Here is a 144,179-nt window from a genome sequence, read left to right on the forward strand (position 1 = left end):
GTGAGACAAAGACAGAGTACACATCCAGGGGTATGGTTACAGAGTCAGATGATACAAAATTATGTAAACACTTAGTTCATGTCTAACACAACAGGAAATTAGCAATATTCGATTCCATTTCCTTTGTAGAATGTTTTTAGCAGTTGTGAATTGAATGGCAGGAAGTTGGCAGAGACTCTTAGTTATCAACAGCTCTGGTAACATTCTAGACAAACCGGTGTGAGGGAAACAGCTGAAGGGTTTAAACATAGGGGAGTCAACACTGTGTAGAGAACCAATACTGCCTGTCACATTCGTAGTGGCACAGTGCCAAGTTAAACTTCAAAAGAACTGGGTTGTTTGAAAACTGGTGTTCTTATGAAATACCCTTCTGAAAACAATGCAGGGCAAGTAAGTTTCATATTTTCCCCGTGGAAAAGGATTTTAGTTTGTCATGCCTTGACAGTTTCATTCTTTCTAAAAAGATTGATCTCAAAGTTCTATCTATGCTATTATTCAGCACAAACTCTGCACGAGCAACCTGAGAGCAGCAATAATGTAATTATTCCCATTTGTATTTTAATCACTGGTAAACAGGTTGTGTAAAACTGTTCACAGTTGATGAAGGTGTGGCTTGTGCAAGCGGAGCTACGTAGAGCATAGAGACTTCTTTGAGAGGACAGAATGAATCCTGCAATGCTCCAATGTCCACCTAAGGCAGCGTTTCTCAAAGTGTGACTGGAATGGCAGGAACTTGGCAGAGACTGATAGTTATCAACATCTCTGGTAACATTCTAGACAAACCGGTGTGAGAGCAACAGCTGCAGGGTTAAAACAGAGAGTAGTCAACACTGTGGAGAGAACCGATACTGACTTGTCACACAGCAGTGGCACAGTGCCAAGTGAAATGTCAAGAGAACTGGGTTGAATGTCATTATTCCCATTTTTGTTATAATCAACTGTCAACTTGCACTTTGATACATAAGACCTAAACGTCATAAATGATAATCAGTGTGTTCTTTCAAGTGTGGTTTGTAACCACCTGGCTACGATCTGTGAAGAGAAGACCACAGCCATGCAGCTTCATCCCACAGGTAGTGCAAAACTGTACACAGCTGATGGAGGTGTGGCTTATGGCAGAATGAATCCAACGATGCTCCAATGTCCAGATAAGGTGAAACATGTTTAGGACTGGAGAATTGCTAACTAATGGCGGCAACTTTTTCAGTAAAGAAAGTTGCAGTCATGAGCAGAAAGGGAGGTGACTGGAGGTGGAGGATTAAGGACATTCTTGAAAGTGGAAAAAAGTTTCCTACTGCCAGTGGCGTTGTCAACCTTTGCCTTGTAGAGAACAGAGGACAAAGGGTGAAAGCAGTTCAGATGCCAATGGGTCAGGTCTGAGTGAGACAAAGACAAAGTACACATCCAGGGGTATGGTTACAGAGTCAGATGATACAAAATTATGTAAACACTTAGTTCATGTCTAACACAACAGGAAATTAGCAATATTCGATTCCATTTTCTTTGTAGAATGTTTTTAGCAGCTGTGAATTGAATGGCAGGAAGTTGGCAGAGACTCTTAGTTATCAACAGCTCTGGTAACATTCTAGACAAACCGGTGTGAGGGCAACAGCTGAAGGGTTTAAACATAGGGGAGTCAACACTGTGGAGAGAACCGATACTGCCTGTCACATTCGTAGTGGCACAGTGCCAAGTGAAACTTCAAAAGAACTGGGTTGTTTGAAAACTGGTGTTCTTATGAAATACCCTTCTGAAAACAATGCAGGGCAAGTAAGTTTCATATTTTCCCCGTGGAAAAGAATTTTAGTTTGTCATGCCTTGACACTTTCATTCTTTCTAAAAAGATTGATCTCAAAGTTCTATCTATGCTATTATTCAGCACAAACTCTGCACGAGCAACCTGAGAGCAGCAATAATGTAATTATTCCCATTTGTATTTTAATCACTGGTAAACAGGTTGTGTAAAACTTTTCACAGTTGTTGAAGGTGTGGCTTGTGCAAGCGGAGCCACATAGAGCATAGAGACTTCTTTGAGAGGACAGAATTAATCCAACGATGCTCCAATGTCCAGCTAAGGTGAAACATGTTTAGGACTGGAGAATTGCCTACTAATGGCAGCAACTTTTTCAGTAAAGAAAGTTGCAGTCATTAGCAGAAAGGGAGGTGACTGGAGGTGGAAGATTAAGGACATTCTTGAAAGTGGAAAAAAGTTTCCTACTGCCAGTGGCGTTGTCAACCTTTTCCTTGTAGAGAACAGAGGACAAAGGGTGAAAGCAGTTCAGATGCCAATGGGTCAGGTCTGAGTGAGACAAAGACAGAGTACACATCCAGGGGTATGGTTTGCAGAATCAGATAATACAAAATGATGTAAACACTTAGTTCATGTCTGACACAACAGGAAATAGAGACTTCTTTGAAAGGACAGAATGAATCCAGCGATGCTCCAATGTCCAGATAAGGTGAAACATGTTTAGGACAACTATTGGCGGCAACTTTTTCAGCAAAGAGTGTTGCTGAAATCAGTAGAGAGGGCGGTGACTTGTGGTTTAGGTGGAGAAATAAGAACATTGTTGAAAGTGGAAACCTTTTCCTTGTAAAATGTTTTTTTAGCAGCTGTGACTGGAATGGCAGGAAGTTGGCAGAGACTGATAGCTATCAACTTTCTCAAAAACAACGTAACATAACACTTACCAGGAAACAAAATCTTCCCCTCCCCTCCCCAATGTACAATAAGAATGCCTTTGAATGTAAGAAAAGTTCATTCTCAAGATTTATGTTGAAGACCACAGACAGCGCTCTCTTTGTTACGCATCTTACAACAGTAACTGTGTGACTTATCTTACAGTTGCAGGTGAGTGTCTCTCTCTCTCTCTCTTTCTCTCTCTACCTCTCTCTATATTTCTTTCTCTCTCTCTATCTCTCTCTCTCTCTCTGTATATACAGTATATATATATATATATATTTTGTATATACATATTTATGATTTATACATATAGGTATGTATGTATGTATATACATCTAACTCAGGCACTTTCTCTGGACCTCTAGACTTCATGTCGATTCTTAGGTGATGTATCATGTTAATATTTTCTCTCAGGAATCATTGTCCATTACTTTGCAGAATAGCCATGGGGATCTACACAGTATCAGCGTACACTGGAACGAGGGCCTTGTCTGGCACCACTAGCTATATCTACATTCAACTGCGTGGTACTGAGGCTGAAAGTGAGGAGAATGAACTAAATTCGTCTTTTTTCTCTCATGGATTAAGTGAAGGATCGGTAAGTGCACCCATTTAATAAAACTTAAACTAGAGCGCTAATTACATAAATTATAAGCAAAAACTAAGAACAGCCAAGTTGTGGAACGATACAGTGAATACTTTAAAGCAGGAGGTTTTTTTTAACTAGTGAACTAGCTACCTAAAAGGCATGCACAAAAGACCAACGACCACATAGTTTGCACTTAAGTTATAGCGGCTTATAAGTGCTCCTTGTTTTTCAATACATAGCCTACCTCAAAAAGTAGCTAATTGTTGCTTTATTATCAATCCTTTAACTGTATTATGGCTGAGATTTTTTAAGTGTTTTTACGACTACAATTATTTTGTCTGTCTGGAATTAAAGACTGTCTTGTACCCCGAGAGGAAAAAAAATCCACCTTAAATCACCTTAATATATCAATATGCTGGAAACTTTGAATGGCATCTGTAAAAACCACGGTTAATAATAATAGAACAATAAAAAAATATAATTCAAAAGCTGCCCATCGATAGAGGCTACTACAGTGAGTGTGTAGTCAGGCAAGCTAATGAATGATAAACATAAATGTATTCTCTCATTTTGCCAAGAGGTATAAATGCGATGAATTCCATGGTTAAATAACATGTTATCTGGAGAACTAGCAAGCTGTCAAAGTGGTCCCAAAACAGACTCTTTCACAAATATGTGGTTTTCTGACCTGGAAACAGTCTAGGGAGGACGCCTTTGATTTTTTATCAATTTTTTCAATCACTCAGGTTACAACAAAAGCAAAAGTCAGAATGCTAGCTAGTGTCGCGGCAAAAACCAGCCACTCTCTCGAAATTCCACAATCAATAGTCAAAAGGCCACATGTGTTGATCTGAGGTATAATGTAGTCATTAAGCCACAATAAGAGATGGTCCATGGATTAGCTCAATCTCATTGTATGAATTTCTGGTCAGACTTTTTAAAGGAACCTAGTTTCCTAGTTTTTTTAAAGGAACTCTCTTGTGTTTGGCTGTTCTCCAAAGCCAATCAGAACTAACCCCATTCTCTAAATTTTACTCCAACTCCTCTCCCTCTCCCTCTCCCTCTCCCTCTCTCTCTCTCTCTCTCTCTCTCTCTCTCTGTGTGTGTTTTTGGCACCCCTTTCTTACCCTGGGATCCTGTTGAGGATCAATTAATCTTGTCTCCATCCCGGCTATCTCCCTCTAAGCAGTCAACTGTTTGGTATTGTTTGTCAGCCATTTTGAGTAAGGCTTTTCATACTTATGACTTAATCCATGTTCATCAACTTATACAAAATATCCAACACTAGCTTGCAATTTTGTTGGTATTTGCAGGACATGTCTGTTGGTGACAGCCAGGGGCAAATCTCGGTTCCCACTTTTGGGGGGGCTAAGCCCTTAGATAAAAGCTATTATTTTTCCTGTGACCCAGCAAAACTTGGGGGGTCTGGGGGCATGCTCCCCCATAAGAATTTTTTGAAAATATCCTTTTTAAATAGTGTCCTCTAGTGGGTTTTAGGAAGAGAAATTAACAAATTCAGATTTAAAATATGGCACAACAATAAACATATTGAAGACATCTGCTGAGATAGGTGCTAATTATACTGTAGCATGGTAGGAATTTGCAGCTCAAGTGAGTAGGTTAACATTGTAGGCTAGAGTTCACTAGCTAGTTATAGCTGGCGGAGCTACTGAGTAGGGTAGCATACCCACTGGATCAATGAACCGGCATGATAAAAGAGAGCCACGACATCTGTAATTAACTCGTGATAATTTAACCATTTCGTTTCTTTTACTATTTTAAACTTCATGTGCTATACCTTTATATCCAGCAGCTGATTATGGCAGCTTTCACCAGCTTGGGTCGGACAGTCGCTCCAAGTCAGTTAACAGACAGATCACCATCTGTCTGCACGCTCGCGAGGCTCACTCACTCACGACCAAACAGAGCCGTGCGCTTGCCACCACAGTCTCAAACAGGCGGGAATCCTGTGCTACTCGAGCCTATATTATTCCTAACTCTAAAAATTCAACAAAATACGTTCACTAAATCGGTTGTTAGGTGTGAATTTGACGATCTCAAAATAAATAATATAATAAAAAATATATTTTTGGGGGGACTAAGGAAACTTTTGGGGGGGCTCCAGCCCCCTAAAATAGGGCTAGATGCGCCCCTGGTGACAGCTCGCTACTTAACTCGCTAGTTAAAGGCCTGGTCCGCCATGCTAATTCAAAACCCCTTTTAAATCATAGGCTGCACATTTAATGGGAAATATTTTAAAGAGTGAGAAAAAAACATTGTATGGATGATGATATGCAAACGATTTATTTACTCTAAATTATCTTTTCCTCAGGTGCGAACATTTAAGGTAAACTGCAAAGAGTCGCTAGGAGAGCTCATTTATATCAAGCTCTCCTGCAAGCCGTTTATGTTACTTGAAAACAAGTGGTTCTGCGACAAGATCTCGGTCACAACGCCCAAAGATGACGAGATTCTGTTCCCATGCTACCGGTGGCTTGGCTCTGATGACACGCTTGTTGTAAGACAGGCCAAAGGTAGACACTCCCCATTCATATCATGGCTAGAATCCAGGTTTATCTGTGTAGCCTACTTGCTGAACACACTCAACATGATTGTATATTACACACATTTATATATTATTTGTAACCAAACAGTATGTTTTCTTCTGAAAAAGAGACAATGTCAAAAGTGTCCTATCCTCAAATAAGATATACCTCCTGCATAGGGTCAGGACTAGAGATTGCATGGCTGTCATACTGATACATTCGTTGTGATGTTTTTTGATTGATGCCATGCATATGTAGACTATACAATATGTAGTTCTTATTAATGTGTTTTATGTAAAAAAAATTATTTGAAAAGAAATGTCTTGCACCTGTAGCTACCTTTACTGAATGATGGTTCGACGACTGATGTTGCAAAAACGTCTCGGTTACTTACGTAACCTCGGTTCCTTAATCAGGAACCAGATATAACAGTATGGTACATGACGTCAGTCATGGGCCTAAATGGAAGCATTTATCCATTCACACCTTAAAGGCCGCGAGATTTGTCTGCGCTTACTCCTGAGCCCGCCCCCTCAGGAGTCTATAAATTGAATCACGCAGCACAAATCACCCTTGGAAAGAAAAACTGAGCAAGAATATCAAACCAAGGTAACACTGTACACGGCAACTTTGTTATATCTGGTTCCTGCTTAAGGAACCGAGGTTACGTAAGTAACCGAGACGTTCCTTATCGCAGTTCACTGCGATATAACAGTATGGGACCCTATACATTCCCGGGTGATAATACAGTGGCAGCCAATCACACACACCAGCTTTATTGAAGCCTTTGCCCTCCTAGAGGTTCATACGGCAGCTGGCGGTGAACATTTTAACAAGGCAACCTTTATCATAGGCGGCATGGATCCATGATCCTGCGCCCGTAGGAAACCACCCTGGAATGTTTCATGTGCAACATAACATGTAGACACTAATGAACACACTCATCATATATATCGTTCTCAGGCCAGGGGATTCAGAGATCGCTCACCTGCAGAACGCTATGTAGAAAACTAGGTTCAGCCACATCTAACATATAGAATCTAATGAAAGTGTGGCGAGAACTCCAGCTTGCAGCTTTGCAAATATCTTCCACTGAGACGCCCTTTAATAAGGCCCAGGAAGACGAGACCCCCCACGTAGAGTGCGCATGCAACTTCTCCGGGGGATCTAAAGACAAGCTCTTATAAGACAACACGATAGCCTCTACTATCCAACGGGAGAGGCTCGGTTTTGATAGAGGTCTGCCTTTTGCACGTGCACCAAAGCACACAAATAGCTGATCTGACTGTCTGAAAGCTCTAGTGCGCTCTACGTAACAGCGGAGAGCGCGCACTGGACAGAGCTTATTCAAACGTTCCTCCTCTGCAGACGCAAAAGGAGGAGGCGAGAAAACTGCTAATTCAATCACCTGATTGCGGAATGGGGTTACCACCACTTTAGGTGTGTAAGCAGCATTAGGTCGCATAACCACTCTGTCACCAGCGATCGAGAACTGAAGGCACGATGGGCTGACTGACAGGGCTTGCATGTCACCAACGTGCTTTGCTGACGTTAACTGCGCAGTTTTTAAAGAGACAAACTTTATGTCCACCGTCTCCAGGGGCTCGAACGAAGGCCCTGTGAGAGCACGTAACACAACCAGCAGATCCCAAGAGGGTATGAGGTGTCTCTCTGGCACCCTGAGCCGTCTCACCCCCGCCATAAGCGTGACGCTAGCGGGTGACTGCCAGGAGAACTGCCATTAATGCCTGTGTGGCAGGCTGAAATGGCAGCCAGGTACACTTTGAGAGTGGACGCTGCCTTCCCCTCATCAAACAACTGCTGTAGGAATTCTAGAATAACGCCAAGCGCGCAGTTAATGGGGTCATGCTGACGCGCAGCACACCATCGTTCAAAACTGCGCCACTTTAGCGTATACAGAGCCCGTGTCGACACAGCTCGGGCACTCTGTATCGTAGCCACCACCGCATCCGATAAGCCTGACGCTATGAGCCTGCACCTTTCAGGTGCCAGGCTCTGAGACGCCACCACTCCGGATGGGGGTGCCACACTGTCCTGTGCGCCTGCGTTAGGAGGTCTCTCCGCAGAGGCAGCTCCCAAGGCTGTTGCACTGACATATTGACTAGATCTGCCGCCCACGGCTGATTGGGCCAGTGGGGGGCTATCAATATCAATTCTCTGCCCTCGTCCGCTACCCTGCACAGCACTTGCTGGAGGAGCGGAATCGGGGGAAAAGTATATAGGCGTAGATCTGGCCACTGTTGGCCCAGCGCGTCTATGCCCAGTGGGGGGTTGTCGCCCCCTAGCGAGAACCAGAGCGGGCAGCAGGTGTTCTGCCTGTTTGCGAACAGCTCCACCTACGCCCTGAAAAAACGCACCCAGATCTGTTCTATCACCTGTGGGTGAAGACACAGTCTGCTGCTGGAGGATCGCCCCTCGATAACAGGTCCGCACCATAGTTGATGTGACCTGGAATATGAACTGCCCTGAGGGAAAGGACGTGACTCGCTGCCCACAGGAGCAGGTGAGTCGCCTAATGGTGCAGTGACTGGGAGTGCACTCCGCCTTGACGGGAGGCCGCAGTGTTTTGCGTCCTCACTAACACATGCTGACCACTCAGTCTGGGCAGAAAGTGTCGTAGAGCCAGGACTACTGTCCGCAGTTCTAACACATTTATATGAGACGCGGCCTCTGTCACAGACCAGAGATCGTTCATGCCTCTCCCCTCGCAGACCGCTCCCAAACCCCTTGGTGGAGGCGTCTGTGGTCACTACTACGCAACGCGACACTATGCCCATAGTGCCCGACACAGCGAGAAACCAGGGGGTTCTCCAGATTGCCAGGGCTTTCCTGCATCTGGAGGACACCATTACTCTGCGGTGCCTGTCTGTGACTGCGTTGAGCCTCAGAGACAGGTACCATATTTGTAACGGCCGCATACGCAACATCCCCAGCGGGAGCGCGATAGCGGCTGACGCCATCATTCCTAACAGGCGTTGGCAGCACAGCCACGAGACCGACTGTCCCATCGGAACTGGCGCACGCATGTTTTGATGGCATTTATTCGTTCTCGAGACAGCCTGACCTCCATGGAGGTGGAGTCTAGAACCATGCCTAGGAAATGCGTAATTTGCTTTGGGCACAGAACGCTTTTTTCCTTGTTTATCACAAAGCCCAGTCGATACAGGTGCGCCACCACTTGATGGCCATCCTGCACCGCTGCGGCCTTTGAATGAGCAGCTATTAACCAATCGTCCAAATAATTGTATACGCGTAAACCGCGTAGACGTAATTGGGCGATGGCTGCTTCTACGCACTTTGTGAATACCCTCGGCGCCAGAGCTAAGCCGAATGGGAGTGCGTTGAATTGGTACGCTATTCCTCCGAATGCAAACCTCAGATATCTCCGATGTCTGTGGTGGATCGGAACGTGGAAATATGCGTCTTTTAAGTCTATCGTGATAAACCAATCGTTTGGCCTTATAAACTGCACAAGCCGGCGTGGGGTCAGCATTCTGAACCGTAGCGGCATGAGTGCTTTGTTTAACACACGTAGATCTAATATTGGCCGATAATTCCCGTCCTTTTTGGGGACCAGGAAGTAACGGCTGTAGAAGCCTGAAGCTTCCTCCTCGGGAGGAACTATGCTTATCGCTTCTTTTCTGAGCAGGGAGACTATTTCTTCCCATAGGAAGTGAGACTGTCCCCGCTGCACCACGGATTGGATCACTTCGCTGAATGGCGGAGGGGGACGGGCGAATTGCAGCACGTACCCCTTTGTGATCGTTCTCAGCACCCATGGTGAGACTGCGCATGCGCGCCAACTCGCCGCACAACCAGCCAGGTTGTGCTTTGAGTTGAATTGGTCGGGAACTAACCCGCTCATGGTCAATGAGTCTAAACCTAGATCTGCACCCACTCCGCCTAGGGAGGGGGACGAGATCTGGGGTTGCCCCCTCATGGTTTTGAAAAAAATTGGGGGGTGCGATTGCACTGTGTGCATCACAGGGGGAGTCGCACAAGCATGTCTGGGCACTGCGCCATCTGGGACAGGTGTTAGGACGTATGAGTGTGGTGCTTGTGAGAACCTGCTTACCGTGCTTTACATGATTTTCACATGTGAGCGACGGGCTGATTTCTGTGGAGGCGGTGTGGGCTCCACCGCTCCCCCCTGTGTGGCCACTGGGTGACTGTCACCATCAGGAAGCCTGAGGCTTACCTCTGCCCCGCCCGCGGCGAGCAGCATGCTGCCGCGTGGCGTGGGCTGCGCCCTGGGCAGGGCACGCAGCTGGCTGCTGCTGGGCTGCAGGCTGAGCTGGAGGGCGGAAGGGGTGTCTCTGCCAGCCTCGCCTGGTGGGCACCTTTGCTGGAGGAGCTGGCGAACGGAACCCGCTTCGCTTTTGGCCCTGTGTGGGTGTGGTGTGTCCCGAGGAGGACGTCTCGCCCGGGCCGCAGGAGCGAGGCATCCAGTGCTGGAACACCTCCCTGCTTTTCTGCTGCTCCTCAAACCTGGCAGCCATCGTGTCCACTGCTTTGCTGAAGACGCCCTGGACAGAGACCGGGGCGTCGAGGAGCGGTGCTTTCTCTCTGTCCGAGAGTTTAGCCAGTGACAGCCACAGAGACCTCTGGGTAGCCACCGCGGTACCCATCACCCTCCCCAGTGCCTGTGAGGTGTACCGTGTCAGTCGGAGCGAGAGATCCGTCGCCCGACGGAGCTCCGCAACCGACGGGTGATCCTCTCCCAACGACAAGGCTAGCTCAGTCAGGAGCTTCACCTGGTAGCGCTGTAGCAGCGCCGCCGTGTTGGTCATGCAGGCAGCCTGCCCTGCAGCCAAGTAGGCCTTTTCCACCAGCTGAGCCTGGTGCCTGGCCACCCGCGTGGGCAGGAGAGGCTTCTGGCCGAGGCGCATCGTGGGGGAGGCGGGCGAGAGGTAGCCCGCTACTGCATCCTGTTAGATTCCAGTGATATTTCTCATGTACAGATATCTTGTGTATGTCCCTCCACCACTACCAGGCCCGTAGGCCCAAATTCCAATAAGGTTAGATTCCTCCTGGCGCCTGGGTTCTTAGGCTGAAGGACATTGATCGACTGTCATGGTCATGTATGTGTATGTGTGTGTGTTAGAGATTGTAATGCATTTCATTCGGTTTACGTAATGCCACCAGTTAAATTAGCCTGTGCCCGAGGCTCAGGAGATCAGAGCAAGGGATCAGAGCGACTCGCGGAGCAAGGAAGAACATCTCCTGGAAGACGACCCCGACACGCACCCGCGTGTGCCCGGCGACTCTTAGAACTCTGCTCAACTTAGAATACTTAGGCTCAGAAAAGTACTTAGTGATATTTCTTGTCTGCTACAATAAATATCTTTGGCTCTGATCCGAACCGCTCCAGCTTCCTTGATTGAGACAACCAACTAGACCACCTTTTAGAATTAAGTGTAGTAGCCTAAATATAGAAAAGAATCTTACAATCCTCCACCTTAAGGAAGGAGAGGTAGCCGCTCTCACTAGCCCTGTGGAGTTGCATGTATGGCGCGAACCCCGGCACCGGGGCACGGCCCGAGTAGGGGGTCGCCCATGTCGCCTGCAGTTCCTCGTGCACCTCCTCGAAGAAGGGGATGGAACTAGGAACTGGTGCGGCGGGGCCAGCGTAAAACTCCACGTCCAGCAGCGAGGACCGCACACTGGGAGGGGGAGGGAGAGGGAGCCCGAGGCAGCTGGCTGCTCTCAGCACAACCTCGTGGAGTTGCTGGCCCAGAATCCGTGACGTAGTCGGGGGTGTCTCCACCTGCGGCTTAACGTCCTGGCTAGTCTGCATGTCTTCCGCGACTGAGCTGTGCTCGTCGGAGTAGTCCAGCAGGCTATCATCATCTTGACCGAGATCCAGCTCCAGTTCGGGCAGGTCTACGGTCAGTGGTAGCTTCACCACCTCGCAGCCCGCGGCCCTTGGGCTAGCAGGTGGCGGCGACGGGGAGAGGATAAAGGGTGAAGCTGCGGCTACAAAGCGGCTGCTCACACTCACAGTGCCCACGGCTGGAGGCGCACTCGGTCCTACAGGGGCGTTAGCCCCGGATGGATCCGGTGCAGCCCCCACGGCGTCCTTGCGCTCCCATAGCGCAAGGCGCCTGGTAGCCTTGGCTAGCGTCAAGCTAGCACAAATGCCACAGACAGGGTCAGCGCCTGAGAGCGCGACCTCTGCGTGGGTCCTGCCGAGGCAGGTCACGCACCGACGGTGGTGGTCACCCTTGTGCTGCGTGATTCAATTTATAGACTCCTGAGGGGGCGGTCTCAGGAGTAAGTGCAGACAAATCTCGCGGCCTTTCAGGCGTGAATGGATAAATGCTTCGATTTAGGCCCATGACTGACGTCATGTACCATACTGTTACATCGCAGTGAACTGCGATAAGGAACTGTTGTGCTTATTACACTGAAACAGGTCATACTAAAGTGCAAAACAACATGTGTAAGACGCTTTAACTCACACACCAAGAGAGCTTGTCATTCCTCTCAGTAAATGAGCAATTTACTTGAAAAGTCCAGTCCTTTAAATGCTGTAATTGCAGCCAAATGTGGATCTACTAAATACTGACTTGAAGGGGGTGGATATTTATGCAATCACTTATTTTACATTACATATTTTTATTTAATTGACATTACTTTGTAGAAATCTGTTTTCACTTTGACATTAAAGAGGGGTTTTTTGTAATTGTTTTTGTCAAATATTGACCATGATTGATTTATGAAAGCAATTAAAAGGTAAAAAGGGGGCAAATACCTGATGCAAGGCACTGTCATTTCTGTAAAAAGTATATTTTTGTTTTCAAAAAGGACAAATGTGGACAAATGTGGTTAACAATTCCTTAAAAAATAAACAAAGTATTCAGAATGTCAATTCATGTTACCCTTCATACATTTCCATTTCAGCTTCGCTTGTGTTCCAGGACATTGCTAACCCAATAGCCCATAGACAAAGGATGAGGCAGCTAAAGGAGCGACAGGACACATTTGGGTTTGTGGACAGCAAGTGCAGAATGAACGAGCAGAGAGTGTCTTTATTAAATTAAGTTAAATGCTTTAAAATATGACTGTATATTCTGCTCACAGGTGGAACGTGTATGCTGAAGGCATGCCCCACATTGTCAACTATGACTCTGCCAGTGCTCTGCCTGATGAAATCCAATTCTCTTCCACAAAGGACATCGAGTTTTACTTCATGGCAGGAAAGCAGTGAGTGCTTAAGGCATTTTTCCAACCCTCCTGTGGTGTTCATCTTTTAGTTACATGCTGACTGTTCACAGGTCAACAACCATTAGAATTTATTTAGGACATATTTGAATTTAGATAGTTCATAAGTGGTGGGCCAACACCAAGCTTCACCATTTCACCAATATCGTTTGAACAACGAACAGTTTAATCGTTTTCTGTTTTTAGATTAGCCTAAATCTGTAGTGTGTTTTTAGTCTCATTTGTTCTTATGTTTTAGATTGCATCGGTGGAAATGCTAAATATTTATAACTATATTTAATTTGAGGTATGCTTTAGTTCAAAGTTAACTGTGGTGATTTAAAAGCATCATGAACCATATATATTTACTATATTTTGCAGAGGCGCAGAGCATTTGCAAAACAGCCTTGCATTATTGAATGTAATTTATCATATAATAGTAACTACAAAGATGCTCACAATCAGTTATGATGGATCATAGGTTATATATCAAGCTGAGCTCCTCTCATAATGTTTGGACTATGTACCAATGTATTTTTTGTGTAGGTTAATTGCTCTGAAGCTGACAGGATTAGCTAACTGCAAAAAGTCATGGGAAAGCATCAGCCAGCTGGACGCAATTCTTTGTGAAAACAGAAACAAAACCATTGGTAATCATCTTGAACTTAAATCATTTTAAAGACCTGCTCATAATCAATGTACTGAAAAAACTGAAAGTATTGTTGTACCTGTAGCATGTGTTCTGACACAGCATGCTTTGTAGATTACGTTAAGAAACACTGGGATGAGGATGAGTTCTTTGGCTACCAGCTGCTGAATGGCCTCAACCCCATGATGATCCAGCGCTGCTCAAAGCTGCCAGAGAACTTCCCCGTCACAGAGGAGATGGTCAAAGACTCCCTGAGAGGAAGCACCTTTGAGGTGGAGATGGAGGTAGGCTCAAAGTTGGTACTGATAAAAGTGACACAACTACATGTTGTATATACTGGATGGCTAATGGGAAAGACACGTGTGCTCATATGTCCTTCACATGACCGTATCCCCCCAAAAATAATTTGAAGATAATACTGAAAATAGTTGCCCTTTAAAACTGTTGCAAATTGTTATATAGCGTTGCTTTAAACCTGGATGTTGGGAGAACAATTCTTCACAGGTGAATTTAAATTGTGTTTGCTAAGCTCTTTTCTGTATATACTTTATTATTTGCTTTCAACAACACGCAAACCATCCAGAAAGGGAACATCTTCCTGTGCGACTACAAGATGTTGCACAGACTTGTGGGAAATGAAGTCAGTGACAGACAGCAGTATCTCACAGCTCCCCTGGTCCTGCTCTACTGTGACTCTTACGATATGATGCTGCCCATCGCCATTCAGGTAAACAGATTCATTCCTTGGAAAATGCATGAAGGCATGAAGTGTACTCGCTTTGGAAATGTTATGTTCTTTCAACAAAATGGAGGAATAAAAATGCACCATAATACCAAATGGCCATAATGTTTGGAACTTCTTGAGGACTAAATTCAAGTTTAATTCACGCTTAAGTCTGGCCATGCTAATTTACAAGTATTAGTTTCGTTCAAACATGATATCATAACCCCCCTCCCCCCATTCACACACACACACACATACATGCACACCTTCTCCTTCAATCTTTCTACCAGGCTGGCCTCAAGCAGATCAATGTCTTCCTGTTAAAAGGGAGTTTGTCCTTGCCACCATCGCATCATGCTTGCTCTAGTGCAGTAGTTATCAAACCTTTTATGGCAGACCCCACAATGACATGGTTAAAAAAGTTTAATTTAATTATATTCATTCGTTTAAATTTCAAAATGTTTTTAAATTCATTCATTTAGATTTCAAAATTGTTTTGAATACATTTAATTTAGTTCATTAATCTAAAAATTATCGGATTGAGATGCTCACTTTGAGTTTGTCGGTTGGATGCATAACTACATCACTGCCATCAGAAATCCCCTTCTAACGCGTCTCAATTGCCTGCAGTTTAACCTTTTTTTCTTTTTTTTAATTTGATCTGTTGAACTGAACTGAAAATATTTAGTTTTGATTTTATTTTGATCAAAGCTCTTGTAACACTTACACATGTGCAGCTTCTCACTGGGTGAACAATCTATACAATGTTCATGTTAATCTACATTTGGCTACTTATCCCTTCTAATATATAGACTTAACGGTTTACCCTGACCGGACCAGTCCAAATTGGGCTATAAAGTCATCACCAAAGAGGTTAGTTATTGGCTGCTATACTAAGAGCACTGCCATACAGAATTTGACCTGTAGTAAGTTGTAAAGGTTTGTTCATTTCTTCACCCTCAGCCAATGCCCCCCTTGCTGTCATACTGTCCCATCCCCACCCCAGGGGAACCTACCCACACTTTGGGGATCTCTGCTCTGGGGGGTTTAGGCATTGGGCTCTGTAAAGCGTTTTTTTGACTATGTCTATTGATAGACTAGTTGATAGACTCAATAGACTAGTACAACTGGATTTAATTGAGCAGATGTCGCCCTCACATACTGGTGTGCCAGTTTAATGTGTGTTTGTCTTTTCTTTTTTTTTCAGTTAAGGCAAAACACTGGAGATGACAACCCCATCTTCCTGCCCACTGACTCAAAGTTTGATTGGCAGCTGGCTAAGATCTATGTGCGGGCTGCAGAGTTCAGTGTGCATGAGGTTGACTTTCACCTGCTGAGAACTCACCTGCTGGCCGAGGTGTTCACCATGGCAACATTGCGGAACCTCCCCTCCGCACACCCACTCTTCAAGGTATGGATTCTGACATGCATGAGATGGTTTTGACTTGAAATGGCTAATGTAGAAAACACCCAAGATAGATTTCAAAAGAGTGATTCACATTGGCCTACACATGGGCTGTTCAGATGATTTTGGATATGCTAAGAATCCTGTCGGGCATGAAAGTAAACTGGTCCAAATTTGTTTTAATTTGCAAGTAGCAATCAGTATACCATGAGCTGACATGCTGTTCACTGTTTTTTCCCCCTTTGTAGCTTCTCATTCCTCACACTCGTTACACACTCCAGATCAACATCATGGCGAGAAATCATCTGATTTCCGAGGATGGAACCCTTACCAATGTATGTAAACCACATAGCTAATAAAACAAACAATGCTAATAGGATAGATATTATATTACTATTATGTAAGTACACTTTCATGCTTTATATACAAGGATATGTTTAATCAACACATTAACCATAGTTGTTTCAACACATATGTGGTATTACTGTATTCTTTAACTTTATTAGTGATTACTTATCATTTATAATCCAAGCATTCAGGCATTGGTGGTGCGGCCATGGAAAACTTGATGAGGCGTGCGACTGCCTCCCTGACCTACAGCTCCCTCTGTCTGCCTGATGACATCTCTGAGAGAGGCCTGGGGAAGGTTCCCAACTACTACTACAGAGATGACGGGATGAAACTGTGGATCGTTATCAACAAGTACGCTTACCATTGGAAAATTGGAGTAGTGTTGCCGATTGTACACACAAATCTCGCTGTTTACCGTGTGTGTGTTAAAAACAATCAAATTCCTTGTAAATATGATTTCACTGTTTCAGTTTCACTGTTCCTTCATAATTAAATCACCATGGTAGAGTTGCAAGAATGTATTTAACCACTAAATTGCATACCAAGCCATGTGGTCATTTGCAGGTATGTTGAAGGAGTCTTGCAACATTACTACAAATCTGATGATGACGTGCAGAAGGACACAGAGCTGCAGAGCTGGATCAGGGAGATATTTACCGAAGGCTTCCTGGAAAGGAAGCGCACAGGTGTGCACATCAATACTGACCTTTACAGATAATAAATGGGTTAAAAATGAATAGAAAAGAAATAAAAAATAACTAACTGTACAAGACATTTTAGAAAAAGCAACATAGCACTTCCATGAAACTTCCAGTTTTATTAGGTCAACACACACTAGCATTAATGTCCATCAATTCTTAGTGTCGTCATGACTGTGTACACGGGGAGTAAAGTTCATTTTACTGTGTTCTGATGTTCAGTTTGACGTTGTTTGACTTCTAGGTTTAACATGTACATGTCTGCGTACCTTTCCTCAGGAATACCTGAGAAATTTCAGGCAGTGAGGGATCTCATCAAGTTTGTCACCATGGTGATCTTCACTGTATCTGCCCAACATGCCGCTGTCAACAATGGACAGGTAATTTATTTTAAAGGTCTGAGAATATATAAAAAAAATTGATTACACCTTGTCAGTTTGACATTGGTGGTTGGATGTTAAACTACCCTAGCACTCAGAAAGTCTCCTCCAATAATTAACCTCATTCCTAGATGGAAAACCTGCCTTTGTGTTTTACTACTATCTTAATACACTGTTAGGACCTAAGTTAGGATAATGATCAATGATGTACTGTAATTATTCTTCATGAATATTTGACCAATTTCACAATTTAACAACAAGGCGGATTTAGGAGGCAGTTCTTTTATCTTGTGTCTAATATTCTTTTGCCAAATTTCCCCAGTTTGAGTTTGGCGGCTGGATGCCTAACTTCCCCAGTGCCCTAAGAAAGCCCCCTCCCAAGGAGAAAGGCCAGACCACTAAGGACACCATCCTGGAGACCCTACCTGATATTGGCACGACGGTGAACACATTGGCTGTCCTGAGACTGCTTGCCAAAAAGTCAACAGACCATGTGAGTTTGTACAATCAAGGCACATTTTTTAAGAAGGCAATTCGTTTTTTTTAAAGTGAAAAATATGAATGTTGTGATGAATCTGGATGACAATGTTTTTCTAACATTATGTACGCACTTTGCTCATCATGTTTAAAGCTTATCTTCAATCAGACCTGAGATTTTAGAAACTGTGAACATAGTGTTGCAGTGGGCACCTACAAAATATCAATGTGGTGTCACGCTTAGTGTGCAACACGATGAGCAATGTTAGCAATGAGCATTGTTAGCAACATGTTTGTTCTTAACTAACAAATATTATATATGTGTTATTTACTATTACAATTTTAACATGCTGTCTCTAGTACCCTCTGGGATATTTCCCAGAACAGCTGTATGATGAAAAGGTCCCTTGCAAGCTCATTGAAGACTTTCAAAAGGATCTGGAGAAGTTGACAGTTGACATCGAGGAGCGGAACAAGAAGTTGGAGCTTCCCTATACCTATCTGGACCCCAAAAATGTGGACAACAGTGTGGCCCTTTGAAAGTGTAGAGTAGTCCTTCTTCATTCTTTTGTTTTTCTAGTACAGTTTTTCTCACTTGCTTAAACACTTTAACTGGGCCTATTAACTAAACATCCCACCCATTACACCATTTACCAAAAGACAGACCCATTTCCCAAAACTATGACCACTGTTTCCTTGTTTTCACACATGATACCACTGACACTCAATATCCTGATATCATCATAGCTCAAACCCAATTTACACACAGACAGGCTTAGGGAGTAACGGAAAACTTGTATTGATGTTACGTAATTAGGATACAAAAAAGGTAACTGTATTCCGGTATGTTTACAGAAAAAAAGACGTAATTAGATTACAGATACTTTTAGCAAAATTTGGGATTATAATTAGGATTACACATTTCAAATAGATTTTACCATCATTTTAAACCATCATCCACATGCACACTTACTATACTATACTATACTATACTATACTATACTATACTATACTATGCTACTCTGTAGGTGCACCGTATAATTTTATTTGGAACCCGTGGGCCTACTGTTAGTATTTACTTAAGGTTTTCTTCTGGAAGGTGGACACTAGATTCTTTAAAAATACTGCAGATGTTCTAAATCTGTGTTGTAACCAAAAAATTACATATTTTCTTTCTTGTAAAAGAAGCTGATTTAATTTTGTATTAGCCTATCCTTTGTAAACTGTGGTGTTGTGCACTTTCATTGTAGGTCTATAGGCTGAATTTGCAAAACGACCAGCCAATTTAAGATTACATTGTGCTGTTGACTTGCAGAATCCGCTTAAGTAAAAGCCATCTTATTGATGTCTCTTTTCTGTTTTCATTTGCACATTTGGCATTGAGGTAATCCAAAAGTAACGGAAAGTAATCAAGTTACATTTAATATTGTGATGCTTTGATTAGGTTACTGAATACAAATTTTAACAGGTAATTAGTAATTGTATCGGAACACATTGAATACATTTTGTATACATTCGGTATACAGCTTAGTTCATGGTGGAAACACTTTGACAGAGTCAGAATTGTTAACACACACCAATGAGAACCTAAGAGTAGATAGATAGATACAAGGGCCATGCATAGGATGCTGTGTGGCCATTTGAAGGGATAGTTCTCAATACTTTTTTCCTTATATTAGTTTTAGATAACTACTGTGAAAGGCAGTGTTTAATATGTGTGGTGAATATTTAGGGTTAAAACTGAGTTGTTACTACTGTGGTTTCCTCTACTAACATGAATCATTCACTTGTATGAAATGTTTCGTTCCTATGGGCAATAAAGTCACTTTGAAATACTGGCCAACTTTGCACTGTTTTGACTTTCAGTTTCTTACAACTGCTTTCACATATTTTCTGAAACTTGTTCTGAGTTTTTCAAACCTTGCATCACAACATAACAGTCTTGCAAGACAAAACTCTGCATTGAAAATGTAATTATCCCTTTTTAAAATCAAATATTTTGGTCAATTTTGTTTTTCATATGGTCACTATGAACTGTCACAGGCCATATACAAACTAAACTAAAACAAACCTAAGACTTAAACATTTAGTTAGGCTGGTTACATCGTTACAGTTCATTTTGGCAAAATCCACTACAATGCAATTAAATTCAGTTTTTCAAAGCACTGTGTGCTACAATTTAGAGCAAACAAAGAATTTTTGTTCGAAAAGATCATTACACAGAACTGAAATATATTTACACATAAAACACATTTAGCGTGCTGAGGTTTGTAACTGTAACACTCCACTATACCTTGTCAGCAAAGACAGAAGTCTACCCTTACTCAAAACCATTGGGTAATACCTCAGTTCTTATATACATGCTCTTCCATGACAAGACATGACAACAGTAACACTTCACTATAGCTTGTCAGCAAAGACAGAGGTCTACCCTTACTCAAAACCATCGGGTAATACCTCAGTTCTTATATACATGCTCTTCCATGACATTGTCTAAGCAGTACATTTCAAGGGGAATAAAATAACACACAACTGCATACTTGGGCTTTTCTTTAGGACACCCAAACTGGAGCTACTCTTGTGCTGTAAGAGGACAGGAGGACCATCCCTCTCCTGCAGTGACACTCAGTGTCAGATGTATGTAACTGCATTCTAATAGAACCTTTCAGACCAATAACACAGGATTTATATTTTAACCAATAACAATTGTAGTGCAAAACCAATTGAGTATTTACTAAAGCAGGGGTCTTCAACCTTTTTCAGCCCAAGGACCCCTTGGCTGAGAGACACTGAGCAGGGACCCCCACCCCCGCCGCCGCCGCCCCAAATTTGGGCCTGATATTTATATAATTTATTTGGAACTAAGTGTCAGTCACACACACACACTCCCCTACACATGTTTGAACAGAATTACAAATCATCTGTGACACACAACTCGCTTCAATTTATTCTGTTTATTATTGACATTTTTTCTCCCTTACAGTTAGCCATCACTCTGTATTCAATTAGGGAGGGACAAAGAATTGAGTAGCTTGAGAAGCTTAAGTATGGATGAAATGGCTTCCGGTTTGGAACATGTAGGAGCAAGACGTGCGAACGAGAGTCTCCTGATAATCTGATCACATTTACCTCAAAACTCCTCCTTTAATTCAATTTTGCGTCAAGTTAACGGTTTTTATAACATATATTTTTCATTTGTCATCTTTTTTTTTTCTTTTGCTACCGGAACATGCCGTCTACTCAGAAGAACAAAGACTCAGAAACTAAAAGGTCTACGCTAAGTAGCAAGGTAGCTAGCATGGCGACTGCTGCTAGCACTGATGACCTTGCCATGATGTTGGCTAAAGAAATGGTAAAGCAACGCGAATATTTTAAAGAGGACATGGCCGAATTGATTGAATCGTCTCTGGCGCCTATCCAGGCATCTATAGCGACTTTTCACCAGCCGATGCCGAAGCCTACTCCCAACGAGTGCAGGGGAGCTAGGACCAGCACAACATCCATTTAGCCACACCGGGTAAACTGTTGCCTAATGCCTAATAACTGTGAGACTGATCATACGGACTGGATTTATGGTTTCAGTAAGGCATGTTCCAGTGGACTGTGGTATGTTAAGTTTTCATGATCACAAAAAATTGTAAATTTAACCGTTTGGAAACGTAGGAGTTTTTTTTTCAACATTCAGGAGCTCTGACGAGCAAGACGATAGAGAGTGAAAGTGTGTTGTCGGAAGCATCTAGATGAGGGGGGATTCCTGCGTGCTGCTAGTTTAGCAGAGATAAGAGGGTTTGGGTATGTTGGGGATAACTGGGTAGACTGGACAGGGGTTCTTTTTGAATGTGAATTTTGTGGACTTTATCTTATTTCACCGCAGACTTTTATTTTGTTTAAGAGAGGCATGACGCGCATTTTTTGTTTAGAACCGGACATGAATACTGCTTGTAATTCTGTACAGTGTAGCTATGGCTGATAGTTCGAAGGCTACTAGTGGGGGGTCGGCTGTCAAATTCATATCGTGGAATGTTAAAGGGCTTAATGGCCCCGTTAAAAGAGGTAGAATATTTTCTCATCTTAGGAATCTGAAAACGGATATTGCATTTCTCCAGGAGACGCACTTGCGTAACTTAGATCAACTACGTTTAAAAAAGCGGTGGGTGGGACAAATATTTCATTCTAGCTTTAATACCAGAGCAAGAGGTACAGCAATTATAATACATAAAATAATTCAGTTTATTCCAACTAATTGTATATCTGATCCACAGGGCCGTTATGTCATAGTTTCTGGGCAACTTTTTCATGTACCAGTTTTATTGGTGAATCTGTATGCTCCTAATTGGGATGATGCAGGATTTGTTCAGAGGCTTGTATGTCAGTTAACGGACCTTAATGATCATATTTTGATTCTAGGGGAGATTTGAATTGTGTTATGGATCCAAGCCTGGACAGGTCAAACCCTAAAGTACATACACTCTCTAAAATGGCAAGTCAATTTTCAGAATTTTTTGGCCATGCGGCATGTGTGGACCCTTGGCGCTATTTGAATCCGGGTGGTAAAGCATTTTCTTTTTTTTCCCCATGTGCACCATTCATATTCTAGAATTGATTACTTTTTTATTGATACAAAAATGTTGAGCTCCTTAGAAAAGGTAGAATATTCAGCAATTGTACTGCTGTCAGATACAATGTTTTGCAATCTCACCTCTATAGCCATCAACACTTTTCTAGAAACAAACACATCACCCTCTGTATCACCATCATTGCTTTGGGAAACTCTTAAAGCTTATCTCAGGGGAGAAATAATAGCTTACTCCTCTCATCGCAACAGAGAAAGGAAGAGACAAAAGCAAAAGTTAATTAAAGATATATCTGAGGTGGACTGTAGGTATTCCACGTCTCCTAATCAATCCCTTTATAAAGAGAGAATTGAACTACAAACCCAGTACAATTTAATCTCTACCTCTGAAACAGAACGACTCATTATGAGGTCATGGGGGTCACACTATGAGCACGGGGAAAAGGCAGGGCGACTTCCAGCACATCAACTTAAATTTAAATCAGCATCACAGATTATATCACAAATAGAAGAGACAACTGGGGAAATCACAACAGACCCTCTAAAAATAAATGATGCCTTTAAAAAATATTATTTTGATTTATACAGTTCAGAGTCACTTAAGGATACATCACTATTTCAAAACTTTTTTAAAAACTTAGAAGTCCCTACCCTGTCTTCTGACCAAAGACAACATCTAAACGAGCCACTGGAGCTTGGAAAGGTTAAGTATGCCATCTCTGCCATGCAGATCGGGAAGGCTTGTGTGCCGGACGGCTTTTCCATAGACTTTTACAAAAAGTTCTCTGATCAATTAGCTCCTCTGCTATTGGATATGTTTAACTACTCATGGTCACAGGGAAGATTGCCAGACTCCCTTAATGAAGCATCCATAATACTTTTGCTGAAGCCGGGTAGGGATGCATCCAAATGTGGCTCATACCGACCAGTGTCACTTTTAAACACTGATATTAAAATACTCTCAAAATTATTGGCTACAAGATTGGAGACACCCTTACCAGGTTTAATATCAACCGACCAAACAGGTTTTGTTAAGGGACGGCATTTATTTTCTAATATAAGGCGCCTTTCATTGGATGCAGAGAAAGCTTTTGACCGGGTGGAATGGGATTTTCTCTTTTTTGTTTTGAAGAAATTTGGCTTTGGTGAAGCTTTTATCCGGTGGATCCAACTTCTGTATTTTTCCCCTCAAGCTGCAGTAATCACTAACCAAATGCGCTCCCAAAGTGTTCCTCTGTCTAGAGGTACCAGACAGGGTTGCCCATTGAGTCCCCTATTATTCACTCTAGCAATAGAGCCACTCTCCCTTTTCTTGAAGTCAACACCCTCAATACAGGGTATTAGAAGGTGGGGATCAGAAGTTAAGCTGTCCTTGTATGCAGATGATATGTTGCTTTACATATCAGATCCACTGCAGTGTATCAACAAAATCATTTCAGTACTACATTCTTTTGGAAAGGTTTCAGGATACAGACTCAACTTATCAAAAAGTGAATGTTTACCAGTAAATAAATTAGCAATGCAAATCCCAGACCAGGCCCTGCCATTTCATATCTCAAGATCAGGTTTCAAATATTTGGGCATTAACATTAGCCTGACAATGTCATACTCATAATTCTAGTCAGAATATGAGTCTGATATCGCTCCATTGGGCTGTGATTATGAGGCGTGTTTCAACCGAACCAGGAGAAAAAATGCCTCTTCGCTCAATTGGTTACCTACAACCAATCAGAACAACGTAGTATGTGACCAGGGCCAGCTGATAAATTAAACTTTTACCGGATCCCGTAGGAAGGAAGGCAAAAACATCTTTTCGATTGACAAATGCCTTGATCGCGTTTCTCTGTTCCTCTTTCAAAATGAATGCACTGTCAATGTCTAAATGGACTCGAATCTATACATTTCAGCTCTCCAGCGGCAGCCATGTTTGTTGAAAACAAATTCAACTCGTGTGTTGGTGACGTGCTTGATTACGTTACTGTTGATCATCTGTCCATCATTGTATAAAGCCCGCCTTGACAATTTGATTGGTCCGGCAATTTCTGTCCGAAAATAATTTCTCCCCAATGGAGTAATGCCAGACCGAACTTCCCGACTTCAAATGTTGTGGGCGGGGCTAAGTTCGGTCTGGTATCCAGGCTACATTAACATAACTTCTTCATTTAAAAACCTCTTTGATGGAAATTTTGCCCCACTCATTGCTAAGCTTGAATCGGATTTACAGAGATGGGATATTTTACATCTGACCTTGGCAGGCAGAGTAAATTGTGTTAAAATGAATATCCTGCCAAGATTTCTATTTTTATTTCAATGTGTTAACAAAATCATTTTTCTGCCAAATTGACAAACTGATTTCAGGATTCATATGGAGCGGTAAGAACCCCAGAATCTGTAAAGAGTTCCTCCAACGTCCAAGAGCAGGAGGGGGATTGGCACTGCCAAACTTTAGAGGTTACTATTGGGCAGCAAATGTCCACAAAATAACACACTGGATGCAATCCCCAGGTACAGACTGGTGTGAGCTGGAGGGCAGGTCATGCGTGTCATCCTCCCTACAAGCTCTGGCTTCATCTATTCTTCCCATTAGGATCTCACAATTTACATCCAATCCAGTGGTCATTTTCACTTTCAAAATATGGTCTCAATTGAGGAGGCACACTAATTTAAAGGACACTCTCTTGATTCAGACCCCACTGTGTAACAATCACAACTTTATACCAGCCAAACTAGATAAAACCTTTGTTGTGTGGCAGAGAAAGGGATTACAAAGTTCAGTGATCTTTATGTGGATAGAATCTTTTCTAGTTTCAATGATTTGCGTTCTAAAGATGACCTCCATCACACTGACCTGTTTCGCTACTTTCAGGCCCGTCAGTTTGCTAAGTGCCATAGTCCACAGTTTCCTAACCTCCCTGAAAGGTCCCTTGCAGATTCACTTTTGGCAATTCCTTTTAGTTTGAAGGGTTTTACAGCGCATTCTTACTCACTGATTTTGTCAATGGAAAGTGTCAAGTTGGACAAGATCAAAACTAGTTGGGAGAAGGAACTTGAGACTGTAATCCCTGAGGACATTTGGACTGAAGCTCAGAACAGAGTGAACAAAAGCACCTCCTGTGCAAGACGAGGTCTAATCCAATTTAAGGTTTTACATCGCCTTCACTGGAGCAGAGCTAAGATATCTTCCTTCTATCCAGATGTGGATGGCAATTGTGTTAGATGCCATGTTGGGGTTGCAGATTTGACACATATGTTCTGGTCATGTCAAAAGCTAGCTATTATTTTTGATTGTTGTCTGAAATTCTTGGAACAACTGTACCACCTTGTGCATTGATTGCTATATTTGGTGTACCAAATGAGGAGCTCAACATCATAGCATTTGTATCTTTGCTGGCACGAAGGTTCTTCTATGTAAAAAAAAAAAAAGAAAACTCATGTATATGTGGATAAATACCTGTCTGAAATCTATACTTTTCAATAAAAAAAAACGTATATTAAAAAAAAAAAGTATGGATGAAATATCTCATACCTAGTGAGAGATCTGATGTTTGAGAATTCATCATTCATGTCTTTGGCAACAACATTCTCCCTATGAAGCATGCAGTGCGTCATACATGGCTATTGCACTGTCTGTGCACATTGCGACACATTTTGGCCAGGGTATATCATGTTCACGGAAAAATTGTCGATCACTTTGAAAATCTCTGAACTTCTTTTACCTCCTGGCAGCTGCTTACAGAATAGAAATTCCTCCTGCATCTCATTTTGGTCGACAAATCACAAAAAAGCTACAAGCTGAGCGTCGTTTGACACATCGGTGGATTCATTTAATTGTAGTGCAAAATAATCTGCCTTCGGAGCTTTGCGACTACTAGGGCCCTCACATCAGCTGCCAATTCATCAATGGGCGGGCATTGGGATGCTTTTCAGTTTTTTTACGTACTCATCTTTCCCAAATATTGTTTTGCACATATCACTAGCTGTTGACAATATTAAACTTTCCGCAATTATGGATGTCTGTTTGGTCTGAGCGACGTAATGCAACTTGATACGAGGCTTTTAAAGCTAGCTCGCACACTTTGGCTGATTGTCTCGTCAAGGTCTGCTGGCCCTCAAAAGATTTTAAACGGGAAATATTAAATGTTTTTTTTCTTTCAAGTGATAATGGGTTGTCTTCGAGTGTCGTTGCAGCTTTGATGGTTTCATAGTTTCGTTTGATAACACGGAAGAGCAAATCATGCACACTGCTAATTCTTCACCATCGGTCTCTTTGTAGGTGCAGGCAAACTTCAGATAATTCTCTGAATATTTACTTGTCTTCTCCCGTTTGCGCTTTTGGCTGTTCATGGAAGGGGTGTTGGCATCCTCTGAAGGTAGATCATCTGAACCGCCATCAGTGGTGTCTGACGAGGAGCTTTTGTTCCGAGAAATTACAAAACGATCAATTATTTCAAATTGTATGGTTATGGCAGGTAAAGTCTTTTGGCACCAGATAGCTAAATGTAGCTAAAAGTGCATATGTTGCCATTATGATCAAATGATCGCGTGAAGACTCATGGGTAGCCTATGTATTATTTGTAAGGAATAGAAAGCAATTTTTACGTTCTGTTTATGTTTATGTAGTCTTTTGGACGTTTTTCATTTTTGGAAGAGGGAAAAAATGCTTCAGATGAAATCATTTGGCGGACCCCCTGCAGTACCTCCGCAGACCCCCTGGGGGTCGCGGACCCCCGGTTGAAGACCTCTGTACTAAAGTATGCATACAGCATTATTAAAGACAAAAAGGACAATAAATAAATACAAAAGTAGAGATTAACAGAGATTTACAGAGAGAGAGAGACAAAATGTTCAGCCAGATTGAGAGATAAAATAAGGCATGCATGCAAGACAACATGTAAGTAATTACAGTACATATTAAAAAAGGACTCCTGGGAAGGAAGAGCACAGGTGTACACAGCCATGCTGTCTGATAGGAGCACAGGTGTACACAGTCATGCTGTCTCATAGGAGTTAAAAACAGAAGTAAAAGATGTCAGCAGTGTTGTATAGTAACGAAGTAGAAATACTTTGTTACTGTACTTTACTACTTATATTTCTGTTTACTTTTACTTTTACTTCGGTACATTTTGCAAAGAAAACTGATACTTTTACTCTGTTACATTTCCCCTGAAACCTTCGTTACTCGTTACAAATCATCTTTAGTGACGAGACCAACGTCAGGGACTGTGGTAGAACACAGACTGCAAGCAGGTTTGGCGAATCAGTGGTCCTAGCGCACGTTAATGCGCTATTGACCGTTCGCAAAAGCCCCGTCCTCTTAGTTACTGTTGCTACGTCTTTTGAACTCGTTCAGGCATATACTGTCAGTGATTCTTTTTGGAGTAATATCTCCGCGATATCCTCCAGATCAAGGCAAAATGGACTGCAATACGCAGTGGAAGGATATATCTAAAACATTAAGATCAACAACGAAGGGGACACAACAATAATCAAAGCAAAAGCATACTCTCAATCAAAAAATGAGAAACCCCAAGACCTCTTCATTAAATGCCACCAGCACAACCTTGTAGACTAGTCATGTTCTTTCACCGCTGGGTAAGATCTGTATATAATATTTCAAGCTAGCTAATAACCTACAAAGATTATTTATTCTTAATTCCATCTCTGGCGAGGTATCTAGCTAGCTAGCTAGGATGGTGGCAATCTAAAGTACAGTACAGTAACGTAGCAGTGTAGAGCAAAATAGCTGCTAGTAACGTTATTGTTCAAGGGATGTGTGTGCATGTTGCTGAAAGTATTTCACAGTCACTGTACCGATAACTTGCTTGTAAAACTGATGATCCTGATGTAATGCTATGGCTTTGTATCAGATCGCCAGGTTATTGCTCTCGCCTTATGCATACCTTGGGATACTCAGGAGCCCATTCACAAAATGTTACAAAGATTAAAATTTAAATGGCTTTTTGGGACGTTTTGTTTGAAGATGAACAAAACATTTTTCAGTTTCAAGTAATGACTGGGTTGTTACTTTTGGTGCTGCTTTAGTATTGCCTATTGTGTTAAAATTGTGTTAAAATAAGGCCCAGTTTATAAGTATGCTCATTCTAGTCGGAATAAACTTCATAATTCTCAAAATTTGCTTTTTTATTAACAGCATTAACTTGTACTTTTACTTTCAATACTTAAGTACATTTAATATCAGAAAATTACTTTTGATACTTAAGTACAGTAAAGATCAGATACTTTAAGACTTTTACTCAAGTAGTATTCTAAAAGGTTACTTTTACTTTTACTTGAGTCATTTTCCAGTAAGGTATCTTTACTTTTACTCAAGTATGGCTTTTGGGTACTTTATACACCACTGGATGTCAGTCATGCTGTCTTATAGGCAGTGTTGTGCATGAACGCGTTCAAAAGAACGCGTTCATTGAACACGTTCATTTTTATGAGAACGATGAACTGAACGCAACTTCATGACAAATAATGAATTTGAACGGTGAACACGTTCATATTATCTGAGGTCCAGCGCCACTGAGGTCTAGCTAAAACATTACGGAATGTTTTCCTTCTGCTGAGGAAAGACGCTGTCTAAATCGAATGCTTGTACGATGTCGTTGCTCAGTAGGCCTACCTGTTAAAAAGGCCATAGTAATTATTTGTTAAATTGCCCAGACAGACCATGTTTCGGTAAATGACCATATTTGGTAATTGCGTTGGTCATGTGACTCCACTTCTCACGGTGCAATGTTTTGATATCGCTTCATGGCATATTTAGATGGAGTAGCAGTTAACTTCGGGCATATTTTCACACAATTGAACGTTGCACTTGGTTGAAGTTGTGTGCGTCCATGTATACGTGAGTTTGACTTTGTAGCCTACCTTGTCATTATGTGTTTGTTATAGTTTAGCTTTCTCATCATTGTTACGAGCACTGTCACTTAATTGATCTAGCATGATGCACTGTTCGTGAACTCGCTTAGCATAAGTTGCTAATGTACAAATACGAGTGTTACAGGGTTTACCTATGCTAACTTTTGAGCGGTCTTTCATTTAGTGTACATGCCCTTGTTGATCTGAGATTAAGCCAGTAGCATATCATTGCTGAAGAGCAAGTTATTATTATTAGTTCCCTGTATAATTCCTTATTTAAATGGTACTACATACTAATTAAAAAAATAAATGAAAATGAACTGAACTATGAACTAGTTCAGAATTTAAATGGTGAACTATGAACGTGAACGATTCATGTTTACTTGTATGAACTGAACTTTGAACTAGTTCATGAAAGGTGTGAACGTGCACAACACTGCTTATAGGATATAGGATAAGTAAAAGTTGTCTTATTGGAGTTAAAAACAGAATGAAAGATGTCTTATAGGAGTTAAAAACAGAAGTAAAAGATGTCTTACTGGAGTTAAAAACAGAAGTAAAATATGTACAAAGCTACACAAAACACCCAATACAGCAATGAAAAGATGCAGAGCAACCCCAGAAGCCCAAAACTTTAACAACAACTCAAGAGTGGGATAATGATATTATACATATCAATAGTGTGGTGAAAGAGTGGGTCCATGCCATTTAAATGGACAGTGTTCCAGGGGTAGGTTGTCTATTTAAACAGATGAAGCAGAAGGCGCTAAATACAAATTCACATGGATTCAATAATACTGTAACAAATCACGGAAGTGTGGAATATTTGTTATGGCTTTTTATTAACCCTTTGTTGCCAGCCCCTAAAATGACCGATTTCGGGTGCTTTCAATTGAAGCAGTGATGTAAGAACACTTTGTAACATATATTAATGTGTGATATCCAGTGTTGTGCAAGTTCACACCTCTCATGAACTAGTTCAAAGTTCAGTTCATACAAGTAAATATGAACTGTTCACGTTCATAGTTCACCATTTAAATTCTGAACTAGTTCATAGTTCAGTTCATTTCATAGTTTTAAGGTGGAAAGTGAGAATGAAAGACTTAACTTGTTTTTTAAAGAAAACTTTATCCATCACTTCCCCTTGCCCTTGCCTTTAACTGTACTTCATATGTATCAATTCCTAAAAGAAATGTTTTTTAATTTTTTATTATTTAGAGTGTGTGTGTGTGTGTGTGTGTGTGTGTGTGCATGCATGTGCCTCCTCCTCACCTATCTATTTGAAAGTAAACTTTTCAAATTACTTCCTGATATTGCACATTTTCAAATCACATCAACAATTTCTAAGCACCAAGAGGTGTGGGGTGACCCCCCCCCCCCCACACACACACACACACACACACAGACTACACACATACACGCCTATGTGTGAAAACTATGAAACCTGGCACAGTCCATTTCCATCAAACACAATATTACAGTTCAATGTACAACTAGGTGTGTGCCTGAGAAAATCTCTCTAATCTACTTACAATGGTATTTAATATTTAGTTAATCCTAACCCACACCACTTCAACTGAATGCATCACCGCGTGTGTAAAGTGGGTTAATGAGTAACCAGTTCACAACCACCTTCCTGCATTCCTTTGGCCTCTGTGTCATTCATTCAGAAACTCCGTCCCACTCTTACAGTGGCACAGGGTCGGCCTCAGGATGGTTGTGTAACTGTATATGTTTCTAATGTACTCATGTTTGGTGTTAACTTGATCCTTGTGATGTGGGTTGCCATTGGATACTGGTTTCTGATGTATGTATGTAATTGCATATTAGCCTAATATACCTGAAAAGTTGTACATTGCACTGTAATATTTAGTTTGATCAAGCTGTTAACTGGTTTGTAAGTAATCTATTTCATGCCCTGCACTGTTTTCAGAAGGGTATTTCAGAAGAGCAGCAGTCAAACCACCCAGTATCCATAAAACTTAATTCAGCACAGTGCAACATGTAGATTTACATGCTTCAGTGTTGCAAAAAAAAAACATTGGCCCTCATTCTCGAACATTTTCTGAAGTTTCTTCTGAAATGTTTCTTACGGGCTTCGGAAAAACAACGTAAGCAAAAGACATCCGCCAAATTCATGCACGCTTGAAAATGCGGTCCTACGCAGCAGAAGTTTTCTGGGCTGTGCTCCCCCGGAAGAGTTTTCTTAAATTGAAAGCGCGTTCTCGTGCTCCTGAATTTGCATACATACACGCCCTGCCAGCTCCTTATAAGGGCACGCAACCGTAGTGACGTGTGCAGTCGGAATCGACCGAATCTACACGAAAGCAACTCGTAAACGAGTCATGTCAAAGCGGTTTCGTGTACATTACATTTAGTCATTTAGCAGACACTTTTGTCCAAAGCGACGTACAAGGGATAGAACAGTCAAGCTACGAGCAATAGAGACCTAGTGTAACAATAAATACTACTTTACATAAGAAATAGAAAAACGAAATAGGAAATAAAAACGAAGTGCAGGAATGTAACTGCTATAAGTGCAAGTTAAGCACTAGTGGAAGTGCCAGTTAGGAAGGGAGGTGCTCTCTGAAGAGTTGGGTCTTCAAAAGCTTCTTAAAGGTAGAGAGGGACGCGCCTGCTCTGGTAGTGCTAGGCAGTTCGTTCCACCAACGTGGAACTACTTGAAAATTCTGGATTGCCGTACTTGCACAGACGGCAGTGCCAAACGACGCTCACTAGACGAGCGCAGCATTCCGGTGTAGTCCTTTTATTTATTTTATGACATCACGGTGCCTCGTAGAATCATGACTATAGGCCTACATGTGAAACGTAATTGTTAATGATACTTTAATCCGAGGATCTGTAGAGTTGATGTGAACGCAATCACCAACGATTTCTCACAAATTCATTAACACGGAGAGTTTTCTTAAATGCGATTCCTCAAAAAACCACAAGATGGCCAACGGGGCCATCTTGTGGTTTTTTAAGGAATCGCATTTGAGAAAACTCTGGCCGAGTTACGACTGCTATTTCGAGTTCGGAAAGTCTTCTGAAGTTCAGAGCAAATCCCAGATGAGAAAACTTTCATGAATGCCGAATGTTGTCCTAAATCCAATTCCTCTTAAATTCCTCTTAAATTCCTCTTAAATTCTTCTTAACTGCGTTCGAGAATGAGGCCCATTGTCTTTAAGCCCCACCAGCTGATATACAGTGATATACAGTGTTCTCTGATTGGTCAGCAATGCGAGCAGCAAGGATTGTTTTGCGAGATTATGTCATCTTATAACAAAGAAAACGGGCTGGAATCCAGGCAAGGTGTTTCAAGCAACTTAGACAAATTATACTGTTCGAGAGAGTTACAGTCTCTGGCGTTGTAACTTTGCAGACCATGTACATGCACAAAAAGCTATTTAACACACTAAAGGAAAAGCATAATAGGTCCCCTTTAAATGCAAATAGACACACTCACAATTTTGTCCTTTCTTCCTTTAATCCTGGGTGTCCTCCAGGTCCCCCAAGAGGCTCTTCCACCGGTTCCTGCAGGTAAAGGGGCCCTCGGTGGACTGGGCCAGGATCCACAGGCCCCCAGAGGACTCACTCAATAATAAAAAGGCCTCTTTAAACAAAGACAGAAAAACAAACACACCAGGTGGTGAGGGCATTTTTGTACAAAGGTCTTACTTCTTACCGCTATTCCAGTTCAACTCATGAACATAAAAAAAGACTTGGGCCCTGTCCCAATACTACCACTTCACCATAGCACTTCACCCTACCACTTCAATGAAGTGCCCTTCACTGGGGTGTGCCCCTTCACAACGGAGTGAGAAGTGTCAAGGGATTGAAATCTTTACCTGCAAAATGGGACACGGCTCGATGCGTCACTGTAGGCTACGTTTGCCAAAAACTCAAGGCAAACAGTGTTCCTATGTTTGCGAATTTGAACACACGTCAGGTTTTCAGGTTTTGGCAAACATATTTACCCACATGTCATAATAAAATAGCGGTTTTTTTACATCCTAACGTTAACGTTACTCAGCTACTCTCAGCAGCATAGACAGACGTTCATTTGTGAAATAGCGATTTTTTTCTAACAATCATATTCTACTCAACTGTAAGGAATATTATTTTGCATAATGATCAGCTAGATATCCCGATGTGTTTCACATTTTTTTAATGGTTATTTGCGAAGATATACTACTTTTGTAAACTTCTTTTTCTGCACTGGCAGCCATCTTTCTTCAAAATGTTTGGAGTCAGTCGGTTACCAAGGTGTTCGCAAGGCATCCTGGGAAATGTAATCTTTCCCTTCAGCCGTAGTCTGCCTCTGATCGCACTCCGTTTGAAGGGGTTGTTTGAAGCAGGGCTCTCAAGTGTCACGCATTGAGCGTGACAGTCACTCATTTCGGTCTTTAGTCACGCACTCCCGCCACACATCGTATTTCTCACGCTGAAAAAAAACTCTAGGCTATTTAATGTGCTGCAGCGCGCAAACATGACCTGGCCGCGCTGCCCTCACCATGGAGGAATCAAGCACGTCTTCCCGAATCCCCTGGAGTTCTGCCGTAAGGTGCCACTTATCAGCCAATCAAAAAAAAAAAAAAATGGGCTACACTATAGCCAATCCGAAAAATACATCTGTTGTATCTGGGTAAGATTTAATCCAGCAACCAATGAAAATAAAGCATCCTAGAATTGCGCGCGATTGATCTTTCGAAAGTTTCGTTTACCTGAGGAAACTACTGGAGCTCCGAGCATCAGTCTTCTACAAAGAGTAAGTCGTCTCCTGTTTTAATGTTACAACAAATTCACAATGGTTTGACACAAGCAATGACAACCTGACTGCAGATAGAGAATATTTCCGAGATGATTAGCATCAGTTTTTAATGAGTGTTTGTCAGGGGCGTAGCTATAGACCAATTTTTTGTTTGTAAATATTCGGGATGCGCGCGCCATGTGGTTGCAGAAAACCGGGAAAGGATAGCATTTATAATGGCAAAAGGACCACACGGATAACACAAGTATACTAGTTAGATTTAAAAAATATTATAGTTTATATTGATTAGATGTGATTATTACAATGTTTTCCACGTATTACAATGGCTTGTCACCCAGTGATAAACAGTTATTTAACTAAATTGACGTTAGTGAGCAGTGGGATACGTCTTCTAGATCCGTTTGCCATACTACCGTGTCAATGGCTAAACGATGAAACGAAATGGCCTAGCATCCAGTGGCCAGAGATTTATAATTACCTCATCGACACTCCAAGTGTATATACCCGGGAGAAGTTAAAAGCGTACAAGTCTCTGGATGCATACAACTTTGTTCTGTGTGGTCATGTCCAAGACATACTATGTCATGATTACAATGTTCAAAACTTCGTAGTGCTGAAGACGGAGGTTCTGCCTAGCCAAAGACAGGGTAAGAAGACAGAATTGTACAAGGCCTGGGTTATCGTCAACAAGACAAACAACTGCATTCTTACTGCGAACTGCACCTGTATGGCTGGGTATGTAAACCAACATAAGTTTACTATCTTAAATGTTCATTATTTGCCCAATTGTCAGTGTCAGCAATTTAATCAAACAACATGTAACTGCTTTTTTGCTGAAATCATAGCTAAAACAAAACAATGTTATATGTATAGCCTAAAGTACAAAACATGTGTTTCATACATTAGACCTTTTTTTATTCAGGTTAGGGTCATGCTGCAGCCATGCAGCTGCACTTATGTTCAAAGTTGAGCTGTGGGTCAGGATGGGAAAGACGGAGAGGTGTTGTACTTCAGGGACAAATATGTGGATCCACACATCCAAGAGAGAGGTGAAACCAGCCAAACTGAGTGAGATCAGCTTCAGAAAGGCTAAAAGGACAGACACCCACCTGCAGCCAGTCAGAGTAAAGCGTAGAAAGAATAATGTAAACGGTAGGCACAATCTGAATGTAGACGAGATCAGGTCATGTACATATAGCAATCAGGTATTCATTATATTTTATAATTAATGTAAATACATAAGTTATAATCAGGGTCATGTAACTATTAATGGCAGATGCAACCAGCTTTGATTGCAATTTGTATGAAAATAAGTTATCTAACATTTATTTTGTGTATTCAGAACTGACAGATGAAGACATTGCAGAATTGAAAGTACTGGCACCTAACGCAGCTGTGCTCACTACCATGGACTTCAGTGACACAGATTCAGCAACAGAATCTGACACAGAGACCGAAGACCTGCCAGAGCCACTAGTAGCTCTGTATGATGCCAATCTGAGATGCCTCTGCAAAAATGAACTACAAGAGAGGAGTGAAGAGACCTTTGAAAAACTGAGGAAGGAGTTAACCAATGAGCAGTGTGTAAACCTTGAGCTTACGACAAAAAATCAGGCCCACTCTCAGGCCTGGCACACACACAGAACTGGAAGGATAACAAGCACACCCCTACATCGTGTATGCACTGTAGTAACCGAAACCGCTAAAACAAACCTTGTAAAACAGGTAATGCACTACAACAAACAAGACTTGTCCCATGTGCCAGCAGTACTTTGGGGAAGAGATATGGAGGACACAGCCAGAAGACAATACACAGAAATAATGAAAGCACAACATCCCAACTTTGACGTGAAGCTCTGCGGTCTTGTTGTGCGGCCAGACAAACCACATCTTGGGGCATCGCCGGATGGATTAGCAAACTGTACCTGCTGTGGGAAAGCAACTGTAGAGATTAAGTGTCCATACAAATACCGTGATACCCTGAGCTGTTAACACGCAGCATGGATCCACTGATGCAAGCGCCTACAGTCTGCTCACACTGTCAAAGGCCAGACTTTGGAATGATGATTGACTGTGCAAAGTGCAAGAACCATTTCCACTACACATGTGCCAGAGTAAGAAGAAAGGTTGTGGATTGGTATTGTGAACAGTGCAAAAAAAAACAAGTCAGAATGAAATGTACTTCGGAGCAAATTATTTAATACAGTACTAATATTTTACATTTAAACACTTGAATGTGCAATTAATTGTGTTTATGACAATAAACAGTTACTTACAGAATGAATCTAAATTAAGCTTAATGTCTTGGGACTATACATTTACAAAGGTTTGTTAATGCTCCACACACAATCACAATATCGTCCAAGAGGTCAACCTGTGTGAGTGGAATAACAGTAGTCAGAATTTTGAAATTTTTCCATCTACCTGTTATTCTTTCAATGTGTATTCTCACATTAGACAAACGCCTTGATATGTCCACTTCTTGAGCAGAGAGCTGCTTTTTACCTTTGGTAAAGTGAGGGATCCTAAGGGTGGCACCACGTGTGGCAAGCTCATCTCTGATGGTAAAACCACGATCTGCTAGTATCTCATCATTATGCTCTAGAAGGTCATAAACAAATTACAGCTGAGTCTGGATTTTATCTGAAACTCGCCCACTCCAACCTGCCGACAGAAAAGAAATGGCTCCTGAAGGTGACATGCCAACCAAATATTTAACAGTGTTGTGGCTTTTATAAGTCGAGTACGTCTGGGCTCTGGAGGTTAAATTTGTGGGTCTGTTAATAAAAATTTCTGTACAGTCAATAATGCACCTGCAACGTTTATATTTAGGTTTAAAACATTTTGGCATATTCTTTAATACTGCATGCTTGCTTGGCCACTTTATGAGAGGCTTTAAAGTTGCAGACACTTTCTGTGACATTAAATCTGAAAGCAATATCCTTGTTGCAGAGCCCTAATCTTAGTTTCATTAGGATGATTAATAGATGATCCTCCAGGTTCATAGAGCCACGCACAACCTCTACACTGTCTTTAAGTTTGTGAATCAACCACTCAAATAAGACACTGGTCAGACCTGTAAAAAACAGAACCTGCACTGCTTTACTCTTGATAGAGCTAAAGGAAAATTGTGTATTTGTGAGTGTTGCCTTTAGTTCCTCATTCTCAGATTTCAGTTTGTCGATCTACAAACGCAGGTTGACACACTGCAGAAAGTTGGCTGTACTTGTGTTTCAGATCATCATGGAGAACCTTTGGGACTGTGGCTTCTGAAATAGATATTAGATAGTAATAGACTTATAAAAGAAGCACTGTCACTTGTTTTAGTTGAGCTTTTCTCAATATTATTTGATAGATGTTTTCAAACAGCATGTGCTAAACAGAATAATGTTCAAAGTCATTCACAACACAGTTCTGCTGTATTGAACAATATATAAACAGGACCTGATTCATCCTAATAATGACTGCCCTACATTAGTTAAGGTATTATAAGTTCTTACCAGTGCATGGATCCGCACCAGGCTCCATTCTGCTGTCATCTGAGGACAGGCAAGCTCCAGAAGATTCTGATGCAACCTCATCACTAGCTTCTTTGGACCGCTGTACATCATCTGGTGGTCTGTGGGTGGTTTCTTCCCTTTTTCTTTTCCTCTTAAATCTGATACACAGAGATGAAGGCAAACAGTCAGTCCAAAACAGTTTAGTTGCTTGGTAGATCATAGGAAGTTATCAGGTACCAAAACCAAGTCAAGTGTAAATTACATAGCATACCTCAACAGGGCTTCACAAGACAATGCAGACATAACAAAAATCTGGTCTGACAAATTATCTAAAAATGATGTGACATTACTTGCCATACATTCTCTGCATTTTGATGCATGCAATGTGATTCCGGTTAGCAACTAAATAAGGCTAAAGTGACAATATTTACCTCTCAAGTTTTGTATCGCCATTGTCTATTTCACACTGGGTTGAGAAGGAAAAGACAGAAGGTACAAAGTCGGGACTATTGAAGTCCATGGATACCTCTCCTGTCCAAAAACAGTATTCTAGTTATTGACAGTACGATAGTGTAACAGGTACATTTAGCCTGAGTTTGCCAAGCTTACGACACTAGCTAGTCGTCAAGCTAACTACTAGCAAGACAACGTAACACAATTTAAGGTAAGTTAGCTAGAACGACTAAAACTTGTACATTATTCTGTGTTCTATTGTTAGATAAGCGTACAACTTTACCGGGTTATTTTGTTGTTGTAAGCCAAACCGAGTGATGTGTCTGATTTAGTGCAGCTCTAATGTTAACTTACCTGATATGAAGTGTGAACTGCAGAGTCTGGCATTTTTAATATGGTCTTCGTTCCAATCGGATCTTCTGATGGCTTGTAACCAACGACGTCTGCGGTTGGCATTAAAATAATTGTTAGCTGCTGGTATTCTGTAAAACTTAAGATCCTTGTTTACAGATTTTCCGATTCTGGCATCCCACAGCACAACACGACATTTTTCTGGTTGTCTTTTGCAACCAACTTGCGCAGTTGAACCTGTGTGACGTCGTTCTGACGTAGCGTGAAAATTGGTATATAGGGGGTGCAGCAGGTGCGGCTGCACCTGGGCCCGTGGGGTGCCGGGGCCCGTAGCCGAGCCCAAAGATAAACACACTTAAATTATCGGGCCTCCTAGCTTTATCAGGGAAGGTTGCATGGCGGGCCCACCCTCGATCCCTGTAAAGCAGTGGTTCTCAAAGTGGGGGGCGCGAACACTCTCCAGGGGGGGCGCGATGTCACAGACGGAGAAAAAAAAAAAACTACCGCCGACCTGTCACTGGTTAGTGAAAGCTCCCTCACTGGCGAAATGCAAGGGGCTGGACTGACCCAAACAAATCAAATACGGTTTTGCTCCTGATCCACCAATCAAAACGGAGTTTTTTCATTTGAACGCGAGTTGCACCTAAGTTTCCGAGTATAAAAAAAAAAAACGCAGGCATTGGTAAGCTCTCACCCTGAGATGACTCTGCAGAGTTTGTTCAATTTCTCTTGTTTCCTGTATCATTCAGATATTCATTGCTTTATAAACAGTCTTTTTAAAGACTCACTCCTTCCTTAGTAATACCTTACTGCGCTTGCAGTAGGTCTATTCGTAGCCTATTCTAAGGAGTAATTTGCCCCAGTCTTTTGAAAAAGCTCGTAGCCCCGAGAGCTAGCCTAGCTAGCTACCTTTTCCCAACTGCAGCTAGCCCTTTTCTCCTTAACACCTACCTTTATATTTTTGTATCATCCACCGTGTTGCAACAAATAAAACACCAGCACTTGAATACTATTTTGTGCTGTCCCTGTCTACATTGTGTACAGTTAGTTTTGTTAGGAATCATTGCCTAGCACAGCCTTATCCTTATCCATGTCGTTCACTACCACACATACAAGAACACGACGTTGAAATTAGAACCTTATTAACTTCACACACACTGTATCAGCAAACAAACACAACTATGGACACGTTTCTGATTCGTAAAAGTCAGAAAGAGAAGCCTGTGGACTTCTTTAAACATGAACGTGTTCGTCCAGCAACAACGAACCACCATCTCCAAGCAGTGTCTGGAGGCATCTTATGTAGTTGCTCATAGAATTGCTAAGCTTGGCCAACTCCATACAATTGCCGAAACACTGATTTTGCCGGCCGCGCAAGACGTGTAGAATAGAAGCTAAACTCAGCGCAATACTTATGTCAAATGACATTGTATCACGCCGAATATCAGAAATCAGTTTGGGTCCTATTTCAAAGAGGACTACCGTTCATTCACCTAAGTTCGGGATCCATTTCTCTGCTCAGCAGACGAGCTGTCAATAGACATGAAAGAGCAATTGAAGAGTGACAGTAGACTTAAGCATCTCCCCTATTTCGTCATTCTGGATAGCAATGATCACCTTTGCGACATAGCCTTAAAAATGCTCATCCTTTTCGCGTCGACATATTTGTGCCAGGCAGGCTTTTCAAGACTGACTGCGCTCAAAACTAAATACCGCAACCGCGCACAGATCGAGGATGACCTGAGGATATGTTTTCAAACATTGCCCCAAGATTTGAGAACCTTTGCAGTGCAAAGCAGGCTCATGTCTCACATTGACAGACCTGTAGGATTTTTTTTGTAAAGATCACAAGAGGCCCATAATAATAACAGTATCCAAATTATAGCAATAATAACACTAATTATTATTATGATAATAATACAATAATAATAATTGGTCGATAGTCATTAATTATAATAATAATAACATAATGATGGTGATAATAATGAATAGCCTACTAATAGGCCTACTATTACTGATAATAATAATAACAATAGTAATAATAATAATAAATAGTTATAATAATTGTCTGTATGGGCCTAACAATAGCCTAACCTTGACATGTCAGGCCTATCAATAACAATATGCTATCTATCTATCTATCTATCTATCTATATATGGTGGTGTAGTTGAGGGTGGTGGCGGCGGGCCGCGCGCTGGGGGGGCCCCAACTACCCCTAACCAGCTTTGGGGGGGCCCAGCTTGCAAAAGTTTGAAAACCCCTGCTGTAAAGCGTCAAATTGTCTCGGCTCTGCTTATGTTCAAAAGCGCGCTATTTTAAGAATGATAGTAGTGTCAAATGCTATATATACACCTGAATGGGCAAACTTATCTCAGTCATGGTTGTAATTATTTTTTGGGAAAAAGTAGCAATTTATAACAAAATCATATGCTTATCCTACATACACTATAGAAACTATCAAAACACTATTCAATTAAAAGTTCTTATTTTCTTTGGTATTTTTGTGATTAGCAATGATGATTGCTGGGTAATATGTATGTTGTTGTCCAATGTCAAGTCTCTATTTGATCATGTGACAATACAATACGCTATAGTTAAACCAATTCTGATAACCTAGGTCTGAAGGTCTGATAACCTAGCTCATTGAGCACTGCGCAGCACAACTTTACTCGTAACAATGCCTTTTAAGCACAAGAGTGGAAGTAGAAAAGGGCAAGAGAAAAAAGAACAGGAGGAGAAGGCGGCAAAGCTGCCTAAATTAGATTATTTTGGCTTTTGAATTGCCGTCAACTAGTCGCCAGCCCACGGAGTCAGCAGTGCAGCAGTTCAGCTGGGATCAGAATCGCTGTTTCTGCCCTCAGTGGTGTGTCAGCCACCATGCAACAGTTAACAATTGTTACGGTAAGAAATGTTCCTGCTGAGAATGAAACAAGACTTAGTTCATTGTGTACACACCAATCACTTCTGAAATATGTAAGGTTGATTCATTAAACACTATTTATATCGATAACAAACACCTTTGATTAACGTTTTTTTTAGACGCGATTGTGGAAGTAGCGAACGTTACGATTTTTTTTTTAGCGTTCACTAGGGGGGCCCGTCATAATATCTTGCACCTGGGCCCGTCGTTACTACGTTACGCCACTGGTGTTTGTAGCCAACACAGTTTGCCTTTTCACTATATCTTTGACTCCGAACTTCGTTAATAGGCTATAATAAATTCGAGCAGGCCTATTAAAAATATATATAGCCTATAATTCGAACGAATATTAGGCAGCCCTTAGTATTCAATTATGTTATGGGCATTATTTTTTTGTAAATGTGTTTGCTTGAACATTCTATTCAGATTCCGAGGCTTCTTCACGCCTGGTGAAGTTGTGAATCGCGAGCTCATTAGGCATACTAGCATGTTATAAATATCCTGGCCATGGATGCATTAATCATTGCATCTGTCTTTCAAAGATGTCAGGTAAAAAACAAATAAGCATCCTGTCCTTCGCCCAAAGGGGAAAGCCCCCTAAAAAGGCCAGATTAGGCCCAGAGAAGGTCGTAAACACATTAGAGGAGGAGATGGTGGAAGTGCTAGAGACAGTGCAGGTGGAAGAGGAAGAGACAGTGCAGGTAGAAGAGGAAGAGACAGTGCAGGTGGAGGAGGAGGAGACGGTGCAGGTGGAGGAGGAGGAGGCGGTGGAAGAAACAGTGGAGGAGATGGCTAGAACAAAAGGGAGAAAAGTCCCAGGAGCAGCCACCTACAAGACCTCTTTTAATAGTGAATGAACCTCTAAATGGCCATTTATTACTGTAGGAAGCACCAGCTCATAATACTGGTGCTCTATCTGCGCCAAGAGACCTCCTGTGCCCATCCAGGTGTGTGGGATGTGACAAGGCACATAGTAAGGGGCATCAGGCCAAACAGCAGGCACTGAAGTCAACCAGCACAATTAATACATCCAATTCTATGACTATGGCATATATAATGGGAACCAATACCAAAAATGATAAAAGAGTCCAAAAAGGCAACAAACACCTACAATAAACATAATTCTCTTTCTCTCTTTCTTAATATTGATGTACAGCCAACTAGAGACTCACTTTGAAAGGATATTGTCACGTCATACCAATTTTTTTTTAATTTACTACTCATTTACTAACATTTGCGAGCGCAGCGTAATTAGCGCCTTTGCCAAACCGCATACAGCGCACAATGTGTTTCCACATTTTGTTTAGTATTTATCAAACAAGGCCTATCAGACCTCAGTCACACATGAGAAATCATTAAAGATAGTTAACCACCTGGATAAACTCATACCTGTGTTTTTTTCCAGTATCCAGGAATAGGTGGAGAGTCATTGCCAAAGTTACTGAACCGTGCGACCACTTCCCTGTCTGCCTGATAACATCCCTGAGAGGCCTTGGGAATGTGACGGGATAAAACTGTGGAATTTTATCAACAAGTATGACTAAAACTACTGAATAATCTGTTAATAATTAGTTTTTTCTCTGCTTGAGGTACAGTACCACATAACTTTTCATGAAAAACATTTCTGTAGGCAACTGCCTGCCTGACCTACAGCTCCTCCTGTCTGCCTGATAATATCTCTGAGAGAGGCCTGGGGAACTACCACTACAGAGGTGACGGGATGAGACTGTGGAGCGTCATCCACGAGTACAATAACGTGTTGTTGAACATGCAATGCAATGCTTGCATGTTACTTAGAAATTGAGGACTAAACTCATACTACTGTATTTAAGATTCACATTTTCACTAAATTCTCACATGATTTTCACCCAGAATGGTCTACAGTAATTTTAGTTTCGACAGGAAAAGATGTCAAATACCCTATGCTATTGGTTGGGGTTAGGGTAACCCAACTACTACTATAGAGATGACAGGATCAGACTTTACAGACCAGATATTATGCTTACAACATGTGTGTGTGTGTGTGCGTGTGTGTGTGTGTGTGTGTGTGTGCACATGTGTTTGTGTGCTATAAAAAAACACAAATAAAAATGTAGGATTATAGTAATACGTAATTTTTTCTATTCATGGTTTACTTTTCAAGCAGAATGAATTATAAGATATTTACCATGGGTGGTAAGATATTTACCATGGGTGGTCTGCATGAAATGAGAACTGCAAGCCACCTTAATTTTTTGAAATAAAATAAAATTCTGAAAACACAAGAAAAGGCATATTTAGCTAAACTTTGACCTTGTAGTAATTTGGAATGCCAAATATGAAATGCTTCTAAATGTCATAACATGGTTAACATTTCCTATAACATTTAGATATATGAAGTATACCTGAAATAATATAACATTTAGTTTAGATCGTATTATTTTTCAAGAAAAGTAAACAAAATTCTGGCCCTGTTTTAAAAATCGTGCTTAAGCTATCGAGAAAAACTGTAATGTGTATGTGTGCGTTCGCTTGTGTGGGTGTGTGTGTGTGTGTTCGCTTGTGCTGTGTGTGTGTGTTAGGTGTATGTGTGTGTGTGCGTGCGTGTGTGTGTGTGTGTGAGGTGTATGTGTGTGTGAGTTTGCCACCTCCTCATTCAAGTGTGCCTCTCCACATTGTGCTCTCCACACAACTGTCACCAGAGTATCGTCACAGTGTTCACTTATTTACCCCAAAGTTTACATGCTCCTGGTATTGCCATTTATATGCAATTTCAAGTCTTTGTTTTGAGATAACACAGCAACACTATGAACTAGGCAGACATATAATTTGCAATTAATTGTTATTAATTATTCATTATTATGTTTTCTCGAAACAAAGATGCAAAGTAGTGTTTACTGTAACTGTGTTCACCATCTCCTATGAACTACATCTAAGAGGGTACATAATAGCTCTTTGACTTTACACTCTGCCAAAATCTCAACTTCATCTGGAATACATCTGCAAGTATGTCCCAGATTAGAGTCAGACCTGGGCCAGTGTCAGTTCTGTGAAGGTACCAGCCAACAATGGACCTGGGAGTAGGTGAATGTTTCTGCATGTCTGTGCTTTGCTGAAATAGGATAGGAGTAGGACCCCATTTTGGTCAAACCTAATCTGACTCCACTCAATTCAGGAACTCAGCCCCACCTGTCCCTCATCGCTCCAATAGATTGCTAGGTCAAGCTTAAAATTGTGAAATGTATTGAAATAACGTCAAGTTCTAAATCAAAATCAATAACAAATAACATCAGTTCAGAGTTAGAGAAAATAAAAGTGCAAGTTTGTCAAGCCTTGCCTCAAATGGGCTGAGTTCCAAAAATAAAGAAAAGGGGCCTATGCAATTGTGTTATCAATGGTAGGCCAAGCTTAAACTTGTCAAATTTATTTAAATAACGTCAAGTTCTAAATCATAATCAATAACAAATAGAGTCAGTTCCAAAATAGAGAAAATCAATTAAAAAAATCACAGTTTAGCGGTCTTTTTCACAACTGGTACTGATTTGCCAATCTTTGTATTTCGTGTCACAAATGTATCCATAACGTTAATGTCGCCCACTACACTTTCATGCTCCGGGAAAGTTATTTTTCATTGCCCCACTGCAATTAATACGTCGACATTTTCGCACTATGGTTCCAGGTCACATTTTCACCCCGGCCCCCCATCTAATGTTAATACAGTGTTGTTTAATGGTGCGGCTCCTTCATGAACAGCACGTAGGCTACAGGGTGGGAGTGGTAGAGCGAGAGAGAGAGATAGAGAGAGGGCGAGTGAGAGAGAATGGTAATGCACACGGATAGATCAAATGTAGCGACCGAAACAAAGTTATGTTGCTGTAACGTTGAACTCTGTGCAAACAGTGTGGAGAATAAATCCTCGGACCAAATCAAGTTGCCATTCATTTGCTCATCAATCACAGACGGAAGGGAAAGGGAGTTAACGCCGGAGTTTAGAATATAGAACACTTCGGCCCTGGAGCAGTAAACAAAAGTCTCCCCTGTAATCTCATACTACGGTCAGGGACAGAGCAGGAAAGGATAACAACAGGCTAATTAATACAATACTGATTTCTTTGGGTGTGGTTGTTTTAATGCGATGGGGTGTATGACCGTTATTGTCTATAAAGGAAGGCATTGCTACAGATCAGGGGTAAAAAAATAAAAGTCTCCCGTTCATCACATCCATTCGCGTCACACCTGTCACGGCGCGCCCCTGACTATGAGAAACGCGGTGCTACAGCATGTCCATCATGATTAGCCAGGCACCTCAAGGCTTACATCATTACTAATCCTAGTCATGCATTGCGGAAACACTGCTTCAGAGTAATACTGTTGTTAATAATTTCATCAGAGGCAACAGTGGATAAGAGCATCACAATTTCTTCGTCACATGCAAGTTACTAAAACTAATCAATAAATGAGTATTCTAAAGTTACAAATACCTAAGTTATGACAAATGGAACATGCAAATGTAAGCTGGAACATTTTCTATTATGTTAATTAAATTAGAAGTTAAATCTAAGTTGGGAATTTATAAATAACATTTAGTCCATCTAGGACTTCTCTGTTTAGTTAAGTTATTGGAAATTCATCAATGTGATTGGATGTTGACATGTTATGTTTTGGAGGATCAGGAAGTGACGTTTGAGTGTGGGAAGTGATCCATAAAACCTGTTCAAGAGCATCCTTGTCTCCCTCCAGTTCGTTTATCTAATAAGTGAGGATTTCACCTAAAAAAACCCAAAACAAAAGGTTACACAAACATTCAGAGCGTTTGAACATACCTGGCTGCTCAGAGGATGATGGCTACACACATAGAGTGTGGGAGTGTCTGGCTACAAAATAGTCAAAGTTTTTTACTACCTTCCGCTTAAATACCCAGTTTAGTTATTCATACCAGACATAGGGCCAGAGGATCACATGGAACTTTGGAATGTGAGAAAAGGATGAAAGGAAGAAAAGGATGAAAATGCACAGTGAATGCCTTGTGCACTGGAGACAATTATTAATCCAGAAACATCGACCACTACCTCTGACATCAGCTGTTCAGCCGTAGGTAATAATTACATTGTGAACTTGTCCTTACCATTTATTGTATTCTCTTAGAGTCCAAAGTCCAATTGGACATACGTCACATATCCACTCTCACTGGCTGACCACACAGTGCCTATTTGTATAAGAAGCCCTCTAAATATGTCAGATGTTCACTTGTGGGATTTTGACGTTGGACCACAGGCACTAGATTCTTTGCCACTTTTACCCACAAAGGTAAGAATGAAATGTCTCTTAAGTGATCTACTTAAACAGATTTGCTACTACAGGCATTACTGTGCTTTTATAAAATGATTAATGATTAGCTATTTAAAACTGTAAATGTGCCCTCTAATGATTAGACACAACCAAGACACATTAAATACAAATTGTAAATGGAATTTCAGGTTTTGTGCTGTGGGAAACAGTTTCTTCAGTTACTTGTAGCACATATAGATTAATGTGCATCTGGGCCGAGTAAACTCGCACGGCATCGGCGCTACGGCATTTTGCCAATGCCCTGGTCTGTCAAAATGCAAGACGCACTCGGCCAGATTGCGTCTGACCCAGTGGCGTAAGGTAGTTACGACGGGCCCCGGTGCAGGCTAGTTACTAGTCATGATGATGATAACTAGCCTGCACCGGGGGCCGTCGTGCTCACACACAACATTGGCGTTTATATATTTTAACAACCGTAGGTGGGTTTCCATTCAGCTCGTTTGCATTAGCCATGCGCATTCACGGTGATTTGCACAAACCAAATGCACATCAGCGACTGTTTCCAATCACCTGAGTCATTAATCTAATTTGGAGGAAGAGTTTTGTGTAGGTTATAATGGACGCCCTCCTCTCCGCAGTTATAATGATCAATGCTGTATCTATTGAGCTATTTACTTTAATAGCTTCTAGAAGGAGAAGGCGTAGAATGATTTTACATATTTTACGCATTATAGCAGTGAATTCCGTAACCCCCAGACCTCCGTACATCTGGGAACGAGAAGTAGGGAGTTTTTTTTCATTTGGTCAAGGCCCACTTCACTGATCAGCTGTGGGTGGAAAACGAAGAATTTGAAGGATTCGAAGAATTGTGCCAACTGATAGGCCCTGCTGTGTCGCCTGCAAGTGTTTGCTGCCGAAAGCCTGTCCCCACAGACGAGCGCATTACTATAGAGCTTTAAAAACTCGCAACATGCGCAGAACACCGTGTTGTGGGAGAAACTTTTGGCGTAAGCAAGACTACTGTCCATAGATGTGTGTATGCAGTATGCTTTGCCATCCGTGAACAAGCCAAACAGCATATAAAGTTACCCGACCTTGGCGAGGCGCAAGAGATTGCTGACCGCAACAACCGCGCACACCATGTCGCGCAGGTGTTTGGTGCACTGGATTGAACTCACGTTCCCATACTTCCCCCAGCAGCAGGCTATCGGGATTTTGTCAACCGTAAAGGATGGCATAGTATTGTAATAGGATTATGTTATCGGAGGAGGAGTTAATCATACACAAAACACAGAATACACTTTTACCGTTTATTACAACTTAGTCAAATACATACAACCCAACCACCCGTATTTACACTACCCCAAACACAACTGAGCCTCTCTATGGCCGACTTAAACTAGGGGAGGGGACTGGCCATTAACCCCGGCCAGGGGCTAACTCACCCTGAACTCTAACACACGATCTCACAATAGTCCACAGAAGGTTAGGGCTTCTCTTCTTAGTGCTGCCAAGCGTTCTCTCCCGCGCCCAGATTCAGACTGTCTTTTATATCCCACTCCAGGAACAATCACACAACCTTAACAGGCAACAGGTGTCTCACCCACCTGCAGCCTGTCATAATTAATCCATTGGCAGGGCGTACCCACTGCGGCCAGTAAACAGAGTTCATTACAGTATCATTCTTTAAGCCCTTGTTGATGATAAATTGGAACGCACGATGCTGCTGTGTTCGCCCATCGCTCGAATAGACTGTTTCCATCTACGTTAAGCGCATTAACCCAATTCAATGAACTAGTTAAACCACCTCCCTCTGGCGAATCGAATTTATATGCGCATTGGGGAAGTTAATGCGCATCGCACGCGTTTCCAACGATAATTAAATATTCGCATAGAGAAAATGCGCATTAAAACATGGGATGGAAACCCACCTAATGTGTTGGATTTTACGGTCGAATTAGTTACTTCGGCTATTGTATTGGGAAAGTAGACAGGTCAACAAGAAAGCGATCAGAAACATGGATAGTGCTTTGTCTCGCGGTAACGTAAACAGACGGTCAAAGTGCTGAAACATTCTTAAAACACTGATGAAAGGCTTTATTTGATACGGCGGCAAAAACAGCAGCTTTACCCACATCTGAAAAAACATACACAATAAAACAGGCGCTCGGGGGTGACCTGACTCCGAAATTATAACAACCTGTTAAATAAGGGCTCGGCAGTTTGAAGGATAGGAGTTGTGCAGGAAACGTTATTGCTATGTCCGTTGTAGTGGTCATTAGCTCGCAGGCAATGATGAACTATACTGCTATCTGGGAAGATGATTATATGTGACCATTGAGTTACATTCAATTAATTAAAAAAGCTGCTGATGGTGAAACCCAGGCAATTATAGCACCAAAGGCTTACAACTATTTAGTACAGAAGGGGATGGAAAAGGAAACGTATTTTAAATGAATATGCTTATTACAAGCAGGACGAACGTTGTCTTACTAGTGTAACCGAGTGTTATCACTTAGAACTATATAGAACAAGAATGACACAGACTTGGAAGGGAAAACAGTCTCGTTTACTTCCTAATTAGACAAGAAATGAGCCGGTCACAACGTGAGAGCCGGAATACCTTTTTCCAAGTACTGAAACTACTAAACACAGTCCCAGGGGAACAAGGGGTAGGGGACAAAGGAGGGTCAGACACTTGTGGCTGTGAAGGCAGGTGAATTGGCAGTGTATAAGGTCTAAGTCTGTCATAGTGTACTACCTGCTTACGCTCATCACAGTCAAAGGGATTGGCAATGCGGTAAGTGATGCCCGGCACATCACCTGAGTCCATCACCTGCAGGACTTGATACGGGCCTTCCAGTGCGGGGCTAACCTCATGCGGCTCTCCACTGGGTTGTTAAGCCACAGCAGAGCACCCACCTTGTAGGGTTTGTGACAAGCTCTCTCGTCATGATAGAGCTTCTGCCATTCATGGGCCTCTGCGCCATGCATACTGGCCCTGCTGAAGGCGATTTTTAACTTCGCCCGCAATGAGGAGGCAAATCCGGCATGGGATCCAGGTGCTTGTGACTCCATAGCACGGGTAGGTATCAGTATGTCCGCAGGAGTTCTCGCCTCTCGTCCATGGTTAAGGAAGTTTGGGGTGAAATGTGTGCTGGCATGTACTGATGTGTTGTAAGCAAAGGCCACCTGTTTCACATACTCACCCCCACAGTCCAGCAGAGTCTTCGCTAGCTGATCAATTTATATCTTGTTAAAGCGCTCCACCATTCCATCCGATTTCGGATTGTAGGGAGTGGTGCGCGTTTTTGTGATTCCAAGCAGTTGACAGAGTCTCTGTATAACCTTTGCTTCGAACTGGCGCCCCTGATCACTATGCAGGCGCTCCGGCACGACGTGCACCAATACATAGTCTTCAAAGAGACACCGGGCTACAGTTTGTGCCGTCTGATTGGGTAAAGAATGCAAATTGACAAATTTAGTAAAATAGTCCTCAACTACTAGTACATACCGGTTGCCCTTCGTTGTCAGTGGCAACTCAACAATGTCAGTGGCCACTCTTTCAAATGGACGGGTCACACAAGAGCAACCCATTGGTGCTCGATGGGATGGCACCGGAGACCGGCGTATCTGGCATGCTCTACACCAGGGGTTCTCAAACTTTATGGGGCCAGGGACCCCTCAAAGGACAGAAAACGTTCCGAGGACCCCCTCATAATCGCATCCCAAATTAAACCATATGGGCTTATAGCTATTTGTAATGTTATATGCTTTTGGACTCTTTTACTCTAAAATCATATAGTACTAATATCACAAGAGTTTGAGATAGTCATTTTATTACATTTGGCATTACTTGACAGTATGTAGGATAGATTTTTTTATTATATTTTTGTAAAATGTGCTGAGAAGCTAAATAATGTTTACCTTACATAAAAACATATTGATGGAAAAACATTTTTTATCAAAGCAGATTGTAGGGTTTTCCAACGGAGATGATTCTGAAGATTTATTTTTAACAAAGACATTAACAAACATGAAATATCCACCTAATGTTATCAAAAACTTGTATCCCCGACTGACACTGTACAAATCTCAGTACAAAAAATATGATTACCTCTTTTCAGTGGTGGTGATGTGTGTGTGTGTGTGTGTGTGTGATCAATGAGAAGGGTGTGCCTGTCTCTCAGCTCATAGTTTGTCCAGTCCAGTTTATTTACCCGGTCTTGTTGTCACTGAACGATGGCAACCTTTGGAAGCCAGATATCTGCTGTTGCTTTATCGCTGATGTGATGAGCACTTGTCTGTATTAGGGTTGTCACGAACACTTAACAAATGGCATTCATATTAGTATTAGCCTCCAGCAAGATTTTAATGAAAACTACATGGTGACATCATAGCATTGATTATACACGTATAGCGTTTTCTTTCTAGAGTTAAATTTTGACAATGAACTGGGCTACGTTCTTGCAGCCAAATTGAAAACTAGATCAACGTCTTAAACGAGAATACATGCAATAGGGCCATCCGATATGCCTTCGGCTAACCTATCTTTTAAAAAGGGCCTTCTGCAACGATAAACACGACCCGTACTGATGGAAGAATAAATACATCACTTTCAGATTATGGCAGTTAACATTACTAGCGTGAAAAATGCGGGTTAGTTACGTTAGCCACACTGCATTATGATCATTGTACTACGCATCGTCAAAATTCTGTGATGGGGAAAATCGCTTGTCGCTAAACTAGGCTAAAACTACTAGTGTTAGGCTGTATATGGGTGAGCTTGGGGGTGTTCATGTTTATAATCACATTTGCTAACCTGTCGTTCTTTGAACTCTCTGAAAAGTTCGGGTGTCTGTCTGAGAGGTGCTTAGCCATATTTGACGTGTTGCCTCCCTTTGCCAGAGTAACTTTGAAGCATGTTTTACAGATGGGTCTCTGTGTGTCGATGGGCTTTCCTTCACATTCTGCTTCGTATCCGAAGTACTTCCAGATCTTAATTCTGACATATTTTTTAATACAAGCCGAGGACGGCCGGCAAGAGCTCCTGCACATGAGGCCATGTCTCCCCTGAGATCACTCGCAGTGTGTGAGAGCTGGGAAGCCCCGCCCTTGCAGTCAATGCGTGCAGGCAGCCTGACAGGGAGCGGAACAGTGAGTGCGCTCTGATTGCGTGCTATTTTAATGAAGTACCTATACTAAAAATATGCAAATCCTTATCGTTTTTTTACGTAAGGTTTCCGCGGTACCTTTCTAGTACCGGTACATCGTGAAACATTAGTCTATATGTTTTGTATACTGTATTGCAATAAATAAAAAATAAAAAAACCTTTGGAAGCCAAACTTTTTCGCGGACCCCAAGGGGTCTGCGGACCCCAGTTTGAGAACCACTGCTCTACACTGCTCACACCAGTTCCTGATATCCTTAAACATGGATGGCCAGTAGTAGACTTGACGTGCTTGTTCCCATACACGCTCTGCTGAGAAATGTGCAGAGGCTGGGCTACTGTGTAGCTGACGCAGGAGTTTCGGTACAAGGATAGAGGGAACCACAATTTGATTGAGTCTGTCACCAGTAAGGGAGGAGATAATACATCAACAGAGCAGTCCATCTCGCATTATCAGGCGATCAAATTCTGCTGAAACTTCCTTAAACTATAAGAGGCCCCTTTAAGTTGTGCTCGAGACGGCCTCCGTGATGCCTCCAGCCATCCCAGAACAACTTGTAAATCCGTATCTGCCTCCTGTTGTGCTCTGATATCTGCCAAGTCATGTCCCAGAGTGAGAAGTGATGGCTGGGGGTCTGGTGGCGTTGGGTGTACGGCGTTAACCCCAACCATGGTGTCCAAGGGGCTTAATCTGCTATCGGCCAGGTAGTCCCTGTCTGGCCGTCGGGAGAGAGCACCCACATTCATATGGCGCTGACCATCCTTGTACACAATGTCCCAGTTGAGGGGATCCAGCTCTAAGATCCATCTACCCCTTCTGCCTGTTGGATCATTATCAAGAGTCATCCGTCGGAGGCTTAACAGAGAGCGATGGTCTGTAACAATGGTGAAGAACGTAAGCCCGATGTAATGCCGGAACTCGCGCACAGCCCACACAACTGCCCACAGCTCACGGTCAAAAGTGGACTAGCGCCGCTGTGTTTGATTCAGCTACATATTTTCCCATTAGGCGATTGAGAGGGGCAGCATGTTTGGCAAAATTGCGTACAAAGCGCCTGTAATATGAGCATAGGCCCACAAATGCCCTGACCTCTGATGCAGACTGAGGAGTAGGCCATTTCCTGACTTTCTCTGTGTTCTTTGGATCAGGTTGGAGGCCACGCTGAGAGATAATGTGACCCAAGAAAACCACATGATTTCGGGCGAGATGGCATTTAGCTTTAGCCCGGCGGCCTTGATCCTTGAACACACCTCCCCAAGACTCCTCAAGGAGAATCATCACCTACTAGCTTCTGATACTTTCAAATTCAGCATCCTCTTCTCTGCTCCTCTAAGCTGCTTGATTTCTTGTAAACCATGTGACATGTATTTCTGCACGTACACAGGAAGTATAAGGTTTCAACTGTTCACATCCAGTGGAGCATGGTGTTTGGATAAGGATAATTACCTCAAAGTCAGGTGATTTCAGGGAACCCCCTTCTCTCCTGTATATCCAGAGCAACCAGCAGTAGACTTTCATTCGGTGCTTTGAGCTACGGAGCGGCGGCGCAAGAGAAGAATCCATACAACAACAACATCCAAATTCCACAGCAAATCATCTCCAGTGGTCATCACAAGGAAAGTTATCAGGTACTAGCTTCTGCTACCACAGGAGGGGAATCCATACTACCATATAACCATATAATCCATATAACCTTACATATTATGTCATTTTTATATATATTTTTTTTTACATATATTTGATTTATTTCTATGAATATTTGCTTTGTACAGTGGGAACTACATTACGTTACATGTTATGCACAAACAGCTTCAGGTGTTGCATTTTCTTCTGCCAAGAAGATGTCACATGTATTAGGTACGCTTTCCAGGCCTGTCACAGAACTGTTATCAGGCAGAGACAGAGGGAGCTGTAGGTCAGGGAGTCTTTTGCACATCTCAGAAACCTGTCCAGGGACACACTGCCAATGCTTGTAAACTAGCAGTGAATCATTTAGTTAAAAATAATTGATTATTATTGTGTCCTCTTACAGCACCGGAGTAGCTTCCTGCATCCTCATTATTGACTGGGTCTAGGGTCAGTGTGTAGTTCCTATAGGCACAGGCCACAGGCATTCGCTTCAGTAGCATTGCTTTTGGTGACAATAAGTTTGTTTCTCATTGGCTGATTTCAATTGTGGATGAGTGTGGCCAGTTAGTGTGGTGCCAATAAGTTTGTTTCTCATTGGCTGATTTCAATCGTGGATGAGTGTAGCCAGTTAGTGTGATGTTCCAGGTACTGTGGTCATCAGTGTGACGAGCCAGCTCAACATAAAGAGGAGGCCACGCAGAATTTAGGATAATAATAATAATAATAATAATAATATATTTATTAATGATTTACAAGTTTATATAGTTATCTAAAAATTATAGCAAACGTGTGGTGAAGATCAGTGTTGTGAAGAGAAACAAAAGATGTACTGTAAAGTCAGTTAACGACGACGATAATCCAAAACCAACGACACTCCAAAACCAACGACAATCCAAAACCAATCTCTATTCAAACACCAACGACCAATCCAAAACTCCAATCCAACGCTCTCCCGACTGCCATCTGATCAGGGCTTTTGTAGCCATCCAATCATGGGGTACACCTGTTGTACACCTGCTCCCCATTACCTGCTGAGGAGACAGAGACAGAACAGGCATGCAAATATCATGGGGCGGGGCCTAGATCTGCCAGGGTCGTAACATCAGTCATGTGACATTTTTGCAGCAGGTGATTGGCTTTTCATATTTGTTGGTGCCAGAACATACATACATACATACATACATACATACATACAAACACACACACAAACACACGCACGCACACATGCACGCACACACACACACACACACACACACACACACACACACACACACACACACACACACACACACACACATACACACATACATACATACATACATACATACATACATACATACATACATACATACATACATACATACATACATACATTAAATTGCTTGTTTTCCTTGTAGCCCATGTTCCATCTTATCTGCTATACATTCCAAGTCCACATCATGGCATGAAATTAGATGACATCTGAGGCTGGAGTCAGAACCCTGGTTGACATATTCCACTATAATGTATTACTTATGAATATTCACACATACCTCTATGAATGTATTACTTATGAATAACCTACCATTCACAGGTTTGACTAATTTACCCTAAAATCATCCGGAATGTATGACCTGCAATGTCCAACACTTTCCTTTTTTCCTCATTTTTTGAACATGTGTATGTGTGTGTGTTTGTGCTATAAAAAAAAACCCAAATCAGAAATTTGATTTAGGATTAGGCAGTTTTGCAGTTACAGTTAAATATGTGTGTGTGTTTGTGTGGGTGGGTGTGTGTGTTTGTGTGTTTTTTTTTGTGTGTGTGTGTTTGTGAGTTTGCCACCTCCTCATTCAAGTGTACTTCTCCACATTGGGTTATATCTCCACACAGAGTATCGTCACAGTGTTTACTTATTTATACACAAAGAAAAAACATGTTCTTGGTATTGCCATTCATATGTGCTTTCAAGTCTTTGTTTTTAGATAACATAGCAATACTATTAACTAAGCAGACATAATTTGCAGTTAATTGTTATTAATTATAATTTTGCTCAAAATAAAACTGCAAAGTGATTTACATGAACTTGCATTGAGCAGTTTTGTGGTTAAAAAGTCATGAAGTGTAAATAAAAGACAGAAAGGAGTAGCAGCACCATAAGCATAACTAACACCCGAACAGTAGTGTTTTATCCCCACAAAAAATGAATGAAGCTATGATTTCCTTGTTTTCATTCCTCTTGCTTACAGGAACTATGGTGATGTACATGCTAACCGTCTACACAGGAGACTGGCTTAGGGCTGGGACCATGCACCACATCTACGCCCAGCTTCATGGCAACGCAGGCTCAACTCAGATTCAGTGTCTAAACGGTTGTACAAGCCTTTCACGTGGATCGGTAGGCCAATCTCTTGATATCATATGTCATATAGGCTAACTGTGAAGTAACTATGCATATTTGTGTAACTGGTCAGTTGTGGAACATGGTTTTTAATGTTTAATGTTAAGGCACCCTAGCCATCCTGCAAAAACGATTTCCTCCAAATACGGGGGTTAGCAATCCAACCTGATTTTGTGTGAATTTCTCTAAAAATGGTCACTTTCATAGTTTACAAAAAAAATAAGATAAACTTTTGGAGCATGCTTTAAAATGTGGACATTGCCATATTTAAAGGTGAAACAGTTTGAAATGCACACTGATAATCCACTGGGAGACCTCATCTTCATGAAGCTCTCCTCCAACGCATACCTGACTACTCAAAACGAATGGTTCTGTGACAAGATCTTTGTGACAACGCCGGAGGGTGCAAAGGTTTCGTTTCCATGCTACCGCTGGCTTCACCCTCATAAAAAGATGTATATAACACCTGCTACAGGTACGGGGGATCGGCTTAGTTGTCTATCGGCACTTTGCTGAAACTGAGCCATTTCCTATAATAATTCAATAATGACCATAAATCAATGAGAACATATTAATTTTGCACTAATGGCATAAGGACTTAGTTGTCATTATGTGACTAACTCTCTACCTCTGAAATATACAGATTTCCAAATCATATATCTTTTTTCCCTTCCCAGCTACATTCGTGTTCCAGGATGCTAACCCAATGAAACAGAGACAAAGGATGAGGCAGCTGGATGAATCCCAGAAGAACTTCAGGTCAGTCAGTGAACCATCGCCATTTAATGCCCTGTATTGACTATTCCACTGCCCCATATGTAGCCCCATAACATTAGCGAATGTGCTAATCAATGCACTTTCAAAGGATGTATGATGTTTTCACATTTAGCTTAATGTAGAGTGTACAGTCTTTAGTAAACTTAAATGATTACTTACTGACATTGAAAAAAATATTTCCCTTAAAGTAAATGGAACACTTTTAAATCAAATTGAATGCATGAGAATGAATATATCAGAAACGAGTCAGTGGCAGAGAATGGTTCAAAATATAGTTTTGTTAAATCTCTCTGCATTGTGTTTACAGATGGAGTGTGTATGCAGAGGGTTTGCCTCAAGTTATCAGTTATAAGAGCCCCTTTGATCTTCCAGCGGAGGTCCAGTTCTCATTCACCAAAGACAAAGAATTTATATTCACTGCTCTTGAACAGTAAGCCTGTGTCTTAGTCACAATGATTGGTTGCTCTGCAAGAATGAAATCATATGTGTTCCTTTTTCCTGGTTTATTTTGTCAAAGTAATTAAATACAAATAATTCAATTCAATTCAATTCAATTCAATTTTATTTATATAGCGCCATAACAATACAATTGTCTCTAGGCGCTTTACAGAGCCCAGAGCCTGAAACCCCCCTAGTGCAAGCACAATGGCAACACGGCAAGAAAAAACTCCCTGTTAGTCAGGAAGGAAATAAAAGAAATTAAATTGAAAATAACTAAAAAGTGCGTGTTTGCTTGCGTGCGTATGTGCGTTGAGGAGGAGCAGGAGACTACACACCCATCCAGACTAGTGTGTCTCATGAGTTTAGGATTTACAGTTTTTTACGACTGGATAAACACTAAAATCAAAAGTATTACACAATTATCAAAACCTTCACTCAAGGAGCAAAACAACGGCTCAGATTTGCACCACTATAAGCACATGTCAACATCACACTTTTTGCGAAACAATACACACAAGTGATTTGCAAAACACTAAACACACTTTTATGCTTTAGACACAGACGTACATCAAGATGTCACTTCCTTGCAATTCCAAAGCACTGCAAGTCAAAATACCACACTTTGTGGCAATTAGTTGAACACAGCCATCAAGTGTTATGCAGTTATGGAAACTGAGACAAGTTTAGTTGTTTTTGTTGTGATTCTCCATGTTTGACTGATTTGTGTATACAGTTTTTTACGACTGGATAAACACTAAAATCAAAAGTATTACACAATTATCAAAACCTTCACTCAAGGAGAAAAACAACGGCTCAGATTTGCACCACTATAAGCACATGTCAACATCACACTTTTTGCGAAACAATACACACAAGTGATTTGCAAAACACTAAACACACTTTTATGCTTTAGACACAGACGTATATCAAGATGTCACTTCCTTGCAATTCCAAAGCACTGCAAGTCAAATTACCACACTTTGTGCTTTCTCTGTGTACTTCACTTACACTACTCTAATCACTGAGAAGTAGAATTGCTAAAAGTGTTTTAGGTTTATAACAGCAGTGTGTAAGTGGTACAAACAGAATTCCGTCATATGCAACGTGTGTGTTTCATATGGTAACAAAATATGGTTTTGGGAATTAGTGTATAGTTTTTACAAGAGTGTTTCATTTTGCAATGGATCTGAGGTGTTTTGCTCATTGGGTGTGTGGTTGTGCTAATTGTGTGAGTGAAATGAAAAACAAAACAAAGCAGTCAAAATTGTGTTTAAGCAATCGAGAAAAACTGTATGGAGAGAATTAAATAATATTTCCATCAGTCTGCAGCATTGGTCTTGTGTAGTGTTTGGTGAATTTATCGAATATTTGCACTTTCTCTGTGTACTTCACTTACACTACTCTAATCACTGAGAAGTAGAATTGCTAAAAGTGTTTTAGGTTTATAACAGCAGTGTGTAAGTGGTACAAACAGAATTCCATCATATGCAACATGTGTGTTTCATATGGTAACAAAATATGGTTTTGTTAAATTGGTGTATAGTTTTTACAAGAGTGTTTCATTTTGCAATGGATCTGAGGTGTTTTGCTCATTGGGTGTGTGGTTGTGCTAATTGTGTGAGTGAAATGAAAAACAAAACAAAGCAGTCAAAATTGTGTTTAAGCAATCGAGAAAAACTGTAAATGTTTTATTTTTATAAAACAAACATTGTCAATGTTTCTGAAGATAGCATCTAATAATAACAATGAGATTAATTCCCCCTGTTGGTAGGATTACTATATTGAAACTAATAGGATTGGCTAATTCCAAAAGCCAGTGGGACTCCTTCGAGAAACTGGATGAAATCCTCCTGCAACCTCTGAGAAGCCAAACGTATGGTATGTGTCTTAAAGGTGCAGTCTGCAATTATAAATGCTTCGTTATGCTTCTATGACTGTGTTACTGTGTAGCTACGCAGTCTGTTCGACGCAGTCGTGAACCTTTTGAAGTTCTCCGACGGTTGGTGGGTGTCGGTCGGTGGGTGTCGGTCGGTGGGAATCTTTGTATTCCTTCAATGATGAGTTGTAGAGGTGCTCATATTTTCTTACTTCTTCTGCCAAACGTTCTTCTATTTGGTCCATGGTGAAAATGCGATTGCCGGGCACACTGCCAACACTTTTAAATATTTAAATTTTAACTTCTAAATATTTCATTTTGTTGTGAGATGAGGGAATGAAACCGGAAAAGTGAGATTACACAAGTGATGAAGCTAGAGGACCAATCACAGCCCTGCGGTCTCCGTCGCCTCGACGGATAGTTACAAAATTGGGAGGTGCATTTCAGGCCACGGACAGGTGCTGGGAGAGGGCTCTGTGTGTCTGCGTGTAAGGTCGACCATAAATAAGGCTTAATCCAATACACTTTTTGTCAAATTCAACAAATTCCTCCTCATGGTCCTGTAGTTGTCCATTCTATGTGTGAACTCTAATACATTCTTCGTACACAGTCCCGACTCAAACAATCAACACGTTGCTTCAAGAGCACGGAAGAGAAAAGGTACAGTCTATGATTCTGGTGAAAGGTTGTTGATTGTTGACACCCATCTGTTGTCAACAATCAACAACCTTTCACCAGAATCATAGACTGTACCTTTAACAAGAATAAGAAGACACAAGTTTTCTATGTATTATAAACACATTCCACTTACCACATATTCTAACAAATCCTTTCCTACAGAATACATTCAGGAGCACTGGAAAGAGGATGAGTTCTTTGGCTATCAGTTCCTGAATGGCCTCAACCCCATGATGATCCAGCGCTGCTCAAAGCTGCCAGAGAACTTCCCCGTCACAGAGGAGATGGTCAAAGACTCCCTAGGAGGGAGCAGCTTGGAGGTGGAGATGAAGGTAGGCTCAGTGTTCTAACAGTGGGTGAAATCCCAGCTTTCCTTTGTTTGGTCTGCTACGTTTTAAAGTGTTTAGCATTAGATAAGTTAAAGTATAAATGTGTAACGTATTCATATTTTATTTTTAATGATCAAGAATGGAAATATATTCCTGTCTGACTATAAGATGTTGGATGGACTGAAGGGAAATGTAGTCCATGGCAGAAAGCAGTATCTCACAGCTCCATTGGTCTTGCTGTACTGTAACCCAGAGGGATTGATGCTGCCTATTGCTATACAGGTGAATACTTACTTTTTCAAAAATACTTCTTGGTCCAAATACAAAAACGACATGTCCTAATGCCCTACACTGACCATGTTCACACATAAAAAAACAACATGTTGACATCTCATTTATCTGTAAAGTTGGGACAAAAGGCTGGAGTGAAGAAACCCATCTTCCTCCCCACTGACCCAGAGCATGACTGGCTGCTGGCCAAGATCTTTGTGAGGAACGCAGAGTTCAGCGTACATGAGGTTGACTTTCACCTGCTGAGAACTCACTTGCTGGCCGAGGTGTTCACCATGGCAACATTGCGGAACCTTCCGACGATGCACCCGCTCTTCAAGGTGATAAAGCTGATGTGTGTGTGTGTGTGTGTGTGTGTGTGTTTACAGGAGAGAAAAGAGGGTCCATTAAATGGAGAACCACAAATCACTTTTCTTAGTTTTCTATTAATCTACAGCCAAGAACCTGGCTTTTATGGGCATCTAAAAGTTTGTGCTGTTTTCATTGGTGTAAGCAAGTTACAGTATACTGGGGCCCAGTGCAAGATAGGGACACCTATGTGTTTCAGTCCCAGTTCAACCCTGGTTGTACTTACTAACAACAAAGTTATACAATGCCTCCATTTGCACAAAGATCGTTGTCACATTGTGTTTAAGACACAAACCATTATTCATTTTTCACAAACTATATCTAGTATTTTGGTAGTAAAAACATGGTGCAGAGAAAGCTCCTTATGGTGGTCTTAAGATTTTACAGATCTTAGAGACTCTTATTTTTTGTCTTTTCCTTGTAGCTCCTCTTTCCCCATATCCGATACACATTCCAGATCAACATCCTGGCCCGGGAGCTGCTGCTATCCAAAATTGGATACATCACCCTGGTATGTAACGTTACTAATATAATGGCACATCACTCATGAAGAAATCTAATGTTCTCAGGTTTTTCTGACATATTCTCGTCAGGACTGCATGGCTTACCTAACACTTTCCATCCTGAACCTGTGGTCTGACCTTAGTCAAATGTAGGAAATCATTAAAGCTTTAACCTTAAATTGGTTGATGTCAATTATCTTAATTAATAATAATCTCATGAACTCATGAAACCACATTTGTTTTTTTAACCATAAAAAATGTTGTCCTAGTATACAACAATAGGTGGAGATTCATTGCCAAAGTTGCTGAAGGGTGCAACTGCCTCCCTGACCTACAGCTCACTCTGTCTGCCTGATAACATCTCTGAGAGAGGCCTGGAGAAGGTTCCCAACTACTACTACAGAGATGACGGGATGAGGCTGTGGAACATTATCAACAAGTATGCTAACTAGTGGAAAACAGTTTAATGTTGTACAGATAGACATAATGCTTTGCTAGGGTTAGAGTGTTACTTCCCCGTGTTGGGATGGTTCAGAAAAACGTTTGGTTAACACCACATCAACAGTGCGTAAAAACTAAAATTGTGCTTTCTGAAAAGATATAAGATATTCTAAGTATCCCAGTGGATACAGAGTCTGAAATAGGCCAGTGGATACACGAACAGACAGAGTCAGTGCTGTAATATAAAACAAACACTTGACAGACATAAATTTACATTGATGCAGATGCTTGCCCCATGGGATCACATTGTATAGCCGATTTGCGGTTAAAGCGTTCTAACTTAATATTGGAGAGATTTCGATCATTTTTCGATCGTAAAAAACGGGACCTAAAAAGATGGGAAAATAGGGCTCAGGCTTGTCCATAAGGGCGATTGGGGCGACGCACTGCCTACGGGAAAAGGAGATATTTCACTAGACTGTCTGATCCGCCTCTGAATGTCATTGCCCATCAGGTAACAGTCAGGCAACAGCCAGGCAAAAGTCATTCTTCAAATGGCCAAAAGTCGTGCTTCAAATGGCCCCGCCCCTTCTGGGCGATTTGGGGCGAAATGGAAATCACCCCAGACCTCTCTCATTGAGTCCCATGTTAAATCCATTTTTTTCCACAAAACAGGGCTCTCAATGCATTCTCTATGGCTTCCGGGAGGGCTCGCCCCTCCATGTTTTTGTCATAAGTAATGGACGTAAAAGCATATAATAACGTCATACAGCTTCGACCAAGGCATATTCTGTCGAGATGGCTAGTGCTCAGTGCAACAACTCAATTATTTCTGTGAAAGAAACTCCTTTCAGTCGGCGTACTAATGACAAAAAATGTGCAAAAATATAATTAGGACCTCCTAGACCAAATATATCAAGGTAGCTACAAAGAAGAGGAAATCCTACACCCGAGGATTTTCAAAGAATTGGTACCAAAGAAAATCGTGGCTAGCAGGCTGTGAAGTGGCTAACGGCGTCTTTTGCTATCCCTGCCTACTTTTCCACCCCGAAGGCACCATGACAGACAGCACTGTGTAAGATAAATTCAGTTCAGTACAAATGTATTAACAAAACTTATTTTTATTAACAATGCTTAGGCCTTACAGAAATCAGAGCCTATGCTTATTATACCAATGTAAAACACTAAGGCTCTTTACAGAGACCAGAGCCTGAGAAACAGAGCCTGCAGTCCATCTGGCTAAGCAAGGTCAAGCCGGTGGCAACTTTGTATGTTTGAAGCTAGGGTTAGATGAGGATGTTTTTGGACAGATAAGACGGTCAGCAAATGGGAGGAGAGTAGCTTACAAAGCTATGATTGTCACACAGAAATTATGTGTTATTGCTGAGAATTAGGTGTGCATGGTACCATCTCAAATGGGCGGAAAACAGGAGGCACAGAAAAAACATCAATGGATCAGGACTTAAAAGACCAACTTCTCCATACTTGTATCAGATTGCATTCCCCGGCTTGCCTTGACAGTACTCTGTGTTAAGTCAAGCAAGTTGTATTGTGTCAGTAATTACCAGTAAAACTTATCTTGTAACAACCAATGCTTCGTATGGTGGTCTCTCTCTGAACCAACACGCAAGAGTAAAGAAATACTCTTACAACTGCATGGACAACAACAGGAGTTAAGGACATGCACTATCTGTCCGAAAAGGTAAAGAAACATGAGCAGGCAAGCTACACATGGACCGCTGTCTGAAGTTCTCTGGTTTTGGGAGAGTGAATAGTGCATACTTGCATTATTATTTTCTATGCCATAACTTATTTTGCTTTTGTAAAGATTAGTCAATAAATATTGTTGGTTTTGACTTATATGTTGCCCCCTTCTTTATGTTGTTACAGGACATATCATGTGTCCTGTTCAGCTATTTTACATCATACAACATTTGGGTAATGTGAATAATGAACAAGTGGGACAATTTATTGTGGAGCCACCTCACTTTTTCTTTTGAAGGCTTCTGGATGCAACTTTCTTCCATAACTTTCCACCTGTAACTTATGTAGCTAGAGGGGAAATATTTATGTTGTGTGCTGCCATCTACTGGACAAAAAGGTATTGCTGTATCAGCTCACAACAAATAGATACAATTGTCCTGCTTACTGTACCTACCAAATAGGTCGCCCATCATTATCAAAGAAATTGCCCCCCTGAGAATTTTTTCAGGAGCCGTCACTGGGGCCCAGGTTAAAAAGAAAACCCCCAATGGTCTCACATGCGATCTATAGAAGTGCTACAGCGCCATCTACTGACATGACTGTAATGTCAGCTCTGTTTGCATAGCTCAATAAAAAATAACACGTAGGTCTGTTTTATATTAAACTTTTAATCAATTTCTCAGCTTCATTTCTCAAGCCTTTATATATGGTTGTGTGCAGGTTTGTTGAGGGGGTCTTGACACACTATTATAAATCTGATGGTGATGTCAAGAAGGACTCAGAGCTCCAGCGCTGGATCAAAGAAATATTTTGCAAAGGATTCCTGGAAAGGAAAAGCACAGGTTTGTTTTCAGATGTAGACAGAGATGCTAACATGATTCATGACCTAGATGTTTCAATGGGCACCATGAATTCACTAGAGACCCTAAATCAAGGCATGGCTTTAGGGTTGTGTTGTCATGGTAGTGGTCATGAGGACCTCTCTCAAACAGAATTCAGCACTAATTTCTCCAATGTAATCTGTTTTATTATAGTTGTGGATGTCATCTGTGTTCTATCTCTGTATTTTATGTGTATACATTCTTCTCTTTAGGAATACCGCAGTCTTTTCTGGCAGTGAAGGACCTCGTCAAATTTGTCACCATGGTGATATTCACTGCATCCGTCCAGCATGCTTCTGTTAATAATGGGCAGGTAATTCAATAAAAAAAATGTTTATGCTGGTTTGCTGTGAAGGTGGTCTGTACCCACGTCTAACATTCTTCTACCAAACTTTCCCAGTTTGAATTTGGCGGCTGGATGCCTAACTTCCCTAGCGCTCTCCGAGAGCCTCCTCCAAAGAAGAAAGGCCAGACCACTGAGCAGACCATCCTGGATACCCTACCTGATGTGGGCACTACTGTTCACACAATGGCTATCCTCAGACTGCTAAGCAGCACTTCTTCAGACCATGTGAGTTTGTTCACAATATATACATATCACAATATTTCTGGCACCGTTCTGGAAAAATGTATTTGTATTGCCTCATTAGCTGATAATTACATTGGCACTATGCAACTTTGCAGTACCACCACTGTGGCGTCAGTGCAGCTATCCCATTCAGTATGTGGGCTATTGTGTAATGACAGCATGTTTCTTCTATACATGCAGAATGCAAACCTTTACTTACAGTCATGCGTAAACAGATATGGAATTGGCATCAGAACTCCCTCTTATCCATGCAGTGTGGTGTAGTAAACATTCAGCCGATTTCATTATAAGGTGTCAGTGAGACATTTCATATTGTTACTTGCCCTGTTATTTTGTGTTATGCTGTAATAATTTCATCATATTTTCAAGATCAGAGTTGGTCTTGTGTTGCATTACCATACGTGCTTAAAGAAGTAGTTCAATTTTAGCAAAGTAATTCAAATTATGAGGAACCATGAGGATACTGTGGCAAATTCAATTCAATTCAAAACAAAAACAAATATAACTGTCTTAATATTCTTTACAGAGCCCAGGGCCTGAAGTGCAAAGGGCAAAGTCTTACTTAGATAAACACAAACTTTTATCTCAAATTGTCAAAAGAGCATCACTATGCTCTTGCACAACCACGTTTTCAATGTTGATACAAGCTAAAAAATAAGTTTCTGCCATTAATCTGTCCAACTCTACTGGACTGTCCACAGTATGCACTGGGGTATTTCCCTGAAGAATGGTTTGATGAGGAAGTCCCTTGCAAGCTCATGAAAAAGTTTCAGGAGGACCTGAAGTCACTGTCAGACCTCATTAAGAAGAGGAACGCCAAACTTGAGCTGCCCTATACCTTCCTGGACCCTGAGAATGTGGACAACAGTGTGGCCATCTGAGATGATCACCCTGCTGGGAAGAGTGTGTGCCATGTTGTGTCAGCTCATAACCATCAGTTTAGGGAAAAGTCTTTTTACCCCCAACAATCACTTTGCCTCTGAAATATTGAATAATGTGGAATACTATTGATAATGTCTCATTTTGCTGTATATCTTGTATATCAAAGAAAAAAACAAGTGAACAACACTGTGGCCATAGTAGACCAATGCCTTCTGCTTTTAGTGGAATAAATATGTATCACATTGTGTGAATCAAAATGATCAGTTCAGTCTAATTTAATTAAATAATGACTGGGGTATGACAATTTGTATGCCACCCCAACGTTCGCAGGTCTATTATTTCTGTATAATGACCGCTGCAAAAAATGTATGACCGCTGTCATTGGCGATGGGTTTTGTGCTTCTAATTCACATCTTTTATATCATTCAAGTAGTTCCGGTCATTTAACGTAAGGGAAAGTCATTGTAACATGAAGTCAGCAAGTAATGGGTTGTTACGCAACACCTGAAACTTAAAAGTTCTATTGCGTGAAAGAAATTTTTTTTCTCAGCGGAAATCACGGAAATCCGCTCCGTTGTTTCGTCCCGTCGATAATGACCACCGGACTATACATTATCCCTTACATATTTGCATACCTATGACGTAATGGCAGTTTTGACTAATTGCATATTAATTCGCCAATTTGTTGTGAAATTTAAATGAACTAACTTGTGTGACTACGAGAGAATCACAGGTCACATATGTCTGGAAAAGCTTTTAGTCCCATTACACTGGCATTTGGGTTAAAGACCACAGTGATTGTACAAATATAAGGCTCAACAGAATGCTGGGATATGCTAGCTAGGCAACGAGAGGTATGGAACTGATGACTGGGCCTTGGCCATAGCAACCATCTATTTAGCAACAAGGGGCAAATGTGCTAGGGTCTTGCTGTTTTTCCTGTCTTTATTTTATTTCTTATGAATGGTTTGGTTTCTCTGTTACACCCAGAGATTGAGTTTGTGATGTTTTAATAGGATTTTGAGCCATGTAGAATCACCATGATATCATTATGTTTTTTTTCTGAGTTTGGATATACCTGTCTTGTTGTACTTGTTTTGTGTGTTTCTTTTGGTTGTAAACTACCAGTAGGCCATTGCTGGATAGCCCCTTGAAGGTCTGCTCATCAAAGCCATCCCACTGGTGTTAGTGCTCCTGTGAATGCTTTCCCTCTTTTATGTCTGGATTAAAATAAACTATACCCATTTGTGGAACTGTGCATGTCCGTGTCTCTGTCATTCAGGTGATTAGCCTGTGCTTGTGGATGATGGGACGCAGGTCTGCTTTGAGTGGGGCTGCGCAGAGCTGTGGAGCCTCAGAGGTCTAAACACTGTGCAAGTGGACAGCCCCCACCACATTATAATAAGCACACAGCTTAGCACACAGCTCACTCCTGCTGCACACCACAACATGGTGAATATGTAAGCACACAAATATAATTTGAATCTCACTAGTTTCAGGAATTTTAGTTTGCAAAAGATTATAAAAGCTAATTTCAGTAAACTGAAACATGTGTATTAAACATGTAAATGTCTCGACCATTTATGGTGCAGAGGGTTTGTAACGGCAACAGAGATGTTTTACAGTACAATGCAGCCAATACAGCATTTCAGTTCAGTATGACACTGTTATTCTATTTAAGTCACAACCAATGTCCTGTTTTGAAACTGGTATATGAGTCATGTATTTTGAAGGGCAAGGCTTTTAAAAGGCACACAAGTGTTGAAGGTCTGATTAGGGTTTCTTAGAAAGTGAAATATGTGTGTATTGGTTGGAAATAAGTGTTTTTATGAAATAGAAACCTGAGTCTAAGGCAGAGTTCTTCTAGTTTTGCAGATTTGGTGTGGGATTTGGCGTGAGTTTGAGTGAACTCAAACAGAAATTGGTTAAAAAAATGTGTGACATAAAAACGGTGTGTAAGCAGTTGAAAAATAAACTGTAAATAAGCATTAAGTTCACTAATTAAAAAAATGAGTGAATATGTTTAGTTATGAGAAGAGTATCTTATATAAAATATAAAAGTATTTTTTGAGAACTGAGGCAAAGCTATAGGTATTCTTGCTGACGGAAACGGTTATAGTGTATCATCAGGAAAAACTAACATGCGCTAATGGCACATGGGAAACAAACATTTTATACAAAGTACTGATTTGTGCCACTGGGGGTCACTGTTGATGCTCATATGAATATCAGAAATCCACAGGGTTTCGTCTGAATAAAAATACACCAGAAACGTGTCTTTCACTTTATTCATATTCATTTCCTTGAAAGGCAATATCCATGAACCCACTTGAGAGACATTCACTTTGGTCTGCACGTGTGGTCTTTTTTCCCACCAGGCTATTACAGTTTCTTGAAATGATGCTCCATTTCCCAAAACTCTCAAGGCAAATGCATAATTGCATACTGTTAGAGTTAAATCACTCTTTCGTGTTGTTTTGGAGAGGAACCACCATACAAAGCAATTTGTTTTAACAAGGTTAAGTTTTACCGGTAGATATTGACACAATACAACTCACCCAACAGACAGTCAAGTACAGTCAAGCAGCTGGAGAATGCATTCTGATCTGATACAGAGGATGCTCAAACTTTTAAGGCCAAATTCTGTGATGTCACTCTGGCCCCCTGCGCCGCCCATCTACACTGTCTCGTCCACTTTGCACATAGTTATAACACATGATTCTTGTGCTATTTTCCTTTTACAGAACTTCTGCTTTTAATCTGCTGACACATCGTCTGAAAGCTTTCCCTTATCTGCGCCACAGACTGACCACTTATGATTTCTCTTTTCGCTGCCCTTTGTCACAGCCCTCTGTCCCAGTTTTAACTTGCTCTCTCGTCTGGCTTTACATTTTCCACGTGAATTTAACTTGCTGTCTCTGACTGATTTTTTCATTTGATATACTTAATTTGATACATTTGATAATTCAAATTTATCTTACAATACTCATCTTCACAAGCTTCAGACTCTTCGCTCAAAGCCATTTAATCTTACATATTAACCAAACCTTGCCTTCAGACATCAGACAAAGGCCATCAAATACACACCCCCTACAAAATAGCCACAGTACACTGGTGAGATGAATGCAAAACATAAAAACCATTAAAAACTGGAACAGCAAAAAAACAGAGTGATAGCACAATGGGACAACTTCTTTACATGATGAACCCAATCAAGACTACACATACGTTATTAATATTTGGCTTTGAGGGGGGCTGGGCAGAGCCTCAGATGCCTAAACACTGTCCTTGTGGACGGCCCCCACCACATCATAATAAGCACAAGGAAGTGTAGAGTGATTTACAATTCACTCCCGCTGCAAACCACAGCATGGTGAATATGTAAGCACACAAATAAAGTTCAAATTTCACAATTTTCAGGAATTTTTGTTTGCAATAGACTATAAAAGCTCATTACAGTAAACTGAAATATATTTATTCAACACATAAATGCTCGACCATTTATGGTGCGGAGGGTTGTAACAGTAACAAAGATGTTTTTACAGTACAATGCATTGCCAATACAACATGTCAGTGTTCGGAATGAAAACACACTGTTATTCTATTTTAATCACAACCAATGTCCTCTTTTGTAACTGGTATATGAGTCTTGTATTTTGAGGGCGAGGCTTTTAAAAGGCCCATGCGTTTTTGTGACGTAATTGTCAACTTCTGTTGTGACATGATGTGAAAGAAATATGCTTATATAATTATTATCATGATATGTGTTTTAGTTTTATATTAGTTTGGTAAATGGAAGACTAAGCTGTTTCCATTGTTCTGTGAGAGGAAGGGTGAAACTGTGGGAACAGATGGGGAATTCAGAGATGTCATGGGATGTTTAGGTTAAGACTAATTTATTGTTGTAAGACCCAGAGTCAGGGTTTTTGGGGTAAGTAAACATTCTTATCTCTGGGAACCAGGGACAGATGGTACAACCATGGGAGTGTCATGTATGAACTGTGAACATTGTCTTTCCATAAAGTCTGTTACATTTTACCAGAGAGTCAGTGATGGGTTGAACAGCGGTCTGAAACACTGCACTCCTCTTGTAGGAGTGTATGTTGACGAGCATTCTGAAACCATGCACTCCTCTTTGCCAGAGTAAAAGTTTGTTATTTATTATATTCTTGGTTGTGTGAGTCTTAATTCTGAGGTTTAATACAGTCCTGGTAAAAGGGTGAAATAATTCCCTAACACATGAAAATTGTGTGTAAGCAGTTGAGAAATAAAATGTACATGGGCATGAAGTTCACACATTGAAAACTGAGTGAATATGTTTAGTTATGAGAAAAGTATCTGATATAAAATATGTTAAGTATAAAAATATTTTTTGAGAACTGAGGCAAAGTTACGGTCTTATTACTGAGGGAAACAGTTACAGTGTATCATCGGGAAAAACTAACATGAGCTAGATGCATATGGAAAACAAACATTTAATACAAAGTACTGATTTCTGCCACTGGAGATCACTGTTTTTGCTAACATGAATATCAGAAATCCACAGGGTTAAGTCTGAATAAAAATACACCAGAAACGTGTCTTTCACTTTATTCATATTCATTTCGGTGAAAGGTAATATCCATGAACCCACTTGAGAGACATTCACTTTGGTCTTCGCGTGTGGTCTTTTTTCCCACCAGGCTAATACAGTTTCTTGAAATTATCCCCAAACTCTCAAGGCAAATGCATAATTGCATACTCATCTTCACAAGCTTCAGACTCTCCGCTCAAAGCCATGTAATCTTACATATGCCTAAACTTTGCCTTCAGACATCACACAAAGGCCATCAAATACACATCCCCTACAAAATAGCCACTGTACACTGGTGAGATGAATGCAAAACATAAAAAACATTAAAACCTGGAACAGCAAATGAGTGATGGCACAATGGGACAACTTTTTTACATGATGAACCCAATCAAGACAACACATACATTTGCATTATTATGAACATTAACATGAACATGAAAGCCTATGAGAAGGTAAATGTACTGTAAAAACAGGTGAATCATATATACCATGTATTTACCAATATAAACCAATGAAAAAACGGTTTGTATATTAAGAAAAGAAAAATCACAATTATCCTGTCTCAGTATTCCTTGCATGACCCTTTTATATATCTATACTGAGGAGAGGAAAAATGTCACAACAGAAATTGACAATTACGTCACAAAAGCCTTGCACTTCAAAATGCAAGACTCTGGTTGTATTGGCAATGCATTGTACTATAAAAACATCTTTGTTACTGTTACAACCCTCCGCACCATAAATGGTCGAGCATTTATGTGTTGAATAAATATATTTCAGTTTACTGTAATGAGCTTTTATAGGGTATTGCAAACAAAAATTCCTGAAAATTGTGAAATTTGAACTCTATTTGTGTGCTTACATTTTCACCATGCTGTGGTTTGCAGCGGGAGTGAGGTGTAAATTATTCTACACTTCCTTGTGCTTATTATGATGTGGTGGGGGCCGTCCACAAGGAGAGTGTTTAGGCATCCTAGGCTCTGCCCAGCCCCCCTCAAAGCCGAGATAGGTCCCATCATCCCCAGCACAGGCTACTCAACTGAATGACGGAGACACGGACATGCACAGCTCCACAAATGCGTAGCGTTTATTTTTATCCAGACATAAAAAAGGGAAAGCGTTCACAGGAGAACTAACACCAGTGGGATTCCTTTGATGAAAAGTCTTTCAAGGAATCATCCAGCAATGGCACCACAAAAAAGAAACAAACAAACAATACAAGTACAACAACACATATTTCCCCAAACTCAGAAACAAAACATAATTAAATCATAGTGATTCTACATAGCTCAAAATCAAATTCAATCACCACAAACTCAATCCCTGGGTTTAACATTCAAACAAAACCATCATCATAATAAAGGCAGGAAAAACAGCAAACCCCTCAATTAGGATTATCCTAACATCCCAGCACATTTGCCCCTCAGATAGAATTATCCCAAGACCCTAGCACATTTGCCCCTCAGATAGAATTATCCCAAGACCCTAGAACATTTGCCCCTCAGATAGGATTAGGCGTCATGGTTTGGGATGTTGAGTTAATAGGCCCAGTTAAAGTGTTTAAGCAAACGAGAAAAACGCTACTAAAAAAGATAAAAGAATGAAGAAGGACTACTCTACGCTTTCAAATGGCCACACTGTTGTCACATTTCTGGGGTCCAGATAGGTATAGGGAAGCTCCAGCTTCTTGTTCCGCTCCTTGATGTCATCTGTCAACTTCTCCAGATCCTTTCGAAAGTCTTCAATGAGCTTGCAAGGGACCTTTTCATCATACAGCTCTTCTAGGAAATCTCCCAGAGGGTACTAGAGACAACATGTTAAGATAACATGTTGATAATGTACATGTTGCTAAGAATGTTTAACACACTATGTGTGACAGCACCTTGATATTCCGTAACTGCCCACTGTTCACAGTTTGTAAAATATCAGGTCTGATTAACGGAAAATGCTTACAGATGCCAGATATGCTTTAAACATAATGAACAGACTGCTTTTCTTGTAATATAACAGTAAGGTTATGCAAACCAGAAAAATGGCATTAGTTATTAGTGCCATTAGTAATCATCCAGAGTGATATAATAGAACAAAGGCATTCAGATTCTTCACAACATTCATATCTTTCACTTAAAATAAAGCAACTGTATTGCCGTCTTAAAACATGTGGGTTGATATTGTCCAAACTCACATGGTCTGTTGACTTTTGGCTAAGCAGTTTCAGGACAGCCATTACATTCACCGTCGTGCCCACATCAGGTAGGGTCTCCAGGATGGAGATCTCATTGGTCTGGCCTTTGTGAACAGGAGGGCGCTTTCTTAAGGCAGAGGGGAGGTTAGGCATCCAGGCGCCGAACTCAAACTGGGGAAAGTTTACAAAAGAATATTAGACACGAGATAAGATAGCTGCATCCTAAATTGTTGTTAAATGACCTGGCATAGTCAAAATGTAATAAAGAATAACTACAGAACCTCATTATCCTAATTAAACATGGATCCTAACAGTGGATTAAGAGAGTAGTAAGACACAAAGGGAGGTTGTGGCACTGCCACAGATTAAGTAGGACGTAGATCACACCCTCACACAAATACCCCAGTTAAGTAAAAACGTTAATTAAGGCAGTGGGGAAGTTAGGCATCCAGACACGAGATAAAATAACTGCAACCTGAATATGCCATGTTGTTAAATTCTGACATTGGTCAAATATTCATCAAGAATATTTACAGTCATTCACCTAACTTGGATTCTAACAGTGGATTAAGAAAGTAGTAAGACACAAAGGGAGTTTTTCCTTTTGCCATCATGGCCCCTGTGCTTGCTGTTTGGGGCTCAGATGTTTGAATTTGTAAAGCACCTTGCAATAATGTTAATTAATTAAAGACAACAGTCAACGGTCTGACCTTTCCCCTTTGGAGGAGGCTTTCTGAGTGTTGCACTAGGGTAGTTGGACATCCAACCACCAATGTCAAACTGACAAGGGGTAATTCTTTTTTTAATCAGGCTCGAATTGATTCAAAGACCTTTAAAATAAATTACCTGTCCATTGTTGACAGCGGCATGTTGGGCAGTGACAGTGAAGATCACCATGGTGACAAACTTGATGAGATCCCCCACTGCCTGAAAACTCTCAGGTATTCCTGAGGAAAGGAACACAGACATGTACATTATAAACATATAAGTCACACAATGTCAAACTGAGTTCACATCTGTGGAACATCAGAACAAAGTTAAAAGAACTTTACTCCTGTGTCCACAGTCATGACGGCAGTAAGAATTGGTGGGCATTGATGCTAGTGTGTGTTGACTCTAATTCCTCATAAAACTGTAAGTTCATGGAAGTCCTATGTGGCTTTTACTAAAATGCCTTGTACAGTTAGTTAGTGCTGTACACACCTGTGCTCTTCTTTCCCTTGAAGCCATTGGTAAATATCTCACTGATCCAGCTCTGCAGCTCTGTGTCCTTCTTCACGTCATCATCAGATTTGTAGTAATGTTGTAAGACTCCTTCAACATACCTGCAAACGACGACATGGCTTGGTGTACAATGTAGTGGTTAAAAAAAATAAAAAATCTTTGCAGCTCTAACATAGTGAGGTATTTCTGAAGGAACATTGAAAATGTGAAACAGTGAAATAATATTTGCAAATATAATTCTGCAAATATAGATTGTTTTTAACAAACATGGTAGAAAGCGAGATTTGTGTGTACAATCGGCAACACTACTCCAAGTTACAATGGTAAGCGTACTTGTTGATAACATTCCACAGTTTCAACCCATCATCTCTGTAGTAGTAGTGTGGTACTTCGTCCAGGCCTCTCTCAGAGATGTTATCAGGCAGACAGAGGGAGCTGTAGGTCAGGGATGCAGTCGCACGCAGCAGCAACTCATCCAGGGCTGCACCACCAATGCCTGAATACTAGGATAGTAAATTATGAAGAATCACAAATAGAGTTAAAAAAATACAGTAACACCACATATGAGTTTACATATGAGTTGAACCGACTATGGTTAATGTATGATTAAACATATCCCTGAATATAAAGTATGAAAGTGTACTTACATAGTGATATAATATTTATCTAATTAAAATCCTTTGGGGAATGAGGCCTGTTAGACTTTTTTAAGGTAGTGCCTTGCTGTTTTTGTATATTTCCTCTAACTAAAAACATTGATGTAGAAGTGGCATATAAATATATAAGATTAAAGGTTTCTGGGGGTGTTCTTTTTATGACTCTAGGACAAAAACTTGCAGAGCTTTAAACGCATATTGACAACAAGAGCAAAACACAAAATATCCCTCCACAGGGATATTGTCCCCAATGTTGGTATTGTTTTATTAGTATTGTTTTTTGTGGTTTGCATACTTTGGTGATGACACCATCCTCGGAAATCAGCCGATTTCTCGCCAATATGTTGATCTGGAGTGTGTAACGAGTGTGGCGAATGAGAAGCTGCAGAGGGGGAAAAAACAGTGAACAGCATGTCAGCTCATAGTATACTGATTGTTCTTACTGGCTCATTAAAACAAATTTGGACCTATTTATTTACATGCTGGTCAGGACTCTCAGCATATCCAAAATCACCAGATCAGTCCATGTGAAGGCCAATGTAAATTACTCTTGGGTGTTTTCTCCGTCAGCCATTTCAAGTCAAAACCATCTCATGCATGTCAGATTCCATACCTTGAAGAGTGGGTGTGGGGAGGGGAGGTTCCGCAATGTTGCCATGGTGAACACCTCAGCCAGCAGGTGAGTTCTCAGCAGGTGAATGTCAACCTCCTGCACGCTGAACTCTGCAGCCCGCACATAGATCTTAGCCAGCTGCCAATCATTCTTTGAGTCGGTGGGCAGGAATATGGGGTGGTGAACCCCAGCCTTTTGCCCTAACTGTGGAGAAAAGACAATCACAAATAGTCATGGCATAATCCTCCAAGGAAAGAAGGAATTTACTAAGACTTGTAAATTAGCATGGCCATGAATTGAATTAAAATGTATTTTAGTCCCCAAGAAGTTCAAAACATTATGACCGTTTGGTATTATGGTGCATATTTATTTCTCAATTTTGTTCAGTGGAAGAACATTTTGGAATATACATTTCTATAGAAGGGATGTGTTTACCTGAATGGCGATGGGCATCATCATATCGTTAGAGTCACAGTAGAGCAGGACCAGGGGAGCTGTGAGATACTGCTGTCTGCCATGGACTTCATTTCCCACAAGTCCGTCCAACATCTTGTAGTCACACAGAAAGATGTTCCCTCTCTGGATGGTGTACGTGTTGTTGAAGGCAAACAATAAATACAAAGACAGAATATACAGAAAATAGTTTAGAATTAGGCAAACACAATCTAAATTTTGCACCTCCCGTCCTAACTGGCACTTCGACTAGTGCTTGACCTGCAATTACAGCAGTAATTCCTGCACTTCTTTTTCTTTTATATTTCGTTTTTTATATTTCTTATGTAAAGTAGTATTTATTGTTACACCAGGTTCTATTGCTCAAAGCTTGACTGTTCTCTCCCTTGTACGTCGCTTTGGACAAAAGCGTCTGCTAAATGACTAATTGTAAAATGTAAATGTATCCAAGAAGAATATGATTTTTTGGGTTGATGTAAAAAAAATATTTCTGCCAACGTCCATGATGAAAGCAACACTATACAACAACACTATACAGCAAAGGCAACTACTTTTAGTAGAATCTTCAAATTAATTTTGATGGTATATGTTCATGTGAAGGACATATAAAGACATGTGTCTTTTCCACTTGCCTTGGACTTTTTATCAGTACCAACTGAGCTGCTGGTTGTGTCTCTAAGGTTTCTGCATGCCTTTTTAGGTTGTTTGCTTGCTAGCTTCAGACCCAAACTCCTTAATTCTGCTTTAAGTATACACTGCACACCTATAGTGTGTGGTACTGGAAGCTGAGAGGAAAGGTAAGTAGCACCAATGGTCCTTTCAAGCTTATTTTTTGTAGTTCTCACTTTCTCTAGAACCTGGTTTTTTATCATTGCTATATAACACACCATACAACGATCCTATTAAGTTGGTATTATAGTGTTCCTATGGTTCAACTGATAGAACCATGTGCTTACAACCCCAAGGTCATGGGCTTGATAGCCAGGAAGGACACACATGCAATCTGATAATGCATGATTCTACTGTATTGTAAGCCACTTTGGATAGAAGCATCTGCTAACTGAATACATGTAAAAGTGAATCCATTGCATCCCTCCACTGCCAAACTGTTGTGTGACTGATGTGTAGCCTACCGTCACCTCCTTAATTCAGGTGCTTTCTCCTAGAAGGTCGTTGACCATCTCCTCTGGCAGCTTTGAATAGAGCTGGATCATCATGACGTGTCTTTCCCACTAGCCATCCAGTATATACACTATGTAGTTTTATCACTTTAATCAGTATCAACTTTGAGCCTACCTTCATCTCCACCTCCAAGCTGCTCCCTCCTAGGGAGTCTTTGACCATCCCCTCTGTGACGGGGAAGTTCACTGGCAGCTTTGAGCAGCGCTGGATCATCATGGGGTTGATGCCATTCAGAAACTGATAGCCAAAGAACTCGTCCTCATCCCAGTGCTCCTGAACGTAATCTACAAAGCATGCTGTGTCAGAACATATGCTATGGTACAAACAGTACTTTCATTTTTTTCAGTAGAGTGATTCTAAGCAGGTCATTAACGATGATTTAAGTTTCAGATGATTACCAATGGTTTTGTTTCTGTTTTCACAAAGGATTCTGTCCAGTTCGTTCATGCTTTCCCATGTCATTTTGTTGTCAGCTAATCCTTCCAGCTTCAGAGCAAGTAACCTATACACACAATACATTGGTACACAGTCCAAACAGTATGAGTGGAACTCAGCTTGATATACAACCTATGACCAATCACAACTAACTGTGAACATCTTGTTAGTTACCATCATATTACATATTGTATTTGTAGGCTCTTCAATAACGCAAGGCTGTTTTGCAAATACTCGCCGCCTCTATGCAAAATACAGTAAATATATGTGGTTCATGGTTCGTGGTTTTTACTTAAAGCATACTTCAAATTAAATCTAGTTACACATATTAAGCATTTCCACCAATGCAATATATAACATAAGTAAACATGAGACTAAAAACACAATATAAATTTAGGCTAACCTAAAAACAGAAGACGATTAAACTGTTCGTTGTCCTAACAATAATGGTGAAATGGCGAAGCTTGGTGTTGGCCCACTGCTTATGAACTATCTAAATGCAAGTGGGAATATTACAGTAGGTGCTTTTAGCTGAGTGTACAGGGCAAATCCTTGAAAATATTACTGTTTATTTTTGACTACAGCATACTTAAAATTGCATACTACTACTACTACTACTACGACTACTACCACTACTACTACTACTACCACTTCCACCACTACTACTACTACTACTCCTACTACTACTAGACAGCATTCTCTCTACAATGTCACCTATACCAACTTAACTCTTCTGTGGTGCTTGGGTCTGTATGTAAACCATAGGTTAGAAAAAGGCAAACAGTGAACAGTCAGCGTGTCACAAAAATATGAACACAATAGGAGGGTTGGAAAATTTCCTTAAGCACTCACTGTGTTACTGCATTGTAGGCAAAGTCGAAGGTTTTCGTGTAAGAGAATTGGACTTCAGCAGGCATATCAATGGCAGATTCATAGTGGCTAACTTGGGGCGTACCCTCTGCATACACTTCCCACCTTTGAAAAGAATATACAGCCGTATTTTAGAGCAAATAACTTTAAATAAATAAATGAAATGTAATACAGACACTCTCTGCTCGTTCACTCTGCACTCGGTGTCCACAAACCCAAATGCCTCCTGTCGTCCCTTTAGCTGCCTCATCCTGTGTCTTTGGGCTATTGGGTTAGTGTCCTGGAACACAAGCGAAGCTGAAATGGAAATTTATAAAGGGTAACATTAATTGACAATCTGAATACATTTTAGTTTAATACTGTTTATTTTCACAGATATTGTTTAACACATTTGTCCAAAATGAGCATTGGAAAATTACTTTAATGTCATTAATGTGATGTGTTTATCTGTAATTATTTTTTTTTAAATAGAAACACTGGTGTGTTGAGCCAATGGATAAATCACAGTCTTCTGAGATATTTTTTTTCAAAGACATCTTGACATCAACATGAATAAGAACTACATGAACATCACACCAATGAACATCACAACAATTGTGTCAGTATGATAGCCATGCAATCTCTAGTCCTGACCCTATGCAGGAGTTATACCTTATCTGAGCATAGGGCACTTTTGACATTATCACTTTATCAAGACATACTATTGTTTGGTTACAAACAACAAACAAAAGTATGTAATATACAATCATGTTGTGTGTGTGCAGTACTTTTCAAACATATCACCGCTGAACTTTCAAGTAGGTTACACAGGTCCTAGCCATTATCTGAAATGGGAGTGCCTACCTTTGGCATGTCTTAAAACAAGATTCTCCTCACTGCCAAGCCATCGGTAGCATGGGAACAAAATCTTGACATCTTCGGGCGTCGTGACCAAGATCTTGTTGCAGAACCACTGGTTGTCAAGACCCATAAATGGCTTGGAGGAGAGCGTGATATAAATGAGCTCTCCTAGGGATGCTTTGCACTCTACATCAAACGTTCGCACCTGATGAAAAGACAAAAATAAATCATTTGATTATCATCCTCCTCACTCTTTAAAATATTTCCCATTAAAGGTGCGGCCTATGATTTAAAACGTTTTTGAATCTGAATAGCTAACTAGCATTCTGACTTTTGCTTTTGTTGTAACCTGACTGATGTTGCTGTAACATTTGTTCATAAATCTTTTTGCAGGTGTCATTCCTGGACATTTTCCAGGTCAGAAAACTACATCCTTGTAAAACAGTCTTTGTTGACACCAAGGTGTCCCCTTAACTAGTCTGTCTGTGTGAACTCATTACTATAAATTGTTATACGGAATTAAATATACAGCTCAGTTGATTTTAATTGGCCATCCCAACGTTCAGAGGTCTGATATTTCTTCATATTGACAGCTGTGAAAAATGAATTACTGCGGTCATTGACAAAAGAATTTGTGCTTCTAATTAACATCTTTCATATTATTCCGCAAGTAGTTTGTTCACTTAACGAGGTTTTTGCTTATTGTTTATGTAATTAGCTAGCCAGTTAAAGTTGCTTTAAATGGGTGCACTTACCGATCCTTCACTAAACCCCAGAGAAAAAGCCTGATCTAGAATCTTCTCCTCACTCTCAGCCTTAGTACCACGCAGTTGGATGTAGATATAGCTAGTTGTGCCAGCCAAGGGCCTCGTTCCAGTGTGCACTGTTACTTTGTAGGTCTCCATGGTTATTCTGCAAAGTAATGGACAGTGATTCCTAAGAGAAAATATAAACATGATAAATCGACATGAAGTCAATAAAGAATCAACATGAAGTCTAGAAGTTCAGAGAAAGGGAGTGAGTGAGTGATGTGTATATATATATATATAGAGAGAGAGAGAGAGAGAGAGAGAGAAAGAGAAAGAGAGAGAGATAATTAGATTATTATTATTACAAAAGACCAACAGATAAAAAACATTAGAAAGATCAAATAATTAAAAATGAAAAAATAAACAAGTTGAAATAAACAAACAAGCAAACAAAAAACTCATAATTTACCACTGAACATATATCAATCACCAAATACTCTCAAACATTGTGATATTTTCAGTTGCTTTATAAAAGCGACAATCTATAACAAGTCTAGATTTGATCAGCATTTAAGACCATCTATTTTCACTCTAAACCCCTTGGCAGACTTGGCACACCTTCTTCCCACTTCCCAGCAGAAAATGTATCACTTTTAGACCAGTTCATTCTTATGGAAGAAACTATTTCAATAGCTTTAGAGACTTTAAACAGAGTATCTACGTCATTCTGGTTACTGATCATTCTAATTATATCATCAGTACAAACTGAAAGGTAAAAGTGTTGTTGCAATTTGGAATAGATATCAACTTTTAATAATTTCAGAGTCTTTGGAAAAAAGGTTATTTCGCCACACTATGAAGACTACAGAACTATAAAGAACACCCTTGTGTCATCCCTCTCAAAAGTTTCAAAGGAGCACATAAGCGACCGTTAACTTTCAGCACACTTTCAATATCATTGTGCAGTTTATCATTTTTGCTTGGAAAGAGAACTATAGCGTTGTTCATTCTAGACGCGGCTATCTATGGTGCTTGGAAAGAGAACTATAGCATTGTTCATTCTAGACACGGCTAGAACGCACTCATGCCCAACAATGTTACCAACTGTTACCAACAATACAACAGATGAACATAAAAGAGAGAAAAGTAAAAAAATAAAGAACACTTGCTCAGGCCACGGGGGCACAGCTCACGCTCACAAACGCTCCTACTCACACAATCCCAACATGCACTGTGTGTATGTGTGTGTGTGTGTGTGTGTGTGTGTGTGTGTTTGAGAGAGAAAGAGAGATAGAGAGAGAGAGTGAGAGAGTGAGAGAGAGAGAGAGAGAGAGAGAGAGAGAGAGAGTGAGAGTGAGAGAGAGTGGGAGAGTGAGTGAGAGAGAGAGAGAGAGGGCTCACGCTCACAAACTCTCCTCTGTGATGGTGTGTGTGTGTCTGAAACTCACCTGTAACTGTAAAAGAAATCGCACAGTTACTGTTGTAAGACGTTTAACAAAGGGAGCGCTGTTTATGGTCATCAAAAGAAATCCTGAAAGTGAACTTTTCTTACATTCTAAGGCAGTTTTATAGTACACTGGGGAAGGGATGGGAGGATTGTATTTACTGGTAAGTATTAGGTTACGATTCTAAGATAGGCCAGTTTAGTTTGCACAAACCACAACTTCATCAACTGGTGATGACAGAATTTTCAAAAGAAGTGAATGCTTTGATCCCTTGCCAAGCTTGTCAGTGAATCTAATTTTCAGTGTAACTAGTTTTTCTGTCATTGGGTAAATAGTGTGGCACGGTGGCTCAGGTGCTTGCACTGCCCGGCCTGCGTGTGTGTGTGTGTGTGTGTCCTGTGTCGCCTCCATATATAACACGTGTGTGTTGCAGTGAATCGCTTGTGCAATAAAAAACTGACTGAAAGTCAGCCTTGTTTGTTTGTAGATGACTGAAACCACAGACAAAGGTGACTCTCCTGACAAGATATCTGAGGTAAATAGTCTACTGTGTTAAGTAATTGGGCTGAAATGGATGTATTTCAGGGATGATTGCTAATTCATAAATGTTCTGTTTCAGTTCAGTTTTTAATTTTTATTTTGTGTCATTTTTACAATACCAAACTTAAAGTCAGTGTCAAAGTAATCCTTATAAGAACAACTCAGTATGTTTTCGTACACAATAGGAATGAGAGAGACAAATACGTTGTCACGGTGTTTCATAAGAACACCAGCCAAACCACCCAGTTCTCATGAAATTTCATTTGGCCCTGTGCCACTGTGCCCTGCGGATGTGACAATGCAGTACCAGTTCGCTCCACAGTGTATCTTTCTATCTAATCCTCTATCTAATTAGTTATTTTGTTTGAAGCATACTTTATCAAATTTAATAATAGTTTTGGTATTTGGCATTGTTACATTATTATTACAGTTTTTCTCGATTGTTTACACACAAAAACTGGAACTTATGACACAATGACCACAACCTGTAACTCATGTACCAAATCCCTAAACCAATTCTGCTAAACTATAAGCACAATTATCTGCTTTAGATCGAGATTTCAATTGTTAGCCACACTTTCTTCAAAACACAACACACGATTATCTGCTTTAGACACAGATTTAAATTGGAAACCACACTTTCTTCAAAACACTACACACAATCCTCTCTTCTTTACACACTTCATCAATGCCAAAACCTCCTTGTGTTCAGACAGAACACACTGCTATTCAAATTTCCATTTCCAAGGCTGTTGTACAATTTGAAATCAAAGCTTTAGCATTATAAGGGCCATAGGTGAGCTCCTGGTTTGGAGAACAATAGATGGCAACATGGAAGGTAGAAGAGATCAGAGAGGCAGAGGAGTGAGGGTAAGAGGACGAGGAGGAGGAGGAAGAGGAAGATGATGAAGAGAAAGAGCAAGAAGGAGAGCCATTATCTCTGATGAGATTCGGGCCACTGTGGTCAACCATGTGGTCAACCATGGTTTGACCATGCAGGAGGCTGGACAGAGGGTTCAACCAAACATAAGCCGCTTCTCAGTTGCATCCATTCTCTGGACATTCAGAAGAGGGAATAGGTAAGAAGCATTACTATGACAGGAAAACACTAGTTTGAATGTCTTATCAGGAGCATAGTATTCTTGTATTTAGAGTATTTTTCATTGTACTGTATCTGTAAAATTACGTAAACAAATACAAAGTGCAACCATTGATGACCAAGACATATTCCTAAACATCATTACAGTGAGCCTATCCACAGTGGACTGTGTTCTAAGGCAGAACACCTTGAGAATGAAGCAGGTGTACAGGGTGCCTTTTGTCAGAAACTCAGACAGAGTCAAACAGTTATGCTATGACTATGTGCAAGTAAGTCATATACATTTTCACAACTGATTGCGTCCTATCAGCACTGATACATTACTGGACTGTATTGTAATACAATCCAATGTTATTTTCAAGCGTTTCACAACACTGTGTAGGTCTATTTCTGATACAACATTGTCAATATTGTCTTGAGCTAGAACAGGATGCAGTAGTTTTTTGTCCTTTTTTATTTTACATTTTTCTTTCTTTTTTTGTTGACTGTACTGGCCTATATCCTATTGTTTATTCTGTGCAAATCATTTACACATTCAGTTGTGTTTGCTGTGATGTATAGGCTATAGCACTTTTGGAAAATATAAAGAAATATTTTAGTTGTTACTGTATATTTGTGTGTTGTTTTATATTTGAGTAAAAACATTATACAGTTACAGTATATTTTACTACAGGAGTAAGCGTACAGTAACATAATGCTCCTGATAAGGCCTTCATACTGGTGTTTTCCCATTCATAGTAGTGTTTCCCATTGAGCACATCAGTGTTCAATCGATGCTTAGAATGTCTACTCATATAATGGTCTGTGTTTGTCATTTGAAAACAAAATACCCTTTTGAGGTAACATAACACTGTTTTGAAAGCAAGGTAGCATTTTGCAGGAGATATAAAGGGTTTTGCATTTTGTGTAAGTGGTTTAGGGATTTGTGTTTAGAGTTTTGAGAAAATGAGGCATGCTTTCAAAAAATGTGTGTAAGCAATCGAGAAAAACTGTAAATTCATACTTTGTTGTGTGTAATGTTTATTTTGTAATGGTCATTTAGTTGATGCGATAAATGAAATAAAAAACTGTACTTTTCACAGTATGATTATCTGATGCGGATTTTAGAGAAAAATACAAATATGACCCGTATGCCACACATATTATTTTACTGTATTATTGAATCTACACTGTATGTAACCAATTATTGTAAGAGGGATGGAAGATCGCAGATGTATGTAAGATTATGTTTACATACACACACACACACACACACACACACACACACACACACACAGAGAGACAGTTATGCAAAGCCGATGTAAAAGTGCCCTGATGACAAACTTATCAACAATCTGACACCAACTGTGAGATTGTGTGGAAAGTTGCACAATCACATTTCATTAGAGCACCCCAACAGACAAAAGACAAAAGGAAAGGTGTTGAGGAGGGGGCTATGCAAGTCTAAACATAAAGGAATCTTACTCTTTATCTCTGTGACTCAAAAGAAAATATAAGCATGAAAAAATATAAGCATAACAAATAGCAAAGAACATCATGAAGTCCAGAGGGAGGGAGTGAATGGGAGAAAGAGAGTGAAAGAGAGAGAGAGAGAGAGTGAGTGAATGGGAGAGAGAGTGAAAGAGAGAATGTGATATTTTCACATTCAAATGTAAGACAGGTGAAAATGTTACAGCTGAAGGAAGTGTAACAGCTGTCTGTCATTTATTTGTTGAGATGAATTAAATAAAAAACTGTACTTTTCCCAGTATGATTATCTGATTGGGATTTTAGAGAACAATACATTTACATTTAGTCATTTAGCAGACGCTTTTGTCCAAAGCGACGTACAAGGGAGAGAACAGTCAAGCTAAGAGCAATAAAAAAACCTGGTGTAACAATAAATACTACTTTACATAAAAAATAGAAAAACGACCTAGAAAGGAAAAAGAAGTGCTCTCTGAAGAGTTGGGTCTTAAAAAGCTTCTTGAAGGTAGAGAGGGACACCCCTGCTCTGGTAGTACTAGGCAGTTCGTTCCACCAACGTGGAACTACAAATGAGAATAGTCTCGATTGCCGTGCTTGCACAGACAGCAGTGCCAAATGACGCTCACTAGGCGAGCGCAGCGTCCTGGGTGTAACATTTGCCCTTACAAGAGCATTTAGGTAGGTGGGAGCAGAACCAGAAAGCACTCTGTAGGCAAGCATAAGTGACTTGAACTTAATGCGAGCAGCTACCGGCAGCCCGTGGAGCTCAATGAGTAGCGGGGTGACGTGTGCGCGCTGCCGCGTTCTGGATCATCTGTAGTGGTTTCACCACGCAAGCCAGCAGGCCAGTTAGGAGGGCGTTGCAGTAGTCAAGGCGGGAACTCACCAAGGTTTGCACCAGCAGCTGGGTGGCATACTGGGTTAGGTACGGCCTGATTTTGCGGATGTTGTATAGCGCAAAGCGGCACGACCTGGAGACAGAGGCGATGTGGGCCGTGAAGGTCAGTTGGTCATCAATAATGACCCAGAGGTTTCTTGCTGTTTTGGATGGAACAAGAGATAAAGAGTCAATATTGATATTGATGTTGTGGTGGATGACCTGTTTAGCTGGGAAGACCATCAGTTCCGTTTTGGCCAGGTTCAGCTGAAGGTGGTGATTTTTCATCCATGTGGATAAAATACAAATATGACCCGTATGCCACACATGTTATTTTACTGTATTATTGAATCTATTGGAATTTTTATTCAGCATCTTCTCCTTCATCTGCTTAAATAGACACCCTACCCCTGGAACACTGTCCATTTAAATGGCATGGTGTCTCTCTCTCAAGTGTTGATATTTGTAAAAAAAAAAAAAAAAAAGCTTTGGTGTCATCACGCTATTATGGCAATGTGTCATCATGTACATACAAAATATCAGTTCTGTCACAGGACATCACAGGTTATCACAGGACATCACAGGACATAAAGGAGATAAAGAGTCAATATTGATATTGATGTTGTGGTGGATGACCTGTTTAGCTGGGAAGACCATCAGTTCCGTTTTGGCCAGGTTCAGCTGAAGGAGGTGATTTTTCATCCATGTGGATATATCAGCAAGACAGTCCGAGATCGGCGCCGAGACCGTGGTGTCCTCAGGAGGGAAAGACAGAAACAGTTGAGTATCATCGGCATAACAGTGATAGGAAAACCCATGCGAGCGGATGATAGGGCCCAACGAGGTGGTGTAAATGGCAAAGAGAAGTGGTCCCATCACCGAGCCTTGGGGCACCCCAGTGGTGAGGAGGTGAGGTACAGACAGCTGACCTTGCCAAGACACGTTGAACGAGCGCCCAGTGAGGTAGAATTCAAACCAGGAGTGCGCATTGCCAGAAATGCCCATACTTGACAGTATGGACAGAAGGATGCGGTGGTTGACTGTATCAAACGCAGCTGATAAGTCAAGCAGGACGAGAGCCGAGGATTGAGCTGCTGCTCTAGCTGTTTTTAAGGCCTCCGTTACAGACAACATACATCTGCAATCTTACATCCCTCTTACAATAATTGGTTTGATACAGTTGGTGACAGATTGAAGATAGGTTTGTCATCAAGACAATTTTACATAGGCATTGCATAACTTTGTCTGTGTGTGTGTGTTTGTGTGTGTGTGTGTGTGTGTGTGTGTATGTGTGTATGTATGCATGTATACATAATCTTACATACATCTGCGATCTTACATCCCTCTTACAATAGTTTGTTTCTTACAGTGTGTGCTTCTTCCCTTTAAACTTTATGGCGCTTTCTGACGCTTTATGGCCGGTGTCCTACTTCTAGATGGTGTGGGAGAATAACACTGATTGTGTCACTGCTATTGCCACCGCGTTCTGGATCATCTGTAATTGTTTCACCACGCAAGCCGGCAGGCCCGTTAGTAGGGCGTTGCGGTAGTCAAGGCGGGAACTCACCAAGGTTTGCACCAGCAGCTGGGTGGCATACTGGGTTAGGTACGGCCTGATTTTGCGGATGTTGTATAGCGCAAAGCGGCACGACCTGGAGACAGAGGCGATGTGGGCCGTGAAGGTCAGTTGGTCATCAATAATGACCCCCAGGTTTCTTGCTGTTTTGGATGGAACAAGAGATAAAGAGTCAATATTGATATTGATGTTATGGTGGATGGCCTGTTTGGCTGGGAAGACCATCAGCTCCGTTTTGGCCAGGTTCAGCTGAAGGTGGTGATTTTTCATCCATGTGGATAAATCAGCAAGACAGTCCGAGATCCGCGCCGAGACCGTTGTGTCCTCAGGAGGGAGTGTCCTTGACAGTATGGACAGAAGGATGCGGTGGTTGACTGTATCAAACGCAGCTGATAAGTCAAGCAGGACGAGAGCCGAGGATTGAGCTGCTGCTCTAGCTGTTTTTAAGGCCTCCGTTACAGACAACATACATCTGCAATCTTACATCCCTCTTACAATAATTGGTTTGATACAGTTGGTGACAGATTGAAGATAGGTTTGTCATCAAGGCACTTTTACATAGGCATTGCATAACTTTATCTCTGTGTGTGTGTTTGTGTGTGTGGGTGTGTGTGTGTGTGTGTGTGTATGTATGCATGTATACATAATCTTACATACATCTGCGATATTACATCCCTCTTACAATACTTTGTTTTTATACAGTGTGTGCTTCTTCCCTTTGAACTTGATGGCCCTTTATGGCGCTTTATGGCCGGTGTCCTACTTCTAGATGGTGTGGGAGAGAAACACTGATTGTGTCACTGCTATTGCTTTCACCCCATGTAAACTAATGCCAGAAAAAACAACAGTAGTGGCGTGATCATTTATTTCATAAGCATGAAAAAGCTTTAGACTTATTTTCTTTGAAGGCCACCCCAGCCAACAGGGAATACATTTAGTTCCCATGAAACACCCTTCATATCAGATGCCACAGCATAACAACACAAATGCTTTCATCAGATATAAACAGATCAGTAAGCACAGGCTAAAGGCTTTGATTAGGTTGGTCGGTCCCCCTTCTAAAAACAATGCAGGGCGTGTAAAGGCATGTCATATTTTCCCCATCTAGAAAGATTTGACTTTGTCATGCCTTGACACTTTCATACTTTTGAAAAAGGTTGATCCCAAAGTCCTACCTATGCTCTTATTCAGCAAAAACTGCACAAGTAATCTGAGAGCAGTGAGAATGTCATTTTTCCCATTTTAGTTTGAAATAACAGTAAACATACACTTTGATACATCCGACTTAAAGGTCATGAATGATAATCAGTTTGTTCATTCAAGTGTGGTTTGTATGGTAAGACTGGAAACTTTTTATTTCTGACGGCAACAGGACACATATAGGGCATTAAGACATTCGGTTGTTTGTAAGGACTAAAAGTCAAATACGGCAATGAAAAAAAAAACATAAAAAAACAGAGCACCACCACAAGCAGGTAACACTTGTAACATTTGAATTCACCTACAAGTGATAATTAAGTGATTGTCTGCCTTCCCATTGTAAAACAGCAAGAGATGACACATATGATGTTCTTTGTTGATTCCATCATGCTTATATTTTCTCAGGCTTATATTTTCTTTTGAGTTACAGAGATAAAGAGTAAGATTCCATTTCGCATATCCACCTCCTCAGCTCCCCCTTTTCTCTTGTATTTTGTCTGTCGTGGCGTTCGCAAGAAATTTTCCACAGAATTTCACAGTAGGTTTGTCATCAAGGCACCTTTGATTGGCATTGCATAACTCTCTCTGTAACTGTGTGTGTGTGTGTGTGTGTGTGTGTGTGTGTGTGTGTGTGTATACATAATCTTACATACATCTGCAATCTTACATCCCTCTTACAATAATTTGTTTGATACAGTTGGTGACAGATTGAAGATCGGTTTGTCACTTTTACATAGGCATTGCATAACTGTATCTGTGTGTGTGTGTGTGTTTGTGTGTGTGTGTATGTGTGTATGTATGCATGTGTACATAATCTTACATACAGTACATCTGCGATCTTACATCCCTCTTACAATACTTTGTTTCTTACAGTGTGTGCTTCTTCCCTTTAAACTTTATGGCGCTTTCTGACGCTTTATGACCGGTGTCCTACTTCTAGATGGTGTGGGAGAATAACACTGATTGTGTCACTGCTATTGCCACCGCGTTCTGGATCATCTGTAATTGTTTCACCACGCAAGCCGGCAGGCCCGTTAGTAGGGCGTTGCAGTAGTCAAGGCGGGAACTCACCAAGGTTTGCACCAGCAGCTGGGTGGCATACTGGGTTAGGTACGGCCTGATTTTGCGGATGTTGTATAGCGCAAAGCGGCACGACCTGGAGACAGAGGCGATGTGGGCCGTGAAGGTCAGTTGGTCATCAATGATGACCCCGAGGTTTCTTGCTGTTTTGGATGGAACAAGAGATAAAGAGTCAATATTGATATTGATGTTGTGGTGGATGACCTGTTTAGCTGGGAAGACCATCAGTTCCGTTTTGGCCAGGTTCAGCTGAAGGTGGTGATTTTTCATCCATGTGGATAAAATACAAATATGACCCGTATGCCACACATGTTATTTTACTGTATTATTGAATCTATTGGATTTTTTATTCAGCATCTTCTCCTTCATCTGCTTAAAGAGACACCCTACCCCTGGAACACTGTCCATTTAAATGGCATGGTGTCTCTCTCTCAAGTGTTGATATTTGTAAAAAAAAAAAAAAAGCTTTGGTGTCATCACGCTATTATGGCAATGTGTCATCATGTACATACAAAATATCAGTTCTGTCACAGGACATCACAGGTTATCACAGGACATCACAGGACACCACAGGTCATCACAGGTCATCACAGGTTACCACAGAACATCAAAGGACATCACAGGTTATCACAGGTCATCACAGGTCATCACAGGTTATCACAGGTTATCACAGGTCATCACAGGTTATCATAGGTCATCACAGGTTATCACAGGTCATCACAGGACATCACAGGACATCACAGGTCATCACTGGATACCACAGACATCTGAGCTCTGATCACAGCCATGCAGTGGCTGGATACCACAGACATCTGAGCTCTGATCACAGCCATGCAGTGGCTGAATACAGCAGCAGTAATGATCTCCTGTCACGACACTAGAATGGTGACCAGTCATGCTGCTTTATTTTGACTCTTGAGTTCTCGTTAAAGTATTGGGCTTGTGGGGGTGCTCTGTTTTTTTATGTTTTTTTTTTCATTGCTGTATTTTACTTTTAGTCCTTATAAATGTGCTCCTCTCGTGAGTGTGTCGTGTAGCTTAGTACATTTTATGTTTCTGACATCTTTTACTTCTGTTTTTCAATTCCTATTAGGCATCTTGACTGCGTACACCTGTGCTCTTCCTTCCCAGGAGTCATTCGATGAATGTCTCTCTGATCCACTTCTGCAGCTCTGTGTCTCTCTGCACATCTCCATCAGATTTGTAGTAGTGTGTCAAGACCCCCTCAACAAACCTGCAAACAACCGCATGTCTTAATGCCCTATATGTGGCCTGTTGCCATCAGAAACAAAAAGTTTCCAGTCTTACCTTACAAACCACACTTGAATGAACACACTGATTATCATTCAAGACGCTTTTGCATGTTTTCACACGCACTCACGGCACTGAAAATCTGATTTCGGGCTGAGACGCGTTCGTTCCTTTTCAAACTCCCTGAGGGTAGCTGGCGCTAAGGAGCGCATCTGTAACCCACACACAAAGAGAGAGAGTTATGCAATGGCGATGTAAAAGTGCCTTGAGGATAAACCTACTGTGAGATTCTGTGGAAAGTTGCACAATCAAATTTCTTGGGAACGCCGCGACAGACAGAATACAAGAGAAAAGGGGGAGCTGAGGAGGTAGCTAAGCAAGCAAAATGGAATCTTACTCTTTATATCTGTAACTCAAAAGAAAATATAAGCATTAGAAAATATAAGCAACGTCCGGTAGGGATCTCCGGAACTTCCGGTTCATGCAAATATGGTCTTTCTGATTTTCTGTCTTCTGTTCATGTGACACCCATGTGGTCTTGTGCAAATCTTTATGGGGGAAAAGTGAGCCTCCTATGACCATATCGTTATCAGCGCAAAAATCTGCAAATAACTCCCCATTCTCGTTCATTAATCCAAGTCCGTGTGTACCCAATATCTGTTCATAGCCTCTGTTATTGGATCCATAGTGTGAGAGCATATGAGGTATTTATTTGTCAGTGTGAACAGACGTAATTTCCTGAAAACATTTATCTTATGTGATACCATGTGTGTTATGGACAGCGAGTCCACATTCCGAGCATATGTGCTTCAGGGGGGTCCTCAGCTTTCCTCGCCTGCTCACCACGTGTCGGAAGAGATGGACATCTACACCTGGTTAGCAGGTAAAGTGAATTTAATTTATTCCCATTCCTCTCCAATAGGGTGACCAGACGTCCTCTTTTACCCGGACATGTCCTCTTTTCGAGACCTAAAAAATGCGTCCGTCAGGGATTCCAGAAACGTCAGGGATTTTGCCTCGTCGGATATTTATGTTTCTCTTCGTCGGATATTTATGTTTCTCTGGGTCTTTCACAAACTAGTTATTACGTCCTTACACGTTTTTGGAAAGGATATCTCCCTTACGTTCCACCTTCTTGCGCGAGCTCTGACTGTAGAGAGAACTGTCATTGGTCGACCGCCTTCCCAGTGTTGCCAGATAGGATAATTGTCCTCCAAATTGCGGGGGGGGGGGGGGCGGGGTCCCACGACGAAGTGTCCTCTTTTTCACAAACTCAAATCTGCTCACCCTACTCTCCAACTACATGGACCCCAGAAAGAGACCTGGCCATTTACACCTAAGGCATTATCCTCACGGTTTACTTTCATGACAGGGCAAGCACTGCCATTTGAATGTATGGTAATAAAACGTGTTGTCCCGATAAGCATTAGATGACCGTTTTATTGATGTTAGCATGCTAGTAAGTATTTTCGGGGTGGGATGTGATATGTTTGCTGGTGTGAGCATGTGTTCTGGCTTTAGGGGTGTTTCACAATCTTAAATGAATCATGTGTGTAAAACTTGACCATGCTAGTCTGTTCACAAGTATGCATAGATAGGTAGATAGATTTATTTGAAAGAAAAGTCAATACATACTGTATAAGAGCTTGCTAAAGTGCACCCATTCTAATTCATTTATTACCTCTCGACAGACCGAAATTAGTGTCCCTATAAACATAATTTTATGGCTGTCTGGTCCTATTTGACACATATGCAACAATATTCTCAACTGCATTATCAGATCCCCTAAATATGTAGAATATATAATGCTGTAAGACATTATAACACAGCACTTTACCCGAGTTACCACCTGTCTCCCAATGTACTTTAATACTGACTACTCACTGTTCACAAGAGAAGAGACTTATGAATGAAATCTGAGAATATGTGTGTGTTAATTATATTTCTTTCTTTCCTGTGTGCTGCACTCAGAATGTGAAGATCTCTGCTGACGGCATCACATACTCCACCAAACAGGTCCCTCTTGAGTCGTCCGACTACCAGAACTAAGAGAAGAGAGAAGAGAGACTCATCACAGACAGACTGATGTAGAAGATTTGTAAATGAGTCAAATAAGCCAAAGGTTCAGGAAAAGCGAGGGCATAGAGTGAGAAAATCTGAAATGTAATGTGCCTTGTGTGTCTCGCACAAAACTCAGACCTGTAGTCTCAGGCCTAGGCTAAAATGCAGAAGTGGTTGCGCTAGTATGTCAGAAGGTGTCAGGGAGTTGACATGACAACCAGCTCGGTACCAAATGGCCTCTGCATATGCTGATAAAGTTTCCGACAGTAAAAATCTCATCTTTCTGTGCAAATTATGTCCTCCTGAAAAATTTGCAATAATAAAAAAAATAAAATGAAAATGAACTGAACTATGAACTAGTTCAGAATTTAAATGGTGAACTATGAACGTGAACGATTCATGTTTACTTGTATGAACTGAACTTTGAACTAGTTCATGAGAGGTGTGAACGTGCACAACACTGGCCACGAGAAACAAAAGACAAAGGACAAAAGAACAGGTGGAGCTGAGGAGGTGGATATGCAAAATGGAATCTTACTCTTTATCTCTGTGTCTCAAAAGAAAATGTCATAAGAACACCAGCCAACCCACCCAGTTCTCATGAAATGTAATTTGGCACTGTGCCACTGTGCCCTGCGGATGTGACAATGCAGTACCAGTTCTCTCAACGGTGTATGTCTCTATCTATCCTCTATCTAATTAGTTATTTTGTTTGAGGCATACTTGATTACATTTAATAATAGGTTTGGTATTTGGCATTGTTACATTATTATTATCATTGTTATGCATTGATTGTTTTAAATGTAAATATGTATTTTAAATTCATACTTTGTTGTGTGTAATGTTTCTTTCGTAATGGCCATTTATTTGTTGAGATGAATTAAATGAAAAACTGTACTTTTCCCAGTCTGATTATCTGAAAAAGTTTCCATTCTTACCATACAAACCACACTTGAATGAACACACTGATTATCATTCAAGACCTTTAGGCCTGATGTATCAAAGTGTATGTTTACTGTTGATTAAAACTAAAATGGGAATAATGACATTCTCACTACTCTCAGATTACTCGTGCAGTTTGTGCTGAATAATAGCATAGGTAGCACTTTGGGGTACATTTTTTTCGAAAGTATGAAAGTGTCAAGGCATGACGAAGTAAAATCCTTTTAGATGGGGAAAATATGAAATGTCTACATGCACTGCATTGTTTTCACAGGGGTGTTTCATCATAACTAAATGTATTCCCTGATGGCTGTGGTGGCCTTCACAGAGAATACATTTAAAGCTTTTTCATGCTTATGAAATAAATGATCACGCCACCACCTGTGTTTTTTCCTGGCATTAGTTTGCATGGGGTGAGAGCAATAAGCCGTGACAAAATCAGTGTTATTCTCCCACACCATCTAGAAGTAGGACACTGGCCATAAAGTGCCATAAAGTGCCATCAATTTCAAAGGGAAAAAGCATACAATGTATGAAACAAAGTATTGTAAGAGGGATGTAAGATTGCAGATGTATGTAAGATTATGTATACATGCATACAAACACACACACACACACACACACACATACACACACACACACACACAGATAAAGTTATGCAATGCCTATGTAAAAGTGCCTTAATGACAAACCTATCTTCAATCAGTCACCAACTTTGAAACTAATTATTGAAAGAGGGATGTAAGATCGCAGATGTATGTAAGATTATGTATACATACTAATAAACACACACACACACACGCACAAACAGAGAGAGAGAGAGAGAGAGAGTTATGCAATGCCAACAGTGATAGGAAAACCCATGCGAGCGGATGATAGGGCCCAACGAGGTGGTGTAAATGGCAAAGAGAAGTGGTCCCATCACCGAGCCTTGGGGCACCCCAGTGGTGAGGAGGTGAGGTACAGACAGCTGACCTTGCCAAGACACGTTGAACGAGCGCCCAGTGAGGTAGAATTCAAACCAGGAGTGCGCATTGCCAGAAATGCCCATACTTGACAGTATGGACAGAAGGATGCGGTGGTTGACTGTATCAAACGCAGCTGATAAGTCAAGCAGGACGAGAGCCGAGGATTGAGCTGCTGCTCTAGCTGTTTTTAAGGCCTCCGTTACAGACAACATACATCTGCAATCTTACATCCCTCTTACAATAATTGGTTTGATACAGTTGGTGACAGATTGAAGATAGGTTTGTCATCAAGACAATTTTACATAGGCATTGCATAACTTTGTCTGTGTGTGTGTGTTTGTGTGTGTGTGTGTGTGTGTGTGTGTGTATGTGTGTATGTATGCATGTATACATAATCTTACATACATCTGCGATCTTACATCCCTCTTACAATAGTTTGTTTCTTACAGTGTGTGCTTCTTCCCTTTAAACTTTATGGCGCTTTCTGACGCTTTATGGCCGGTGTCCTACTTCTAGATGGTGTGGGAGAATAACACTGATTGTGTCACTGCTATTGCCACCGCGTTCTGGATCATCTGTAATTGTTTCACCACGCAAGCCGGCAGGCCCGTTAGTAGGGCGTTGCGGTAGTCAAGGCGGGAACTCACCAAGGTTTGCACCAGCAGCTGGGTGGCATACTGGGTTAGGTACGGCCTGATTTTGCGGATGTTGTATAGCGCAAAGCGGCACGACCTGGAGACAGAGGCGATGTGGGCCGTGAAGGTCAGTTGGTCATCAATAATGACCCCCAGGTTTCTTGCTGTTTTGGATGGAACAAGAGATAAAGAGTCAATATTGATATTGATGTTATGGTGGATGGCCTGTTTGGCTGGGAAGACCATCAGCTCCGTTTTGGCCAGGTTCAGCTGAAGGTGGTGATTTTTCATCCATGTGGATAAATCAGCAAGACAGTCCGAGATCCGCGCCGAGACCGTTGTGTCCTCAGGAGGGAGTGTCCTTGACAGTATGGACAGAAGGATGCGGTGGTTGACTGTATCAAACGCAGCTGATAAGTCAAGCAGGACGAGAGCCGAGGATTGAGCTGCTGCTCTAGCTGTTTTTAAGGCCTCCGTTACAGACAACATACATCTGCAATCTTACATCCCTCTTACAATAATTGGTTTGATACAGTTGGTGACAGATTGAAGATAGGTTTGTCATCAAGGCACTTTTACATAGGCATTGCATAACTTTATCTCTGTGTGTGTGTTTGTGTGTGTGGGTGTGTGTGTGTGTGTGTGTGTATGTATGCATGTATACATAATCTTACATACATCTGCGATATTACATCCCTCTTACAATACTTTGTTTTTATACAGTGTGTGCTTCTTCCCTTTGAACTTGATGGCCCTTTATGGCGCTTTATGGCCGGTGTCCTACTTCTAGATGGTGTGGGAGAGAAACACTGATTGTGTCACTGCTATTGCTTTCACCCCATGTAAACTAATGCCAGAAAAAACAACAGTAGTGGCGTGATCATTTATTTCATAAGCATGAAAAAGCTTTAGACTTATTTTCTTTGAAGGCCACCCCAGCCAACAGGGAATACATTTAGTTCCCATGAAACACCCTTCATATCAGATGCCACAGCATAACAACACAAATGCTTTCATCAGATATAAACAGATCAGTAAGCACAGGCTAAAGGCTTTGATTAGGTTGGTCGGTCCCCCTTCTAAAAACAATGCAGGGCGTGTAAAGGCATGTCATATTTTCCCCATCTAGAAAGATTTGACTTTGTCATGCCTTGACACTTTCATACTTTTGAAAAAGGTTGATCCCAAAGTCCTACCTATGCTCTTATTCAGCAAAAACTGCACAAGTAATCTGAGAGCAGTGAGAATGTCATTTTTCCCATTTTAGTTTGAAATAACAGTAAACATACACTTTGATACATCCGACTTAAAGGTCATGAATGATAATCAGTTTGTTCATTCAAGTGTGGTTTGTATGGTAAGACTGGAAACTTTTTATTTCTGACGGCAACAGGACACATATAGGGCATTAAGACATTCGGTTGTTTGTAAGGACTAAAAGTCAAATACGGCAATGAAAAAAAAAACATAAAAAAACAGAGCACCACCACAAGCAGGTAACACTTGTAACATTTGAATTCACCTACAAGTGATAATTAAGTGATTGTCTGCCTTCCCATTGTAAAACAGCAAGAGATGACACATATGATGTTCTTTGTTGATTCCATCATGCTTATATTTTCTCATGCTTATATTTTCTTTTGAGTTACAGAGATAAAGAGTAAGATTCCATTTCGCATATCCACCTCCTCAGCTCCCCCTTTTCTCTTGTATTTTGTCTGTCGTGGCGTTCGCAAGAAATTTTCCACAGAATTTCACAGTAGGTTTGTCATCAAGGCACCTTTGATTGGCATTGCATAACTCTCTCTGTAACTGTGTGTGTGTGTGTGTGTGTGTGTGTGTGTGTGTGTGTGTGTGTGTGTATATACATAATCTTACATACATCTGCAATCTTACATCCCTCTTACAATAATTTGTTTGATACAGTTGGTGACAGATTGAAGATCGGTTTGTCACTTTTACATAGGCATTGCATAACTGTATCTGTGTGTGTGTGTGTGTTTGTGTGTGTGTGTATGTGTGTATGTATGCATGTGTACATAATCTTACATACAGTACATCTGCGATCTTACATCCCTCTTACAATACTTTGTTTCTTACAGTGTGTGCTTCTTCCCTTTAAACTTTATGGCGCTTTCTGACGCTTTATGACCGGTGTCCTACTTCTAGATGGTGTGGGAGAATAACACTGATTGTGTCACTGCTATTGCCACCGCGTTCTGGATCATCTGTAATTGTTTCACCACGCAAGCCGGCAGGCCCGTTAGTAGGGCGTTGCAGTAGTCAAGGCGGGAACTCACCAAGGTTTGCACCAGCAGCTGGGTGGCATACTGGGTTAGGTACGGCCTGATTTTGCGGATGTTGTATAGCGCAAAGCGGCACGACCTGGAGACAGAGGCGATGTGGGCCGTGAAGGTCAGTTGGTCATCAATGATGACCCTGAGGTTTCTTGCTGTTTTGGATGGAACAAGAGATAAAGAGTCAATATTGATATTGATGTTGTGGTGGATGACCTGTTTAGCTGGGAAGACCATCAGTTCCGTTTTGGCCAGGTTCAGCTGAAGGTGGTGATTTTTCATCCATGTGGATAAAATACAAATATGACCCGTATGCCACACATGTTATTTTACTGTATTATTGAATCTATTGGATTTTTTATTCAGCATCTTCTCCTTCATCTGCTTAAAGAGACACCCTACCCCTGGAACACTGTCCATTTAAATGGCATGGTGTCTCTCTCTCAAGTGTTGATATTTGTAAAAAAAAAAAAAAGCTTTGGTGTCATCACGCTATTATGGCAATGTGTCATCATGTACATACAAAATATCAGTTCTGTCACAGGACATCACAGGTTATCACAGGACATCACAGGACACCACAGGTCATCACAGGTCATCACAGGTTACCACAGAACATCAAAGGACATCACAGGTTATCACAGGTCATCACAGGTCATCACAGGTTATCACAGGTTATCACAGGTCATCACAGGTTATCATAGGTCATCACAGGTTATCACAGGTCATCACAGGACATCACAGGACATCACAGGTCATCACTGGATACCACAGACATCTGAGCTCTGATCACAGCCATGCAGTGGCTGGATACCACAGACATCTGAGCTCTGATCACAGCCATGCAGTGGCTGAATACAGCAGCAGTAATGATCTCCTGTCACGACACTAGAATGGTGACCAGTCATGCTGCTTTATTTTGACTCTTGAGTTCTCGTTAAAGTATTGGGCTTGTGGGGGTGCTCTGTTTTTTTATGTTTTTTTTTCATTGCTGTATTTTACTTTTAGTCCTTATAAATGTGCTCCTCTCGTGAGTGTGTCGTGTAGCTTAGTACATTTTATGTTTCTGACATCTTTTACTTCTGTTTTTCAATTCCTATTAGGCATCTTGACTGCGTACACCTGTGCTCTTCCTTCCCAGGAGTCATTCGATGAATGTCTCTCTGATCCACTTCTGCAGCTCTGTGTCTCTCTGCACATCTCCATCAGATTTGTAGTAGTGTGTCAAGACCCCCTCAACAAACCTGCAAACAACCGCATGTCTTAATGCCCTATATGTGGCCTGTTGCCATCAGAAACAAAAAGTTTCCAGTCTTACCTTACAAACCACACTTGAATGAACACACTGATTATCATTCAAGACGCTTTTGCATGTTTTCACACGCACTCACGGCACTGAAAATCTGATTTCGGGCTGAGACGCGTTCGTTCCTTTTCAAACTCCCTGAGGGTAGCTGGCGCTAAGGAGCGCATCTGTAACCCACACACAAAGAGAGAGAGTTATGCAATGGCGATGTAAAAGTGCCTTGAGGATAAACCTACTGTGAGATTCTGTGGAAAGTTGCACAATCAAATTTCTTGGGAACGCCGCGACAGACAGAATACAAGAGAAAAGGGGGAGCTGAGGAGGTAGCTAAGCAAGCAAAATGGAATCTTACTCTTTATATCTGTAACTCAAAAGAAAATATAAGCATTAGAAAATATAAGCAACGTCCGGTAGGGATCTCCGGAACTTCCGGTTCATGCAAATATGGTCTTTCTGATTTTCTGTCTTCTGTTCATGTGACACCCATGTGGTCTTGTGCAAATCTTTATGGGGGAAAAGTGAGCCTCCTATGACCATATCGTTATCAGCGCAAAAATCTGCAAATAACTCCCCATTCTCGTTCATTAATCCAAGTCCGTGTGTACCCAATATCTGTTCATAGCCTCTGTTATTGGATCCATAGTGTGAGAGCATATGAGGTATTTATTTGTCAGTGTGAACAGACGTAATTTCCTGAAAACATTTATCTTATGTGATACCATGTGTGTTATGGACAGCGAGTCCACATTCCGAGCATATGTGCTTCAGGGGGGTCCTCAGCTTTCCTCGCCTGCTCACCACGTGTCGGAAGAGATGGACATCTACACCTGGTTAGCAGGTAAAGTGAATTTAATTTATTCCCATTCCTCTCCAATAGGGTGACCAGACGTCCTCTTTTACCCGGACATGTCCTCTTTTCGAGACCTAAAAAATGCGTCCGTCAGGGATTCCAGAAACGTCAGGGATTTTGCCTCGTCGGATATTTATGTTTCTCTTCGTCGGATATTTATGTTTCTCTGGGTCTTTCACAAACTAGTTATTACGTCCTTACACGTTTTTGGAAAGGATATCTCCCTTACGTTCCACCTTCTTGCGCGAGCTCTGACTGTAGAGAGAACTGTCATTGGTCGACCGCCTTCCCAGTGTTGCCAGATAGGATAATTGTCCTCCAAATTGCGGGGGAGGGGGCGGGGTCCCACGACGAAGTGTCCTCTTTTTCACAAACTCAAATCTGCTCACCCTACTCTCCAACTACATGGACCCCAGAAAGAGACCTGGCCATTTACACCTAAGGCATTATCCTCACGGTTTACTTTCATGACAGGGCAAGCACTGCCATTTGAATGTAAGGTAATGAAACGTGTTGTCCCGATAAGCATTAGATGACCGTTTTATTGATGTTAGCATGCTAGTAAGTATTTTCGGGGTGGGATGTGATATGTTTGCTGGTGTGAGCATGTGTTCTGGCTTTAGGGGTGTTTCACAATCTTAAATGAATCATGTGTGTAAAACTTGACCATGCTAGTCTGTTCACAAGTATGCATAGATAGGTAGATAGATTTATTTGAAAGAAAAGTCAATACATACTGTATAAGAGCTTGCTAAAGTGCACCCATTCTAATTCATTTATTACCTCTCGACAGACCGAAATTAGTGTCCCTATAAACATAATTTTATGGCTGTCTGGTCCTATTTGACACATATGCAACAATATTCTCAACTGCATTATCAGATCCCCTAAATATGTAGAATATATAATGCTGTAAGACATTATAACACAGCACTTTACCCGAGTTACCACCTGTCTCCCAATGTACTTTAATACTGACTACTCACTGTTCACAAGAGAAGAGACTTATGAATGAAATCTGAGAATATGTGTGTGTTAATTATATTTCTTTCTTTCCTGTGTGCTGCACTCAGAATGTGAAGATCTCTGCTGACGGCATCACATACTCCACCAAACAGGTCCCTCTTGAGTCGTCCGACTACCAGAACTAAGAGAAGAGAGAAGAGAGACTCATCACAGACAGACTGATGTAGAAGATTTGTAAATGAGTCAAATAAGCCAAAGGTTCAGGAAAAGCGAGGGCATAGAGTGAGAAAATCTGAAATGTAATGTGCCTTGTGTGTCTCGCACAAAACTCAGACCTGTAGTCTCAGGCCTAGGCTAAAATGCAGAAGTGGTTGCGCTAGTATGTCAGAAGGTGTCAGGGAGTTGACATGACAACCAGCTCGGTACCAAATGGCCTCTGCATATGCTGATAAAGTTTCCGACAGTAAAAATCTCATCTTTCTGTGCAAATTATGTCCTCCTGAAAAATTTGCAATAATAAAAAAAATAAAATGAAAATGAACTGAACTATGAACTAGTTCAGAATTTAAATGGTGAACTATGAACGTGAACGATTCATGTTTACTTGTATGAACTGAACTTTGAACTAGTTCATGAGAGGTGTGAATGTGCACAACACTGGCCACGAGAAACAAAAGACAAAGGACAAAAGAACAGGTGGAGCTGAGGAGGTGGATATGCAAAATGGAATCTTACTCTTTATCTCTGTGTCTCAAAAGAAAATGTCATAAGAACACCAGCCAACCCACCCAGTTCTCATGAAATGTAATTTGGCACTGTGCCACTGTGCCCTGCGGATGTGACAATGCAGTACCAGTTCTCTCAACGGTGTATGTCTCTATCTATCCTCTATCTAATTAGTTATTTTGTTTGAGGCATACTTGATTACATTTAATAATAGGTTTGGTATTTGGCATTGTTACATTATTATTATCATTGTTATGCATTGATTGTTTTAAATGTAAATATGTATTTTAAATTCATACTTTGTTGTGTGTAATGTTTCTTTCGTAATGGCCATTTATTTGTTGAGATGAATTAAATGAAAAACTGTACTTTTCCCAGTCTGATTATCTGAAAAAGTTTCCATTCTTACCATACAAACCACACTTGAATGAACACACTGATTATCATTCAAGACCTTTAGGCCTGATGTATCAAAGTGTATGTTTACTGTTGATTAAAACTAAAATGGGAATAATGACATTCTCACTACTCTCAGATTACTCGTGCAGTTTGTGCTGAATAATAGCATAGGTAGCACTTTGGGGTACATTTTTTTCGAAAGTATGAAAGTGTCAAGGCATGACGAAGTAAAATCCTTTTAGATGGGGAAAATATGAAATGTCTACATGCACTGCATTGTTTTCACAGGGGTGTTTCATCATAACTAAATGTATTCCCTGATGGCTGTGGTGGCCTTCACAGAGAATACATTTAAAGCTTTTTCATGCTTATGAAATAAATGATCACGCCACCACCTGTGTTTTTTCCTGGCATTAGTTTGCATGGGGTGAGAGCAATAAGCCGTGACAAAATCAGTGTTATTCTCCCACACCATCTAGAAGTAGGACACTGGCCATAAAGTGCCATAAAGTGCCATCAATTTCAAAGGGAAAAAGCATACAATGTATGAAACAAAGTATTGTAAGAGGGATGTAAGATTGCAGATGTATGTAAGATTATGTATACATGCATACAAACACACACACACACACACACACACATACACACACACACACACACAGATAAAGTTATGCAATGCCTATGTAAAAGTGCCTTAATGACAAACCTATCTTCAATCAGTCACCAACTTTGAAACTAATTATTGAAAGAGGGATGTAAGATCGCAGATGTATGTAAGATTATGTATACATACTAATAAACACACACACACACACGCACAAACAGAGAGAGAGAGAGAGAGAGAGTTATGCAATGCCAACAGTGATAGGAAAACCCATGCGAGCGGATGATAGGGCCCAACGAGGTGGTGTAAATGGCAAAGAGAAGTGGTCCCATCACCGAGCCTTGGGGCACCCCAGTGGTGAGGAGGTGAGGTACAGACAGCTGACCTTGCCAAGACACGTTGAACGAGCGCCCAGTGAGGTAGAATTCAAACCAGGAGTGCGCATTGCCAGAAATGCCCATACTTGACAGTATGGACAGAAGGATGCGGTGGTTGACTGTATCAAACGCAGCTGATAAGTCAAGCAGGACGAGAGCCGAGGATTGAGCTGCTGCTCTAGCTGTTTTTAAGGCCTCCGTTACAGACAACATACATCTGCAATCTTACATCCCTCTTACAATAATTGGTTTGATACAGTTGGTGACAGATTGAAGATAGGTTTGTCATCAAGACAATTTTACATAGGCATTGCATAACTTTGTCTGTGTGTGTGTGTTTGTGTGTGTGTGTGTGTGTGTGTGTGTATGTGTGTATGTATGCATGTATACATAATCTTACATACATCTGCGATCTTACATCCCTCTTACAATAGTTTGTTTCTTACAGTGTGTGCTTCTTCCCTTTAAACTTTATGGCGCTTTCTGACGCTTTATGGCCGGTGTCCTACTTCTAGATGGTGTGGGAGAATAACACTGATTGTGTCACTGCTATTGCCACCGCGTTCTGGATCATCTGTAATTGTTTCACCACGCAAGCCGGCAGGCCCGTTAGTAGGGCGTTGCGGTAGTCAAGGCGGGAACTCACCAAGGTTTGCACCAGCAGCTGGGTGGCATACTGGGTTAGGTACGGCCTGATTTTGCGGATGTTGTATAGCGCAAAGCGGCACGACCTGGAGACAGAGGCGATGTGGGCCGTGAAGGTCAGTTGGTCATCAATAATGACCCCCAGGTTTCTTGCTGTTTTGGATGGAACAAGAGATAAAGAGTCAATATTGATATTGATGTTATGGTGGATGGCCTGTTTGGCTGGGAAGACCATCAGCTCCGTTTTGGCCAGGTTCAGCTGAAGGTGGTGATTTTTCATCCATGTGGATAAATCAGCAAGACAGTCCGAGATCCGCGCCGAGACCATTGTGTCCTCAGGAGGGAGTGTCCTTGACAGTATGGACAGAAGGATGCGGTGGTTGACTGTATCAAACGCAGCTGATAAGTCAAGCAGGACGAGAGCCGAGGATTGAGCTGCTGCTCTAGCTGTTTTTAAGGCCTCCGTTACAGACAACATACATCTGCAATCTTACATCCCTCTTACAATAATTGGTTTGATACAGTTGGTGACAGATTGAAGATAGGTTTGTCATCAAGGCACTTTTACATAGGCATTGCATAACTTTATCTCTGTGTGTGTGTTTGTGTGTGTGGGTGTGTGTGTGTGTGTGTGTGTATGTATGCATGTATACATAATCTTACATACATCTGCGATATTACATCCCTCTTACAATACTTGCTTCTTCCCTTTGAACTTGATGGCCCTTTATGGCGCTTTATGGCCGGTGTCCTACTTCTAGATGGTGTGGGAGAGAAACACTGATTGTGTCACTGCTATTGCTTTCACCCCATGTAAACTAATGCCAGAAAAAACAACAGTAGTGGCGTGATCATTTATTTCATAAGCATGAAAAAGCTTTAGACTTATTTTCTTTGAAGGCCACCCCAGCCAACAGGGAATACATTTAGTTCCCATGAAACACCCTTCATATCAGATGCCACAGCATAACAACACAAATGCTTTCATCAGATATAAACAGATCAGTAAGCACAGGCTAAAGGCTTTGATTAGGTTGGTCGGTCCCCCTTCTAAAAACAATGCAGGGCGTGTAAAGGCATGTCATATTTTCCCCATCTAGAAAGATTTGACTTTGTCATGCCTTGACACTTTCATACTTTTGAAAAAGGTTGATCCCAAAGTCCTACCTATGCTCTTATTCAGCAAAAACTGCACAAGTAATCTGAGAGCAGTGAGAATGTCATTTTTCCCATTTTAGTTTGAAATAACAGTAAACATACACTTTGATACATCCGACTTAAAGGTCATGAATGATAATCAGTTTGTTCATTCAAGTGTGGTTTGTATGGTAAGACTGGAAACTTTTTATTTCTGACGGCAACAGGACACATATAGGGCATTAAGACATTCGGTTGTTTGTAAGGACTAAAAGTCAAATACGGCAATGAAAAAAAAAACATAAAAAAACAGAGCACCACCACAAGCAGGTAACACTTGTAACATTTGAATTCACCTACAAGTGATAATTAAGTGATTGTCTGCCTTCCCATTGTAAAACAGCAAGAGATGACACATATGATGTTCTTTGTTGATTCAGTCATGCTTATATTTTCTACATGCTTATATTATCTTTTGAGTTAAACTAAAGAGATAAAGAGTAAGATTCCATTTTGCTTGCATAGCCACCTCCTCAGCTCCCCCTTTTCTCTGGTATTTTGTCTGTCGTGGCGTTTTGATTGATTTGATTGTGCAACTTTCCACAGAATCTCACAGTGAGTTTGTCCTCAAGGCACTTTTACATTGGCATTGCATAACTCTCTCTCTCTGTGTGTGTGTGTGTGTGTGTGTGTGTGTGTGTGTGTGTGTGTGTGTTAGTATGTATACATAATCTTACATACATCTGCGATCTTACATCCCTCTTTCAATAATTAGTTTCAAAGTTGGTGACTGATTGAAGATAGGTTTGTCATTAAGGCACTTTTACATAGGCATTGCATAACTTTATCTGTGTGTGTGTGTGTGTGTGTGTGTGTGAGACAGACCTGAAGGTGTGGCTTGTGCACACTAAACCCGCCTATCTTAGAATCGTAAACTAATACCTCCCATCCCTTCCCCAGTGTACTATAAGAATGCCTTCGAATGTAAGAAAAGTTCACTCTCAAGATTTATTTTGAAGACCACAGACAGCGCTCTCTTTGTTACGCGTCTTACAACAGTAGCTGTGCAACTTCTCTTACAGTTACAGGTGAGTTTCAGATGTGTGTGTGTGTGTGTGTTTGTATGCATGTATACATAATCTTACATACATCTGCAATCTTACATCCCTCTTACAATACTTTGTTTCATACATTGTATGCTTTTTCCCTTTGAAATTGATGGCACTTTATGGCACTTTATGGCCAGTGTCCTACTTCTAGATGGTGTGGGAGAATAACACTGATTTTGTCACGGCTTATTGCTCTCACCCCATGCAAACTAATGCCAGGAAAAAACACAGGTGGTGGCGTGATCATTTATTTCATAAGCATGAAAAAGCTTTAAATGTATTCTCTGTGAAGGCCACCACAGCCATCAGGGAATACATTTAGTTATCATGAAACACCCCTGTGAAAACAATGCAGTGCATGTAGACATTTCATATTTTCCCCATCTAAAAGGATTTTACTTCGTCATGCCTTGACACTTTCATACTTTCGAAAAAAATGTACCCCAAAGTGCTACCTATGCTATTATTCAGCACAAACTGCACGAGTAATCTGAGAGTAGTGAGAATGTCATTATTCCCATTTTAGTTTTAATCAACAGTAAACATACACTTTGATACATCAGGCCTAAAGGTCTTGAATGATAATCAGTGTGTTCATTCAAGTGTGGTTTGTATGGTAAGAATGGAAACTTTTTCAGATAATCAGACTGGGAAAAGTACAGTTTTTCATTTAATTCATCTCAACAAATAAATGGCCATTACAAAAGAAACATTACACACAACAAAGTATGAATTTAAAATACATATTTACATTTAAAACAATCAATGCATAACAATGATAATAATAATGTAACAATGCCAAATACCAAACCTATTATTAAATGTAATCAAGTATGCCTCAAACAAAGTAACTAATTAGATAGAGGATAGATAGAGACATACACTGTTGAGAGAACTGGTACTGCATTGTCACATCTGCAGGGCACAGTGGCACAGTCAGGGTTCCCACGGTACCTGGAAAACATGGAAAACATGGAATTAATTTTTTCATTTTCCAGGTTTGGAAAAGTCATGGAAACTGAGCAGAAGTGAACACTTACATGGAAATTGAAACAGTTGTCCTGGAAATTTGTATTGGATGATGTGTAAAATAGTAATAAAATGAAAGTATTGAGCACAGAATTAAGATGAGTTTATAAAAACCCTTTACATGTGAACCTCTTTTACTGTAGATAGAAATGGATGATCCCATGTTGTAGAGCAGGGGTTTTCAACCAGGGGTCCGTGGCCCCCTGGTGGTCCGCGACGTTATTGCATGGGGTCCGCGACATGAGCCTATGTTGATCAGTTCACCATTGACTTTTTTTATATATAAAATACCTGGGCCCGTCGACATATTTATGTCTGAAAAGCCAAGTCGCATTGCCCAAAATACTGATGTAGACCCATATTCAGCGAAGAAATTAAACTGACAAGTATTATAGGCAGAATATGTGTGCGGGGGGAGGGGACGTGGCGGCGGTTACAAACATGAAAAGGAAGGGTAGGGGACTGTAAAATGTTTTTTTATGAATCACTAGCACATCAGTGGGCCGCAGATTACTTTCTGGTCAGAATGGTGGTCCCATGGACAAAACCAGTTGAAAACCCCTGTTGTAGAGCATGATCTTGGCATCCTATCTGGTATATTGGATGTTGGAATTTGATGCAGGCAACCTGGTGGTTTAAAAGTATAGTTTCGGATTGGTGGACTTCGGGAATAATAACCGAGAAACGTTACTCGCGATCTCAATAGAAGGGTCAAATACATGCATTTCCCAGCCAACACGGGAGCCTTGACATTTACAGTGAAACTTCTTATGCAAGTTTATCCTCAAATGTAAGTAGCTGTGTTTTAACTGTGTGGTAAACCTGGGTTTATCAACGTTAGTTAGTAAGCAATGCAATCTTGCTAACTAGCTAGCTGCAACTTGCTAGCTAGCAGCTTACACTAGAATTGTTGAGGTAATTTTTACCTTGCTTTTAAAATACTAGAACTATGTTTGATCCCCATATGTTTTTCACTCATTGACTTTTCCTAAAACCGTGTTATTCACCACATTTAGGGGAGTTTGTTTTGAATTTGGATTCATTAATGATGGTTAGCAAGCACATGCAGTGCAATCCTTGCTAGCCAACATTCAGCTTGCTAACTAAGTAGCTAGTGTTGGCTAGCTTGCATTGCTAGCTAACTACTAATACATTTTCACATTAGGCTGTGACATTACTTCTATACTAGTTGACATGACCAGTGTAGTCTTGATCAATTTTGTAACATTCATTCTTATATCTACTTTTAGCTATTTTGTGATTTTTTTTTTTTTCATGCATTGATATTGTCAATAAGACATAATCTCTATAAGCATTTACAATGTAGACTTGACTGGCACATCTTTTAACTCAAGTAAGTAGTCAGGTGTCCTAGGGGGGTTGTGTGTGTGAGGGGAGGGGGGCGCGGATGGGGGCGGAAAGCTTCAGGGGCCTATAGATCATCACTTAATATGGTACCTGGAAAATCAGGAGGTAGCATGGAATTTTTTTTCAAGGCAAGCGTGGGAACCCTGACAGTGCCAAATTACATTTCATGAGAACTGGGTGGATTGGCTGGTGTTCTTATGACATTTTCTTTTGAGACACAGAGATAGAGAGTAAGATTCCATTTTGCATATCCACCTCCTCAGCTCCACCTGTTCTTTTGTCCTTTGTCTTTTGTTTCTCGTGGCCAGTGTTGTGCACGTTCACACCTCTCATGAACTAGTTCAAAGTTCAGTTCATACAAGTAAACATGAATCGTTCACGTTCATAGTTCACCATTTAAATTCTGAACTAGTTCATAGTTCAGTTTCATTTTTTTTTTTTATTATTGCTAATTTTTCAGGAGGACATAATTGGCACAGAAAGATGAGATTTTTACTGTCGGAAACTTTATCAGACAGTGTGTAAAAATCCCGCACATAAAAATAAGGTGGATCGGATGTAGGCCTACTCGCTGAGTCTGCGTCTCTGTTTTCGCTTTCACTTGCCATTTTTATATTGACACCGAGAGCTGTTGCCTTGGAATACGTTGCTTGTTTGGTATACATGTGTGTACGATGATTCATGGGTAATGTAGGGTGAAGTCGAGTTAGTTGGTTTAGGTATCGCAGAAATTATACGGGTAGGCTACTGTTATAGAGGGGGTTCGGGAAATGTGTAATCACTGAGGGTCATCCGATTAGAATGGAAAAGAATGGAGACTTGGATATTCAGTTTGATTCTTCACTCTTTGTATTGCATTAACAACAATGAATGGGATAAATTGTAGGTGGGTGTATGTTTGTATGTGTGTGTGTGTGTGTGTGTGTGAAAGTAAAGTACAAACAGAAAATATACATTAATACACAGCACTGTAGTAGCCTACCATTTAAATAATGAATTATACAGGGAACTAAAGGTAATAATTTAACCTCTTCAGCAATGACATGCTACTGGCTTAATCTCAGATCAACAAGGGCATGTACACTAAACGAAAGACCGCTCAAAAGTTAGCATACGTAAACCCTGTAACACTCGTATTTGTACATTAGCAGCTTATGCTAAGCGAGTTCACGAACAGTGCATCATGCTAGATTAATTAAGTGACAGTGCTCGTAACAATTATGAGAAAGCTAAACTATAACAAACACATAATGACAAGGTAGGCTACAAAGTCAAACTCACGTGGACGAACACAACTTCAAGAAAGTGCAACGTTCAATTATGTGAAAATATGCCCGAAGTTAACTGCTACTCCATCTAAATATGCCGTGAAGCGATATCAAAACATTGCACCGTGAGAAGTGGAGTCACATGACCAACGCAATTACCAAATATGGTAATTTACCGAAACATGGTCTGTCTGGGCAATTTAACAAACAATTACTATGGCCAACGACATGGTACAAACATTCGATTTAGACAGCGTATTTCCTCAGTAGAAGGAAAACATTCCGTAATGTTTTAGCTAGACCTCAGATAATATGAACGTGTTCACCGTTCAAATTCATTATTTGTCATGAAGTTACGTTCAGTTCATCGTTCTCATAAAAATGAACGTGTTCAATGAACGCGTTCTTTTGAACGCGTTCATTCACAACACTGCTCGTGGCGTTGCCAAGAAATGTGATTGTGCAACTTACATCCATCCCTCTTACAATAATTTGTTTCATACAGTTGGTAACAGATTGAAGATATGTTTGTCATCAAGGCACTTTTACATAGGCATTGCATAACTTTCTCTTTGTTTGTGTGTGTGTATGTGTGTGAGACAGACCTGAAGGTGTGGCTTGTGCACACTAAACCCGCCTATCTTAGAATCGTAAACTAATACCTCCCATCCCTTCCCCAGTGTACTATAAGAATGCCTTCGAATGTAAGAAAAGTTCACTCTCAAGATTTATTTTGAAGACCACAGACAGCGCTCTCTTTGTTACGCGTCTTACAACAGTAGCTGTGCAACTTCTCTTACAGTTACAGGTGAGTTTCACACACACACATACACACACACACACACACACACACACACACACACACACACACACACACCACAACCTTGATTGCTATAGGCCTGCATTCCTATTGTATTATTGCACTTTATCACCTCTCCTTCTCTCTCTCTCTCTCTCTCTCTCCTTCACACACACACACACACACAGTGCATGTTGGGATAGTGTGAGTAGGAACGTTTGTGAGCGTGAGCCCTCTCTCTCTCTCACACACACACACACACACACACACACACACACACACACACAGTGTGAGCTGTGCCCCCTGAACAAGTGTTCTTTATTTTCTAACTTTTCTGTCTTTTATGTTCATCTGTTGTACTGTTGGTAGCAGTTGCAGTAACATTGCATGAACATATGAGTCAGTATACATGGTCTTACAGATGCGCTATTTGCTATTGCTAGACTTGATCGAGTGTATACTTTTAAGCACCACCTTAATATTTTCATGAATTGTTGTATTGTTCCAAAGAGTTTTTCAGACCATAGCCTAGTAATATGTTCTGTCTTCATCAACTCTATAAAATCCCAAAGTGCTTATTGGCATTTTAACACTGCCTTGTTAAACGATAGCCATTTTTAAAATATATGTAGTTTTTTTTTCCGTTTGCCTATTAAAGGTGAGAACACTTTTAAATCATTACGAAATTGGTGGGAGTATGGAAAGATACAAATTATGTCCAAAGTACACTTTTAATGTCACCAAAGATACAATCCAGGCCATGAATACATTATAAAATAATATTTTAAAATACCAGAATTTGGCACAATCCTCTAATAATCGAGAGCTCTTGGATAGTTTGTTTACAGAAAACGAAATTATCTCACCTGCTAGGACGGAAAACACAAAGGGCTTTGGTCAGATCACGCTTCCAGAGCGTGAATGAAATAGACACACCTGAGACTGGTGACATGCTGTCAGACCCAACTGAAATTTGTAATGTAATTTTAATGATCAGTGACCAGAATGACGTAGATACTCTGTTTAAAGTCTTTAAAGCTTTTAAAATAGTTTCTTCCATACGAATTAACTGGTCTAAAAGTGATACTGTTGGGAAATGGGAAGAGGGTGTGCCAAGTCTGCCAATGGGTTTAGCATGAAAAATATATGGTCTTAAATACTGATCAAATCTAGACTTGTTATAGATTGTCGCTTTTATAAAGCAACTGAAAATATCGAAATGTTTGAGAGTATTTGGTAATTAATAGGAGTTCTATGTTCAGTGGTAAATGATGATTTTTTTTTGTTTGCTTGTTTGTTGATTTTAACTTTGAAACCTTTAAAACCTTTGAAAACTCAAACTCTCTTTCTCTCTCTCTCTCTCACTCACTTTCTCTGGACTTCTAGATTTCATGTCGATTCTTAGGTGATTTATCATGTTAATATTTTCTTTTGGGAATCTCTGACCATTACTTTGCAGAATAGCCATGGTGACCTACTTAGTAACATTGCACACTGGAACGAGGCCCTTTTCTGATACCGGTAGCTCTATCTACATCCAACTGCGTGGTACTGAGGCTGAGAGTGAGAATAAGCCCGCAAATATCGCCTCGGTACTTTCGCAAGGATCGGTAAGTACACCCATTTAAAGCAACTTAAACTAGCGAGCTTATAACACAAATGATAAGCAAAAACCTCCCTAAAACCAAGAACAGCCAAATTGTGAATAATTTAAAGCAGCAGTAAGCAGTTTAAATATATGTAAAAAAACAATAGTGAGCTAATTACCTAAAAGACATGCAAATTCCTTACAAAGACCAATGACCACGTAGTTTGCACTTAAGTAATAGCTTTCTAGCTTACAAGTGCTTTTTGCTTTTCAATACATTTCCGTGATGTGTGCCGTCCTGGATCACGTTTCTGTCACGTTCAGTGAACAAACTACTTGTGGAATGATATGAAAGATGTCAATTAGAAGCACAAAGACCGTTGTCACTGACAGCAGTAATTCATTTTTCGCAGTGGTCAATATCAAGAAATATCAGACATCCAAACGTTGGGATGGCCAATTCAGATCGACTGAGCCGTATAATAATTCTGTAAAACAAATTACAGTAATCAATTCAGACAGACAGACTAGTTAAGTGGACACCTTGGTGTCAACAAAGACTGCTTTACAAGGATATCGTTTTCTGATTTGGCAACTGTCCAGGAATGACACCCGCAAAAACAATTATAAACTAATTTTACGGCTCAACATAAATCAGGTTACAACAAAAGCATAAGTTAGAATGCTAGCTAGCGATTCAGATTCAAAACACTTTTATAAATAATAGGCCTCACCTTTAATAGGAAATATTTTAAAGAGTGATAATAAACTTGGTATGGAGGATGATATGCAAACGATGTATTTACTCTAAATTATCTTTTCATCAGGAGCGAACATTTAAGGTAGAGTGCGAAGCGTCCCTAGGAGAGCTCATTTGTCACGCTCTCCTCCGAGGCGATATTGGGCGTTGACAACCAGTGGTTTTGCGACAAAATCTTGGTCAGGACGCCCGAAGATGACGAGATTTTGTTCCCATGCTACCGATGGCTTGGCTGTGAGGAGAATCTTGTTTTAAGAACTGCCAAAGGTAGGCACTCCCATTTCAGAAAGGCTAGAATCCACATGTACCCGTGTAGCCTACTTGAAAGTTCAGAGGTGATGTGTTTGAAATGTACTGCACACACACAACATGATTGTATAATACACACATTTTGATATTGTTTGTAACCAAACAATAGTGTGTCTTCTTGTGATGTACAATGTCAAAAGTGTACTTTGCTCAAATGAGGTATAACTCCTGCATAGGGTCAGGACTAGAGATTGCATTGCTATCATACTTACATATTTGTTGTGATGTTCATTGGGTGATGCCTTGCAGATGGCTATACAATATGAAGTTCTTATTCATGTGTTATATTTGATGATATATTTGATATATTTTATATTTAAGATGTCTTTGAAAAAAAAATATCTCAGAAGACTGTGATATATCCATTGGCTCAACACACCAGTGTTTCTAGTAAAATAATAGAAAAAAAAAGTCATTTTCCAATGACCAGGGAATAATGTGTACAAAGTATAGTTTTTTTCAAAAATGCTCACTTTGGACAAATGTGTTTAACAATTCCTGTGAAAATAAACAGTATTAAACTAAAAAGTATTCAGATTGTCAATTAATGTTACCCTTTATACATTTCCATTTCAGCTTCCCTTGTGTTCCAGGACACCAACCCAATAGCCCAAAGACACAGGATGAGGCAGCTAGAGGAACGTCAGGAGCTATTTGGGTTTGTGGACAGCGAGCCCAGAGTGAATGAGCAGAGAGTGTCTACATTAAATTAAGTTAAGTTATTTGCTTTAAAACACGGCTGAATATTCTATTAACAGGTGGAAAGTGTATGCCGAGGGCATGCCCCACATTAACCACTATGAATCTGCCCTTGATATGCCTGCTGAAGTCCGATTCTCTTACACGAAAACCATCGACTTTTACTACAATGCAGGAACGCAGTGAGTGCTTAAGGCATTTTTCAACCCTCCTGTGGAGTTCATCTTTTTGTGACATGCTGACTGTTCACCGTTTGCCTTTTTCTCACCTATGATTTACATTCAGACCCAAGCACCACAGAAGAGTTAAGTTGGTATAGGTGACATTATAGAGAGAATGCTGTCTAGTAGTAGTAGTAGTGGTGGAAGTAGTAGTAATAGTAGTAGTATTATTCAATTTTAAGTATGCTGTAGTCAAAAATAAACAGTAATATTTTCAAGGATTTGCCCTCTACACTCAGCTAAAAGCACCTACTGTATTATTCCCACTTTCATTTAGATAGTTCATAAGCGATGGGCCAACACCAAGCTTCACCATTTCAGCATTATTGTTTGTACAATGAAAAGTGTAATCGTCTTCTGTTTTTAGGTTAGCCTGAATTTGAAGTGTGCTTTTAGTCTAATTTTTACTTAGGTAATAGATTTCATTGGTGGAAATGCTAAATATTTATAACTAGATTTAATTTGAAGTATGCTTTAATTAAAAGTAAACTGTAGTGATTTTAACATGAACCGCGTATTTTTACTGTATTTTGCATAGAAGCGGCGAGCATTTGCAAAACAGCCTTGCATTATTGAAGACCGAACAAATACAATATCTAATATAATAGTAACTAACAAGATGTTCACAGTAAGTTGTGATTGGTCATAGGTTGTATATCAAGCTGAGTTCCACTCATAATGTTTGGACTGTATACCCATGTATTGTGTGTGTAGGTTAGCTGCTCTGGCGGTGGCAAGATTAGTTGACAGCAAAGAGACATGGGAAACCAACATGTGCAAGCAACTGGACATAATCATTGGTGCACACAGCAACAAAACCATTGGTAATCATCTTAAACTTAAATCATCTTAAATGACCTGCTCAGAATCACTCTACTGAAAAAAATGAAAGTGCTGTTTGTACCTGTAGCAGATGTTCTGACACAGCATGCTTTGTAGAATACGTTCAGGAGCACTGGGATGAGGACGAGTTCTTTGGCTATCAGTTTCTGAATGGCCTCAACCCCATGATGATCCAGCGCTGCTCAAAGCTGCCAGCTAACTTCCGAGTCACAGAGGAGATGGTCAAAGACTCCCTAGGAGGGAGCAGTTTGGAGGTGGAGATGAAGGTAGGCTCAAAGTTGGAGATAAAACTACATAGTGTATATACTGGATGGCTAGTGGGAAAGACACGTCATGATGATCCAGCTCTGCTCAAAGCTGCCAGAGGAGATGGTCAACGACCTTCTAGGAGGAAGCACCTTAATTAAGGAAGTGACGGTAGGCTATCAGTCACACAACAGTTTGGCAGTGGAGGAATCAATGCATTCACTTTTACATGTATTCAGTTAGCAGATGCTTCTATCCAAAGTGGCTTACAATACAGTAGAATCATGCATTATCAGATTGCATGTGTGTCCTTCCTGGCTATCAAGCCCATGACCTTGGGGTTGTAAGCACATGGTTCTATCAGTTGAACCATAGGAACACTATAATACCAATTTAATAGGTTAGTAGTTAGTTAGGGTCTAAAGAAAGTGAAAACTAAAAAAAATAAGCTTGAAAGGACCATTGGTGCTACTTACCTTTCCTCTCGTTACTAGTACCACACCCTATAGGTGTGCAGTGTATACTTAAAGCAGAAGTAAGGAGTTTGGGTCTGAAGCTAGCAAGCTAACAACCTAAAAAGGCATGCAGAAACCTTACAGACACAACCAGCAGCTCAGTTGGTACTGATAAAAGGTCCGGCCATATATGGTGTATGGCAAGTGGAAAAGACACATGTCTTTATATGTCCTTCACATGATCATACACCATAAAAATTAATTTGAAGATGATACTAAAAGTAGTTGCCTTTGCTGTATATTGTTGTTTAATTAATTAATTATTGAATAATTATTTTACATCAACCCAAAAAATCACATTCCTCTTGGGTAAATCTAGATTGTGTTTGCCTAATTCTAAACTATTTTCTGTATATTCTGTCTATTTATTGTTTGCCTACAACAACACGTAAACCATCCAGAGAAAGAAAATTTTCCTCTGTGACTACAAGATGTTGGATGGACTTGTGGCAAATGAAGTCCATGGCAGACAGCAGTATCTCACAGCTCCCCTGGTCCTGCTCTACTGCGACTCTTACGATATGATGCTGCCCATCGCCATTCAGGTAAACACATCCCTTCTATCGAAATGTTCTTCCACTGAACAAAATTGAGGAATAAATATGCACCGTAATACCAAATGGTCATAATGTTTTGAACTCCTTGGGGACTAAAATACATTTTAATTCAAGTCATGGCCATGCTAATTTACAAGTCTTAGTAAATTCCTTCTTTCCTTTCAGCATTATGCCATGACTATACACCCCCCCCCCCCCACTCCACTGACACTACACATTTCTTTTCAAAAACACCGCCCTCTACCCACACTTTGGGGATCTCTGCTCTGGGGGGTTCAGGCCTTGGGCTCTGTAAAGCGTTTTTAGACTACGTCTATTGATAATGGTGACATATAAAGTAGTACAACTGGATTGAATTGGGCAGATGTCCCCCTCACATACTGGTGTGCCAGTTTAATGTGTTTTTGTCTTTCCTCCACAGTTAGGGCAAAAGAATGGGGTTCACAACCCCATCTTCCTGCCCACTGACTCAAAGTATGATTGGCAGCTGGCTAAGATCTATGTGCGGGCTGCAGAGTTCAGCGTGCAGGAGGTTGATATTCACCTGCTGAGAACTCACTGGCTGGCTGAGGTGTTCACCATGGCAACATTGCGAAACCTCCCCTTCCCACACCCCCTTTACAAGGTATGGAATCTGACATGCATGAGATGGTTTTGACTTGAAATGGCTAACAGTGAAAACACCCAAGATCGATTTAAAAAGAGTAATTTACATTGGCCTTCACATGGGCTGATCTGGTGATTTTGGATATGCTGAGAATCCTGTCCGGCATGTAAATAAAAAGGTCTACATTTGTTTTAATGAGCCATTATGAACAATCATGATACCATGAGCTGACATGCTGTTCACTATTTTTTTCCCCTTTGTAGCTTCTCATTCCCCACACTCGTTACACATTCCAGATCAACATCTTGGCGAGAAATCGGCTGATTTCCGAGGATGGTGTCATCACCAAAGTATGCAAACCACAAAAAACAATACTAATTAAACAATATCAACATGGGGACAATATCCCTCTGGAGGGATATTTAGTTGTTTGCTCTTGTTGTCAATATGCCTTTAAAGCTCTGTGAGTTTTTGTCCTAGTCATAAAAAGAACACCCCCAGAAACCTTTAATATTCTACATATATGCCACTTGTGCATCAATGTTTTTAATTAGAGGAAATATACAAAAACATCAAGGCACTACCTAAAAAAGTCTAACAGGTCTCAGTCCCCAAAGGGTTTTAATAAGATGAATATTATATCACTATGTAAGTACACTTTCATACTTTATATTCAGGGATTTGTTAAATCAAACATTAACCATAGTAATTTCAACGCATATGTCCACTCATATGTGGTGTTACTGTGTTCTTTAACTCTATTAGTGATTCTTCATCATTTATAATCCTAGTATTCAGGCATTGGTGGTGCAGCCCTGTATGAGTTGCTGGTGCGTGCGACTGCATCCCTGACCTACAGCTCCCTCTGCCTGCCTGATAACATCTCTGAGAGAGGCCTGGACAAAGTACCACATTACTACTACAGAGATGACGGGATGAAAATGTGGAACGTTATCAACAAGTACGCTTACCATTGGAAAATTGGAGTAGTGTTGCCGATTGTACACACAAATCTCGCTTTATACCATGTTTGTTAAAATCAATCTATATTTGCAAAATTATATTTGCAAATATGATTTCACTGTTTCACATTTTCAATGTTCTTTCAGAATTACCTCACTATGTTAGAGCTGCAAAGTTTTTTTTTTTAACCACTACATTGTACACCAAGCTATGTCGTCGTTTGCAGGTATGTTGAAGGAGTCGTACAACATTACTACAAATCTGATGATGACGTGAAGAAGGACACAGAGCTGCAGAGCTGGATCAGTGAGATATTTACCAATGGCTTCAAGGGAAAGAAGAGCACAGGTGTGTACAGCAATACTGACCTTTAAGAATACAAAATAAATATAATACAAAATAAAAAAAGAACTAATTGTACAAGACATTTTAGTAAAAGCCACATAGGACTTCCATGAACTTCCAGTTTTATGAGGAATTAGAGTCAACACACACTAGTATTAATGCCTGCCAATTCTTAGTGTCGTCATGACTGTGGACACAGGGAGTGAAGTTCATTTTACTGTGTTTTGATGTTCCACAGATGTGAACTCAGTTTGACATTGTGTGACTCCTATGTTTATAATGTACATGTCTGTGTTCCTTTCCTCAGGAATACCTGAGACTTTTGAGGCAGTGAATGATCTCGTCAAGTTTGTCACCATGGTGATCTTCACTGTCACTGCCCAACATGCCGCTCTCAACAATGGACAGGTAATTTCTTTTAAAACGTCTTTGGATCAATTTGGTTCTAGAGTTGTACATATGTTCTATAAATAATTCAAGTCAGTTCTTTTCCATCTCTCAACTTTAGTTCAGGACATTAAATCATCAAGAAATAAACATAACAATCATACTGGAAAAACTGAATAACAAAGGAATTATACATATCACGCCATAAATTAAGTCCTTTTAAGCTTTTGTCCATTATGAGATGGAACACAGGAGAGCCCAAAAAGAAAAAGTAGGCCTTTAAACAATATCCAGCCCTGGTTAAACAGCAAACAAAAGGATTGGTTTCACCCAAAAAAACTCTTCTCTTGCAAAAAAAGAATCCAAGAATCAACCTACCGTATAATCCACAATCTCCAAACAGGCAAGTGAGGTCTATACTCCACAAACTGGCACACAGCAATGGTTTCTCCACCTGCCAGGAAGGTGTCCCGCACATGCACTTCCTGTCTGTTTCCTCAGGCGTGCTTTTTATCAGAAACTTAAAATTCCCTTTTTCCTGTCAGAATGTCACCATTGACCAGTAACTATAAGTAAAAAGTAGATTACCCTTAGGACTTTATCTAGCCTCCCTCACTACTACCTCAACAGTTTAACATTAACTTTTTTACTTAACTGGGGTATAGGTGTGAGGGTGTGATCTACGTCCTACTTAATCTGTGGCAGTGCCACAACCTCCCTTTGTGTCTTACTACTCTCTTAATCCACTGTTAGGATCCATGTTAAGTCAGGATAATGAGGTTCTGTAGTTATTCTTTGACATTTTGACATTGGCAGGTCATTTAACAATAATTTAGGATGCAGTTATTTTATCTCGTGACTAATATTCTTTTATAAAATGTCCCCAGTTTGAGTTTGGCGCCTTTATGCCTAACTTCCCCACTGCCTTAAGAAAGCCCCCTCCCGAGCAAAAAGGCCAGACCAATGAGGAAACCATCCGGGAGACCCTACCTGATAAGGGCACGACTGTGAATGGAATGGCTGTCCTTAGACTGCTTAGCACAAAGTCAACAGACCATGTGAGTTTGGACAATATCAAGGCACATGTTTTAAGACGGCAATACAGTTGTTTTATTTTAAGTAAAAAATATGAATGTTGTGAAGAATCTGAATGCCTTTGTTCTATTAAATCGCTCTTGATGACAATGGCTTACTAATGGCACTATTTACTAATGGCATTTTTCTGGTGTGCATAACCTTACTGTTATATTACAAGAAAATCAGTCTGTTCATTATGTTTAAAGCATATCTGGCATCTGTAAGCATTTTCAGTTAATCAGACCTGATATTTTAACAGTGGGCACTTACAGAATATCAATGTGCTGTCACACATAGTGTGTTAAACATTATTAGCAACATGTTTATTATCAACATGTTATTTGCCATTACAATCTTAACATGCTGTCTCTAGTACTCTCTGGGAGATGTCCCAGAAGAGCTGTATGATGAAGAGGTCCCCTGCAAGCTCTTTAAAGACTTTCAAAAGGATCTGAAGAAGTTGTCAGATGACATCGAGGAGCGGAACAAGAAGCTGGAGCTTCCCTACACCTATCTGGACCCCAAAAATGTGGACAACAGTGTGGCCATTTGAAAGCGTAGAGTATTTCTTCTTCATTCTTTTTGTCTTTCTAGTACAGTTTTTCTCGTTTGCTTAAACACTATAACTGGGCAATATTAACTAAACATTCCAAACCATGACACCATCTACCAATTGACAGATCCATTTCCCAAAACTATGACCACTATATCCTTGTTTTCACACATGGCTCCACTGACATTTGATATCCTGATGTCATCATAGCTCAAACCCAACGAGAACCTCAGGATAGATAGATTCAAGGGCCATGCATGGGATGCTGTGTGGCCATTTGAAAGGATAGTCCTTAATACTTTTATCCTTATATTAGTTTTAGATAACTACGGTGAAAGGCAGTGTTTTTTTTATGTGTGGTGAATTTTTAGGATTAAAACTGAGTTGTTACTACTGTGGTTTCCTCTTCTAACATGAATCATTCACTTGTATGACATGTTTCGTTGCTATGGGCAATAAAGTCACTTTGAAATACTGGCCAACCTTGCACTGTTTTGACTTTCAGTTTCTTACAACTGCTTCCACATATTTTCTGAAACTTGGTCTCAATTTTTCAAACCTTGCATCACAACACTACAGTCTTGCAAGATAAAACTCTGCATTCAAAATGTAATCATTCCTTTTTCAAATCAAATTTGTGGGTCAATTTAGTTTTTCATATGGTCACTATGAACTGTCACAGGCTAGCTACAAACTAAACTAAAACAAACCTAAAACTAAAACCTTTTGTTAGGCTGGTTGCATCGTTACAGTTTATTTTGGCAAAATCCACTGCAATGCAATTCAATTCAGTTGTGCCACAATTTACAGCAAACAAAGTATTTTTGTTGGAAAAGATCATTACACAGAACTGAAATATATTTACACTAAAACACACTTAGCGTGCTGAGGTTTGTAACAGTAACAGTCCACTATACCTTGTCAGCACACAGTACACATCAAACATAAGACATAGCTAATGTGAGAAAGTACTTTACAGTGTGGTACATAACAGTTCTTTAGCTTCTCTCAGTTGCTGATTTTCTAAAATGAGCTTTCACTGTGTTGTGTCTTCATTCTACAACCACACCACTAGGTGTCGCTGTATTGTACTGTTATGTGTGAGAAGTACTTAGTGTTCGAGGATGAAGCCTTAACGATATACCATGCCGAATAGCTGCTCCTACTTTAGATAAAGAGTTTGAAGTTACATGCCTGCCTCGTGTTCCTTTCTTCTTGCAATATAACAAATTGGCGACGAGGAACTTACTCACGTTAGAATTTACTGCAATTATAATTTTTTTCGACGATGGCTACGAATACACCTTTCCCGGATTGGTTTCTGCCAGCGCCAGGGGAGCCTGCCATTCCATTCAAATCCTGGGTGAAGATTTTCCAAAACTACTGCCTGGTAATCGATGTGGAAGGACAATAATGGACTGGGGCAAGACAACACGCTCTTCTACTTCACTGTTTAGGCACAGAGGGCCAAAGGATATTCTACACATTACCGAACACTGGTGATACGTTGGCAACTGCGCTAACTTCTCTGCATGGCTCCTTCACACCAAAGGTAAACATCGTAGTGGAACGACACATTTCGGAAGCGAGTTCAGCTAGCAGATGAATCTATAATTCAGTATGTGACTGCTTTGCGCCAGCTAGCCGCTACCTGTGAGTTTGCTAACGGTGATGACATGATACGTGACCAATTAGTGGAACACGTTGCACATGCACGCATAAGGGAAAGACTGTTGTTAAAGCAGAAATTGACATTAGAGGATGCCGTTACTATCGCTAGTCAGATGGAGCGGATGGAGATGGAGATCGAGCAAGCAAAATGCATGACTAAAAGTGGGTTACCTGTGCAAGCAGTCCAGGTACACAGAACAGTGCAACGTCGACATCCATGGAAAAATGCGCGAGTGGGGTCATCTACAGGTCAGTCCACCGTCAGTTTCACTCCTGCTACAAATTCCTGTGCCTGCTTTCGCTGTGGATCCGACAAGCATCTGGCAAATGCACCGGAATGCCCAGCTAGCACTGCCGTGTGTAAAACTTGCAATAAGAGAGGACATTTTAGCCGTGTGTGTAGGTCTGCTGCACAGACTCACAGCGTGCGCAAAGTGGACATACCCGAATACACACTCCTTTTGCTGCAAAGAGAAGAGTCGCCGGCTAAACTGAATTGCACTGTGGATATATGCGCCGGGACCATGCAAAAGTCTGTTACATTGACAGTGGATACTGGAGCATAGGTGTCGGTTCTGCCCCAAGGAATAGTGGAGGAATACTTCAAGGGAGTGACCCTACAACCACCTGCAGCTCGCCTTGTGACCTACTCCCAAACTCCAATCAAAGTGCTGGGGTGCATGCCTGCTACAGTGGTGAGAGACAATGATGCTTGTAAAGTGAACTTTTATGTTACAGACAATGGAACCCCATTAATGGGGATGGACTTGATAACTGCTCTTAAACTGCGTATTGAAGGAGGTACATTGCTTTCTGCATCTCCTACCTACAGACCAGTAATGCAACTGGCCACAGCCAGCAAAGATTTGCCAGCTATGGGCTGCGCTAAAGGATTTATGCACAGTCAAGATCATTGAGTCTGCATCACCTGTTCGACAGAAGCTACGCCGTCTGCCCTTCGCTGTCAGATCAGCTGTGTCTGACGAATTGAACAAATTGCTCTCTGCTGGAGTGATTGAATGAATTGATGCCTCACCCTGGGTTTCACCCATCGTTGTTACACAAAAGAAAAGTGGCATAAGAATGTGCGTAGATCTACGAGAACCAAATAAAGCCATAATGGTGGACAGTTATCCTCTACCACAGTGGTTCCCAAACTTTTTACAGTCCCGTTAATGAAATTGCTTGTGTTAAACAACGTACTTTCCTTTCCGCCCCTCGACACCGTAGCAGTGCAGCTCTTACACTGTGCCTTACTCCTCTCGTCGTCATTTATCTTAAAATGAGCCCAAATCGCTGTTAAGGCAGCACAATGGAATTGCTAATCGCTAACGAGATGCTAGCAGCTAAATTTAGCGAAACCTGTATACTGAAATACTTTGACACTATGACAAACTTTCCTAACACAGTCAAACATCAAGCAAATGCAACACAAGACGGCAAATAAGCTACTTACTAGTCTGGCAGAGAGTGGAAGGACAGGTAGGACAATAAATCACATTTTGTGTCAGCATAGCCCGGCCAGTTTGATGCAGTGAAATACTGATGAGTGGTATCGGTGCTTGGTATCGGCAATTCAAAAACGAGTACGAGTATTTTAACGAAGTATCGGCACCGATACCGATACTGGTATCGGTGCATCCATAATATTTACATAAGAAAGGAGTGGCGTGATCTGCAAATTCTGCTCGGAGGCAAAAGCGAAAGGAGAGTTCGCTCATGGGAAAACTTGGTCCGAGTGGAAGCTTGATTACCTAAAGCGTCATCTGACACAGAAAGTCCATGTAGACGCATTGAAAACATTAAGACTTAGACATGGGAACTCTATCAAATTCTCACCGAAGATCCTTGTGCTTTACATTAAGTTTCGGGAGCAAACTGATTTCAGTACGTCGCTTTGGACAAAAGCGTCTGCTAAATGACTAAATGTAAAGTTACAAGACCGTTTTTGCTGGAATCATTCAGCTTTCAGGATGCACTGCAAAAAAAACATCCTTGATGCCATTACCAAGTTCTACGCAGGTCATGCGCTAGACATGAACAAAATGGTAATGTTTACTTCAGATGGTGCTTCTGTCATGTTAGGCAGATATAAAGGAGCGGCTGCTTTACTGAAGCGTCAGGTACCGCACCTGACTGAGCAACACTGCGTGGCCCATAGGGAGAACTTGTGAATTGATGACGCATGGAAAGTCCCTATAATGAAAGAGGTAGAAACGCTACTCCGGACAGTATACTCCATGTTTTGCAGATCTACCTTTAGGAAAAATGACACCATGTCAATAAAATAGGCCTATAATAATTTTTAAGCACTGCATTAGCATTTTTCTTTCAATGAAGTTCCACTTAAATGTTGTACCTGCTGAGAAATGACTAAACATATATATATATTGTGGCATCATGAGAGGCTTTACCACTGAGCTGGGTGTAGGGCAGTGCGTAATCAACAGGACAGAGCCGGCAAAAGTGCTTTCAAACGAGGATCAGGTTTATTCACCAAACACAAAGTCTTTCAGGAAGCAAACATAAAAGTTCTTCAAAGGCAAAAACATAGGCTTCATAAAGTTGCTCCTCACTTACATCCTGCCCACTGTAGTTGCAGCTTAAAGTTCCTCCATCCAGGTCCTTCCCGGCTTCCGATGCGGCTTAGCAAGCGCTTCAGCAAGCGTTTCCACAACGGCTTCACCCGCACCTCAAGTGCTCGCTGTTCTCCCTCCTGGCTCTTCCTGCTCTCGTGGCTCACCCTCTCACAACAGGCACCACCTGTCTTAAATGCCCCTTCCATCAGGTGCCTTAAGCACCTACACCTGGTTGGGCGCTGCTGCATTCTGGGAGATGTAGTGCCACTGGCAGCCATCTTGTGGTGTGGCAGCCAGACCTCCACACGAACACCACACCCCTCTGCTAGCTGGCCCACCGTGATGCCACAATATATATATATATATATATATATATATATATATATATATATATAATCATTTTCAGTCATAACCAGTGAACCAGTCATAACCTCCCTAAACCTTATTGAAGTTCAACCAAAGATCATCGTTTAAGTTCAACTAAACTGACTGGTAAAACACCATCATTAAAATGTTCCCAAAGTCCAGCCATTATAAAGGATATTGATGAATATCAACGTTGTAGACATATTGATGCATTTTCTGTCATCACTTCGAATCCCCTATGGCTAACGCAGGCTCGTAGTAATTTCCGGCAGGTCGCGTGGTTGCGAACTGCTCACAGTGCTGAAATGTGTGCTCAGAAAAAAAAAAAATGTGCTCATTGCTGAAAAAAATTAGAGGGAACATTGGTTGGGGCCAGTGGCGATTTTAGCCTGAAATTTCCGGTGGGGCAATTTTGTATGACTTCATGTCACCGTCAAAAAACTAGAGGTAGCTGATTATTATAAGCAGTAGACCAGTAAGATATGTTATGGGCTGCATTTTGAGTGCCGGCAGGGAGCAGAAATCCTAATTCAAATACATTTCACATGCTTAAGCGCAACACAAAGATGTTGCCTATAATACAGCATTAAAGTAAAATGATTGCAACAAAGTAAAAAGATTAGACAGACACATAGCTCAAATAACTTGACTAATTTATTAAGCTTGTGGCACACGTGTGGCATACAATATGAAGCGAAAGGCACAACTTAATCAAATAACAGCAACAAAACATGCTGCTAAATGAACAAAACTTTGTAAAAAGACGATGTCCTTGCAGATTGCATTGATACATCCATCAGCTCCAAAAAAAGGTTTGACTCACCAAATCAGATCACTTAAATAGGAAGTTGGCACGGTGGTTCTTTGCTTGAGCAAACCTCTCAATGACTTTGCTGTTAAAATCCAACAGTCCATGAACAAACGGGTTTTCAATGGAAAGCATGGAGAGGGCGTTAAGTCTCTGCTGTCCCATCGTGTTTCTTGTGAATGTCTTGATCCTTTTGTGTGGCCCCAAACGTTTAATTTCTAATTTATCTTCCAACGACAATGTACTAAATTGCACCCTCAACAACTAGTCTACATTATTCATTGTAGGCTGAATTAAAACCCTTCCAAAATACTCGAAAACTAGCGATAGCTAACTAGCAGTAACGTTACTGGCATTGATCTGTCTGATTTTGATCTGACCGTATGTGTTTTTTTCTTAGTCACGGGGTACAGGTCTCGCAGTTTTCGCATTATTCAAGTCTTGTTGCCAGGCAGATTTCGTGGGGCACATCTGAAAGTGCCCCACCGCTCAATGTTAACTTTGGCCTGTGTGGTTCACGCTCATTGGTGTTTCCATGGTAACGGTGGGGTAGCGTGGGCCGTTGCCCCACCGGAAAGGGAGGGACAGCGGAGAGCAGCATTTCACAGAGCAAGCACACAGACAGGAAAACACACGAATAAAATTACTCCAAAACAAAACTATAATGCTTGTGAGTCAAGTTTATTCACACACACACATTCACGCTACTTTGCATAAAAAAAAATATATTTATATATTTTGCCGCGAAGTACGAATGTATTGAGCTTTCTGCACAACAGCGCCATCTGGATCTGGTGGGGCAGTGCCCCACCTGCCCCTAATGTAGAAACGCCACTGGTTGGGGCTAATTTTGTTCACCCTGAGGTAGATTGATGGCTTAACATGAGTGAATAATATGTGCCACAAGTGACTCAAACCTTCTAAGGTTGTTGTTTGCCAGCCATCAACAGAACAGAAGACTAAAAAAACATTATTTGCAGGCAATTGGGAAGATGAGCGAATTAAATTGACAGGCTGTAGCGGTTGAACAGGGGGGCGTGACCGGAGCGGGGTTCAGCACAGACGTGACATTTTCTCAGTGGTTTTGTTTTTTAATTAATGCTTGTTAATCGTTCCGATCGTTGTTGTGTTTATTAGAAAGAAATACAGCCTTGCAGGGCAAAATACAGGGGAATTTGGGCGATTTTGATGCACAAAATGATGTTTCCGTCTGAAAGTTTCAATTCTGTTTCAAAGGGTACATTTCGCGAATTCCGTCCGTTTTCCGTTATCACGGAAGTGTTTCCCCCGCGTACCCCCTGAACCACTTCGCGTACCCCTGGGGGGTGGATGAACTACTTGCCACTCTTGCTGGATCAATAATCTTTTCAACTATTAATCTTGAAAGTGCTTACCACCAACTCCCACTTCATCCAGATAGTAGGGATTTGACTGCATTTATAACCAGTGGCGGCTGGTGAATTTTTTTGGGGGGGGCGCAGTTGGGCGGCGCAGTTAAAATAGCACTCCACAATAAGAAAAGAGTTTGAGTAGAATATTAAAAAAAAACAAAGCTTTATTTCAAGAACACACAGTGCTCAACACTATCCAATAACAACCATCAACAAACTGTAACTTTGGGCATGAGAGGTTCAGAGCAGAATGGTTTCAGAGGTTTACAGAATAAAACAGGTGCCCACACCCTCACATGAGAGGTTTAGAGCACAAGAGATTCAGAAAGAGATATCACATTTTACATTGGGTGTTTGAGAAGAGTAGGCCCCACTACTTGTAAAGAAATTTAGCCCTCCTCTCTTTCAAGTTGGCAAATCTCACTAACTTTTCCCTCACAACAGCCAGCATACAGTCAAGAAGTTCATTCTGGACTGTTTTGGATGTTCCCTTAAAGAGTCGCACTCTCGAGATGCTCTATCAGTGCACTGCCAAGTGAGGCACCGACGTCCACCAAGCCACGGAATATCCCTGGGTTAGCCGAGTTCTCGCTCTTATCATGACCACGCAGGGCCAACTCAAATGCACCACAGAACTTTACACAGTCTATTATTCTTGAGAGAATGTGCCTGTTTTTCCTTACTTCTTCATTGTGTTTTCGAATGCCAATTCGGTACCCGCAGTCGAGCTGCTCTGCTATACTCAGTCTTCCAACGAGGCTTAGCTTCAGGCTGTTAGTTAGATGGCTGCGGCAAGATTCGTGCTTCTTACATTTATCGTTGGAGTGCTTTAGATCCCTCATCCCCGTTGCAGTCCAGATTGTTTCAGTCCCAGGACTTTAGAACAACAGGCAGGGGGAACAAAAAAAACGCATCACTCACTGAACAACCAGCTAACCAGCTCCGGTTAGCATACAGGCTTGAGGAGAAGCTACGGGTGTACGTCCTCCCGCGGTCGATGCTCTGCTGCTGCATTTTTAAATCCGGACGTTCGGGTCCCATGTCTTTCAGTCTCTTCTTATCGACATCTGATCTTCGATTGAAAGGTGTTTCACGAAGAGATACCACAGAGTTTTCAGTCGCCATACTCACAGAATCAAAGTCTCTGCTAGCTATGTTGCTCACGTAGATACGTGAGATTTATATGGGATGTGAGGGAATGATAAAGATCTCTGATTCGACAAATAGTCCAGTCGCGTTGAAATAAGAAACGATGTCATTGGTTAGGGCGCAAAATGTTGTGCCCCAGGATCGAACTTTCATCCGCCAATGAGAAGCTGTCCTTGCTCAAATGTTGCAGAAAAGTATGAGAGCTCCCATTGACTTCCATTTGGCCGGCGCCCCTCCAGGGAGGAGCGGCTTATCTCAGTGATAACGAATGGCAATATATTATATTTGGTCACATTTAAGTGGTTGTTGACAGGGGCTTACGGTCTCCCACACACATTTAACGCGTTAACACAGTACATTTCTTATTTTAATTGTTTGGTATATAATGTTTGTTTTTTTTTCATCAAAAAATGTTAGGAGGGGCGGCGCCCTTGCGCCCTGTATTGACGCACCGCCACTGTTTATAACTCATGAGGGTCTTTTCAGATTCTGCCGTGTACCTTACGTGTTAGCGGCATTCCAGAAGATGATGTCTGTGGTCCTGCAGGGAGTGCCTAATGTTCAGAATTATCTTGATGACAAAATTTGTTTTGGAAGTACACAATTGCTGCATGATGCTGCACTTCAGGAGGTGTTGCAGCGTCTCAAAAAGGCAGGTCTGCGTATCAATGAGAAAAAGTGCCAATACAGACAGCCCAGCCTGCGCTTTCTGGGACACATAGTGACCGCACAGGGAATTGAACCAGATACAGACCATAAAGATACAGTGTCATAAACGTACCTTTTGCTACCATTTGAATATGCTTCCATAGGCCATTGAATGCTGGGCGTGTCATGTGATGTCATGCGTGATATTGTTACGTTCAATATATAAACCATATGCGCATGTACGCGCCGTCACCATTTTGATTGCACTTAAGAGATGCTACACATGTTCTGAATTAAACAGCCATTCATTGTTGAAACGCAGTGACTATTGAGTCCTGTTATTCGTCTAGGCGACGAACGCCACATGGTGTCAGAAGAAAAGTGTGTGAAGACGTGATTTTGTTGGTACTGAAGTGTGCATCGCCATGGCTTTGGCCAAGTTTTCCCCGCCTGAGCAGTTCGACTTTCACAAGCCCGAAGCGTGGCCGGACTGGAAGCAAAGGTTTGCCAGATACCGGGTTGCATCATTGGTCGCGGAGGATGACGAAGTGGTACAGGTAAATGCCTTGATATATTCAATGGGAGCAGAGGCTGAGCACATATTCAAGTCATTCACGTTCACAGCAGTAGGTGATAGCGACAAATACAACGTAGTAATGGCCAAGTTTGATGAACATTTTATCCCGAAGCACAACGTTATCTATGAACGTGCAAAGTTCCATTCACGAGCCCAACTTCCCGGGGAAAGTGTGGAAGCATTCGTCAGGCAGCTTTATGAGTTAGCTGAAAACTGTGTTTTTGGAGCACAGAAAGATGAACAGATGCGGGATCGCATAGTGATTGGAATTCGTGATAAACAAGTGTCACAAAAACTTCAAATGAAAAGTGATCTCACATTGCGCACAGCAATTGAAATGGCGAGACACTGCGAGTTAATAAAATCTCAGAACACTGAAGGAGAGAAACAGGCACAGCACGTGGACAACATAAAGTCAGTTAGAAAGAAAGAATACAAAAGAACTGGCTACTCAGGAAAGACATTTATAAAGAATAGAAAAGGAACATGCACAAGATGTGGCCGTAATCATGACGATGGCGAAGAATGTCCTGCAAAAGGGAAAAAGTGTCTAAAGTGTAACAAAGTAGGACACTACGCTGCCGTGTGCCACTTAAAAGCAGCTGTACATGAAATAACTGAGGCTAATGTGGAAGAATGCATGTTCTTAGGTTCAGTGCAACAGGAGCAAAGCATGATGCATTCATTGTTAGCTGAGGATGTGCCACCGTGGCGCACTACTCTGACTGTAGCACACACACCAGTCTCGTTCAAGATTGACTCCGGTGCGGATGCATCAGTGATGTCTGAAACCACATATGAAACATTAAAGGAAAAGCCCAAACTCGTAGAGGTGAAAAACACACTGCAAAGTCCAGGCGGCGTTGTGGCCACAAGGGGGCAGTTTTTAGCCAAAATTAAAGCCCATGTCAATTGGACAGCTACGAAACTGCTGTTTCCGTGTAGTGGTTGTGAAAACCAGTGGAGAAAACCTCCTTAGCCGAACTGTGGCTACTAAGCTAGGCTTAATTAAGCGCTTGGATGAAGTCAGCTCATTCAGTGGTGTGGGCACACTCAAAGGGGATCCGGTGAAAATCACCTTAAAAGATGATGCAGAGCCGTACAGTGTAGCCGTACCAAGACGGGTTCCTATTCCCTTACTCTCCAAAGTAGAGGAGGAACTGAAAAGAATGGAGTCAATGGGCATAATAGAGAAAATAACCGAACCAACTGAATGGTGTGCTCCTATGGTGCCAGTGATTAAAAAGAATGGAAAAATAAGAATATGTGTGGACTTAAAAAGACTTAATGAGAATGTGAAACGAGAGAAGTTCATCTTACCTACGTTGGACGATATACTTCCCAAGTTAGCCAAGAGTACAGTGTTCTCCAGCCTGGATGCCGAGAGTGGATTTTGGCAAATCCCTCTAAAAGAAGACAGTGCACGTCTGACCACCTTCATCACACCGCTGGGCAGATACTGCTTCAAAAGGTTACCCTTTGGCATCACGTCAGCGCCCGAAATCTTCCAACGAAAGATGTCTGAGCTACTGCAGGGGCACGACGGGACAGTTGTCTACATGGACGACATTTTGGTGTTTGGTGAAACACAAGAAATTCACGACCAGAGACTCAAGCGGGTCATGGAGACCATACAGGCCTCAGGTCTAAGGTTAAATAAGGAGAAATGTCGGTTCAACAAGCCAGAATTGGACTTCCTAGGGCAAGTGGTGACCAAAGACGGCATTGCACCAAGCCCAGAGAGGGTCAAGGCCATTGTGGCAATGGATCCGCCCCAAAACATCAGTGAGTTGAGACGGCTGCTGGGGATGGTGAACTACATCGGACGATATCTGTCGAACCTGTCCACCGTGCTCCAACCGCTCAACGAGCTGCTCAAGTCTGAGCGTGACTGGTGCTGGGGACCGCAACAAAAACAAGCATTCACAGAAGTGAAGCAGTTAATCTCGTCAGCTCCGGTCCTAGAGTTCTTTGACCCAGCAAAGCCAACGGTCGTCAGTGCTGATGCCAGCAGCTATGGGCTCGGTGGAGTCCTCATGCAGAGCCATGATGGAAGACTGAAGCCAGTGGCCTTCTGTTCACGCACCCTGACTGACGCTGAAAAGAGGTACGCTCAGATCGAAAAGGAGTGCCTCGCAGGAGTGTGGGCATCAGAACGTTTCTATCAGTACCTGTGCGGCCTCGAGAAATACAAGTTACTTACAGACCACAAGCCTTTAGTAACCCTAATCAATTCAAAAGACCTTGACACTACACCTTCACGTTGTCAGCGCCTGCTCATCAGGTTAATGAAGTTTAATCCAGTTTCCGAATATGTTCCTGGAAAACAACTGGTAGTAGCAGATGCCCTGTCCAGGCAACCTGTGGCGAACACTCCACCAGGTGACCTGGAGGCAGAGGTGCAAGCATACGTCGACTCAGTTGAGGATGACCTTAGGGTGAGAAAGCCTGTCATCAATCAGATAAAAGACAAGACCAGGACAGATGGCGAGCTCCAGTGTGTCCTCAGGTACATCCACAAAGGGTGGCCAGAACATCTTAAGAGTGTAGCGTTACAGGCAAGTGCCTACTTCAAAGAGCGTGGCTCACTTAGTGAAGCCAATGGACTGCTGCGCCGTGGTAAACAGATTGTGATCCCTGAAAGCATGAGAGACGAAGTGCTCCAGAAGATACACCAGGGCCATCTAGGCCTTACCAAGTGCAGAGAATGTTACAGAGGTGCTGTGTGGTGGCCAGGCATAGCCAGTGACGTGAAACAGCTTGTGTTGTCATGTAAACACTGCTGTATCCACAGACCAAGCCAGAACAAAGAACCGCTGCTCACGACACCCACTGCCAGACCTACCTTGGCAGAAGCTAGCTGCTGACCTGTGTGAGCATAAGGGGTCGTCAGTACTTAATTGTAATTGACTACTTTTCAAGATGGCTTGAGATCTTGGAACTGCCAAAGACAAACTCAGAAACAGTCATACAAAAACTGAAAAGCATCTTCGTACGTTACGGAACACCAGAAGAGTTAATGACCGATAACGGACCACAATTCACAGCTGAACAGTTCAGATGCTTTGCAGCAGAGTATGATTTCCAACATGTGACTTCAAGTCCTCATTTTCCACAATCCAACGGCATGGCCGAACGTGCTGTAAAGACGGCAAAATGGATCTTGAAACAGGATGACCCCCACCTGGCACTTTTGAGTTACCGTTCAACTCCAACAGAACCAACAAGAGAGAGCCCTGCCAGGCTGTTGATGGGACGTGAGATCCGCACAACACTTCCAGTCCTGAAAGAGAACCTGCGGCCAGTGTGGCCTGACCTGGAAACCATCAAAAGAAATGATGCAAAAGCAAAGAAGTGCTATGAAAGGTACTACAACCGCAGGTACTCCACCAAACCTCTTCCGTCACTTAGCATCGGTGATAAAGTGAGGCTGAAGATTGATGGAGAAAAGGCCTGGACAACCACCGCGACTGTGAAGCGCCAGGCTCCTTCACTATGGAGACAGAGCAAGGCAACACTCCAAGGAGAAACCGGCGCCACATCCAGCTGGTGAGTCGAGAGCCGTCCTTAACTCCGAAGACGGATTCTCCTCAGCAACAAGACCTAGAGGGGCCAGCGGAACCGGACTTTGGCGACACCCAGAGCATTCCCAGTGAACCCCCCAGTACCCCTAAGTCCTCGGGTCAAGTTGTCACCAGGTTTGGTAGGACTGTAAAGCCAAACCCAAGGTATGTGAGCTAGTGAGATGAAGGACATAGAGGGCAGAATAAACCCTGTCCCATCTCAAGGGATCGTGGTAGTCTACCCACACCCTTAGTTAGAGATGTTCAGAGAAAAGAAAAAGAAAAAAAAAATCTTGTTTGCTGTGTTAAAGAGATTTTTGCTTAAATAGTAACAATTAACAGGAGAGTAAAACAAAGAGGGTTTATGTTTATGTTTATGTAATGCATACTTGAAAAAAGGGGGGAGATGTCATGTGATGTCATGCGTGATATTGTTACGTTCAATATATAAACCATATGCGCATGTACGCGCCGTCACCATTTTGATTGCACTTAAGAGATGCTACACATGTTCTGAATAAACAGCCATTCATTGTTGAAACGCAGTGACTATTGAGTCCTGTTATTCGTCTAGGCGACGAACGCCACAGGGCGTGTACAAAAATCCCATATTTTCAAAAACATATTTTGAGAAAATGAGGCAGAACACCATCACAAATGTTTGATATGTTAAGAACAAATATATAATCTTTAAAAAAAAAATTGTTTCATGTTGGTAAATGCTGTCATTTTTCTGCCCCTGAACTATATGTGTTTAGAGTTTTGAGAAAACGAGGCATGCTTTACAGTTTTTCTCGATTGCTTACACAAATTTTTTGAAAGCATGCCTCGTTTTCTCAAAACTCTAAACACAAATCCCTAAACCACTCACACAAAATGCAAAACCCTTTATATCTCCTGCAAAATGCTACCTTGCTTTCAAAACAGTGTTATGTCACCACAAAAGTGTATTTTGTTTTCAAATGACAAACACAGACCATTATATGAGTAGACATTCTAAGCATCGATTGAACACTGATGTGCTCAATGGAAAACACTACTATGAAATGGGAAAACACCAGTATGAAGGCCTTATCAGGAGCATTATGCTTTTTCATGTCCAGTGTTACTGTACACTTTCTCCTGTTGTAAAATATTGTAACTGTATAATGTGTTTACTCAAATATAAAACACACAAATATACAGTAACAACTAAAATATTTCTTTATTTTTTCCAAAAGTGCTGTAGCCTATACATCACAGCAAACACAACTGAATGTGTAAATGATTTGCACAGAACAAACAATAGGATATAGGCCAGTACAGTCAACAAAAAAAAGAAAGAAAAATGTAAAATAAGAAAGGACAAAAAACTACTGCATCCTGTTCTAGCTCAAGACAATATTGACAATGTTGTATCAGAAATAGACCTACACAGTGTTGTGAAAGACTTGAAAATAACATTGGATTGGATTACAATACAGTACAGTAATGTGTCAGTGCTGATAGGACGCAGTCAGTTGTGGAAATTTATATGACTTACTTGCACATGGTCATAGCATAATTGTTTGACTCTGTCGGAGTTTCTGACAAAAGGCACCCTGTACACCTGCTTCATTCTCAAGGTGTTCCGCCTTAGAACACAGTCCACTGTGGCTAGGCTCACTGTATTGATGTTTAGGAATATGTCTTGGTCATCAATGGTTGCACTTTGTATTTGTTTACGTAATTTTACAAATACAGTACAATGGAAAATACTCTAAATACAAGAATACTATGCTCCTGATAAGGCATTCAAACTAGAGTTTTCCTGTCATAGTAGTGTTTCTTACCTATTCCCTCTTCTGAATGTCCGGAGAATGGATGCAACTGAGAAGCGGCTTATGTTTGGTTGAACCCTCTGGCCAGCCTCCTGCATGGTCAAACCATGGTTGACCACATGGTTGACCACAGTGGCCCGAATCTCATCAGAGATAATGGCTCTCCTTCTTGTTCTTTCTCTTCATCCTCTTCCTCCTCCTCTGTAACGTTTTCAGGTACAGACAAAATAGGAACCCAAAAGCACGACAGACACAGAATGTAGTATTGCGTTATTTACTTTGTTATACCACAACAGAGTCAAACCCTGGACATCAGCCCAGTGTTTCAATAATACAACAGGGGAGCAGGCAGAGTAATCCGAATCCGAGGGACAGGCAGGCAGGGTCAAAACCGGGAGATCAGTCCGTTCAGCAAACCATCCGACAAGGATCAGGCAGAGTAATCCGTAATCGATGGACAGGCAGGCAGGGTCAAAACCGGGAGATCAGATAATACAGCAGACAAATCCGACGAGGGGCAGGCAGGGTGTACGGAATCCGAGATACAGTCCAAGGTCTAAACACAGGGTAATCAGGCTTATGGTCAACATACAAATCGCGGGAAAGCTTGGCAAAACACACAAGACAATCTGGCGAAGAACAAATGATAGTGGACATGTATAAATACACAGAACCTAATGCGGAGATGAGCTGCAGGTGCAGAGATGGGGTAACAGGTGAGAGAGATAAGGAGATTGCCGGGCATGTGGGCGTGGCCGGATCTGAAATGACAGGAGATGATGATAAGACATGAACACAACCCAGATGAAAACAAACTAGAATTCAGGGGAATTTGTGACATCCTCCTCCTCTTACTCTCACTCCTCTGCCTTTCTGATCACCTCTCTCTTCAATGTTGCCATCAATTGTTCTCCAAACCAGGAGCTAACCTGTGGCCATCATATTGCTAAAGCTTTGATTTCAAATTGCACAAAAGCCTTGGAAATGGAAGTTTTGCCATTTGAATAGCAGTGTGTTATGTCTGAAAACAAGGAGGTTTTGGCATTGATGAAGTGTGCAAAGTAGAGAGGATGGTGTTTAGTGTTTTGAAGAAAGTGTGGCTAACAATTGAAATCTGTGTCTAAAGCAGATAATTGTGCTTATAGTTTAGCAGAATTGGTTTAGGGAGTTGGCACATGAGTTACAGGTTGTGGTCATTGTGTTATAAGTTCCAGTTTTTGTGTGTAATCAATCGAGAAAAACTGTAAAAAAATTTGTGTAAGCAATCGAGAAAAACTGTAAACAGATGAAGCAGAAGACGCTAAATAAAAATTCACATGGATTCAATAATACAGAATAATAATATGTGTGGCATGCGGGTCATATTTGTATTTGTATCTAAAATCTGCAGGAGATAATCATACTGTGAAAAGTACAGTTTTTCTTGTGCTGGAATATGAGTGAAAACATACTTAACCAGCGACACAATGTTTTGATCACTTGAGTTGATTATCTAAGGTCTTGGGTATGATATTAGCATAAAAGGTTTTAATCACTCCATTCATCGGAACAAACAAATGGACAAAACATTAGAAAATAAACATAACACACAACAAAGTATACATTTAAAACATATATTTACTGTCACATGTTGGGACATGGTTTGGCCGCCAAAGACTCTCACCTGCTAGGTTATTCTTTGCCTTCCCTGTGTTTTCCCGCCATTTTCGATAATCACATGGTCACCAGAATGGCTTTTTTTTTTACTTTGTTTTCTTGCCGAAACTTTTCTTGTCTCCAGTTCCAGTCATTCCAGCAAGCAGGAATTAACCCTGTGGTTTTCCGTGACTTTTTTGGATACTCTTGATCTCCTGTTCCTGAACCCCCCCAAGTTGCTCTCTGTTTTTATCTTATCTTCTGAGCGTTGACTTTATTCTGGCCTTTTGTTTTTTTGACTTCATGTTCTGAACGTTGGATTAGTTATTGTTTTTTGGAAAAACTTCTGCATATCTGCACTTGTGTCCTACTTTGCTCAGTGAGATCCTCACTGGACCAATAACCTCATGCACTCTCTCTCTCTCTCTCTCTCTGTCTGTCTGGCAACCTGAGTTCTGGCCCTGACATTTACATTCAAAACAATCAATTATAAACATTATTATTCATAATAATAATAATAATAATAATTATAATAATAATAATAATAATATAACAAAGATATACTATATCAAAACTATTGAATGTTACTGGAACAGACATAACAAGGTAGATCATTCCACTCTTAATCACTCATTCTAGCTCTAAGTCATTCTATTCATTGGAACAAATGAATGGCAATCTAACATGTATGAACCTGTCATTGTAGTTTAAAAAAAGGTAGAGCTTGGTCAGTAGGTTTGGGGAGAGGGAGGGACATTCATGCATCCCTTCAGTGGCAGAGTTCTGAAAATTCTATTACAAGAATTAATTCATCAACAATTAATGTAACATTTGATCATTCTGCAGACATTACTGATGCTCCGTAGAATGCTGATATTACTACATTCTACACACACCCGTGTGAGAGTAATAGCTGAAGGGTTAAAACATAGAGGAGCCAACACTGTGGACATAACTGATACTGCCTTATCTCACCTGAAAGGCACAGTGGCACAGTGCCAAATGAAATTACATGAGAACTGGGTGGTTTGACTTGTGTTCTTATGAAATACCCTGACAGATAATTTGTCTCTGTCATTCCTATGGTCTACGGAAACATAATGAGTTGTTCTTATAAGGATTAATTGGACACAGACTTTAAGTTTGGTATTTGAAAAAATGGCATTGACAAAATAAAAAATAAAATCTGAACTGAACCAGAGAACATTCATAAATCAGCAATCATCCTGATTCAAATACATCCATTTTAGCCCAATTACTTAGCACAGTAGACTACTTACAAGAGATCAAGCTATGTGCTGTTACAAAATTCAAGTCTTTTGAAAATGCTCTAGGCCATACTGTAGATTTACTGCAAATCAGTTCACAGCTTACTCAGCAATCTAGAGACATGGCACAACCTAGTGTATATATGCAGGCAATTAAATACAGTTTAATAGTTAAACAATGGTTTAATCAACAATTTCAATCATGCGTCCCCTTCAGTGGTAGTGTTCTAAAAATTCTATTTCAAGAATGAATTCATCAACAATTGATGTTTTTAAAACTCCATGTTACATTTGATCATTCAGCAGACATTACTGCTGTTTCGTAGAATGCTCATATGACAACATTCTAAACACACCCGTGTGACTGTCTGTTTCCACATAGGCATTTTATCGCCAGGCGGTATTCCGCCTAGGGGGCGGGGTCAGAAAAATTTGGCTGTCAAGTAGCGAGTGTCAAGTAGAAAGTCCGGTTGCAGTGCAGCGCTAATATAGCAGATTAGCCTGCAAAGTCATGAAAATATGATATATGTTGCGGCTGTCACTCATGCTCTGATTCATTTACTTATCCATTAAATGTATTCCTTTATTCGTTTATTTTATCTGATTCATTTATATCAGCCAGTTAAATCACGATAGCACACAAATCAGAGGCAAAACGCACCGATGAGGCTACTTGGGGCTTGTTTTTAGTTATATTTTGGAACGCAGGTTTTGTATAAATATGGGTTTGCAAAAGCGTGATCTACATCATTTGCATTCATCATGGATCAGCAAACTCGCAATACTTTGGCTCTCATCATTCTACTGGACCGGAGAAGATGGACAAGACGGACAAGACGGCAGCAGCGGCAGCACAGGCACTGGGTCCACCCGATCCACCAAGTGGGCCACACCCATGGCAAGTACCATTGTTTGGTGCAGGAGTTGCGTCTGGACGGCTATCTGTTCCAGCGCTATTTCAGGCTCAATACTGTGCAGTTCGATGATCTGCTCTCGCGAGTTGGTCCCCAGATCACCAGGCAGGATACCTGGATGCGCAGATCGATTGGACCGGCAGAACGTCTCGCCATTTGCCTTTGGTGAGTTTAGTTTTTCTGTTTACGCACAGCATTTTATGATATACTGCGGCATAGTTTGCAAGCTTATCTACCATTGCCATTTTGAATTAGGAGTATGTAATTTATTAAAACATTTCTGATGCAATTTGGTACAAAGGTTTATATTACAGAGCATTGCATGTAGGTTAAAGCATACATTTTCAATTAGCCTATAATAAGTGAACCTACTTGAACGGCGATTGTTGAATTTAATTTTTTTTGTTTGTTTGTTTTATTACAGATACCTTGCCACTGGGGACTCTTTTAGGACCATTAGTTTCAGTTACCGTGTGGGGGTCTCCACTGTAGCCAGCATCGTCGGTGAGGTGTGTGAGGACATCAGGGACTGCCTGGTAGCTGAGTTCATGCCTGTGCCACGCAAGAATGACTGGCGTGCCATCGGCGGACCACTGACATGTCTGAGCGGAATGAACGTGAGGAGGGATCAGCGGGTCTCCAAGATGCACCACGTGTTGGGAGCAACAGTGCCGCCAGAGCTGCCATTCGTGTCAGAGAGACATTCTCTGCACATTTCAGTGCAGAGTGTGCTCTATCTTGGCAACCATAACCTGTCAAACCAAAGGCTCTTTTAAGAGCCACCCATCTGGATCATTTAAAAGCAATTTCCAAATAGAATGGGGGGGTGGGGGGGGGGTGGATTGTATTGTATAATTACACACATATTTCATAGAACAATAACACCGTAATGTGAACAATGGACTACAACAAGTATATTATGCTTTCCTTAGAATTTGAATAGAAATCCTTCTGAAGGGGTATATCACACCTAAGACAATCAGTGCTATAGAACAGTTACTGGTAATTATAGTAAGTAAATGATAGAACGACACTGGTTTATCTTTAACTTGTTTATTGAGAACATTTAAAAAAAAATGTAAAAGCAGTTCAGGGTGCTGCTTCGACCTCTAGCCCAGCCTCATACACCCTTCTGTAGAACTCGAACTTTATTTCTTGTTGCTTATGGTGAGACAAGCGTTCCGGCGCTGGAATTAAGCATTTAAAAAAAAAATCATTCTCACTAGGGACAGGGGTTGGGGTTGACTGCCTCTCCACTGCAGCCAGTACCCTTTCCTCCAATAAGGTGTCATTATGCGCCCTTGATCCTCTGCCTCTCTTCCCCTGTGGTCCAGGGGGGGGGCTGGAGGTACCAGGGACCACACTCAGGGGTCTGGGGGGCACTGGGGGGGTCAGCTGGACATTCCAAGCTGCCTCTGCCTCATCCTCGGATGTGTCTGCAACATGGCTCCTCTGGGCCTGGAGTGGCAGTGCATGCTGACTGGATGGCAGGGGATCTGTTTCCTCCTCCGAGGCTGAAATTCCCCGTGGCGTCCCTTTGCTCAACGAAGGGAGCTAGAAACCCCATCACCGCATAGTACTTCCACGGCCTATGGTCTGTCTGCCCTGCGCCACTCCTGGTCCTCTCCCTCTTTTTTTTTCTTTCATGTAAGAGTCACGAAGACCCTTCCACTGCAGTCTTTGTCTATGAGAAAATATCACACACACACATAGAGGGAGAGAGTGAGAGAGAGAGAGAAATATTAAATCAATACATCCCCCACAGCCTCTCCTTCTATTGCTCATTTTTACTGTAGAGATTGCATGAGTATTTTACTGTCAGAATTAGCATTATTATGCAGTCAGGGTTGGGTTTAAAATGAGCACATTAACAAAATTAGTGCTTTCTTATGATGGCACGACTGGTTAGATGATGAACTGCATTTCGTTGTACTGGTTTCCCTTACTTTGTGCAATGACAATAATCTATTGTAATGTAATTTTATTGTAATTTTAAAATCTATTGTACAGTTTGTCATTGTGTGCTCATGCAGTGGTCAAGCCGTTGACCTCTATAATCAAGGTTGGATTTAAAATTAGCACTGGCCACCGGCCAAATGAAGGTACTCAGCCAGAGATGCATCAAAAATAATCGGGAACGAAGCCACGGTCGCTATTAATTTTTCCATCTCCATCTTTATCAATTGTCAAGTACTGGTGAACGCGCATCAACCAACCCCCTCCCCCCCTCCCCCGGGACATGATAGAGATAGGTAGTTCAAGTTCAATCAAGTTCAAGTTCAAGTGCTTTGTGCTCACGGTTCTTTTGGGAAGCAGCCACAGTAATTAACGTGTTCTAGCCGGTGTTATAACGGTTATAACAATAAAGTCAATCATTGAACTACTCAAACTCAAACAAAAATAAATGAAACGTTATATGTAACTTATTAGCAATATTTCCCAGTAACAGACTCCCGAGACTCCGCCATCTTGTTTTGATTTTTTTGATTACTCCCACCCCTCTGCACAACGTCGGCTTCCAATTCTCACACATGCAGCACGGATTGGTTACCGCGTGTGTTAAAAAGGGCTGTCTCACCAGTTGCCTCCAGCTGTGCACCCCCGCTGTGCAGGCCACTCACGGGACCTGGGGTCCAGGCAGAGGTCAGCCTATCAGTTGATCCCAGGAGTCCGTGGGGCTCGTGCACAGTGGAAATTCACTGGCCAGATGGTCACCCCATGCTGGGTTTCCAAAGCAGGTCTGAACATGCCCTCTCATCCCCCCCTCTGGCCTATATAAGCTTGGGCCACCACTGGCCAGTTGTGGGTCAGAAGAAGCTGGAGAAAGTCATCATCAAGGAGGATGGACTGTTCAACATCATTATCAGAGACATTCACTTTCATCATTGCCGTGCGTCGATAAGATTGTGAGTGTTCTGTTGTCATATGTGTGTTTAGTAGCAAGTCTGTTTCGTGTCAGTGTAGATCATATATGTACGTTTATTTGTGTAGGAAGCATTCACTGTCAGATCTCATTTATGCTACTTTAAAGATTTACCGTTGGTAACGGAGATACTGGAATGTCCACCGTTACGCGGCACGGTATTAAAGGGACATATCCGCATTTATAGCCGTAATATTCATCATGTAGGCTATACTATATTCATTCTTGTTGTTTATATACTTGTTAATATTTGTATATATTTGTTATATATTATTTCCATAGAAACCACGGATTCAAGTGTGGATATGAGTCCTTTACACGGATAATCATATTCACAGTCCATTATCATTCAATTCAAGGCTTGAGTGTGTGTTTTCAATAAACATCAGTGTTTTCATCATCATTGGGACTTGACATCCGTTCTTGTTCTAACCGGACAGACCTGTGGCGATTGTCACCTATTTCAAGTACACCAGCAATACAGTCCTCTTTGGGTTTCAGTCAACTCAACATCCCCCTATTTTATAGCGTGGTTTACATTTGCATAAAGTTAAAGAATCGGCAACTTTGAAAGGGCAGCAGAGGCGTTTTCTTGCTCAACAGGCGGGATATCGTCTCCATTCATTCCCAATGAGAGCGGGACGATGCCTTTATTTAGATAGGACATTAAGTTATGACAGGAAGCGAGGCGGAGAAGAGGTGGGGAGAGGATTGGGAAATTACATCAGGCCAGACTTGAACCTGTCCCCTCGGGCAATGTAGCCCGTAAGTAGGTGGCTTGGCCTACCATTTTATGGGAGCGATGAGGGACAGGTGGGTCTTGAATAGCCCCCCTTGTTCAAAGTGGGGAATGACAGAAAAAGACCCTACCTGATGTAGGCACGACGGTGAATGGAATGGCTGTCCTTAGACTGCTTAGCCAAAAGTCAACAGACCATGTGAGTTTGGACAATATCAAGGCACATGTTTTAAGTCGGCAATACAGTTGCTTTATTTTAAGTGAAAGATATGAATGTTGTGAAGAATCTGAATGCCTTTGTTCTATTATATCACTCTGGATGATTACTAATGGCACTAATAACTAATGCCATTTTTCTGGTTTGCATAACTTTACTGTTACAGTACCAGTCAAAAGTTTGGACACACCTTTAATTTTTTGGAGGTGTTTTCTTTACTTTTATTATTTTCTACATTGTAGATTAATACTGAATACATTTTAACTACGAAAGAACACATATGGAATGATGCACTAAACAAAAAATGTTTTATCTACCATGTAGAAAATAATAAAAGTAAAGAAAACACTTCGCAAAAAATGAGAAGGTGTGTCCAAACTTTTGACTGGTACTGTATATTACAAGAAAAGCAGTCTGTTCATTATGTTTAAAGCATATCTGGCATCTGTAAGCATTTACAGTTAATCAGACCTGATATTTTACAAAACTGTGAACAGTGTGCAGTTACGGAATATCAAGATGCTGTCACTCACACATAGTGTGTTAAACATTATTAGCAACATGTACATTAGCAACATGTTATCTTAACATGTTGTCTCTAGTACCCTCTGGGAGATTTCCTAGAAGAGCTGTATGAGGAAGAGGTCCCTTGCACGCTAATTGAAGAATTTAGAAAGGATCTGGAGAAGTTGTCAGATGACATCAAGGAGCGGAACAAGAAGCTGGAGCTTCCCTACACCTATCTGGACCCCAGAAATGTGGACAACAGTGTGGCCATTTGAAAGCGTAGAGTAGTCCTTCTTCATTCTTTTGTCTTTTTTAGTAGCGTTTTTCTCGTTTGCTTAAACACTTTAACTGGGCCTATTAACTCAACATCCCAAACCATGACGCCTAATCCTATCTGAGGGGCAAATGTTCTAGGGTCTTGGGATAATCCTATTTGAGGGTTTTGCTGTTTTTCCTGCCTTTATTATATTTCTTATGATGATGGTTTTGTTTGAATGTTACACCCAGGGATTGAGTTTGTGGTGATTGAATTGGATTTTGAGCCATGTAGAATCACTATGATTTAATTATGTTTTGTTTCTGAGTTTGGGGAAATATGTGTTGTTGTACTTGTATTGTTTGTTTGTTTCTTTTTTGTGGTGCCACTGCTGGATGATCCCTTGAAGGACTTCTCATCAAAGGCATCCCACACTCAAAAAAATAAGTTGTTCAAATTACTTAATATTGTTATGTCAATGATTCCCACATAACTGAGTTGTGTTCAAACTAATTTAATACTATTATTACAGAGCAAATAACTAACTTATGTAAAACCAACAAGACTGTATTAACTAATTACAATATTATTTGGTCAAGTTAGCCTTAATTGATCAGGCAGTGTTCATCGAACTAAACAGACCTTCATTACACTGACCTAACTCACTTATGTAATTCTAACTCAACTGGATTTACTAACACCAACTGAACAACTCCTTGTATTTCCAACTTAACTGACTTGAATAAGGTGTACCTAAATGGTTTTCATTGGTATAAAGCCTAGTTATGTCAACAATCGCTGTGAATTTGACTTCTGCATTTCCCCATCCCGGATTGTCCTTCCTCCAGGACCCCAGGGCAGCTTTTAAGTGCCCGGGGACCAAGTGAAGTGAACTGTCCATCTTGGTCAGGGATTGATATGACAGTGTGCTGTTGGGGTTCTTGTGGACACTGGGAGAACATGCAAACTCCACACAGAGATACCTAGAGATACCTATCCCACCTGAACACTGAAGGTCTGGGGAGGACCTGCCCCCCTAACCAACAGTGGCCCATGCGGGAATCGAATCCATGACCTTCTTGCTGTGAGGCGGCAGTGCAAGGACCTGAGCCACCATGCCATACCTTGGTTCTGTAATATTATTTATTACCAATGGAAAACGACAACCATCATGTGATATCAACGTGATATCATTCAACACATACCAAACTCTGGGTGTGGTAAAGAAAGCATTATTAGTTTTATATAAAATTATTATTTATTAGTGATTGAGCTTTTACATGTACTGTATCTTCAAGGACTGTCAGACAAATCATCTACATTTAGTTATCAAATATTGAAATGTATTATATGGCAACGACAGTACGAACATTCTGATTGGCTAATGCCTAGTCATGCCACCCGCGTATTGCCCTATTCACCGGTTATTCCGGATCCTTATTGCTCTCTGACGACAAGATCGCTATTTTAATGTATGTCTGTCAGGTAGCATTTTATTAATTGGCTAGCTCGTTAGCTAGCTAACATGTACTCATATATGCTTGATTTTCACAAGACAAATACAGTAGGACCAGTAATATCACTCTTAAACCATGCACTAATGTTACAACATCACAGCATATATATATATATATATATATATACAGATTGTGCCATTCACTCAACAGTGTTATGTTGAATTAACTTAGCTGGCTTCTTTTGCTTTAACAAGTTTTCATTTTAAGTTAGACTTACTAAGGTGGACTAGATTTTAGAGGTGATTGTTCATTTTAAGTTAGACTTACTAAAGTGGACTACATTTTAGAGGTGATTGTGCCATTCACTCAACAGTGTTATGTTGAATTAACTTAGCTGGCTTCTTTTGCTTTAACAAGTTTTCATTTTAAGTTAGACTTACTAAGGTGGACTAGATTTTAAAACCAAACACAGAAATGTTAATTAAATTGAATATAAGTACATTTATTTGATTCAGCAACTCACAGAGTTCACTTTTTTGAGTGCACTGGAGTTAGTTTTCCTGTGAATGCTTTCCCTTTTTTATGTCTGGATAAAAATAAACGCTACGCATTTGTGGAGCTGTGCATGTCCGTGTCTCTGTCATTGAGTTGAGTAGCCTGTGCTGGGGATGATGGGACCTATCTCGGCTTTGAGGGGGGCTGGGCAGAGCCTAGGATGCCTAAACACTGTCCTTGTGGACGGCCCCCACCACATCATAATAAGCACAAGGAAGTGTAGAATAATTTACACATCACTCCCGCTGCAAACCACAGCATGGTGAAAATGTAGGCACACAAATAGAGTTCAAATTTCACAATTTTCAGGAATTTTTGTTTGCAATAGACTATAA

The 144,179-nt window shown here is 41.1% G+C and overlaps 4 protein-coding genes across 4 annotated transcripts; 3 read left to right on the top strand and 1 right to left on the bottom strand.

Annotated features, from left to right (window-relative positions):
* Positions 1–3,128: 3,128 nt before the first annotated feature.
* LOC105892241 (arachidonate 12-lipoxygenase, 12R-type-like) lies at positions 3,129–18,266 on the top strand. The gene is made up of 14 exons (XM_031561960.1): positions 3,129–3,281; positions 5,605–5,806; positions 12,743–12,827; positions 12,923–13,045; positions 13,589–13,692; positions 13,806–13,975; positions 14,275–14,418; positions 15,623–15,826; positions 16,069–16,155; positions 16,353–16,522; positions 16,736–16,857; positions 17,149–17,249; positions 17,572–17,742; positions 18,087–18,266. The coding sequence occupies exons 1-14, from the start codon at positions 3,129–3,131 to the stop codon at positions 18,264–18,266; spliced, it is 2,016 nt and encodes a 671-aa protein (XP_031417820.1).
* A 41,207-nt stretch (positions 18,267–59,473) lies between these two features.
* Positions 59,474–65,350, top strand: LOC105904246 (hydroperoxide isomerase ALOXE3-like). Its single transcript, XM_031561961.2, has 9 exons — positions 59,474–59,715; positions 59,851–59,994; positions 60,120–60,323; positions 60,776–60,862; positions 61,124–61,293; positions 63,720–63,841; positions 64,093–64,193; positions 64,281–64,451; positions 65,171–65,350. Exons 1-9 carry the CDS (start codon positions 59,491–59,493, stop codon positions 65,348–65,350), a joined length of 1,404 nt encoding a protein of 467 aa, XP_031417821.2. The 5' UTR covers positions 59,474–59,490.
* Positions 65,351–71,535: 6,185 nt separating this feature from the next.
* Positions 71,536–79,287, bottom strand: LOC105904244 (hydroperoxide isomerase ALOXE3-like). The gene is made up of 14 exons (XM_012832102.2): positions 79,138–79,287; positions 78,386–78,587; positions 77,758–77,839; positions 77,525–77,647; positions 76,636–76,739; positions 76,352–76,521; positions 75,038–75,181; positions 74,603–74,806; positions 74,285–74,371; positions 73,667–73,836; positions 73,313–73,434; positions 72,956–73,056; positions 72,110–72,280; positions 71,536–71,727 (listed from the first exon to the last, which is right to left on the bottom strand). The coding sequence occupies exons 1-14, from the start codon at positions 79,285–79,287 to the stop codon at positions 71,536–71,538; spliced, it is 2,022 nt and encodes a 673-aa protein (XP_012687556.2).
* Positions 79,288–90,431: 11,144 nt separating this feature from the next.
* LOC105908834 (polyunsaturated fatty acid lipoxygenase ALOX15B-like) lies at positions 90,432–118,822 on the top strand. Its single transcript, XM_031561962.1, has 13 exons — positions 90,432–90,549; positions 112,386–112,467; positions 112,568–112,690; positions 113,444–113,553; positions 113,669–113,838; positions 114,735–114,878; positions 115,312–115,515; positions 115,761–115,847; positions 116,289–116,458; positions 116,687–116,808; positions 117,113–117,213; positions 118,080–118,250; positions 118,643–118,822. Exons 1-13 carry the CDS (start codon positions 90,432–90,434, stop codon positions 118,820–118,822), a joined length of 1,782 nt encoding a protein of 593 aa, XP_031417822.1.
* The last annotated feature ends 25,357 nt before the right edge of the window (positions 118,823–144,179 follow it).

The sequence above is a fragment of the Clupea harengus genome, chromosome 24, assembly GCF_900700415.2.
Source record: "Clupea harengus chromosome 24, Ch_v2.0.2, whole genome shotgun sequence".
In the NCBI taxonomy this organism is placed as follows: Eukaryota; Metazoa; Chordata; class Actinopteri; order Clupeiformes; family Clupeidae; genus Clupea; species Clupea harengus.

Bases quoted from the DNA above. Each gene is read 5' to 3' on its own strand.
- LOC105908834 (XM_031561962.1), top strand. From the start codon at position 90,432: ATGTGTGTTATGGACAGCGAGTCCACATTCCGAGCATATGTGCTTCAG. The intron at 113,839-114,734 runs GTAGGCTCAAAG...TAAACCATCCAG, and splicing joins GTTTGGAGGTGGAGATGAAG to AGAAAGAAAATTTTCCTCTG. The intron at 114,879-115,311 runs GTAAACACATCC...TTTCCTCCACAG, and splicing joins TGCTGCCCATCGCCATTCAG to TTAGGGCAAAAGAATGGGGT.
- LOC105904244 (XM_012832102.2), bottom strand. From the start codon at position 79,287: ATGGAGACCTACAAAGTAACAGTGCACACTGGAACGAGGCCCTTGGCT. The intron at 77,840-78,385 runs GTAGGCACTCCC...TTTCCATTTCAG, and splicing joins TGTTTTAAGACATGCCAAAG to CTTCGCTTGTGTTCCAGGAC. The intron at 75,182-76,351 runs GTAGGCTCAAAG...TACACCATCCAG, and splicing joins GCTTGGAGGTGGAGATGAAG to AGAGGGAACATCTTTCTGTG.
- LOC105892241 (XM_031561960.1), top strand. From the start codon at position 3,129: ATGGGGATCTACACAGTATCAGCGTACACTGGAACGAGGGCCTTGTCT. The intron at 13,976-14,274 runs GTAGGCTCAAAG...CAAACCATCCAG, and splicing joins CCTTTGAGGTGGAGATGGAG to AAAGGGAACATCTTCCTGTG. The intron at 15,827-16,068 runs GTATGGATTCTG...CCCCCTTTGTAG, and splicing joins CCGCACACCCACTCTTCAAG to CTTCTCATTCCTCACACTCG.
- LOC105904246 (XM_031561961.2), top strand. From the start codon at position 59,491: ATGTATTATAAACACATTCCACTTACCACATATTCTAACAAATCCTTT. The intron at 59,716-59,850 runs GTAGGCTCAGTG...TTAATGATCAAG, and splicing joins GCTTGGAGGTGGAGATGAAG to AATGGAAATATATTCCTGTC. The intron at 60,324-60,775 runs GTGATAAAGCTG...TTTTCCTTGTAG, and splicing joins CGATGCACCCGCTCTTCAAG to CTCCTCTTTCCCCATATCCG.